The sequence below is a fragment of the Lepidochelys kempii genome, chromosome 2, assembly GCF_965140285.1.
Source record: "Lepidochelys kempii isolate rLepKem1 chromosome 2, rLepKem1.hap1, whole genome shotgun sequence".
Lineage (NCBI taxonomy): Eukaryota > Metazoa > Chordata > Testudines > Cheloniidae > Lepidochelys > Lepidochelys kempii.
The window spans coordinates 38,592,823-38,726,517 of record NC_136381.1 but is presented as its reverse complement, the minus strand read 5'-3'; the positions used below and the strand labels follow the sequence as shown (position 1 = coordinate 38,726,517).

Genomic DNA, 133,695 nt, shown 5'->3' with positions numbered 1-133,695 from the left:
GGCTGCTTCTGTGTTCATTACAGCACACAGACCTAAAATATCATAGGCTAAGAGGCATTTGCTTCACAGTAGTGTTAGATATACTACTTGTTTTTTTATCTTTGTTAGATTGCTTCATTCCCTCCCCTTTCTGAGGCTTCTTTACGTAGTTTCAGGGGAAAGAGTAAGAGCCCAGGATTTGAAATCTTGTTTTCATTTCCTTTCACCAACATCTGTCATCCTGAGCCCTAAACAGAGCTGCTGGAGTGATTATTTGTGGTCTTTGCTGTCACATGTTAAGAGTGATTTTGCGAGGGTGAGAATCCTTAACCCACCAAAAGAATTGTATCTGGAGGTGGGGAGGAGGGAGTTAGTCCTCTTGTGAAGACACTGAATTTTGCAATGGAGAAATTATAATCTAGGGAACTGGGTATTCAAACAGTGTAACGTGATAACCTCTTACTGAATGTTAATAGTGATAATTTGTCAATGAAATTGTTTTAATCCAGATTTAAGAATAAACAAAGATTTCTGGTTTTATTTTACAACAGAACAGACTTAAGTACAATCTTGTTTACAAATGTATTTGGAAGAAATAAGATAGTCAGATGTATTAAAACAGATACAATCCAATTATGTTTACATGCTAATTTACATTATAGTAGTTATTTTTTGCTGTTTTTAATCTTTCATTCTAAAGTAAAGGCCTAGTGATGAAAGTATAGTGTATGTATATGCATACACTATACAAATCTAAGAATGCTAAAGTTGCAAAGTCAAGCATTTAAATTAGGAAATGCCAAATTTTAAAGTTGCCCATGCAACCTTAATTTAGCCATCCTTGTGTGTAGACTTTGACGAAGTCTTGGTACATAATCATATGCTATTTTTTCCACAGAACCCTAGCCTCATCAAGTGCAGAGGAGAGACTATTCTCACTGAATGTGTTGCTGGTTGGAAATGTTCCAGCAGAAATTAATTCATTTACCTTCATGAAGGAAACATTATAATTCAGTGTTTCCAAAACAAAATTCTTGATTCATTGAGAAATTTTGGCAAATTTGGGTTTGTTCCAGTGCAAAATGAACCCAGATTTAAATTCTTATGAACCAAAAATTGTGAGTTTCGCCAGCTCTAGTAACTATTTAATTTTTTTTATCCTCATCATTCTGTATGTGGTCCAATTCCTTACTTATTACATACCATTCAAGCTCTGTATTGAGTACAGAATGAGGCCATGTCTGTACTAGCACTTATATCAGCAAAACTTTTGTCGCTAAGGGGTGTGAACCTCCCGCCCCGAGTGACATAAGTTTTGCTGGCACAAGCGCTCGTGTGCACAGTGCTATGTCGGTGGGAGATGCTCTCCTGCTAACATAGATTCTCCCGCTCATTGAGCTGCTGTTATTATGTTGACAGGAGAGCTCTCTCCTGTCAGCATAACATGGCTACATGAGTGCTCTTACAGCATCAAAGCTGTATCGGTACAGTTGTGCCACTGTAAGCTGGTAATTGTAGACGTGGCCTTAGTAATTTCCTCAAGGAGTCTTGTTGGGGCTCACTGTAGCATGAGCATTTCATAATCATAAAAGACATTAATTATACACACCAGTGAATTGAAGTGGTGTTGTTATCCTCATTTTAGACATGTGGAACTTAGGCAACGAGATAAGAAAGGAAAAATTTTGGGTGCCCAATTTGAGAAGCCATGACCTGACTTTTCAGAGTACTTAGCATTTAATAGCACTCTGAAGCATGGCTCCTACTGACTTTAGTTGTAACTATAAGTGTTCACCACTTGTGCAAACCTGGCCCAAGTTTTCTCAAATAGGATACCCAGAAAATGAGGAATACAGTTGCCAGCTGTGAAAATTCAGTTTGTGTGACTTACCCAGCATCGCCTGGGGACTCGGATAGAGGCAGGGATAAAATCTAATTCTCATTGGTAGCATTCACTGCCTTAACCACAAGACCATCCTCTCTCTTTCTGCAGTTCCCTGCCTCATTCAGTTCATATCTTCCAGCTTTTGCAACAAACGAAGCAAGGATCTTACAGACAACAGCCTTCTTTACTACACAACCCTGATTACCCTAAGTACGACCCATCCTGTGTATGAGGCAAGCATCCTGTGGAAAAATGTGGTCATGTAATTGAGGGCTATCCTAATACCTATATACAAGGAATACAAATTAATGTTGCATGGGCAACCATATTTCTTACTGCCAGTTTTTGCCAGTGGTTTTCAGAGATATTTACTGATAGCAGAGAAATAATGTAACTCAAGAATCTTGAGTTTCATTCTAAGTTTTGAAGATGAGTATGTTCAATTGTGTGCTACAGACCCTTCTGTTTGTGTCCCCACTAGCCTCCCCTTTCTTCCCTGTTCTCCAGTGTCTCCTTTTCTCTGTTCCCCTGCGTCTATCCCACCCTGTTCTATCCCCCCTAGCCAGTTCCTGCTTCTTACCCCTCTGTCTCTGAGTCAACTTGCTTTCTCTTCCTCCATGCTGCCTTGGCATCAGCAGGGGAGTACTGGGAACACAGGAGACACACTCTGGCCTGGTCTAAACCTAAAACTGAAGTTGACCTAGCCACGTTCTTCAGAGGTATGAAAAAGTGAAGCGAACCTAAGCAACACTGAAGGCACCACTAGGTTGACAGTAAATTTTTGAGTCAACCTAGGTACCACCTCTCAAGGGGGTGAATTTACTACAGATTTACTACAGTGACCTTTTGGTCATAAAGGGAAAAACTCCTTCTGTCACTCTAACATGTCTATGTTACAGTGGTGTCACTGTAGCTGTGCGGCTTCAGTGCTTGTAATGTAAGACTTACCTTCCCCATTCTTAGTTTCATCACCGAGCACAGTAATGGCTTGGCAGTCAGAAAAAATTGCAAAAAATGTCTGTTTCACCCCAGAGCTGAGCAGTGCTCAGTAGAAATGGAATGTTCACAGCATTTGGCTGCCAGCCTTTAACAAACCTCTACTGAGAATATGCACACAGTGATTTGTATAGGTTTTCAACTCAGAAGTTTGAGTTGATTTTCACAGGGGCAGTATAAAGGAACCTCTCTGGCCACGGGGTGATCCTCCTCCACATTTCAAATCCTTGCTCCAAAGCATGGATATGCTAGAGCTTCTCAATTAAATAGTTGTAAGAATTTTAATCCTCATCAAAACAATTTATTTTCTTCTAGTGCACAGAAAGAGCTGAACCATTTTTGCTCTAATGTAAAAATAAAGAAAAAGAGGGGAGGGAACCTGTATTAACACTGTTTTATCATATACCACCATTACAAAATATTAAACTGGACAAGCAACTTTTAGCTTCTTCTTTAAAAAGGAAAAACTAACCTTTAGGAAGTGTATAAATAGGCAGTTAGTGTTACCCAAACAACATCAGTCGTGTCCTTGTACCACATTAAAGGATCCTATCCAGCATACCTTTAAACTTACTTTGTAAGATGTGGTCTAGGTCAGTCGCTTTGGGGGAGAAGGCAAGGAATGGTCTTGTGGTTAGAGCTCAGCTTAATCTTGTGCCCTGAGTTCCATTCCTGGTACTGTCATAGGGCTTTCTTTGCGGCTTTGGTCAAGTCACTTGACCTCTGTTCATCATTTTCTCTGTCTGAAAAATAGTAATTATTCCTTGCTTCTCAGGCTTCTAAGTTCATTCACATTTGTGAGGTATTCAGGTATTGCCATGTTGAGTGCCAAATAAATGCTTGTAAATAAATACAAGAAAAAATAAATGCATTTTGAAAGTTTAATGAGCTTTCAAAAATCAGCAGTTATCTCAAAACTGGAAAAGATAATTAGTTTGGTAAAGCTTGCATATAGATTGTAATAAATGTGAAGCACGTGTTTTTATACATACACGTGTCTTCAATCCTACACGTGATTTTTCACCACTACACTACCTTCTGTTCTCACCAAGTAACTTATGTAATTCAGGGCATGGTATTTAAGTATCTGTAAATACTGTAAACAAGATGGTTATAATTTATGTGTCTAGCAATACTTTCAGATTCAGAGGAAGATGTACCTTTGGTGATCAGCATAGAACAATTTTCCTCTGTGTGCTTTTCGATTATGGAGTGGTTGTCTGTGTTTGCTACTTCGCAGACAGACTGAATTTCCCACATAATATAGGCTAACTTCATAGATTTCATTAAAACATGATTTACTGGAAGTAGAGAAAGTCATATCAAAACAATACAATGGTATGAATGTCTATGTAGCCTTAACTTGGTAAAGTTAATCTAAACAGGGTCTGATGTATAGGTAAGAAATGATAAATTTGAAAATTACCTGCTTGCAACTTTATGGTACTGTGTCAGTCACTTGAGTGTCACTCTGCTAAGCTGCAGCAATGCCCCCTTGTCTTAGGCAGATGTCCCCTATAGACAGAACTTTGGAATGAGACTACATTATCATATTGATGTGTAGTTCACAGGTGCACTTGTCTTGGAGGAAAAAAAACTGGTTCCTTTTGGCCTGGGCAAAATAATGTTTAGTTTCATTTTTCTATAAAGATCATTTGTACTTGTTCCAGCTGAAACTAATTAAAACAAATGGTCATGCAACGCCCTCAGTCAAGTCAATGGAAGCCTAATTAGTATCCAGAAGGATTTCAGCCAGGAAAGATGGAGATGCCTGAGGGGTGGGAGGTGAAAATGGTGTTTTGTTCCCTCACACACCCTTCAACAAAGATACAGTGCTCCTATTTTCTAATAATTTTCTCTGAAGAATTATTTCTTCTCTATATCAAATATAAATTGTTGATAGGTGAAGGTTGATCTGTCACAGAAGCCAGGAGCCATGTTGATTTGCCATGAAAACAGAGATGCAATATATTTTTTGCTAGATGGTCCTATTCAGTCACTTGTAGGATTATGAAAAAGAGAGCCTAGTAAACTGTGGTGTTAATTTTGGTGGTCACTGATAAAGTAACCCTGTGTTTCACTCTGTGGCTCCTGTAGTATTGTTTCTGGTTGCTGTTGACAGGTGAAGAATTAAGGTTGCTTTGATGACTAACTGTTTGTCTACATGGTGGTTTTAAACCAGATCAAATTGAGTTTATCTGGTTTGAAAATGCTTGTATAGACATGACCCAGTCCATCACTGAGCATTAACACTGTATTTTTCTGGAGTACTCTTACAAATTGGACTTGGATTGCTTCGAATTGAATTAGTTTGGTCTGTTGTTTGTGTGGACATAACTGCTGCGCATCACTTTTTGCATGCTGTAGTGATCTGATCAATGAAATTATTTTTAATTGTTCACTTTATTAATATAACTTCATTAGCAAAGTTCTATGAATGAAACAACATTCATTCTTAAAACCGGTTACCCCAATAACTGGCTAATTGGGTTTCACTTTCAATCCAGTTGCTGCTTAAATCGCTGAAACTTATACTCTTTCAACATCGTAACTTCTGCTCACTGTTTGCCATTCATTATACTTGTCCATATTGTAACTCAAACTCCAATTTAACTTGTCCCAAACTCCATTTTAAAATGCTCAGTCCATTTTGTAAACCCTGCTGCAACCTTCATTTTGCAAAACCCTGATGTAGTGTAGTTTAGATGTGTGAATGAGGTATGTATGGATGATGGAATCAACCTTCAGCACCAGCCTGTTCTGTTGAAATAAAGTGTAAATACCAACGGCTGAAGATGCAGACAACAGCCCTGACAAAGCAGGAAGAGTCCACCCCAAAAAGAAAAGAACAAAAGTACAATTGAAGAAACATCAAAGCCAGGTCCTAGGCTGAAAGTCATGTCTGCAATTGACGGGTGATCAATCACAGCCTGACACAGCAAGACCTATAGACTCTGGATTCAAACTAAAGCCTACAAAAAGGATTGGTGAGATGGAAGACTTTGGAGGGTAACATTCTGCTGCCAACATGGAAGGGCATCGGTGCATGCCCAACAGAGACCCAGCTCTTCCTCGAGCCCGGCTTTTCTGGCCAGTTAGCTGCCGCAAGCTACGAACCCAAGCCACAAACTCAAGGTACATTCAGGACTGGTAACTATCTGTCAGCTGCAGAATATTGTGTGTGTGTGTGTACATACATAGGTATTAGTTATTGGTCATAAATCAAATCGTGTTATTATAATAAACGTGACATCTTGTCTTGTCCCCTGAAAAGATCCTTTGTAGTTTCATCTGCATAACTGTGCTTCCAACAGTTATCTCACATTGCTTTGCAGAGTGACTTAGAGATGTCTGTTTTCCTGTGTGCCCTCCCCACTCTGATGTCAAGTTCCCAGGATAACTCTACTCCTCCAAGTTTAAAAGCTGGCACAGAGCCAGCTGTGGCCCACTTGCTCCTAATCCCAATCTATCAGCTTTCTTGTGATAAAAATGCAATAACATACTGGAAACCCCACAGCATGCCTGGTGCAGCTGCTTGGAGCCTTGCTGACCCCCTGGATCTCATTGCCATCTGGGAGAAGAATCTTTTCAGGAAGCTCTTGTGGCCAGTCTGTGGACATTCCAAAGCAGATGTCTGTGAGTGGTCACGACTGGGATATTGACCAGTGCTAGGTAAAGAACAAGCAGCTCAGGAGAAAATACATTGAAACAAGGGACAAAGGAGACAGGCCAGCAGGGTACATGTGACCTGTCAGGTTTTTGATGACTTGGACCGTATTCTACACAATTATAGCACAACCCACCCCAGGCACAATTTTGGGCCTTTTGCCCTCACTTCACCCTCACCTGAGGCCAGCTGGCAAAATCCATCAGGGTCTGAACAGGAGGATGCCAGAGAGGAGCTGTCCTCTGACAACCAGGGTCTTTTTGGGACTCAGGACCCTGACGACTGTCAGCTGGAAAGCCAGTCCTAGACCAGCCCTACTGCATCTGACCCTGATTTCTGCACTGCATCAGCTGAGCCCAAGTCCCAGTGAGAAACTCAGGCTAGGATCATAGAGGCAGATTCCCTGGAAGGAACCGCAACATGTTAGTATCTATCTTTATAATTCATTATTTATTATTATTGTGCAATACTGGCATTGTGGCTTCAGTTCTGGTACCCCAGGACCTAAGTTCCCTCTAAGCTGCACGGTGCTCAGGGCTGCGGCAGAGAGAGATGCCATGGAGCTGCTGCGGTGGGTGGGGAGAGGCACCCCTCCCTGCCAGCCCCAGAACGGACCTGCTGCGGCCAGGAGAGGTGTCGTTCTCGGCCGGCCCCAGCACGGACCTGTCTCAAACTTGCCGCAGCCGGGAGAGAAGAGCCCCTTCCTTGACCCAGGCCCGCTGGAGCTGCTGGGGAGAGGTGCCTTTCCCTCCAGCCCCGAGCTGCTGTGGCGAGAGAGGGATGGGGGAAGTCTTCTCTCCCCGCTGAAGCCCTGGGACAGCCTGCACTCCAAACCCCTCGTCCCCAGCTCCACCCCAGGGCCTTCACCCCTAGACAGAGCCCTCACTCCTTGCATACAACCCTCTGCCCGAGCCCCCTCGCACACGCCAAACCTCTCATCCCCAGACCCACCTCAGAACCCTCACCTCCCCCCGCACCCCAACCCTGAGCCCCCTCCCACACGCTGAACCCCTCGGCCCCACCCCCACCACATGAATTTTGTTATGTGCACCAATATGAAGGTGATGTGTGACACATCACCTCCATATTGGTGCACATAACAAAATTCATTCCACACATGGACGTAAAAAATTAGAGGAAACACTGTGCCAGGACTGCTGCCATTGTAGGTGGATGTGAGCAAGGAGCCCTTCAGAGTATCCAGCCCCCACCTCCCTCCCTCAGCCCATGCTGTCTGTTGAGCTCCACCTGTCCCCTGCATGTGTTCAAAATGGCAGCTGTTTCACCTGGCAATCAGCCTCTGTGACATGCTAACACCACAGCTATCAAATTGTTTACAGGTATATGGTGTGGAGAACAATTTTGCCCAGCTGGCTGTTTTCCATCATCTGTCCTGAGTGGTGAAACACCCCCTCCCCCTTTCTGCTGTCTCAAAATGGGGCTGCCATCATGGTGTAGCTGCAGTCTTACACCACACCACCATCATCTCCTCCAACAGATTCAAATAACAAAAGCATTAATTTGGGCAAAAGTCAATGGTTTACTGAGACAGTGGTTATGGGAGAAGAAGTTTAGTTAGTGTTCATAGTGTTTGGTTAGTGAGAGAGAAATTCATATTACATATCTGGGTAAGGGTGTAAACAATACTACTCCCTGCTGAGATATAAATGCCCTGTGACATGCATTCAAGCTGACAATGGTTACAGACTGGCCATGGTAGCATTTTTTATATAGCTACATGTGATTAGCTCCCGGAGACTCTTCCCAGTCTTCGGAGAATCTCTCAGATGGTAAATGATCTACATGTGAGGAGGAGGGTACTGGGTGCATGGGGATATCTATATATGCTGTTTGGGGGTGAAGGGGTTGGAGTTAAGTGATTTACCCATGAAAGCTTATGCCCAAATAAATCTGTTAGTCTTTAAGGTGCCACCAGACTCCTAATCATTACAGGACCCTGTCTGTTTTTCTCTGCACTTTCTCCATGTTTGCAAGGGAGATTCAGCAGAACTGAAGACTGAGGATTTGCTCCATTTGTTTTGTTTTGCACATGATAGTGCATGGCTGTGTGCCCCCTCTTCGGTATAGCTTGCAAGGCCCTCCCGCATACGTCTAGGAGGCCTATCCTGGTGAAAAACTTCAGTGTATCTTGCTGGTCTGCCTTTTTGAATAAAACCATTCTGTACTTCCTAGTCACTCACCTCAGCACAACATTGAGAGCCTAAAGGGGATATAGAGGGGATTACTATCCAGTTCATCCCCATGCCCCGCCATAAATCCCCTTTAACTCCTCATACCATAAAGTGCTTTTAGTGCACAAACAAAATGGGAACATAACTCCAACCCCTTCACCCTCGAACAGCATATACAGAAATCCCAATGCACCCAGCACCCTCCTCTTCACATGTAGATCATTTACCATCTGAGAGATTCTCCGAAGACTGGGAAGAGTCTCAGAGAGCTAATCACATGTAGCTATATAAAAAATGTTACCATGGCCAGTCTGGAATATGAACAGTAAGCAATTATTTTTTCCAAACTCCCACAGCACCTGCAATGGCCAGACTCTCAAGGACAGGGTCTCTATGTGTTGCTGAAAGGGTGGCTAACCTGAGGAGGAGAGGGGGGAAGACTTGGGATGAGAAGTTTCCAGAACTCATGGCAGAGTCCCTGAGGAAAACCAGATTGTCTGAGAAGTGGAAGCTGTATATGAGGACCAGGAGGGAGAAAGAAATGCAGTTCTCCCAAGAGATTGTGGCATTGGCCAAGGACAGCATGGAAAAAGACAGGGATGTAGTGGTAACTCGTGGATGCCATTTTCAGCCAGAATATGCTATCCTCCAAAACACGCTCTTGTTTGGCCAGCAGTTCCTGTAATCCTGGACACAGCTGAGTCCATCAGCATATAGGCAATACTGGGTACTGGGACCAGCAGCAACTCTTCCCACCAAACTACCCCCAGCAGGGCTCCTGATGCTGTTCTCCTCTCAGAACCAACTTCTGGGCACCAAGAACTCTACACCTGAAAACGCAGCTCTTTTGAGCCCTGCAATGCCCCTGAAATCTTTGAGCGACAACACTTCACTGAAGAACCCTTGCGGAGAAGAAGATCCAGATGGAAGTCATATACACATCTGTAACTTTAACTCCCTTCCTCCCCAGTTTTTTTTCTATTTGCAGTGTTCTTACTGTTGCACTTTCCGTAGTGTTTGTACTGTTGCTTTGATTAAAGGTTGGCTTATAGTTGGTTAATTAGTAGGTTTAAATTTATTTGCAAAACGTATATTTTTTCCATTCATTTCATAAAACCTTTATTTTGGGTTTTTCGTTCTTTATAATAAAAACAGCTTACAATGCATCTGGGATGAGTCATCATTGCATTTAACTGAAATTTCTTTAAATAAAGCTGAAATAATTCCTAGGCTTTTACAAAAGTACCTAAGGAACGTTTCACTTCCATCATCCAAACACAGCACCCCAGTGCTTGCAATGTATCTTTCCCAACTCTCTCCTCCACATGCTAACATGCTCAGGCATAAGACTCAAAATACAAATGATAGGCATCCCTGTCAGCATTCACCTGGGCGTTAGTATTTTCTGTGGGATGCCTAGCTGGCTGCTTGAATCTCCAAGCAAGTCTCCATACCTCTGCCTCCCACCCACCAAGAACACTTCCTCTCTTGCTCTCACAAATATCCTGTAGAACACAACATGGAGTTATAATGGTCAGAATGTTTGTTTTTTCTGCTGCTTCCAACCTATTTCGTGAACAATACCATCTGCCTTTCCAACAGCCAAATGCATACTTGACCACCATTCTGCAACTTCTCAGGCAATAGTGTTTTTTCCTTCTGTCCACCCCTAGAACTTAATAGGTGTTCACTCCCTGCACTCTGTAACACTCCCCATTAACACATTTTTTTCCTTGGGGACGTCTTTAGTTCCTCATCCCCAGAATTGCTCAGTGACTGGAGTCCACTTGGATTATACTAACTGGACTGGGAGAGGACAATGAGAGTGAAGTAGACTGGGGACAGGAATGTGTTCATAATAGATCCAGTTCAGCAAGCTAGTTATGGATGTGCCTAACTTAAGTCCCATTTGACTTCATTGGAACTATTAATATGCTTAGTTAGGCACATGCTTAAGAAGCTTGCTGACTCAAGAACAAAGTGCTGCATAACTGGAAGGTCCCTGCTATGTAATTTAAGTATAACATGCCACACAGAATGTGGGGCTTAGCTTTGAATAGCGCATTCCTAGCAAATCTCATTGGGAAAATTCTTGTTGATCTTTACTGATGTCATATATGATATCTCCTGGATCCATTTTGGCTCTGATGCTATTCAACCCCTATATGATGGTTGCTTACCTGCCTGCTGGAGGTTGCTCACCACAACCTCCTTTCTACCAGGAAGACAAAAGGAGACCAGTGCAGCCCCTATAGGGAGAGGGTATGGTCATGTTGTCCATATTCAGTGCATCCCTTGACATCATATATGCTAAGGACAACTGAGTAAACTGAAAGCTCTTCCTCATGCAGAAGCATGGCCACTCTCCAAGGTAAATCTTCCTTTAAAACAAGGGATCCAGTTGGCATGGGGAGATAATTTACAGCTTTCTTTTACAGTTTGGATGAATCTAGCCTAACAGGGTAAGGCGCATAAGGAGCGATAATTCTCTCATTATGGGTCCTTGGAACATTCCACAATCCTGATGAAGTTCTGAAGACTTACCAGTGCTGATAGACAAATTGCCTACTGTTAGCTAAATAAGAATGAAACCACTGAACACGAGAACAAAAGCCAAGTATATTTGCTATATTTCACTGATAGTGGTTGGTCAGCCATTTCAGAATCTTTACTCAGCGCAGAGGCCTAATGTGAAATTTAATAAGGATCACGTATAACTTTAAGCACAGTTGAATTGGTGGAATGGTTATCTCTAGGGCCCTACCAAATTCATGGCTGTGAAAAACGCATCACAAACCATAAAATCAGGTCTCCACTGTGAAATCTGGTCTTCTGTGTACTTTTACCCTTTCCAATACAGATTTCACAGGGGAGACAAGCGTTTCTCAAATTAGGGGTCCCGACCCAAAAGGCGGTGCGGGGGGATTGCAAGGTGTCAGGGTTCCTTCCCCACTCTGAACTCTAGGGTACAGATGTGGGGACCCACATGAAAACCCCCCTAAGCTTATTCTTACCACCTTAGGATAAAAACTTCCCCAAGGTACAAACTTTGCCTTGTCCTTGAACAGTATACTGCCACCACCAAGCGTTTTAAACAAAGAACAGGGAAAGAGATCACTTGGAGACGTCTTCCCCCAAAATATCCCCCCAAGCCCTACACCCCCTTTCCTGGGGAAGGCTTGATAATAATCCTCACCAGTTTGTACAGGTGAACACATACCCAAACCCTTGGATCTTAAGAACAATGAAAAATCAATCAGGTTCTTAAAAGAAGAATTTTAATTAAAGAAAAGGTAAAAATCACCTCTGTAAAATCAGGATGGAAAATACTTTACAGGGTATTCAGATTCAAAACAGAGGATCCCCCTCTGGGCAAAACCTTAAAGTTACAGAAAACAGGAATAAACCTCGCTCTTAACACAGGGAAAATTCACATGAAACAAAAGATAAACTAATCCGTCTTGCCTGGCTTACCTATACTGGTTGCAATATTGGAGACTTGGATTAGGATGGGATGGAGAAGATGAATTTCTGTCTGGCCTCTCTCAGTCCCAAGAGAGAACCAACACATAAGCAAAGAGCACAAACAAAGGCCTGCCCCCCCCACTCCAAGATTTGAAAGTATCTTGTTCCCTTATTGGTCCTTTGGGTCAGGTGCCAGCCAGGTTAGCTGAGCTTCTTAACCCTTTACAGGTAACAGAATGTTGCCTCTGGCCAGGAGGGATTTTATAGCACTGTATATAGAAAGGTGGTTACCCTTCCCTTTATATTTATGACGCAAGGTTATTGTAGGGGAGTTGTAGTATTACCACCCTTTCTTCTGCACTGCCTTCAAAGCTGGGTGGCTGGAGAGTGGTGGCTGCTGGCCGAATGCCCAGCTCTGCAGGCAGCAGCGCAGAAGTAAGGGTGGCAATACCATACCAGGCCACCCTTTCGTTTGCACTGCTGCTGGCAGTGGCGCTGCCTTCTGAGCTGGGCTCCCAGCCAGCAGCTGCTGCTGTCCAGCTACCCAGCTCTGAAGGCAGCACCGCCACCAGCAGCAGCACAGAAGTAAGGGTGGCCATACCACGATCCCCCTACAATAACCTTGTGATACCCCCCCCACACACACACACACACTAGCCCTTTTTGCATTAGGACCCTTACAGTTACAATACCGTGACATTTCAGATTTAAGTATCTGAAATGAAATTATTTTTAAATTCCTATGACCATGAAATTGACCAAAATGCACCATGAATTTGGTAGGGCCCTAGTTATCTCTAAACAGTTAAGATTTTCCTTGTATCAAAAATGTTATGACTTGTGAATTTACTTATTTCTCGATCATTTTAGATTTCAATGGAAATAATGAAATTGGTTAATACTTTATTAATGTAGATTTCCCTTTCTGCCCCATAGGAAGTGGGACTGTGAGTATTAATGCATTAATGTTTATATGGTGAAGTTTACTAAATACAATTTAATCCTTGAAAATGATAAATACAGATCAGACCCTATAATTTGGTTTGGAAAACATTTGTTTTAAATTTGTGTCCAAAGTGTGCTAATTCTGGATTTCAGGTTGAAATAATTGTATTTCAGGTTTTTTGCTCTTTGTTTGTTAGTCTAGTCATTTGAAAACACAGGTAATACTTGATTTAGAAAATCAAGTCTAGGCATTCAGATGTGTTGCACTGTTAAGCTCAGGTACTGCCAGTTCTTTCTTTGCCCTCTTCTAGTTTTTCCTCTCTTAACTAGTTGCAGTGCAATACCATGTGCTAAAAATACTATTATGAAAGCTAAAAGGCTGAGGAACTGTGCCAGAGAGATAACCAAGGAACTGTGGCTTTCACAAGGGAGTGTCAGTTACCTTAAACTGAGTGTATATGGCTGATAATGCTTTGTACTTTTGGTAGCCTACTTAGTGCAGACATGCTTTTCAGTGGCAGATAATGTTTTGGGTAGTGCAGTCCCAAATTCCAAGTAATACTTTTTAAAAAATAATAATCTAGGAGGAAAAAAACCCCTCAAAGCTATATATTTGTGGAAATTCTCGTGGCCAGCAGTCACTTCACTTACAAAACAGACCTTAAAACAGGGTACTCCTCAACCATTCAAAACGTTGTACTTCTGTTTCCTTAACAAAGGTCAGGAGCGATACAAAGAAGTCATTTTGGAAATAGATAGCAAAAGAGGAGAAATCCTCTCCCTGTCCCCCAAATAGTCATGATGCAGAGGAGAAAGACAGTGGTGAAGTTACTTTATGGGTCTCAAAACATAGCTGGCAAAAACATTTCCCCAAAGAACAATTTTAATAAAGCATGTCAAGGGTGTGTGCATGTAAAACTCTGGTGAATTTTAGATTACTGTGAAGTACTTACTACTGTGTGTCTGCCACTGCCCTCTACCAGCTAGAATTAGAACTGCTGAGTTGTGTGTCATATGCCTTATGCTTCTAACAGCTAAGGGATTTTCTCCTCAAGCTCAAGCTGTAAGAGTATGTGTTTTGGAGCAGAGTACTATGCCTGGTGTTCCTGGGAAGATTTCAGTAGCCATAATATGCCTCACAGTGACTGACAACTGGGAAATCCTAGATGGCCACAGCTTTGTTACAGTATTTTTGATACAAATATCAGGGCTTCAAAATTGATACAATTTTCTGTCTGATAAAGATCTCATGGAGCAGACCAACAGAATTAAAACAAAATATCCACTAAATCACACATTATTTGCCCGTGAGGTTACATTAATAAGTGAAGTTTCACCATAATGATATAACGTAAAAAAACAAAGCCACGCAACACGTGCTGACACTGCCAAAATATATGCAGACAACAGTGATAGAGAGATCTCAGAAGCTTTGGCATTTGTGAATGGGTTGGGTAATCATTCAGCAGCACAGATGCTTATATGAATCTATAGCAATCCTCACCATGCCCCATGGTTCTGACACACAGCCACCTTGCCCCGCAACAGTCACTCTTTGCAGTAGGAAAACTGCTGGGCAGATGCCTTCCTCAGGTATTAGGGACAGGCAACAGACTTACTCCCCTCCAGCGGCTTTGATAGTCCCATCACCCTTCTGCCACCTCTCCTAGGTTTTTCTATCTCACTTTGCTACTCAAATTGGCCTGCAGTATGGACAGTGCCTTACAGATGTGGAGTGAAAACCTCTGGGCCCTGATTCTTCTCTGTGACATGGAGCAGTGTTGCTCCACTGACTTCAATGGATCTAGTCTCAGTTTATACCAGTGTGAGAGGAGAATTGGTCCCTTGGAGCTAAGTCTGGGTCTCATTCTGTTGCCTGCTGTAGCTTACTCAGGATCTTCCAGCTGCTGCTCTGAGCTAATGTTTACCTGAATGTAACTGCTTAGGTAAAGCTAATGAGCTAGTAAGGCACAAGCAATCTGACTTAGGTAAGTAACTACTATAGTTAGCAATCAATTCCAAATTCATCATGATTTCTTAATCTGTGCCAGGACATTGACATTGTGCAAACTGTGCCAGAGAGATAAGCAAGGAACTGTGGCTTTCACAAGGGAGTGTCAGTTACCTTAAACTGAGTGTATATGGCTGATAATGCTTTGTACTTTTGGTAGCCTACTTAGTTCAGACAAGTGTCAACGCACCTTAAGAGAGGACTCAAAACCTGCTCAGTGCAACAGATTTAGTTCAAACAAGAATACTGTAAAATCTTAATGTAGATCAGTGGCTCTCAACCTTTCCAGACTACTGTACCCCTTTCAGGAGTCTGATTTCTTTTTTACACCCCCAAGTTTCACCTAATTTAAAAACTACTTGCTTACAAAATCAGACATAAAAATACAGAAGTGCCACAGCACACTGTTGCTGAAAAACTGCTTTCTTTCTTATTTTTACCATATAATTATAAAATAAATCACTTGGAATATAAATATTCTCCGTACATTTCAATGTATAGTATATAGAGCAGTATAAACAAGTTGTATGAAATTTTAGTTTGTACTGACTTCGCTAATGCTTTTTATGTAGTCTGGTGTAAAACTAGATGAGTTGATGTACCCCCTGGAAGACCTCTGTGTACCTTCAAGGGTATACGTATCCCTGGTTGAGAACCACTGATATAGATGATATCCTGAGCTTCTCAAAGGAAAAACTGTTCCATTCTGAACTCGACTACAGAGGAAAGCAGACTTCTTACCTAAGTAGAATCCATCTTTATGAGTGATAGAGGGCTCTGAACCTGCCCAGGAAGCTAGTTGGCAGCCATCTTGTAAGTGGTAAAAACAATGCAAACAAGCAAGGTAGCCTGTTTCCTCTTGTTTTTTCCTAACCCCCCCCCAGATGTTCTGGTTTAACTTGGATTTAAACTTGGAGAGTGGTCAGTTTGGATGAGCTATTACCAGCAGGAGAGTGAGTTTGTGTGTGTATGGGGGTGGGGGGGATGTGAGAAAACCTGTATTTGTGCAGGAAATAGCCAGACTTGATTATCATGCATTGTGTAAAGAGTTGTCACTTTGGATGGGCTATCACCAGCAGGAGAGTGAATTTGTGTGGGGGGGTGGAGGGTGAGAAAACCTGGATTTGTGCTGGAAATGGCCCACCTGATGATCACTTTAGATAAGCTATTACCAGCAGGACAGTGGGGTGGGAGGAGGTATTGTTTCATATTCTCTGTGTATATACAAAGTCTGCTGCAGTTTCCACGGTATGCATCCGATGAAGTGAGCTGTAGCTCACGAAAGCTCATGCTCAAATAAATTGGTTAGTCTCTAAGGTGCCACAAGTACTCCTTTTCTTTTTGCGAATACAGACTAACACGGCTGTTACTCTGAAACAAGCCATACCAAGTGTGCCTAGAGGAAACCAAACATTAAAGGGACAGTAATGTTTAATTTCTATATGTTGGAACAGTTAAACCTGGATAGAAAAGAAAATGAGAGAGAGAAAAAAAGGATAAATTACAATTCAGTAATTTCAATACAAAAACAGAACGCAAAAAACATAAATCAGACAATAAAAAGAAACTGAAGGGGAAACTGAGACCAGCAGGGCTCCCATCATATTTGACACACTGAACAATGGATTCAGTATTTTGAAAACTGCTGGAGAGCACCAAACTTTTGAGATGATTCCAGAAAGTGAGCTATGTAATGCAGCAGTCACTCAGGTCTTTGCTAGACCTGAAACTGGAAATGAATATGCAATACCTCGGTAAAGTGCAGTTGGAAAAGGAGGTGATTACACCTATGGAGATTTCCTCTATATGGTGGAAGTTCTCTGCTGGTATCTCTAGTTGCTTTAAAGCCACTTTGTGTCACAAACATGAAGCAAAATGGCCTCAGTGGAGTGGAGCATCCGGCCCACTGGAATTACTATTGATCCGCTGTTTCAGTGGTACACAGAACCTTCTCAACAGCACTGAGAAAGTCAAAGGCTTCCAAATAAAGCTACCCACTAATGCCAGTATACTACCAGTCACATCAAGCTACCTGATTCCATTTCAAAATGTGGAACAAAAAGCTTGAATATACTGAAGAACTGGAGATCACGGAAAAAGTAAATGGACATACATTGTGCGTAGCTCAGATTTGTTATTTAACAAATACTATTACATTGCAGTAGTGCCTAGAGTTCAAAGAAGTAGAATGAAAAGTCATTGAAGCAGGGAAACTGGATCTTCTACATTTTCGGTAAATGCTCTAACCATCAGGCACCTATAGAGTCATTTTAATTCTCATGCTGAGTCATTTGAGCAAGAGAGAGACAGAGCAAGAGCACAAGCATGAGAATGATTGTATAGCCTTGTGTTTAGAGCATTCAGGGTTATGGGAGACCCACGATCCAGTCCCCCAGCTCCAATGACTCATTATTTATCCAGAGTGCAACAACTTCAACAGGAGAGACTAAGGGAGGCTCACATCATAATATCTCATAGCCCAGTGGTTAGAGCACTTTATTAAGAGGCATCTAATCCCTGTTCAAATCCATTCTCCCCATCAGGCAGAGGGGGGACTTGGACCACAGTGCTTTGTTAGGCACTGTGACACTCAGTGTCACAATGTCTAACTCCTTTTGTGCATGCAGGTCTTACTGTCTAGAAGAGTAAGTGCAAAACCCAAGAAACTCAGAACATGTGTGGGCATGAGTCTCCCTAAAACTGTAGTTCTCTAGTAGTGGTATATCTCATCCATAGAACTACACTTTTCTTCAATCTTGAGCACAATTCTGGACATCACCAGCTGGAGCTTGCACCAGCATCAAGATATTTATTGGTCTTCAACTATGCACAGGACTCACTGTCAGCATCTGCTCTGCTGCTGAAGTGTTCCAGAACACAGTGCAGCCTGTTGTGCAAGGCAACCCTGCAATAAAAACATTTCAACAATGACAACATACATGGCATGATAAGTTGTGAGGCCAATGACAAATAATTTAAAGCAGAGTTTAAGAGACTTCAGCAGACAAACTTCACTCTAAATCAAGATACATATGAGTTCCTTAAAACCTCATTAGAGTTTTTTGACCTTATGTTTTTCTGCAGCTGGCACAGCACCAGATACTAACAAGATAGCGGCCACCAAAAGCTTGTCAGCAGCACCCAGAATTCCAATGAAGTACGCAGCCTCCTGTAATGCTCAACTATTTTCCACACTTCATTCGTGGCTGTGTGACACTAGTTCACACAGTGGCTGAGCCATCTCCTGGATATCCTCTATGAATGCTCATGTGACTCAGGGTACAACTTGCCTCACCTACTTCTTCAAAAAAGGTTATCCCATTACTTGGCAAACTATTCTCTTTATCTTGGAGGTCATCTCTGTTTATGCACCGCCATTTCTCTGCCAAGATTTTGCAAACTTTGCCCAGGATTTCGAGTTCCATAACGGGAACATGATTTCTGATTGGCCCCCAGTAAATGAGGAAGCTGAGCACTTCACGAACATTTTACAAAAAAGCCACCAGTTTCTGTATTAGAAGGAAAACCTGGAAACAGAATTATACAGGTTTCAGAGTAACAGTCATGTTAGTCTGTATTCTCAAAAAGAAAAGGAGTACTTGTGGCACCTTAGAGACTAACCAATTTATTTGAGCATAAGCTTTCGTGAGCTCTGTAGCTCACGAAAGCTTATGCTCAAATAAATTGGTTAGTCTCTAAGGTGCCATAAGTACTCCTTTTCTTTTTGAGAATTATACAAGTTTCTCTGAAACACGGTTTCTGTTGGACAGTCATTATGCATCAGACTGCCAAACCTTGCATCTCAGCCAAAAGCTGCACTGCTTGGACACTATGGGCGCAGTATAAGAACCTGATTAGAATAGAATACCATCGCAATGGCCTTCTCTATGCTGGGAAGATGCATTGTATTAAAAACATGTTAATTAGCACAAGTTTGACTTTACAGTGTACAAAGACAGTCATGTTTATGTAGCCTTTGTGCCAGGTGCCAAGGGTGGCAACAAGGGCTGTGTTCAATCTGTCTGGGGGTCCTTTTTCTACAATAAATAAAACAATGGCCCGAGCCCCCATCCAGAGTTCTATTCCTACTTCTGGCTTTGGGAAACTAAACATGAAGCTCCTTGTGATCACTGTTGCAGGTGGTTCTTCCCCACTTGCAAGCTCTGAGAGTTCTTGGGAACATGGATTCATAAGGACCTTTTATTTGGGGGAAAAAGACACAAGAAACAGAATAACCGTATATACAGCAAACTGATTAAACTCAGTCCGTGTACCAGGAGTACAGCTAACTCCACAGTTCTGACAATTAATCTGATTTTTTTAGGTCCTGAACTCAATCACACAGCAATCCCTACTCACCTAAAACCCCACTCACAGATCCATTCAGACTCAGTGTAGTCAGGGGTGCCTCTCTTCTGCGTGTCTGCTCCAGTCTAGGGATGACCTTGCCAACAAGGCCCACTCTGATGTGTAGCTACCGGGTCCAGTTCTGTGACATTAGTCCTGTTGCTGCTGGTGTGGTTAGGTCCCATTGTAAAGTTCAGCTCTGCACTCTTACTTGTCAGGATGCTGGGAAGTCAGCATTATACCACTGCTGCTGGGCTAGTCAGGTTCTTGCTAGGAAGTCGGCACTAGCACTGCCATTGCCATTGCCAGAGTCCTGCAGAATCACTCCACACAGTTTAGAATCTACAGGTGGGAAAGCTAGCATAACTCAGGACCCTTGGACAGAATTCTTACTCCTCAGATTAGAGCTCCTGGTCTCTAGAACAGAGCCATCTACCCTAGACTCTTGTTGAACTTGAATTCCATTCCCAAATCAGAGTCCGCTACCTGTAAAGTCAGGGTGACCCACGTACTCCAGTACATGTCTTGCAGTATTCCTATGTTCTTTCATGAGTATTGTTACAGATTTGTACAAGCTGTTCTGGATTTGATTTTGACAAATAGGGAGAAACTGGTTGAGAATTTGAAAGTGGAAGGCAGCTTGGGTGAAAGTCATCATGAAATGGGAAAGTTCGTGATTCTGACAATGGTAGGAGGGAAAACAGCAAAAAAGATAATGGATTTCAAGAATGAGGACAAAAGCAAACTCAGGGAGTTAGTAGGTAAGATCCCATGGGAAGCAAGTCTAAAGGGAAAAACAGTTTAGAGAGTTGGCAGTTTTTCAAAGAGACATTATTATGGGCACAAGAGAAACTATTGCTCTGCATAGGAAAGAGAGGAAGTATGGCAAGAGACAACCGTGGCTTAACCAGGAGATCTTCAATGGGAACTATGTCAAATGACAAAGGATGAATATAAACAACACAAGTATGTAGGGACAAAATTAGAATAAACTAGCTAGAGACATTAAGGGTAAAAAGAAAACATTCACAAATACATTAGAAGGAAGAGGAGGATGAAGGACAGGGTAGAGCCATTACTCAGTGAGGTGGGAGAAACAGTAACAGAAAATGTGGAAATGGCAGAAGTGCTAAATAACTTTTTTGTTTTAGTTTTCACCAAAAAGGTTAGTCATGATCAGATGTCTAACACAGTGAATGCCAGTGAAAATGGGGTAGGATCAGAGGTTAAAATAGGGAAAGAACAAGTTAAAAATTACTTAGACAAGTTAGATGTCTTCGAGTCACCAGGGCCAGATGAAATACATCCTAGAATACTCAATGAGCTGACTGAGGAGATATCTGAGCCATTAGCGATTATCTTTGAAAAGTCATGGAAGACGGGAGAGATTCCAGAGGACTGGAAAAGGGCAAATATAGTGTCAATCTATAAAAAGGGAAATAAGGATAACCTGGGGAATACAGATCAGTCAGCTTAACTTCAGTACCCAGAAAGATAATGGAGCAAATAATTAAGCAATAAATTTGCAAACACCTAGAAGATAATTAGGTAATAAGTAACAGTCAGCATGGATTTGTCAAGAACAAATCAGGTCAAATTGACCTAATAGCTTTCTTTAACAGGGTAACAAGCCTTGTGGATGGCGGGGAGCAGCAGATCTGGTATATTTTGACTTTAGTAAGGCTTTTGAAACCATCTCATATGACTTTTCAAAAACAAACTAGGGAAATACAACCCAGATGGAGCTACTACAAGGTAGGTACATAACTTGTCAGAAAACCATTCCCAAAGAGTAGTTATCAGTGGTTTGCAGTCAAGCTGAAAGGGCAAATTGAGGGGGTCCAACAGGGATCAGTTCTGGGTCCAGTTCTGTTCAATATCTTCATCAATGATTTAGATAATGGCATAGAGGCTACACTTATAAAGTTTGCAGACAACACCAAGATAGGCGGGGTTGCAAGTACTTTGGAGGATAGGATTAAAATTCAAAATGATCTGGACAAACTGTAGAAATGGTCTGAAGTAAATGGGATGAAATTCAGTAAGGACAAATGCAAAGTACTCCACTTAGGAAGGAACAGTCAGTTGCACACATGCAAAATGGGAAATGACTGCCTAGGAAGGAGTACTGCGGAAGGGGATTTGGGCGTCATAGTGGATCACAAGCTAAATATGAGTGAACAGTGTAACACTGTTGCAAAAAAAACCAGTCATCATTGGGATGTATTAGCAGGAGTGTGGTAAGCAAGACATGAGAAGTAATTCTTCTGCTCTTCTCCATGCTGATTAGGTTTCAACTGGAGTATTGTGTCCAGTTCTGGGCACCACACTTCAGGCAAGAGGTGGACAAATTGCAGAAAGTTCAAAAAAGAGCAAAAATAAAAAATTATTAAAGGTCTAGAAAGCATGACCTATGAGGGAAGATTGAAAAAATTGGGTTTGTTTAGTCTGGAGAAGAGAAGACTGAGAGGGGACGTGATAACAGTTTTCAAGTACATAAAAGGTTGCTACAAGGAATAGGAAGAAAAATTGTTCCCCTTAACCTCTGAAGACAGGACAAAAGGCAATGGGCTTAAATTGCAGCAAGGGAGGTTTAGTTTGGACATTAGGAAAAACTTCTTAACTATCAGGGTGGTTAAGCACTGGAATCAATTGTCTAGGGATGTTGTGGAATCTCCATCACTGGAGATTTTTAACAGCAGGTTAGACAAACACCTGTCAAGGATGGTCTAGATAATATTTAGTCCTGCCATGAATTCAGGGCACTGGACTGGATGACCTTTCGAGGTCCCTTCCAGTCCTATGATTCTATGATGCTCCTGTTTCTGTAAACCTACACTGGAGTTGGACAGTGGATCTGCCAAATGAATGACAATGCAAACTTGGAGAAATGGACTGCCAACCTGCATGGTGAAAATGACAGAACTACCATTAGCCTATGGTCTTCTGGCATCATATCAAACTTAGGAGGGTACCTTTACTCAAAGCCTTTCATACTTCCTTGTATCTCTTCATGTCCTCTGAAATATTTTCTCTGCTATTTTGTGGTTTTTTATAAATGTACTAGGTGGTTATGTATTCCCACCATGCATGGTTGCTCTGCATATATCCTTGCCTTCAACAAAAAGATAGATATATTCAGGGCCCTTGTTTGTGCCATAGCAGCTGAGATTTTGAGGCACACTGGGGATACAAAAACTCTGGGCCTCATGTGACTCAGTGGAAAGAACAAATATTGAAGGAGATAGACAGGAAAATCAGACGGGTGCTGAGGTGGGTGACAGGCAAAGGAGATAGAAGTCTGGTACACGACGGAGAGAAACCACTTCTGCTGATAAACAAACATAGATTAGAAAATGCTTCATCAGTAAAAGTTGCTCTGGCTACTGCACAGTACTGTCTGGATTACAATGACATGAGGTGCTATCAATCAGAATACAGAGAGAGAGTGACAATAAAACACAACTGTACAAGAGAGAATACGAACACTTGAAGTTAATTAGCCAGCAGAACTATTTTTTGTAGATGAGTAATGTGTTAGGACAGCAGTGTTCTTATTGGGATGGGTACTTTTGGACTAGAACGCTGGATTGTTTTTTATTCAGTTGTCTCATTTTCTCCTTTGATCTTTGCACCACTGACTTTAAGTAGGACATTAGAATCAACAGCTTTTGGAAACCCATGTAGCTCATGTTCTATCCCTTGCTCTGCTTACTCATGGCAGTGGCAACCACGGAGGAAAAAAGGTGAAGCTTGCAAGAATTCTGCTCAGGCTTTGTGGTGACTTTTGCAGGGATTTTCCCCAGATCTTAAGAACTTTGTTTATTTTATACTTTTGCAACACGTCACCCTTGCCCCGTGCTGAGAAAATGCCTTGTAATCGGCCTGGTCTGCATTTAAAAGTTTTATAGTATAACTATTTAGGTTAAGGATGTGATTATTCCCCCTGTCTATTGCAGGGGTCTCTTGCAGCTTCCTCAGAAGTATCCGTGTCAGGATACTAGACTACATGGACCACACATCTCTCTTATTGCTTTTGTTTTACTCCCTCTCTCCCCGCAACTCCCTCCCCTTAGAAAAATGTTTACAGTCACCATAAACACAGTGATTTAGAAAGATGAAGGGCCAGATCCTGGCTCCATCCCCTGTGCACTTCTCCAGCAGTTCAAAGAGGGAAGGAGAGCTAGTATGTCAGGGAATTCTCTTGGTGAGGTGGACTGTCCAGATGGCGTAAGGCTGCTGTAGCCAGCTCTCTGCAACTGAGTCCGATTCCCCCTCCCCGTTGTGTAGGGTGTGGGTTGGGGACAGGCCAAGGGAATACGGTGGGCAGAGAGTGGATATCGATCCCTGAGCACTCGAGGGGATCTAAGAAACAGACACTACTTGAAACACAAGGACATAACATATAAAAAATAAAAGAAGTACTTGTGGCACCTTAGACTAACCAATTTATTTGAGCATAAGCTTTCGTGAGCTACAGCTCACTTCATCAGATGCCTTCCTGTAGCTGTAGCTCATGAAAGCTTATGCTCAAATAAATTGGTTAGTCTCTAAGGTGCCACAAGTACTCCTTTTCTTTTTGCGAATACAGACTAACACAGCTGCTACTCTGAAACATATAAAAAATAATTACAAGTAGGAGGACTATGTGGTTGCAGGTAACCCCCATCCACCCACTACAATCTTGCTGAATCCCTTGAGGGCAAGTTAAATCGAGACCCTTGAATGATATTCTAGCTTTGTCACTCACCATCAACACCGCAAGTCTTTGAGAGGGGACATTCATTGCAAATGTTGTCCCTTTCTCATCAAATACATATTTGCAACCCATGTTCCATTATGTAGCTAGCTCTGGTCATTAAGGACAAATTAGCTAGCTTAGTAACAAGCAAACCAACCCAAACAGATGCTTCAAGACTATCATTGCTTTCAGCTGCCCATTTTATTCTGAAATACTGTCCATTTGCATATATGAAAAAGAGCTATAAAGTTTCATTGCTGCAGCATTCACCCTGTGAAGCTTTGCTATTTCTTTGTCATCCACACACTGGAGTGATGTGCTATACTACATATACAATGAGATACTTTTAAAAAAGATACAGCTAAGATAAATGCATTGTAATGCTGCACATTCTGAAGGAGCAGTATTATTGTAGCTGTATAGTCGGTTCGTTTCCACCAGAGAGCAGTCACATAATTTGGAGCTGCCAAGGAAACACAAAGAAGAAAACTGCAAAGTGAACAGACTGCAACGTTACCACCTCTAGAATCCTCAGACTGTTTTCTTGGTATCAGTTCCACAGTGGTGCTGTGAAGACTACTTACTTGTTTCTATAGCATTTTGGATATGTAAAGTGCTGTAGAAGGGCTGGGTGCTAGTTCCACAGATATTCAGTTCAAGGGGAAGGAGGCCTCTTTTCTTTCCAATTCCAGAAGAAGATGTTTCCTGCAAACTTTGCTTTATTAAATGGTCCCTTCCCTCTGTCCAATATTTTGTTACAAGGTCTGTGGGCATCTGGAAATTACATATCCTCGAGCATTATCTTTTTTTCCTTTGGGAGATGCTCATAAAAAGGCCCCATCCATAGCTTTCCTCTTCAAGGAGTTACATTTTAAAAACACTTTCTAGATAGAGTGGTTGGATTATATTTTCCTTGGCTTCTTGCCACAGTTATCACCTTTCAATGAAAGGTCATTTATAGCCTTTTGGTTATTGTGATGGCTTCCCTCTTCTACCTTGACTTTCTGAGCTGTTGCAGAAAGTAAAAAATGCAGGTCTTTGCATGGTTTCTTCTTAATCTGCCCTATATCCAGGACAACTGAAATAATATACAGCATTTTTCTTCCAGAAAGCGCTTTTTAAATCATGTACTAACTAATCCTCACAGCACTTCTGAGAAGTAGATAGTGTTGTTGTCTCCATTTTGAAGATGGGGAAACTAAGGCAGAGATATTAAGTGACATGTTAGGCCACAAAGGGAATTAGCAGTGGAGCCAAAATTAGATCTAAGAAGTCCCTTGCTCCCAGTTAGGATGACAAGCTGTGTGTTATTTGTTGCAGAATGTCCCATATCAAGTCAATATAGCATATACTATATTTCAGCAATAATCATGAAAAGGATCATATACTGGGATACAAATACATGATTTTATGCAATGCATAATTTTGTATCTCAATTAAAACTTCCAGAGGTTCTGTCCCTTAAAAATAAGCTTTGTACTGTTTTTTCCCCCACAGAGTTGTCCTCTTTTCTTGACATGTAGACGATTAACCTGTGCTCAGATGAACAGACCACAGTGCAGACTTAGCTTCATTATTAATTCATTTGTAGAATAGAAGAGGGCACTTTATGAACAAGTACTTGGTGGGAAGTAAAGGCACCATTCAGCACCCCTCACACAGCATCTGACCCATAACCCATTCAAGCCAATGGAAGTTATTGAACTTAAAAAGAAAATTAATGTACACAGACACACTTTGGAATTCCAGCATTTAAGGAGAATGGCTAAATACAAAGGTCAGTGAGTGTCCCTATGTCTTTTTGAAAAGGGCTGAAACAGTCAAGGCACTATATACTCATTCACAGTTGTGTCTGCCACACTTCCTACAAATTATTACATGCTACAGTGCTGTACATGGTCCATTTTCTTGGCTATTCATACAAAACCCTTCCTTTAGGGATGAATGAATTTTCAATTGGGGGGTCATGAGCACTCTAGAGAGGTTGTGAACCCCCCTTCTGTTCTTTATAATTAGATGGCAGGTGGTGAGGGGAGGAAAAATTGTTTCCTAATGTAACATAGGGTCATAGTATGGAAAGGCTGAGAACCACTATATACCGTGTATTCTTAAGGTATGTCTACACTTCAAGCTAGGGGTGTGATTCCCAGCCTGCGGAGACATACCTGCACTAGCTCTGATGGAGACAGCATGCTAAAAATAGAGTTTAACCATGGCAGTACAAGCAGGGGGAGGGTCTAGTCGCCCAAGTACAATCCCAGCCAAGCTGCCTGTAGACATACCTTTAATTGTCAGGACAACTCATTAAAAACAACTAACCTTCTTAGTCTCCCAGCTCTGCCCTTTGAGTCTTTCAGTTATTTTCAGCATTAAAAGTGCATTTGCTAACAAAATAAACTCCTCTGCTCCTTACTGACCTTTTCACTAGGCCCAAGTGTCAGTTTTGTATCTGATGCATCCTCTGTTTGAGGACTATGTCCTGCCTCTGCAGGAGAATGGAATCAGTGGGCTGATAGATAGTTTCCATCTCTAGCTGTTATAATTCCTACCCTTTCTACGTTAGCTTGAACTACAGCCAGAAAGAAGTGGCCAGCAGCAGCGCCAAGTTGCAACTCCCAGGCATTACCAGTGCTGCTATTTATAATTCCACCTCAGTCTGTGCCATGTTGATGAGATAATAGGATTGCTGTTTTGCTATGCAAGCCTTATTTTTTGCCACAAATATCTCTCGCCTTGTCATCATTTCCCTGCTTTAATACTAAGCCTTTTTTTTTTTTGAGCTGCTGCACTTATTTGTATAAATAAGGGGAAAAGTGAGGCAGGTGTTAGAGTGAGCTAATATGTTTGTAATGAAATTCACTATTTCAGAAGTAATTTAATAATCAATTACTTTGACTAGCACTAGTGCTGAGGATACTAGCAATTCTGTGGCTGTCTCTTAGTAGCATGCTCAGTGTCTGATCTTGCAAGGTGCTAAGCACACTACAGTGATTTCCATGGGACTCCTCACATGCTTAAAGCTAAGCACATGCTTGCTTTGCTAGAGTGGAGGCAAAGTGCTCAGCACTTTGCAGAAATAAACCCTTAATCCATAAGGAAAAGCCTTATAATTGAACAGGGATAAAACCAATAAGGTTCTATGGCATGAAATAGGGCTTCAGACATTTCTCTAAAATCCAATAGGATTAAACAGAGAATTAGATCCTTTCAACAGAAATTTTAGAGGATCCTGTAGACATGTAGACAGGTAGAGATTTATATCCCTGCCACAGAATATGTTGGCTTAGAAATTCCATAGGTTGGTTATCATTCTCTCTTCATTTCGACGGGTCTTTTCCATCATGGTTTTCTGTTGTACAAGTTACGTACAGTAACTGATATTCTGGGAACTAAGGTGCAAATATATCAGGTCAGTGATGACTTTGAGAAGCACTGAGAATCCAGAGCTTCCACTGAAAGCTCAGCACCTCTGAAAATCAGGCCCCGAGTTACCTGTCTAAAGGTAAGCCAGGGAGTCTGGCTCAGAGCCAGGAACTGAACCCAGATCAGTTCCACAAGGCCATTCTTCCTCTCTGAAGGGTATTCAGGTGAGATTGAACCACAAACTCCCCTAAGACTCTGGGGAACTTCTGAACTGGATCTGAAATTTGCTACTGTCCCCCAAGTTCTCTAAATCTCAGATCTGAACATCTTGGAACCTGAGGGAAGATCTGATCTCAGGTGGTTTGGATCAGAGGTTCAACTCTTGGCCCATCCCTACTACTACTAATTGAGTCACAGCCAAATTAAAATTTATATTATGAAGAGGCAACAGGTGCTTCCCAGGTCAGGCTGTCACTTGCCCTCCATTATGTTCCCAATTTCTCCTACTCCCCATAATTTTTTTAAAAAGGTCCTTTCTGCTTCAGGTTGTGTTGTAGAAGTGTGGGTGGGTGGCGGCCCTCAGACAACTTATTGTCCAACTATAATGTGAAGTAGAAAAGCGGATTTTGAGATCTGGGACTTTTGAAAAGGGTATTAATCATGCTTGGAAAATTCTTCCTAACACACTTTTGCCCTCTTATGTCCTACACCAGGCAGATGCCTGCAGGGGTCTAGAACTGTACATTAAAACAAAGCAAAACCTCTCTACTCCCTCCCTGATCTCAGTGCACATTCTGGCCTTTATACTCTTGTCTTCTATTTATTTTTCTCCAAAAAGTTGTTGTTACACATTGAGTTCAAATTTTAGACACTCGTGGGCTCCCTTTGCCCCTGAGTGCTTCATGTCTTTCAAAGATTGCAACATCTGCAACAGATGGCAGGGTGGGGGAGGAAGTCTTTCAGACCAGTTGGGACTCCTCCTGCTGCCAGCTGAATGATAGTGTGTGTGGAGGGGATGGCTAGATGTCCTAATGACTCTCCCTTCAGGTCCGTTGGAATTTCTGCTGGGCCCCTCATTGATCTGTCTGTCCTTTTAGCCATGTATTTCAAAATGTTCACACTTTTAAATCCAGAGCAAACCTCAGAGTGCTTGCCTGGACAGCACTCAAAATCTGATTATCAGATTTGCAAATAACTGCATCCGTGTGCTTTTACTATCCATACACTCTCTTCTGTTCTATATAGGTTCTTGTGCCTCCCTCATCACCGTAGTAACCGAGTGCATTCCAATGGTGCAGTGAGACTAACATCTGTCACAGGGTCATTCTCTCACCCTCTTCATGGGTGGCATTGCGTGTGCAATGGAGGGTCCTGTTATGTTGTGTTAATATACATGCTACTCATGTTTATGTCACAGAAAGCAGGTCAAAGAAATGCACCTTGCACTTGGAGCAGAAGGTGGTAGTGAGGTTTGCAATGGGCCTTAATTTCTGTGCGAGCCAGACCCCAAGAAAGTTCTGTCTCTTGAACAGATGAGAGTTATCCTTGTGGTATAAAGTTCCATTGTGCCTGAGCAGAGGAATTACTGGACACGGTCTTATTCTCAGAGCTTCAGGCAGTCTTTTAGATATCCTGGGCTCACACAGTGGGACACCTGGAAGAAAAGGCCTGAGCCCTTGAACTTGACACAATATTCTATGGGAAGCCAGGGCAGAAAGCAGAGGTTTGATGTGCTTGCAGCAACCTGTGTGGCTGAAGAGTTGTGCTGCAGGGTTCTGTACTAGTCTGAGTTTCTTAAGGCCCAGTGGCTTTGTGCTCAGGTCTGTCACATTACTGTAGTCCACATGGAAGGTAGTGAAGATGTATATAACTGAGGCCAGGTCTTCGTCTTCTAGGATAGGATGGCATCTCCTAGCCAGGGAGATGTCTCAGTGTTCTCAGTGTCAAGCCCACAACCCTTCTCTCACCCTCTGACAAGACATCCCCCAAGACAATCCTAAAATTCCCTTCTCAGTCTCCCCGTGCTGACAAACCTATATCCACCTTCCTGTCACTAAGAAGGCCACATCCCCTTTCCAGTCCCCCAGAACAAATGAGCAATCCCCATCACAACACTCCAGCTGACAAACCCATGGTCACTGTCTGGATTTCCCCTTCCACCCCGATAAACCCACAACCTCCTTCTCACGCAGACAAGTTAGATACCTTCTACTCACAAAGCTGCCATACCCTCCTGGATCCTGTCAGCCAGCTACAATGTGACAAAGACAAAAGGCAAGCTGACACTCCAGCCAGGTGTCAACAAAGCTGATGAGCCATCACTGACCAAGTGGCCATTCTTTGGCAAGAAAGAGGGGCAGGGATAGAGCTCTGTAGCTTAGCAAAGAATCATCATCAAGTCTCCTTCCTCCACCAGATTCCCTGTCTCTTGGATCTCAGCTGGAAATGCTTTTCAAAGAGGGACACACTATAAAAAGGAGGGGCAAACACTCCAAGACCCCTCCTCCAGGGGCAGCAGGTTTGTATAATTTTTGACGGTCAGAACGGGTCCAAGTTGTGCCCCTTCTGCAGCTCACTGCCCCACACCGTAGCCTCACAGGCAGGGCTGCCCCTTGCCCCATGGCTGTAGGGTGGGGGCAGGATCACAGGGTCAGACACTCAAGGAAGCCCCAGCAGCTGCTCTGTGAGTGAGGTCCAGAGGTCTCTTCCAGCATCTTCTCCCAGTGGGTTCTGGGGGGGGGGGGGAGGGCTACCAATCATGTATGCACCTCCTCCCCTTCTCCGGTGCAGCAGCAGCCAGCTGCCTCAGCCTGCTCTTGTAGCTTAGCTTAGCCTTAGGTGGCAGCGCAGGCAAAGGAGAGCAGCATGGAGCGGCAGGGCAGCCACATGCTTTTAATCAGAGAGGGATGCTCGGGGGGGGGGCAGTGACAGCAGGCAGGGCTGGAGGACGCTCCAGGCAGGGCTGGGGCAGAGACCCAGCTCCAAACATTGGTGGAGCTGGACTCCCGGCCCTGAATATTGCTGGAGCCTGGGCACCACAGGCCCATGTAACTCACTGCCCCTGCCCTCCTCCCCGCCCCTCTCACCCTTTGCACCTGAGAAGACAAAAGCAGCAGCCCTGGACTGTGGGGGAGGGGTCCTGATGTGAAGGACTTGGTCAGTAATGCTGCTGGAAGCATATGGTGAGAAACTGCTTTGAATCTAAAATAGTTTGTTAGATTAGGCACTAGACAGCATTTTATCTTTATTTTTCTTGTAACCGTTTCTGACTCTTATGCCTCATTTCTTGTACTCACTTAAAATCTACCTCTTTCTAGTTAATGAACTTGTTTTATTGTATTATGTAATACAGTGTGTTTAAGCTGAAGTGTCTGGGTAACTCCATTTAAGGCAACAAGCTAGTGTATATTATTTCCTTAAAGTAATAATGGACTTAATACATTTGAAACTGTCCAGGAGAGGGCTGGACAGTACAAGACATACGTTTTTTGTTGGGGAAATCTGGGACTGGGAGTGTGCTGGGGTCACCCTGCAGAGGTAACCACAGCTGGTAAAAGTGGGGCTGGCAGGCTGCGGTTATACTCAGACACCCAGGGTGTGGCTTGCATGCTGGCAGGCTGTTTGTCAGTGCCCCAGATGGGAGCCACTGCAGCAGGGTATTGTAAGGCATCCCAAGGTTGCAGGGAAGTGTGACACAGCCCTCACTGGTCTGGATTGCACCCTAGTATGTCACATCCATACACACATCTCAATGATTATGAGTATCAATAAGTTACAAGACTTCAGTAGAGACTACACATGCTAGCCTTTATGGATAAATACCATGAAAGTGGTGTATTGGGTGTAGTGAGTTTGTCAGGTCTGAAACAGGAGTTGCTTGTAATGAACATTGAACCCTTTGCCCATGGGCACCAATAGGCCTAAGTGTCACAGTTGTGTCTTCCAATGTGGCCAGTGTAGTAGAGAGAGAGAGAGCTGGAGCACTGGGCCTGGTGTACGGTCTGAGGCCTGAACCAGAGGCTGTGAAGCAAAGTCAGGCCATGTATTAAAGCAGATGCTTACAAGTTCACTGTTCAGTACATGAACTTGGCAAAGCTATTGAAAGTGTACTAGGCACTAGATATTTACCTAAATATATTCCAGGTAGTACAGATACATCTCAATCTAGTACAAGATAAGATGGTTTGACAAAACAATGATTAGGGATGTTTTGTCCAAGATATCCGGAACGAGGGTAAGTAACAAACAGATGTCATGAAATACATAAGGTGGTGTGTAAGTTTTGTAGGTTAGTCGTTTGTTTTAGCCCATAAATGTGGAGATACTTTGCCTTAATTCTTTGTTGGCCAAGAGGGCAGCAGAAAGTTCCACCACTGACTGAGTCGTTCCTTGCCACAGGGCACTCATGTGTTAGCATACCTGTAACCATGGAGCCAGGGCACTAGGATGGTAAATAAACAGCAATAAACCTGGCTGAGTGCCCTTGCCACTAAACTATGCCTGTGATCTTCCTTTATGAGTAACATCAAAATCTGCTAAACTAATATACCGTGCTATCTACTAATAATGTTGAAGCTTCAAGGACAGAAGCACTGAGCAGCCTAAACAGCGCTACTGAGGCAACAAGATTTCAGCTGAACCAGCTATCTGCATAGAGCTGGGAAAGCACATGGGAAGAACACAAACACGCAAGCCCACTAACAGCCAGATACTAGAGCAGATTTAAACAGTTAAGGGAATACTTCATCTGGTGCTTTAACTCTGTGTGTGCGCCTTGCATTTGGCCATGGTTGAGGCTTGAACAAGAACCTTTGTGGTGGTAGCTGAGCCAAAAAAGTAAGTCTTGCCATGGCTGAACCAATAGGAACTCTGCTAAACTTGTTGCTGCTGGAAATCATTCATGTACCTTCCATTGATCCTCTCATACTGAGCAAGGTGACAAAACATCCTGCAACATTTATTTTGAAAATCGGGATGGAAATGGAAGTTATTGAGAGATTTGATTGTACTTTAATTGGACAGGAAAAAGAACATGGGTAATATTTCCACTTATCTAACCTCCCTGCATAACAAACCAACACACCTCATCAACATCACTTCACTTTATTAATGAAAAAATTGTATTTGGAGCGTGAAGTCCATAATAAATATCTCTGAAGGACTAACTACTATTCTTCAGTTTCTTGCAGCCATCTTTACCACTCCCTTATTTATTTGTTGAATTCCAACGTGCTTAGAGTTGTAAAGAATGTGAAATAGACCTGGTCCCTGCCCAAGGAGCTTACAATATAAAATGGCTAACAACAGACCACAATACAGACAACATGTAACCTTTAGGTGACCAGGTGATGACTCCTTATACAGAGGTGAAGAATATATATATATATATATATATATATATATATATATTATAGGGGAGAGCCAGCTCCACTATAGTTTTCGTTGAGCAGCGCTTTATGTTTAAAAGAAGACTCATTTAAGTGCTCTAAAATCTACATGCTTACTTAGATTATTTTGAAATGCACTGTGCTTCATGGGGGAGATTGGCAGTGTCACTGCTCCAAATTTGGGGTAATTTGAGCAATGGGTCTAGAGTTACAACCCTACCCCCAAAAAAGTATTTGACAGAATCAACTATGTATATAATTATATAACATAGGTATGTGCCAAACACTCACATGCCAAAGAAATTGAAACATGCATGTTCAGCAAGACGAGGGCAAGCAATTTGAGGCAGCCTGTTATCACATTACAAGGGTGGCTCAAGTGAATATGCTGGGCCCATTGAAATCTGAGCTAAACTCATGCACTGTAAATCTGAACAACCCTAACTTTGAGAGAAGTCTGTAGGCATGTTGTTACTATCTGCCTCTGTTAAGGAGTTATTATGGTTTTATGAAATGTGTGCTACTAATTTGTACAGCTATTTTAGAAGGAGCTCTAACTATTTTCTGAAAGATAATAAATTACACATGTTCTATGCACATGAGAGAATGATTGCTCTGCATATGGCTACTTTTCCCACCTGTGAGATTATTACAGTGGAGCATCAGCTCTAGGGTTGACAACTTTCTGATTACAGAAAGCCAAACACCCTTGCCCCACCCCCTACCCAGAGGCCCTGCCCTGCCCCTTTTCCAAGGCCCCACCCCCACTCACTCCATCCCTCTCCCGCTGTAACTCACTCTCCCACATCCTTGCTCACTCATTCATTTTCAAAGGGCTGGGGCAAGGGGTTAGGGCGTGGAAGGGGGTGAGGGCTCCGGCTGGAGGTGCAGGCTATGGGGTGGTGCTGGGAATAAGGGGGTTAGGGTGATGGAGGGGGCTCTGGCCTGGGGCCAAGGCGTGCGGCATGTGGGAGGAGGTGCAGGCTCTGGGAGGGAATTTGGGTGTAGGAGGGGGCTAAGGGTTGGGGCAAGGGGTTGGGATGCAGGAGGGGGTTCAGGCTCTGGGTGGCACTTCCCTTAGGCATCTCCTGAAAGTGCCCAGCATTCCCCTCTGGCTTCTAGGCACAGGGGTGGGCAGGGGACAATGGGAGCTGTGGAGATGGCACTCAGGGTGGGGGCAGCGCACAGAGCTTCCCTGATTGCACCTGTGCCTAGGGGCCGCAGGGACATGCCGGCCGCTTCTGGGAGCCGCATGGAGCTGGGGCAGGGAGGGAATCTGCCTTAGCCGCACTGCGCTACCAAATGGACTTTTAATGGCCCAGTCAGCAGTGCTGACCAGAGCCAACAGGGTCCCTTTTCAACCTGGTGTTCTGGTCAAAAACCGGATGCCTGGCAATCCTAATCAGCATTGATTAACTAGAGGGAAGCTGAAAGTTCCCTTCCCCATATACTAGACCCAGATCTGGGGCAGGGACTCTGCCTATCCACTCTCCCACCCCTTCCTGCCTCCAGCTAGTATACATACTCCTCTTAGTGCTGCACCTTAACAGGTGCATGGTAGTGGGGGGAAAGGTGAGGAGGGGACTTGGGGCAATGGGCATGATGGAGGAATTGGAGCAATGGAAGGGGAGTCTGAAAAATCTGGGGGCATATGGGGGTTGAAGCAGCAAGAGGGAGTGTTGGAACAACACAGGGAAAGTGGGATGGAAAGGACAGTACAGTGGGGGATGTTGGGGAGGCTTCATCTGTCCCCCTAAAGCCCTCACAGCCATAAAATCAATCAGTAATGGATACTTATATGGCACGCATTAGTGTAGTGTCTGAGCACCTCACAATCTTTAATGTATTTATCCTCATAACACCCCTGTAAGGCAAGGCAGTGCTATTATCTGTGTTTACAGGTGGGGAACTGAGGCACAAAGATGTGACTTGCCCATGGTCACACAGGAAGTCTGCTGAAGATCAGGGAACTGAATCCAGGTTTCCCAAGCCTTGGTCCTATCCACAGGACCACCCTTCCTCTCATGCCTACCCCATGTCAATGCCTCCCTCCAAAAATTTCCCCACTGACCCATGCTAGTCTCTGCAGAATTCATACATCCTCTCCCCAGTTTCTCAACCTCTGTGTCCCATGCCGATGCCTGCCTCTCTATGGGGTGAACAGCTGGGGAGAGAGAACCAGGCTGTGCTGGACCAGCAGAGAAAAGGCAGTGAGGAGATGATGAAGAGGCAGTGAAGTGGCCATCATACAGCCAGTCCATTTGGTGGTTAATCATTGGCAAAGAGCCAGAGGCAGCAGAGGGGGAGAACTGGGCTGTGGTGCATAGGGCTGCAGAGAATTAAAAAAAAAATCGAGGCAATTAAATGCCCCCAAAATTTAATTAACAGAGAGTGAAGGTTGCCCAGTTGTGCCTAGTGGTCTTCCAGAATGTGGAGAGTAGCTAAACTTCAACCTCTGAAAATCAAGAAATACAAAGTTAAAGTAACTCCATCCCCATGTGGGGTTAGGGCAAGCCAGAGTTGGGAATGGAGGGAGCCAGCTTGGAGCAGGGTTAGATTGGGTAGGCCAGGAACATGGCTGGGGAGGCCTGACCAGAGTGAGGGCAACGGGCCAACTGGGGGTGGATAGTAGAGGAGCAGTGCCTGGCTTGGTGTACAGGCCAGCCTACATAACCAAGGAAGTGTGTAATCCTTCAGCAAGCTGCTGTCTGTGACACGTGTACAGAGCAGCAGTGGGCACCAACCAGAGAGAACAACTTTATACATGCTAATGGCTTCTAAAGTGCTAGTAACTTCATGAGGTGGGAAGAGGAAGGTTAACAAAAAATCTTAAAAGAGGGGCTCTATGTTTGAGGGGATGGCAGAGGAGGAAGGTGGAGAGAGAGAGAAAGAGAGACCCATCTTCTCTCACATGTTTAGTTACTGTAACTAACATGGAATAAAACTGTCAAGATTTTGGGACATAGGCCATAGCTGAGATTTCTCTTCCTGCCGTCAGCAACTTCAGCTTCCAAACATTTCAAAGCATGACCAAACAGTGTACAGGAGGAGTGGGGGGGGGGGCACCGAGGAATCACATAGCATCCTTTACCTTTAGCTAACCACATCAGTGCCTCAGCTGTAAACCTATGTGATAACTACCGTTGCCTAAATAAAGACTGTATCCAGTTTAGGTTAATCCAATTTTAAGTGAACTAAGCTAAACTGCATGAAAGCATTCTTAGTGTGGAATATAAATGTCCACAGGGAGTTAGTGCTGAATAGCCACTGCACTTCAAATTCCCACTCTAGGTTATTCTGGATTAACTTGCCTTTGTAGACAAGACCTAACTCCTACAAAAAAATGTTTCTTTCTGTTAAAAATACTGGGAAATTCACTGACAAAAAACTTCTTTAATGTAAGAGCTCAAGTTGCCTCATGCTCCTTTCAGAATGTCGAGTTCAGCAAAATTGAAACCTCTGAAAATCAGGAAATACAGGAGCTAAGGTACATACCAATGCAACCTTCACTCTGCCTTCTTTGAGTGATACCCCATAACACCCAGACTCATACTGTGCCTTTGCAGAGAGTGCAGACCACGCAGTGAAAGAGCACATGACAACTTTAGCATACAGTGTAATTCCTTCTCTTTGCTAAGGTAACACTTGTGTTTAGGCATTCAGCTGTACTGAACAAGTGCTACCTATACATGCCCTACACTCAAATAATTAGTCCACTCTCCAGAAATATCACCACACCTGCTACATTTTAGGATATCTTCATCTTTTTTTACAACCCCTTCACCCTTAGGCACAAGTTGCCATCTAACACTATACTTTCACTTACTCATCATTACACCTACAGATCATTCTTATATTCTACCTTGCTGCTGACAATCCTCATGGTAAGAAGACCCCTGTGAACTGCTTCTGACACAACCTACAAAACTCAGCACCAAGATAAGGTCTACAAAACCCTTAAAGGTACATGTGCATGTCTTTCCTTTGAACACACAAAGAAGGGGAGGGGAGGGAATAGAGCTCAGACCCCCCAAATGGCAGGGTCCCCCAGATCATTTCAAATCACAATCACAGCTCTTGACAAGATGCTCCAGTAATCCCTCCACCATTCAATACAGCTACACCTACCATAGTGACTGCAGCTGGAGTGCATGTAGATAATTCCTAGTGGCTATTGCCAGTTCCAAGGAGCAGAGTTAAGATTGCATTGATGTGTACCATAATACTGCATTTCCAGCTGTGAATGGGGAGCCCAGGACTTCATCTGACCTTAATTTGGTTAGCTTCAGGGTCAGCTAGAAAATCTGTGGGTCACCTCCTCAGTAGATGAGAATCAGAGTAGCTCTCTGAAGTCAGTGGTTCTATTCTAATTTACAGCAGCTGAGGATCTGGCCCCAGTTGTTTAGATGTTTGATGGTTTATAACCAGAGTAAGAGCTGGGTTTTTTTATTATATCCCATTGATTTGCAATGGATTGCATTTAACCCACCTTTCCTGGTAATAGGAACCAATATAAATGTCTACATACAGTTGCAAAGGAAAATGTACATGGTTGTTGCGCGTTCGGGCTGAAATGTCTTAGAGAGTTCAGTTTTCAGCTCATCACTGTCTTCTTTTGTATGTTTTGAAGAATCTTGTCACAGTACTAACCACTCTGTGTTCATTATGTAACCTTTCTGCCCGTCAGAGTTGGTAGCAACAAGGGCCGGGTTCAGTATCTAGGGGTTCCATTCCAATAACACAATGCAAAACCATCTCAAGCCCCCACCCAGTGACCTGGGACAAATATATACCACCCTCTCTGGGGCGCCTCTAAGAGGCAATACTTCCCTCTCGCAAGCACAGAGTCTGAGTGTGGCAAAAAACTTTTAATAACAGAGAGAAACAATGTGGCATTATGTTGGGGAAACACCACCAACAGGCTTCATAAAACAACCCATGAGCAAAAAACTCACCCCAAGAAAATTGGGCTGTGTCCTTTCCCTTTGGTTCTCAAGTCCAGCAACCCAAAAGTCACCCAAAGTCCAACAACCCAAAAGTCTCTGCCCCTGGTCAGTGCAGCCCCAGAGTTCAAAAGTTTATCTGCAGAGTTTTACCTCCCAACCTGGGTGGAGATGGGGGGTTAAGGGGCACCTTACGTGGTCCAAAGCCGATTGCCCCACCTCTCCGCGGGGCTCTGCTCCACTCCACCAGCCATCCCACGAATCGCTCTGCTCTGCCAGCCACCCCATGAGCTGCTCCAGCCATCCCGCAAACTGCTCCACTCCACCAGCTGCTCTGCTCTGCCAGCCATCCTATGAGCTGCTCCAGCCATCCCGTGAGCTGCTCTGCAATATATCTTCAGGTCCCCCCCCCCCACACTACTTAACATAACACTCAGAGATTTTAAGCTCTTTTGTGATTTCAGTTTGTAGTAGGGGAGCCTCAGTGCTGGTGCACCATTGGCACAAAGTGAATTCAGCTCAACAGCCTGTAATTAAACTCCTAATAGAATCAAAATTAGCTCTGATATTCCACAGTGGAGAGAGGAGGCGGTGCAATTGGCATGTAGGGCTCTCACCACCAGGTATTAATACCTGTCCCCAGCCTCTCTCAATTCACTGAGTTTTGGAACCCATGTTCCTTGCCTAGCGAGTGCTACTTAGTTGATGGCAAGTCCCTCCATCATAACAAAAGGCCAAGTACAGTTCCACTGTCCTTGATTCACATAATCAGGATAACAACAATTTATTCTTCCTGCCCCAATGACAGAGAAACTGGGAATCCCACAGCAGCCAAAGTGACATTTTGGGCAGCTATGGGCTCATGTGAGGCGGGGTGGGTGTGCCTATGCAAATGAGATCAGCCCCTGAAGTTCTTTTCCACAACTTGCCAAACTCACCACCAGATGTCAGGGTGGAGCTCATCCTGACTCTGCTTACATCTACAATGGGCTGACATTAACCAGTGCGTCTTTTTCTTCTTCATGCATGGCACCTTAGCTGACTCATAGTCCCAATGACAATACTCCATGGCCTGACATGGGAGGTCTGTTTCAGGAATTACTTCTGGTTTTTCTGTCTGTATACAGGTGTGGAGGGTGTCTGGGAAGCCTGGATGGGTACTGCTGCTCCCACTCAAGCCCTTCCGACATTTGTTGAAGTGGGAGTTGTATTAGTACCAGCATAGGGGATCCTCTTTTCCTGCCCTTCAGCTTTTTGGGCATTTGAAACTAAAGGATCTTTGGATTTTGGCCAAACATTTTATTTGATCTGGGTAGGTGGGGACAAGGTTTGTAAAAGAGTCCTAAAGGTAATAGAAGATGGTGGGGTCTGCTGGTCTCTCAGTGCATTCATCAGCACTGTAGTAACTGGGCATAGTCTGAGCAAAGCCAAGCTAGCAGTGAGTGTTAGGGTCCTCTCTGATAACTCCCTCTGGTAAAGGATCCAGCTGGCATGACTTCTCCCTCCTTCTGACCAGGGGGGGAGAAGAGGGACCAGGAAGGAAAGCTAGCTCACCCCTGCTGTCTTCCCAGCCATATTGAAGGTACAAGATCAGTAGAGGAAAAGGAGGAGAGGTTTCTGCAAAGTTGATTGGTTTGAATAGAGGAGAGTGGCCAATGGCCTGTAGAATTTTTAAACTAAACAAAGCTGGTTTGAGTTAGAAATGCAAAAGCGCAGCTGAAACCTAATATCTAGTCATTTCTTCCACACTCTTAACTACAATCTGGACACACTTTCTTTCTTTTTTTTTTAAATTAGCCCCAGGGCTGAGATTTTTAGCAAAATGTTATGCCTAGTCTATAAAAGTTTACCAGGTGAGCTGCACTGCTAAGAACTGTTGAAATGAGTGTGACTTTTATGACACTGTCTCTGATAAGAGCATCCTGCACACCTAACTAGAATACATCCATTATATGTGTCTTTTGTATCACACTTAGAACATCCATGTTGTATGGCCCCAAGGTGAATGCTAGAATGAACAATGAAATATATTTGCTACAATATTTTAAGAATGAAGAGATACCAGGCTATGATCATCTTCCATTAAGATATAAACAGATGAAATACCTTATAATTTATGGTTTCTGTATTAAAATTATATTTTGTACAAGTTGCTGAGCTAGATGTTTTAAGATCAGGTGTCAGGCAGCAGCACACAAAACAGTTTATAGCAGGCATCAGAGATAAGATCTTCTAGGAATGCTTAAAGGCAGGAATGCCTCCTTCCTTTCTCCTCTGCCATGATGCCTATAATAAACTTCCCCCTATTTTTGGATGAAGTTTGGTGTAGTGTAGTGCTCTTTGGCAAAATCCTGGCCCAATTAAGACAAAGGAAGCTTTGCCATTGACATCAATGGGGCTGGAATGTCACCCATGGGATCATATTTGCCCGCTACTTTGGGGTATGCTCATTTATTAGGGTAACTCTTCTGTGGGGGAGGTGTTTCTGTAATTCTATCAATGTGCTGCTTGTGTCACTTGTGTTTTCATATGGAGCTCTACTTCTCCCTTCTGCAAGTTCCCTCCAATGGAGCTATCCTGTGGGACCTAGGTTCCCCAGGGCTGGGTTTCTCCAGCCCCAGATGAACACACACAGTGTGTCTGAGCGGACTGGGTTAATCAGCACTTCCAAGCTGTCACCCTTATATGCCATGGGCACCGCACCGGCATAGAGTATGCCTGAGCAGGCTGGGTCGAGCAGCACTTCCAAGCAGCCACCCTCCTATGCCACAGATTCAGCACGTCCCTATCCCCACTTTCACATTACAATTGTTCTGGTAGTAACCCACTTGAAGAGCAAATCCCATAGGATTTTTGGGCACTACAGGGATCTTTAGCTTAGATAAGAGGAGCGTTGCTGCAAAGCGAATAGGGAAGCCAAAAAACACAGAGAAAGAGAAAAACAACCAGCTTAACCATAAAAGTTATTTATTGCCAGGTAATAACCATACAAGGAGAGCCAAACAAACAAAACAGTTACAATATTAAATCTAGCTTAAATTTGATTACAAAAATCAGGTTTAGAAAACTATACCAGATCACACAAGTCAGGGTTAGAAAGCTATACCTAGAGTAGAAAAAAAAAAAACAGAGAGAGAGAGAGAGAAATGGATTCTCACCACTCTGTGAAGCTTCAATCGGTCAGAGTTCCCACATTGTGGTGGTGGCTGAGGGTCCAGAATGCTGGAGACAGGCAGAGCCCCCAGCACGATCAGTCAGGAAAAGATGAAGTCCCAATGGAACTGATGCAGATTTTGGATCCAGGCATCAGAACACTTACTTGAGTGTGGGTAGGGTTTTTTTGGTAGGGAAACAACACTGGTTCAAAGGAAAACACTAGATTTGTTTATGGGTAAACTGATGGTTCAAGGGAGTATACCAGAGTTGTTTTGTTCAGGCTAGACAATAGGAACTTATCATTCCGGCTATGGATGGTGTTCCTTTGAGGGAGCTCACAATGCAATTAGGCAGCTTCACTATTTTGGATACCAATAAAGGATTTATTACTAGAATTGATCTGATAACTACTAAGTTGGGTGTGTGCAGGCATGGGTTCATTAACATCTGGAGCAGAGATTCCCCCTGTCATGCAGTGCTTCCCTGCTTTTCTGGTCCCAGAGTTCAGTGCGGTTCTTACCTTGGAATTTCTGTTCTCCATTCTGTATGCTAATGGAGATGCCTCCCTGTCCCATCTTTGATGCAAATGAGGCTAGGAGAGTTGCCTTAATCCTGTCACCCTTGTCCTGAGGGGTTTAGGTGCATCTCCCACTTCCTTTTCATTGCTTTTTGTAAGTCTTTCTTCTGATTGGTTTTGGTTCAAGCAGAGGCTGGCTGGGGGTGGGGGATGTGTCCTTTATGATTCATACAAGCTGGATACTGTGCCCTGGTTCCCCAAGAACACAGAGCTGACAGGTAACACCCCTTTATCTTCAAGGGACTCAATGGTCTGGGCCCAGGATACTTAAAAGATCGCCTGAAGCTCCAGGATGAGGACCATGGTCAACAACAATGGAGCTGTCCACAACCAGCGTAAATCTCCCTGCACAGGAGACCGAGCTTTCTTTGGGTCAGTTCTAGCCTGTGGAACATACTCCCACAGGATAAAAGAACCAAATCCAACACCAACACTTTCTATTCTAAGGGTAAGAAGTACTTTGACGTGGCCTTCAATAACAGACACACACAGCACAGCCCACGTAAAATCAAACAACCTCTCAATTTTCCCCTTGGTGAGAAAAAGGGAGAAGAGAGAATCACACGTGACAGATGTTAGCCACAGTGTTTAATACACTAGTGGAAGACTCACAGGTACTTCAGTGATTAGGGTGTCATAAGAACCTGAATAGAATAGTGTGCAGGATAATCACATAATTAAAAAAAGCTATGACACTTTGTATGAAGATACAGCAGGGAGGTATGGCAACCATTCTCCTTAGTTGTTTCATTAGCAAAGAGTGAAGCTGAAAACACATTAAGATGAACAAATGGAACTTTATTAAACCCTTTGCTCTAGTCTGTCCATGTGGCTAAGTAGCTTCCAGCCTAATTCCATGTGTTCCCTGGGTGTCCCAGCAACAACAGTCCCTCCAGGGAACATGGGCCCTTTGATTCCTATTCCACTGCTCATGAGACACATGGGGAAAAACACACATTACCTTATAGGTGGACTAGAAGCTATGTTAGTAGGTACATTACATTGGAACATTGATGTTTCAAAGGAATGCCAGTATACTGCTTTGCAGCAAGCAGGAGGTTAAAATTCCTATGTGGGGCAATGATAGCAAATATAGAGATACAATTCTTGCACTTTATAAATAATCGTCAGCCTAATTAAAACCTGGTGACTAGAAAGGTCATTCTCTTTATTCTTTAATTATGAGGTAGCACTTTATTTCTGCCCTCAGAAATAACCCTGGAATTACGTTGTAAAATTACTCAGTTATTACATATTGATGCTGCAGATGCAGTTGAATATCTGGCTAGAGCCTTTGAGAACTGACTCTCTGGCCAGTCAGAAGGAGATGCAAGAGGCAGTGTGGAACACTTAGAAAGAAGCAGGCTACTCTCCACCTTTACCACTTGCAAGTACCATGACAGTGACATAAGACAGCGTAGTGTAAAGCTGCAGATGAATTTTCACATCTTTGATTTTACGAGCTCTAGGACAGCATTAGGAAAATGTATTGCCTTATTAAATTAAAAAGATAGGCATGATTTTCAAATGAAGGCAGATTCAGAAGCTGATAAGCCATGTCTGTTATACATAGCCACTTTAGGACTAGAAGATTATATATAGTCTTTCGGTGTAAAGTTACTCAGCATAATGATCTCCATAGATTGCAGCTCTCACCATGGAACACTGGGAAAGCTACTCTGATTCTACAAAAAGAAAAAGGCGTACTTGTGGCACCTTAGAGACTAACAAATTTATTTGAGCATAAGCTTTTGTGAGCTACAGCTCATTTCATTGGCTGCGCATCCGATGAAGTGAGCTGTAGCTCACGAAAGCTTATGCTCAAATAAATTTGTTAGTCTCTAAGGTGCCACAAGTACTCTTTTACTTTTTACTAATACAGACTAACACGGCTGCTACTCTGAAATCTGATTCTACACTACAGTCAGGTTCCTTCCTGTATCAGATTAGCAACTATATGGTCACTTACCCAATGGGCCTTAGGTATCTGAGGCTCTGCAGCTGCACTGGGGCCAAAGTAAAGAACTGAATCTTATTGGTGAAAACTTAGGGGAGGCTGCCAAACAGTTCTCAAGCACCTGTCCTGCTGTGGATCAGGAGTTCAGATTCCTCTATGGTGAGAGGATGTGTAAGGGCCTTCCCCTCAGCTTCAGTTCTCAGTCTCCTGCAGAGACTCCTTAGGGCCTCAGGGTATGTTTACACTACATAATTAAGATGATCTTATAGATTTTTAGAAATTGATTTTATACAGTCAATTGCGTATGTCCATACTAAGCGCATTAAGTTAGCGGGGTGCATCCACAGTACCGTGGCTAGCGTTGACTTTTGGAGCGTTGCACTGTGGGTAGCTATCCCACAGTTCCCGCAGTCTCTGCTGCCCATTGGAATTCTGGGTTGAGCTCCCAGTGCCTGATAGGGCAAAAACATTGTTGCAGGTGTTTTGGGTACATGTCATCAGTCACCCCTCCCTCTGTGAAAGCAATGGCAGACAATCATTTCTCACCTTTTTTCCGTGCAGACGCCATACTGCTGTCAGCAGACAGCGCAAACCGTCGTCATCCACCTCTTCCGCTGCAACTCTGCTCTGCTGCTCTTGTCTCAATAGCAAATTTCTCCATGTTGTCTGTCATGTGCTCCTGGGTACCTGTGTTCTTGCTTGGGAAATGTGCGTGGTGCTAACCGTCGTCCTCTACCGCTTTCTCTGCAACTCTGCTCTCCTGGTGCCATGAATCCACCTCGCAGGTCCTCTTGTCGTTCTGTATAATCATGTATTCTTGTGGTATCTGTTGTCATCCACCACTTCCGCTGTAACTCTGCTCTCCTGCAGATGCCATACCACGGCAAACATGGAGCCCACTCATCTCACTGCTGCTGTTGTGAGCATTGCAAACACCTCACGCATTATTCTGCGGTACGTACAGAACCTGCAAAAGCAGGCGAGGAGGCGACGACAGCGCGATCACAATAGTGATGAGGACGTGGACACTGACTTCTCTCAAAGCACGGGTACTGGCAATTTGGATATCACGGTGGTAACGGGGCAGGTTCGTCCCACGGAACGCCAATTCTGGGCCTGGGAAACAAGTACAGACTGGTGGGACTTCATCGTGTTGCAGGTCTGGGATGATTCCCAGTGGCTGCGAAACTTTCAGGGCACTTTCATGGAACTTTGTGACTTGTTTTCCCCTGCCCTGAAGCGCATGAATCCAAGATGAGAGCAGCCCTCACAGTTGAGAAGTGAGTGGTGATAGCCCTCTGGAAGCTTGCAATGCCAAACAGCCACCCGTCAGTCGAGAATCAATTTGGAGTGGGTAAATCTGCTGTGGGGGCTGCTGTGATCCAAGTAGCGAATGTAATCACTGTGCAGCTGCTATCAAGGGTAGTGACTCTGGGAAATGTGCAGGTCATAGTGAATGGCTTTGCTGCAATGGGATTCCTTAACTGTGGTGGGGTGATAGATGGAACCCACATCCCTATTTTGGGTCTGGACCACCTTGGCAGCCAGTACGTAAACCACAAGGGGTATTTTTCAATGGCACTGCAAGCACTGGTGGATCACAAGGGACGTTTCACTGACATCAACTTAGGATGGCCAGGAAAGGTGCATGACGCTTGCATCTTCCAGAACTCTGGTCTGTTTAAACAGCTGCAGGAAGGAACTTACTTCCCTGATGAGAAAATAACCATTGGGGATGGTGAAATGGCTATAGTTATCTTTGAGGACCCAGCTTACCCCTTAATGCCATGGCTCATAAAGCCATACACAGGCACCCTGGACAGTAGTAAGGAGCAGTTCAACTATAGTCTGAGCAAGTGCAGAATGGTGGTAGAATGTACATTTGGATGTTTAAAAGCTTGCTGGCACAGTTTACTGACTCGGTTAGACCTCAGGAAAACCAATATTCCCATTGTTATTGCCGCTTGCTGTGTGCGCCACAATATCTATGAGAGTAAGGGTGGGGGGGAGGGAGAAAGACATTTATGGTGGGGTGGGAGGTTGAGGCAAATCGTCTGGCTGCCAATTATGCACAGCTAGACACCAGGGCGATTAGAAGAGCATAGCTGGGCACCCTGTGCATCAGAGAAGCTTTGAAAACCAGTTTCATGGCTGGCCAGGCTACGGTGTGACAGTTCTGTTTGTTTCTCCTTGATGAAAACCCACCCCCTTGGTTGACTACTTCCCTGTAAGCCAACTGACCTCCCCCCTTTGATCATCTCTTGCAGAGGCAATAAAGTCATTGTTTCAAAATCATGCATTCTTTATTAATTCATCACAAATGGGGGAAACTCGCAAGGTAGCCCAGGAGGAGTGAAGCACCTGGTGGGGTGGTGGATGAGCAGAGGAGGGAAGGACAAGGCCACACTACAGTTAAACTTATGGAATGCCAGCCTTCTGTTGCTTGGGCAATCCTCTGGGTTGGAGTGGCTGGGTGCCCGTGGCCTCCCCCATGTTTTTGGGCATCTGGCTGAGGAGGCTATGGAACTTGGGGAGGAGGGCAGGTGGTTATACAGGGGCTGCAGCGGCAGTCTGTGCTCCTGCTGCCTTTCCTGCAGCTCTACCAGATGCCTGAGCATGTCAGTTTGCTCCCCCATTAGACTCAGCATTGCATCCTGCCTCCTTTCATCGTGCTCCTCCCTCCTCTTATCATGTTCATTTAATGCTTTCCTGGTCTCTGCCATTGTTTTCCTCCACGCAGTCTGCTGAGCTTTCAGTGTGGGAGGACTGCATGAGCTCTGACAACATTTCATCGTGAGTGTGTTTTTTCCCACCTTCTAATCTGTGCTAGCCTCTGTGATAGAGATAAGGGGAGCATAGAAAAATTTGCAGCTGCAGGAGGGAAAAAAAGGGAGAGTAGTATTTAAAAAGATACATTTTAGAGAACAAAGGGAAGACTATTTCACACTGAGTCAGTTTCACATTACATAGCACATGTGCTTTTGGTACAAGGTTGTATTTTGCCTCTTATATTGAGTGCCTGCCGGTTTGGTGCGAGACATCACACACACTCTGCTGGGCAACAGAATTCGACTTGCAGGCAGCCATGGTAAGGCAAAGGGTTTCAGCTTCAACCTCCATAACGTGTGGGAATGGTTTCAAACAGCAGCGATCTCCTTTCCCATACCAAGCAAAGCCCTTTGGGTTGGCCATTTAAAAGGAGGGGCTGTGGTTTTAGGGTGAATGTGCAGCACAACCCAACCCCCCCCCCCCAATTCTCTTGGATGATCACATGGCCAGTATCAGCAAAGAGCCCTGTCAGCCAAACGCAAACAGCTCAGCATGAACGGGCCTCCCGCCACCACATGGCTAACAGCAGGGATGATTACTTTTCAGCCAAAGGCAAACAGCCCAGCAGGAACGGGCACCTCTGAATGTCCCCTTAAACAAATTTCCCATATTTGAACCAGGTGACCATGAATAATATCACTTTCCTGAGGCTAACACAAAGAGATAAAAGAACAGATGTTGTTTGAAAGCCTGGGCCCATTTGCTGCAATGTTTTGTTCTGCAATGATTCCAGACTTGCTAGGTGTGGCAAAAGTGTACTACCCCAGGGGACGGAATAAGGCTGACCTCCCCAGAAACCTTCTTCAAAGGGTTTTAGAGTACCTCCAGAAGAGCTTCATGGAGATGTCCCTGGAGGATTTCTGCTCCATCCCCAGACATGTTAACACACTTTTCTAGTAGCTGTACTGGCCGTGAATGCATCCCAAGTCTCGAGGGCAAATCAATCATTAAACACGCTTGCTTTTAAACCCTTTATTATATTTACAAAATGTGCACTCAGAGGTGCCTTCTCTGGCTTCATGGTCTGGGAGCCCGCCTTGGGAGGGTATTGGCGCCAGGGTGATGAACAGTTCCTGGCTGCTGGGGAGAAGGGATTCTCCACTTGCCTGCTGTACGCTATCCTTAACCTCCTCCTCATCCACAAAAATCCTCATCCCTGTTGCGTGAGACTCCCCCCTTGCAGGTGGCCACGGACAGTGGTGGGGTAGTGGTAGGGGCACTCCCTAGAATTGCATGCAGCTCATCATATAAGTGGCATGTATGGGGCTCTGACCCGGAGCGACCGTTTGCATCCTTTGTTTTTTGGTAGGCTTGCCTCAACTCCTTAACTTTCAAGTGGCACTGCTGTGTGTCCCTCTTGTAGCCTCTGTCATGCCCTTGGAGATTTTGGCAAATATATTGGCATTTAGTCTTTTGGAAAAGAGTTCTGCCTGTACGGATTCTTCTCCCCATACAGCGATCAGATCCAGTGTCTCCCATTTGGTCCATGCTGGAGCTCTTTTGCAATTCTGGGACTTCATGGTCACCTGTGCTGATGAGCTCTGCATGATCACACTGTTCTGATCAGCTTGCCACGCTGACCAAACAGGAAATGAAATTCAAAAGTTCCCAGGGCTTTTCCTGTGTACCTGGCCAGTGCATGAGTTGAGAGTGCTGTCCAGAGCAGTCACAATGGAGCACTCCGAGATAGCTCCTGGAGGCCAATACCATCAAATTGCATCCACACTACCCCAAATTCATCCCAGTGAGGTAGATTTTAGTGCTACTCCCCTCACTGGGGAGGAGTACAAAAATAGATTTTAAGAGCCCTTTAAGTCGACAAAACAGGCTTGGTCATGTGGACAGGTGCAGGGTTAAATCAACCTAATGCTGCTAAATTCAACCTAAACGCGTAGTGTAGACCAAGGCTCAGTAAGTTCACTCTTCTTGGAAGGGTAGATTTCAACTCAGATGCTATTTGTCCCCCCCCCCCCCCCCAATGCCCCTCTCCAGGAAGCTATTGCAGATGCTGGCTTCCCTACAGGCCTCCTCTGTACAAACCTTTAAACCAGTTTGGGAACAGAGTACAAACACCCTTCAAGGTGAACCAGTTTCTAATGTGGTTTGGCCAGCCACTATGCATGGAGGACTGAAGCATGCGAGACCTCTTTTAAATCCCTAAATCCGTATTGCAGCCTAGCCGATTAGGAATCAAGACTCAGTGGTTTCTTATCTGACTTAGTGTTGTAAAATGCATCCCCATTACAGTAGTGCTACTTCCATCATAAACTGGATAGCAAAATACAAAAATTGGCTAAAAGTTCAGCCAAGAAGCAAAACATTTTTTAAATGAGTTGAGCTGGGCAAATTAATTGTAAGGGTATAAGACAATTATAAAGCATTGGTCTCTGGTGTTTTATAGGGCGGTCGATTAATTTTTTTTGTTAATTACGTGAGTTAACTGTGATTAATCGCAGTTTTAATTAACTAGAATACCAACTGAAATTAAATATTTTTGGAGGTTTTTCTACATTTTCAAATACGCCTCTACCCCGATATAACGCGGTCCTTGGGAGACCAAAACCAAAAAAATCTCACCGCACTATAGGTGAGATAGTTATATCAAACTTGCTTTGGTCCCCCATTCCTTGTCCCCTGACCACCTCCTCCAGAGACCCCTGTCCCTAATCACCCCCAGGACCCCACACCCTACCTAACCCCCCTGCTCCCTGTCCCCTGACTGATCAGACCCCTATCCGCGCCCCCCCCCAGGACAGGCACTCACCAGCAGCGGCCGGAAGCGGAGCAACGGGGCCCCAGCCCACTCCACTCCACCACCTCCCCGGCGCGGTGCTCCGCTTCCCGCCACCAGTGAGTGCGGGTAAGTTGTGGAAAGGACGCCTCCTCCCCCCCCGTATTCACCTGCAGCGGGAAGCAGAGCGACGCGGCCCCAGCCCACTCCAATTTCCTTGCTCCGGTCCCAGCTGTGTTGCTGGGGGGCGGGGGAGGTGGATTGGGAAAGGTCCCGCGCTCACCTGTGGCGGGAAGCGGAGCGCCACTGCTGGGAGCTGGCGGAGTGGAGCAGGCTGGGGCCGGGCTGCTCCGCTTCTGCTGGTGAGTACGGGGGGAATCCCTTCCCCAAGCCCTCTCCTCCGACGGACACGGCTGGGGCCGGAGCGAGGGAAGTGGAGCTGGCTGCTCCCGCCCTCACTAATCCCCCAGGCCACTCTGGCACTGCGTGGCCACCCCAAAAGTGCCCCCACACAGCTCCTGCCTCCCAGATCCAGGGATGGGGTGGGGGGGAGCCCCTGACTGCCCCCGAGACTCTCGGCCCCTTATCCAATCCCTGGGCCCCAGCCCGGCCCAGCACCCTTAACATGCTGCTCAGAGCCGGGTGTTGGAGCTTTACTGCGTTGTATATGAACCCACGTTATATTGGGGTAGAGGTGTATATTGATTTCAATAAACAATAGAATACAAAGTTTACAGTGCTCATATTATTTTGATTACAAATATTTATATAGTAAAAATGATAAAATAGTATTTTTAAATTCAGCTCATACAAGTACCATAGTGCAATCTCTTTATCATGAAAGCGCAACTTAGAAATGTTGGTTTTTTGTTACATAACTGCACTAAAAACAAACCAATGTAAAACTTTAGAACCTACAAGTCCACTCAGTCCTACTTCTTGTGCAGCCAATTGCTAAGAGAAACAAGTTTGTTTACATTTATGTGAGATAATGCTGACTGCTTCTTATTTACAGTGTCACCTGAAATAGACCAGATGTTCGCATGGCACTTTTGTAGCTGGCATTGCAAGGTATTTAGGTGCCAGATATACTAAATATTCATATGCTCCTTCATGCTTGGCCACCATTGGTTACACAAGTCAAACTGTTTGTTTACGGATTTTGATTTATAAAATAAAACGGTATCTGTGACAGTTATGGGGCTGCTTGCACCTTAGTTCCCTTCCTGGTGTCTGAGTTCCACTGCCCCCCTGCCACGCCACCAGCTGTCAGGCCTCGTGCCTGAACCTGTTTAAGTGAGAAAACTGCAAAATTTCACCAGAGTGGGATGTGGGTACAGCACCCCACCTATGCCAATAGCTTATTACCACACAGGTCCAACTGGACACTTCCCTTTGGGAGCCTGTGACCAATGCTATAATGAAAAGCAGCCCACCTAAAACAAATACGTTTATTAGCAAATAGAACAAAAATGGGAACAGGGAATGGGGGTAAGGAAATGGGAATCATGTTTTGCTAAAGGGGGAGATAGGAACAGAGAATGGGAGTAAGGAAGTTGGAATCATGTTTGGCTAAGGGTAGGAATGGGAACAGGGACACAAGTGCAAGGCTCTGGTGTCAGAGCTGGGAAGGAGGATACTAAGGAAGGAAACTGGAATCATGCTTGCTGGAAGTTCACCCCAATAAACATTGAATTGTTTGCACCTTTGGACTTTGGGTATTGTTGCTCTCTGTTCATGCGAGAAGGACCAGGGAAGTAAGTGGGTGAAGGAATAAGCCCCCTAACATCTTGGTGCCGGTGACTCGGATGCATCGCATTGGATAGGTGAGTGGCAGCCTGTAAGTCCCCCTCCCCAACAGTCCGCGCAGCTGCTTGGAGGGGGTATCGCGAACTCTCGTGATGGTAGTTGTGGGTTCTGGCAAGCTAGGGGAAAGGATTTTTTGGATAAATGGATAAGGAAGAACCAGGGCCCATACCAGGTGCAGGGGTCAACCTGGGATGAGATTAAAAAGGAGATGGAGAAAGTGTTAGGGGACCCAGAGGGATGGGGGGTGGCTGAGGAGCCCACCCTCCTTGGTATATGGGTAGTGGAAGAAGGTCCCTGCCCATGGGGACTGAATGTCTTCCGGGGAAAGGAGGCACTTCAGTCTGCTTGTGAGAGGTTTGAAGTAAGGGCAGCATTATGGGAAGCTGCCAGTAATCTTTCAAGTTTGGTGCTGCTTCAGCAAGGGCTGCTGAAGGGTTGTAAATTAGTTAGGGGTAGTTAAACCCTGTTGTGCCAAATCATCTTTAAAGTCAAAAGCAGAGTTACCAGACTACCTTTAGAGACTGGAGCTGGTACTTGGTCCTGGAGGAGTGGAGAGAAAGGGGAAGAAAAAAAAAGTTGCAAAGTGCAACCTGCCTTTCCACACTCTTGTTTTTCTGAAGTTTTAATGGAGGGTACTTTGGATACTTATGTGAGATGTCAAGAAGGAAGTTTGTTTAATGATAAAACGCAGTTATATAAATGTAACTGTATGTGCAATTCTGTGCAGTCACATTGGATGGAAGCTTGGTAATTAAATTATCCAAGGAGGTCAGGTAGAGTGGTTACTACCACCAGTATGCTTCTGTCCCCAGAAGCCTTTACAGCTATTCTGAGGGGAAATGGGCCCTTTTCCCACGGAAATGGTCTATAAGGGACTGCTGCAAGCAGAGAGAGAATCTGATCAAAATTATTTGACTATTGGGTAACGTAATCAAAATCACTGAAGGATGTAAGGGGTTTCTATTGGAACTTAACTTGGCTGCCCCTGGTTGTGTCTAGTTGTACAAGATGGAAGTGTAATCGGGGTACAGTTGTGTAAAAAAGAGTAATCACAGTGCAAGAAATGTTAGGCAAAAGAGAATTGTGTGGTAAAGGAAAAGGAAAGGGGGAGGAATGATGGGAACACTGAGCCTTGGGGTGGCTCTGGGGGGGATCAGGTTGTTGCTTTGGTGGGTGTGCATGAAAACTCTGTGGGCATGGGGGAGGCAGTTACACCTTGTGTAAAATTAATATGGCTAATATAATGTTATGGAGGTTAAACTATATGGAAGGAATGTGTATTTTCCCAGGACGTGTGCAGTATATATTGGAGAAGGGGTAAAAGAAATGCAAATAAAACATGGTACTTCATTAAAATCTTATTAGGGCTCCAAAAGGGGCCACAATAGGTTGTGCTTTCTTTTTCAGATCTGTGTGTGTTTTGGAGCAGGAGATGAAAGTGGAAAGTAATCAGAACTCTAGTGGAAGTGGAATGTTTCCCTTTTAAGACTCTCTAAACAGCTAACAGCTTTGGATCCAAAAGCAAGCTAGTAAGCCTCTGTGTGTAAATGCAAATTACCTAGCTGATGGGCACAAAGGAGCTGCAAATAATGAATACATCTGGTCAGCAAACAAGCTGCTGGAAGACTCAAATTATGGCCCTCCAGGAAAGGGAGGTGAAAAAACAAGTCAAGCCTGAAAATAAGGGGGACAGGTTAACCTTAAGGGTGTGTGTGTACACACAGTGCTAAAGTCTGAAGCTGTGTCTCAGCTATTACCTGAGAATAAACTTAAAGCTTGGTACAGCAGAGAAACTATTGCAAACATGGTCTGTTGTACAAGAGGGGAAACTGAGGTACACCACCTCATGAATTTCATAAATGAGCAGTGAGTGGGGTAATTCACTAGCCTGACTATAGAACAAAATAAGGACAGCCTGGAGGTAATTCTTCTGTTTTTCCTGCAATTAGCAAGGAAGTTTGTAAAAGAAAGTGGTATTATTATTAAGCAATAGTCTGTCCCCACCATGGGGGTGGAAACTGTTTCTTTTGTTTTTCAGACACTCTACAAGCAAGCTGGCGCCAGTGAAAGAATAACTCAGAATACCATGGATCTATGTTTTGTGTTGTCTGTGGTGTTTGTCTTGTTGCTAGCATTGTTGTGTTTTAATGAACAGAAAACCTCATGACATGGGTAGGGGATGGCTTCAAAAGGCTGACCCTGGGTGAAGATGTGTATGGGAATGCAAAATGCTCAACTAGGAGGCCAGCACCTGAGTAATAGCTACCATGGTACCTGGAAATGGAATGGCAACTAAGGTGGCCCCCACAAGCCCTATGGAACTAATGAGAAGGGGAGGAGCTCACTGGGAATCAATGGAGGGGTGTGTAAAATAGTGTAAATTAATAGAAGATGTTTGGATGTGCCCCTCTTCTATGACTATGGAGGAGCAGGATCAATGGCCTATGCAAGGGGTAGACAATTGGGTGTCCTGTGTATAAGGTGTTTTGCTGGGAACGTACATATTACTGGGGGCACAATTACACCAGCCCATAACCAAACTACACACACCTACATGCTGCTATCTGGACTTTGGTGCACAAATGGATCTGTGAATCTTATTGCTGTGAATAATCTAACCAGGGCATACTGCCTGATTCCATACCAAGTGGTCAAGCTGGTTTGGACAATATCCCATTTCTCTGTGAACATTCAATGGACTTCTTATATGGACAAAAGCATGCAAAACTTGCAGTAGCAGCTTGTTGCAACTACCAGCAATTGGACACGTAAGATCGTGACTCCGTCGAAGGAGGAGAGGCAGTGTTTTGGGGGTGTCTCGGATGTTGGATCATACTGCCGTGGTTAGGACTCGGTGTTGCTGTGGATTTTGTATTGTTAACTGTACTTGTGTTACATTGCATAGGGAGATAACCTATAAGTAATGTAATAAGCCCTCCAAACCCTGCAGTGTACTAGACAAACCGGACCCAACCTTCTCGGGCCCACTATAATGGGAAGTCTGGAACACTAATTGGAATAGGTGTGGTATGCCCGTATGAGAGAAGGTGCAGGGCACTATACTACACAAGGGGCAGTGGGACAAATGGAATATCGACACCTTCCACCTTGATGCCTGGCCCTATCAGGAAATGTGTTGCCATATGTCCTATGCTTTTCCAGGGATACCTGGGCAGGAGGATCCCAAAAGAAAAAGAAAAAAAAGGGGTGGAGTGTTAGGATATAGATATTCAGGTCTGTCTGTAAAGGCCTATACTCTAAGAATTTAGGTGTATTCTTATCAATTGTCTAGTTATAGAGGTATAAAAGAAAGAAGCAAAATCACTGTCTGCCAGTGTAAGGGCCTTCTCTTACTGTGACAGAGTGAGGCCCTGTTCTTAAGCTAAGGCCTTTGGCTAAGCAATGGAGGCAGCCATAAGCTGGGAAGTGAACGGTCACATCCTCACATTCCAAACTAGTCACATTGAAAGAAGATGCTATTGGGCTGTTAGGAATACAATCCTGTCCTGATTATGCCTATCGCCTCCAGAGAAAGGGAAGTGCCTAGAAAATGTAAAAGGAAACTTAGTTTGATAGCATCCTGTCAAAGATGGCAAGAACTCACTTATCAATAGCTGGGATGTGAAATCCTCACTTCTGTATTGTTTTGTCATTATAGTTCCCACTTTGCTACTGTTTGTATAATCTCTGTCTGGTTCTGTGATTGTTTCTGTCTACTGTATAATTAATTTTGCTGGGTGTAAATTAATTAAGGTGGTGGGATATAATTGGTTACAATGTTAGGATTGGTTAGTTAAATTTCAGGAAAATGATTGGTTAGGTATAGCTAAGCAGAATTCAAGTTTTACTATATAGTCTGCAGTCAATCAGGAAGTAACTGAGTGGGTGGGGGTGGGAGGGAAAAATGGGAACAGGGAATGGGGTAAGGAAACTGGAATCATGTTTTGCTAAGGGCAGGAATGGGAACAGGGACACAGGTGCAAGGCTCTGTGGTGTCAGAGCTGGGAAGGAGGATACTAAGGAAGGAAACTGGAATCATGCTTGCTGGAAGTTCACCCCAATAAACATCAAATTGTTTGCACCTTTGGACTTTGGGTATTGTTGCTCTCTGTTCATGCGAGAAGGACCAGGGAAGTAAGTGGGTGAAGGAATAAGCCCCCTAACAGCATAAGAGATTTTTTTTAAAAACAGCCAGCCTATGTGTATGTTTAGACTCATTTAATTGGATGCCTTGCTACAGGTATGTTAGGTGGGCTTCACTCAAGTTACAGGAATGGAACAGACTCAACTTGTGTTCTTTTGGGAAGCCAAGGAGCTCTTGGGACCCAGTTGGGTCTCTGTTTACCTTCTTTAGAGAGATGTTCCCAAGCTGCTCCCCCTTCTCAGGGAAGCACCCTGTTCTCAACATTCCACCCTCCCTGGGTGTGCCTGAACCCAGTTACCCTCCTGACCAACTGTTTTTGTTTGAGGACCTCTGAAGTCTTTTCCAGTTGGCCAGCCAGGTCACCTAAGATGGTAGTTCCATTGTTTGGAAGTTAGACCCATTCAGCTGTACTGGCCTCCAGTCCTGTGATGGTGGGAGGAGTGCGCTGAAACTTTGCTGCCCTTGACATCCTACCCCTCCATCTCAGGGGACCTATATCAGTTGGGGCTCTAGATCAACAGTCATGTCCATTCATTACGGCACCTCTCAAGTGCTCAGCACCTTTACCAGCTATTTGAAATCAAGTTCTTATAAACAGTGGCCCTGGCTTTCCAATGCCCAGAGAATGTGTCCATTCTGTGTCACTTGTGGGACATAAAATAGATGGGTTCTGACTGTAGCTGGCCAGGGGAAACATCCCCTGATGAAGGACAGCTCTCTGTTGATAAAGGCCCAGCAGAGGAAGCAGAACCAGCTCCTGTGCAGTCACCCCTCTGGTGTTCAGGGAAGGAATCAGACATGGCAGGATTGCTTTGGGGTATGTGTGAAGGAGTGGAGTTCCACTGTACCAATCCTTCCTCCAGCTAACTTAACTTCCTCTGTGACTGTGCAACACAGGTTCCTGCTGCACCCCTTTAACCTTCCTGCAGAGCTGGAACATGATGGAGAATAGAGCCTCTGGTGAGTCATTTACACCAGTGCAAGTGAGTTGCACTTTGAGTGTAAAACTCCACCCATCTGATTTAGTAGCATTTGACACCCACTTTGCACAGGGCACAGTACATCTAGTCTCACTCACATTACCAGAAAGAGCCACCTGAAAACTATGCCATCCTCCTCCAAAGATCCACCCTCACCACATGCCTCCTTCCCCCAGAAAGGAAAGAAATAGATTGGCTTTGCAATACTTATGCCTAATTTAAACCAAAACAATGGGCAAAACACATTATACCAGTGTGGTACATCTGCTAAACAGGGGACTACTATTCCCAGCAGTACTCCTTTCCCCACTACACACCTCTCTTCCTCCTGGCCAGGGAAGGAAAAGGTCCTGAGCGAGGAAAGGATTAGGTCCTGTGATAGGGTCTTCAGTGGCCAGGTGGCCTAGTGTCTAGATTACTGGTCAGAGAAGGTGGTGGGGGGGAATCTGGGCCCTCCCTCTCCACCAGGTCCCAGCCCAGGGACCTGTGTAGTTCAATCCCTAAGCAGGGGAGATGGGTCAAGACCAGTTTCTCTGGGCTACTTCCTACTAAAGTCTCTATAGTTGGCCATGCTAGTCCAGTTGCCCCACAGTTGGGGCTCATCTACAGACTCCTCTTGGCAGGGGAAAGCTTACTTGCCTCCAGTGGCTACATTGTCTGGCAGGTTGCTGAGCCACCTCTTCAGGCAGGCTAACAGAGAGCTCCCGCTCCCCCACAAATCAGTCCCCAACTGAGCCAGGCTCCGCTCTTTTCTTCCCCCTCCAGGCCTGGCATTGGCTGCAGGTATAATGGGGTGGGGCTAGCTGAACCCAAAGGTTTTCTTTAACCCCTGCTGTGCCAGGCAGCAGTTTCCCTGCCCCATCACAAACTCTTTTAGGAAGTAGCAGCTGCATGGTGAGCGAGGCGTTGCAGAGAGGCAAGATGCAGAGAGGAACTCCGGGACCTGTATGTAGAGCTGCCTGTAGAACTGTCTGCGAGTGCCAGACATCACAGCTAGGTGCAAATCAGTGTGGGACTTATAGGGGAGCAGCAGCAGCTGGGCAGGGAACCAGGGCAGAGGGGCCCCAAGGAGAGACCTAACTGAGTCTGGCCCGGAAACCCACAAGCTCCTATTTGCTTGAATAGAGACTGGACTGGAGTGACACCCCAAGCACTGAAGAGCCATGACTCTGGATTAGACTGCCCCAGGAGCCCAAACAAGAGCCACTATTGCTCACTTTGAATTGTAACTGTTGAAACTTCTGTATCTCAGGTCTTTGCAATCTTTTCCTTTCCTGCCAGCCCTAGTAAAATACCCTTTCCCTTAGCCATACGTCTGAGTGGCTATTGGGACCCACCAGGGCTAATGTCTACAAGGCCTTGCTGCTGAAACACCTACAGTGCTTGCCTCTGATTCCTGGAACATGAGGCATACTTGTGGCACTCTACGCATTCCGGCAGGGAGCAGTCCCAGTAATTACATCAGGTTAAAGAAGGAAGAAATCATGCACTAGCCCAGGAAGAAATCTAAGGCAAAGTCAACTACAAACCATGGTTTGGCCTCTCCATACTGTCTGGTCTCCACTGGGCCACAGCCATGTTTAAATTCTCCAGCACAGGGATTAAACATGAATTTTTGTCTTATGAGAACGGGTCTCTAATTGGTATAAATTCTATTCTTTAAATCAGATGGAGCTGCAGTTGGGACAGGGCTTTGGTCACCAACCAAGCTTCTCCCAGCAAGACGAATTTTGTTGGGACCTGGTCGAGACCTCCTCTGATTCCTGGGTGCTGGGGGTGACGAGTGAGAATAGCACCTGCACCTGGAGTGCCTTTTGGGCCCCAGGCTCTCAGCTCATAAATTCTCCTTCCATTCCCCTGAAGGCAGGTACCTGAGGTGAAACTCCTGATGTCTGCTGTGCACCAGCAAGGACCTGAGACAAACTGCACCCTCTGCAGAGCCTCTGCCAGGCTGTGAAAGTCACCAGCCCCACAATTCCAGTGACTTTTGTATGCCCCACCGCTTTTGTTTTTTAAATTGAGCCATTTACCAAGTTTAGTGGCTATTAAATATGGTCATTAATTGTTCATAAAAATAGTCATTTGATCTTCACTTACGAGTCATATTCACTACATAGCCATAGGGCTTTCCTGCAGTATATCATTCATTATGTTCATTTATTCATTTATGTTCATTTATTATGCCCCAAGACACTGAAGAAATTAGTGAATGATTTATGGAACAGTTTAAGTGGTTGCAGTTTTTCTCCACTGACATGGCTGCAAACTTGGTCTACCCATCTGACTTGTGCTGTGACCGGGTAAGTGACAGAAACCTGGGCCATTATCAAATCATCACATTATAAACTGTGGAAATCAAATTGTTGGGCCAAATTCTGCTCTAGGTTACATCACTGTAAATCTGGATTTACTCCACTGATTTCTACAGAATCACTCCAGATTTACGTTGGTGTGATCCAGAGCTGAATTTGGCTTTCTGTATATAAAGTGAGCTAAACTTCCCGTTTCCCTCCTCCCCAGTTCTAGTGAATGGTTGCCCTCTCCAGTTCTTAGGATGCTCATGCACAGACTCGGCAGGATTTTGATTGTGCACTGGTAAGGTAAGCAAAGGGATTTCCTGAAACATTGTATTAGACCTTGAAGGAAGGTGTATGTCTTTTAGAGAAAAAAATGCTAGTAGGGGAAAAGCATTTCTATGCCATTCACCGTTGAGGAAATGTGGTATGAAAATAACAAAGCCAAAGAACACCAAACTGTCCACTATCACACAGGCATCGTCTCACACTGTGCTTCAGAGCTGATGGATTGTGGGGAAAGTGCAAAGCCACCCTGGGGCTTCCATGTTCGTGTCTTCAAAGCCCTTTCCAGCTCTGCCCTAACCCTCATCTCAGATCTGGTCTCCTGTAGTGCCTCCCCCGCTCAATGCCTCCACTCTGCCTTTGATGCCAGTCTCGTTGCCCCATGTGAGTGTGGGGAGTGACCCCATACATTGCTGGGGGAAGCTCTGCAGTGGCTGCTTATCCACTGTGTGCCAAGAAAAAACCTGCTTTTAATAAACTGGGCCAAACTCAGGTTTCGTGAGTGCCAGCAGGTGCCACTCCAACACTGGGTCTGCATTAGGCCCTGTGTGTTTTCCTTTAGAAACAGAAAGGTTCCAATTTCTCAGGCAGCTGAAAAGCTAGGAAGTAACCATACCCAGAGCCCTTTGCTGCTGTTGTGTAGCATTATCTTTCATTTCTTCTGTCCATACCTTCACAATCACCAATAATTGGCAGCCCTGTCAGAAAGACCAAGAAGTGAATGGACATGGAGACTGAATTGCCGTCTCATCCGCAGATGTGGCTAGTCCTTTCAAATCAGAATTTAGGTATATTGGCAGGGCAGAGGTGAACACATTACCTCTGCATGTTCTGTAGCTAAACAGAGGACTTCATTTTCTGGGGCTGTCAATCCAGCTGCTTGTATGAGCATTACATTTATTTCTTATGGCTGGGATTTCCAAAGAAGCCTAAGGGAGCTAAGTGCCTGATTCCCATTGACTTTTAATGAGGGAAGGGTGCCGAACACCCAGAGGTCCCTTCTTGAATCCCAGTAAAAAGCGTTTGTGATTCTTTTTTATATTAAGCCTTTAACATATAAGATGTGGCGGGGGAGCCCCACTCTCTGTGTGGCATGTGAGGATGAGCATTTTCAGAGCAGTGCATGGAATTTTAGTTCCATGACTCTCAGTGACTTCTTTTAATGGGGAGTCATGTGGCTCAAATTCAGCTTGGAAAATTCAGGGTGGCAGGAGGTGTTACAGATTGCAGTCACATGTCAATATACAGAAATGGAAACACTAATAGTTTAGCATCAGTAGGTGGCAAACCTGAATCACAGTGTTAGATTCCCTTCCAACCACAGTAATTTAGCAGGGATTTCTGACCAGGAAATAACAAAACGTACTTGCACAACTGAAAAGCTTTTGTGCAGAATGAAAATGTTTATAATAATTTAGAAGGCTTGTTATATAGATGAGGCTTAGAAAACTCTAAGTGTAAAAATTACATGCAGCAAGCTGTAATAGGCATAAAGATTGCAGAATAAAAGAAACAGAAGCAGTTCACTTGACAAATGTGAAAGCTCTCTTGGTATTATAGAAAGCCTAAATGATCTTAATCATATAAACTACTGGCTTGCAGCCAGAATCTTTCTGAAAGGTATGAACACTATACTAAATTATGCACAACTTTAAAATCCTCCATAAGACTAAATAGGGTTCAGGTATTCTTTTTTTTTTTAAGAGATGAAAGTTATCACCAGCATATTGTTGCCATGTTCGATTTAGTTTCACATATGAAACACTCGGTGGGTTCAAAATGCATCCAGGTTTGTACAAATTACAAGTAGGTAATTGGTTTATGGTTAATAATGATCTCAAACACATGGCACACTTCTTTTGCATAGTCTTATCCAAACAAAGAAAAGTATTTCAGTGCTTCAGATACCGTTAGTTTATGGGATCTATGACAAATCATGCCTTTGAGGGAAAAATGGTTGAGTGGGAGAGGGATACACAGAGGTCTGGTGTGTAGAGAGTGGAAAAGGCTAAGGTTTTCAGAAGTGGCAACTGATTAGGTGTGCTGCCTAAGACATATTGGGCTTGCATTTCTGAATTGCTGAGCACTGACCACCCCATCTAATGGAAGCTGAAAGTACTCAGCACTTCTGAAAATCTGGCCCATGCTCTCACCAACTGAGCTCTCAGAATTACAATCTGCTTTTGAAAATGTTACCCTAGGGCAGTAAGCTGTTGCTGTTCTTGGCCTGTGCACGGAATAGGCGGGCAGGGAGGCAACTCGTCCCCTTTACTTGGCAGTTTTTGCTCTTCTTGTTGTCATGAAGGGAGGCGTTAGGTATGTGTGGGTGTGCAAGGCACGGGCGTGTGTGACTTTCTCTGACGGTCTCTGGACAGGTGTATTTTGTTTAAAGGCAAGAAAGGGAAGCAGCGTTGTTTGCTATGTCACGTGTCCTTGCTGAGTGGAGGTCCTTTCCAAGGTGCTGGGCAAGCGTAAAGGTAATTTGTTTTGCGGGGTGAAGAGCTCTCTGGAGGGGGTTTGCGCTGAGTTGACAGCAGGTGGCGGAGGGGGTGGGGCACCTTGGAGGTAGAGGGGGAATTAGCTCAAATGGTAGAGCGCTCGCTTAGCATGTGAGAGGTAGCGGGATCGATACCCGCATTCTCCAAGCTGCTGCTGTTGGTGCAGCTGCTCTTTCCCTCCCATCGCTCTCTTTTTTTCATCCCCACCCGCTTGCACCCACATACACCCTTGACGTCTGCGCAGAAAGGAGCGTTCCGGTCCACTCTGGGCTTTGCGGCAAGCCTTTTGTCCTCAGGCAGCCAAAGGGGCAGCTTCTCTTTCAGGAGCGTGTGTGTCTGAGTTCTTTTCTTTTGGGAGTCTCTTTGTGTTTGTTTTTCCTGAGGGAGGCGTGGGAGGCCGAGTCGGGTGTGAAAGGGTGGGAGTGGGAATGTGTCAATTATTGACGAAGGGGAAGGGAAATGGGCTGAGAAAAAGTTGTGTTTTCAAAGGCCCCTTTCGAGCCAGGCAGGACGCTCCGGCGTCGGAGGGGTTTTCCCTTGCACCACCGTCCCTATTCTGGGTGGGAATCAGGGCTGGGGTCCCAGCGGTGTGCTGCGCGTGCTTGTGGGTCAGCGGGAGGAGGCGGCGTCCCGGCTAGCAGGCAGGGCTAGCGTCGCGCCCCCGGCGTTCCGTTCTTCCCTTGCGGCGTTGTCTTCGTGCCGTGCCTGTTAGGGAGCCTTTGAGCGGTATATGTGTGGGGGCTTCCCGTTGGGTGAATTGAGGGTAGACTAGGCGGCTACCCAGCAACCAGGGCAGCCGTGAGGATGAAGGGATAGGTGTGTGTGGCTTCTTCCTTTCAAGGGCTGGGCACGGGCAAGCCTATAATTAGCCGTTAGTGCCAGTGGCACTTCTGCCTGACACCTTGAGTCACTGTGGGCTCTTTGTTCCTGTCTTCCTTCGATAGCTCAGCTGGTAGAGCGGAGGACTGTAGGTTTAATTCTCCTGGGAATCCTTAGGTCGCTGGTTCAACTCCGGCTCGAAGGAACTGGCTTTTGTTTCCTTTGTTACACGCTCTTCTTTAGCGCTCCCACTCTGCCCATTGCCCTGTTTTACTCCATTCGTGCGAGACAGGCCGATGGAAATCTGCTGCATTTAAAGCACCACTTGCCACTACTTTCCTCTACCACACCTGCTTCCAAGGATCTAGGCCACGGTTAACGCCTTCCTAGGCAGAGTTCCTTTTTCTTCGCCCTCCCGCACTCACAGCGTAGACATGGAGCTATCGATGTCAGGCTTCGGAAGTGCCATTTGTCACCCTGGTAGCGGGGCGCCTCTGTCATAAAATGGACTGGCCGAAGCTATGTCCCCAAGCTGTCCTCGGTGTTTTTTGCGTGGGGCAGAGGTGCCGGGGGGACTTAGTTTCTGGTGGCAGGCAGGGAGGAGGAGAACGTAGGGGGAAAAGAAAAGGCCCTTTAGTCGCTGAGAGTCCCTTGTCCTTCAGGCTCAACCGATCGTGTGCGCTGCTGACGGCGGGCTATCATGGTTGTAGCAACGTGTGCGTTTCCATGGTTTGCTCTCCCTTTGTCCATGGTTCCTCTGCGTCATATAGGTCATTTTATGGAGGAGTGTGAGGGCGCGGTTCCATTTCTTTCCTTTTGGGGCTTTGGTCCATCACATTTGTAGAGCTGGGATTTCTTCTGGGGCAACCGTGATTGCAGAGAGCGTGTAAAAGGCTTCTGGCGGAGAATTGCTAGAAGCGCGATCTGGCGGAATTTCTGTCAAGGAGCTGCCGGGCTATCCGTAGATTATCTGAAGCTTTGCTGTCCTTGGCCTGTGCACGGAATAGGCGGGCAGGGAGGCAACTCGTCCCCTTTACTTGGCAGTTTTTGCTCTTCTTGTTGTCATGAAGGGAGGCGTTAGGTATGTGTGGGTGTGCAAGGCACGGGCGTGTGTGACTTTCTCTGACGGTCTCTGGACAGGTGTATTTTGTTTAAAGGCAAGAAAGGGAAGCAGCGTTGTTTGCTATGTCACGTGTCCTTGCTGAGTGGAGGTCCTTTCCAAGGTGCTGGGCAAGCGTAAAGGTAATTTGTTTTGCGGGGTGAAGAGCTCTCTGGAGGGGGTTTGCGCTGAGTTGACAGCAGGTGGCGGAGGGGGTGGGGCACCTTGGAGGTAGAGGGGGAATTAGCTCAAATGGTAGAGCGCTCGCTTAGCATGTGAGAGGTAGCGGGATCGATACCCGCATTCTCCAAGCTGCTGCTGTTGGTGCAGCTGCTCTTTCCCTCCCATCGCTCTCTTTTTTTCATCCCCACCCGCTTGCACCCACATACACCCTTGACGTCTGCGCAGAAAGGAGCGTTCCGGTCCACTCTGGGCTTTGCGGCAAGCCTTTTGTCCTCAGGCAGCCAAAGGGGCAGCTTCTCTTTCAGGAGCGTGTGTGTCTGAGTTCTTTTCTTTTGGGAGTCTCTTTGTGTTTGTTTTTCCTGAGGGAGGCGTGGGAGGCCGAGTCGGGTGTGAAAGGGTGGGAGTGGGAATGTGTCAATTATTGACGAAGGGGAAGGGAAATGGGCTGAGAAAAAGTTGTGTTTTCAAAGGCCCCTTTCGAGCCAGGCAGGACGCTCCGGCGTCGGAGGGGTTTTCCCTTGCACCACCGTCCCTATTCTGGGTGGGAATCAGGGCTGGGGTCCCAGCGGTGTGCTGCGCGTGCTTGTGGGTCAGCGGGAGGAGGCGGCGTCCCGGCTAGCAGGCAGGGCTAGCGTCGCGTCCCCGGCGTTCCGTTCTTCCCTTGCGGCGTTGTCTTCGTGCCGTGCCTGTTAGGGAGCCTTTGAGCGGTATATGTGTGCGGGCTTCCCGTTGGGTGAATTGAGGGTAGACTAGGCGGCTACCCAGCAACCGGGGCAGCCGTGAGGATGAAGGGATAGGTGTGTGTGGCTTCTTCCTTTCAAGGGCTGGGCACGGGCAAGCCTATAATTAGCCGTTAGTGCCAGTGGCACTTCTGCCTGACACCTTGAGTCACTGTGGGCTCTTTGTTCCTGTCTTCCTTCGATAGCTCAGCTGGTAGAGCGGAGGACTGTAGGTTTAATTCTCCTGGGAATCCTTAGGTCGCTGGTTCAACTCCGGCTCGAAGGAACTGGCTTTTGTTTCCTTTGTTGCACGCTCTTCTTTAGCGCTCCCACTCTGCCCATTGCCCTGTTTTACTCCATTCGTGTGAGACAGGCCGATGGAAATCTGCTGCATTTAAAGCACCACTTGCCACTACTTTCCTCTACCACACCTGCTTCCAAGGATCTAGGCCACGGTTTACGCCTTCCTAGGCAGAGTTCCTTTTTCTTCGCCCTCCCGCACTCACAGCGTAGACATGGAGCTATCGATGTCAGGCTTCGGAAGTGCCATTTGTCACCCTGGTAGCGGGGCGCCTCTGTCATAAAATGGACTGGCCGAAGCTATGTCCCCAAGCTGTCCTCGGTGTTTTTTGCGTGGGGCAGAGGTGCCGGGGGGACTTAGTTTCTGGTGGCAGGCAGGGAGGAGGAGAACGTAGGGGGAAAAGAAAAGGCCCTTTAGTCGCTGAGAGTCCCTTGTCCTTCAGGCTCAACCGATCGTGTGCGCTGCTGACGGCGGGCTATCATGGTTGTAGCAACGTGTGCGTTTCCATGGTTTGCTCTCCCTTTGTCCATGGTTCCTCTGCGTCATATAGGTCATTTTATGGAGGAGTGTGAGGGCGCGGTTCCATTTCTTTCCTTTTGGGGCTTTGGTCCATCACATTTGTAGAGCTGGGATTTCTTCTGGGGCAACCGTGATTGCAGAGAGCGTGTAAAAGGCTTCTGGCGGAGAATTGCTAGAAGCGCGATCTGGCGGAATTTCTGTCAAGGAGCTGCCGGGCTATCCGTAGATTATCTGAAGCTTTGCTGTCCTTGGCCTGTGCACGGAATAGGCGGGCAGGGAGGCAACTCGTCCCCTTTACTTGGCAGTTTTTGCTCTTCTTGTTGTCATGAAGGGAGGCGTTAGGTATGTGTGGGTGTGCAAGGCACGGGCGTGTGTGACTTTCTCTGACGGTCTCTGGACAGGTGTATTTTGTTTAAAGGCAAGAAAGGGAAGCAGCGTTGTTTGCTATGTCACGTGTCCTTGCTGAGTGGAGGTCCTTTCCAAGGTGCTGGGCAAGCGTAAAGGTAATTTGTTTTGCGGGGTGAAGAGCTCTCTGGAGGGGGTTTGCGCTGAGTTGACAGCAGGTGGCGGAGGGGGTGGGGCACCTTGGAGGTAGAGGGGGAATTAGCTCAAATGGTAGAGCGCTCGCTTAGCATGTGAGAGGTAGCGGGATCGATACCCGCATTCTCCAAGCTGCTGCTGTTGGTGCAGCTGCTCTTTCCCTCCCATCGCTCTCTTTTTTTCATCCCCACCCGCTTGCACCCACATACACCCTTGACGTCTGCGCAGAAAGGAGCGTTCCGGTCCACTCTGGGCTTTGCGGCAAGCCTTTTGTCCTCAGGCAGCCAAAGGGGCAGCTTCTCTTTCAGGAGCGTGTGTGTCTGAGTTCTTTTCTTTTGGGAGTCTCTTTGTGTTTGTTTTTCCTGAGGGAGGCGTGGGAGGCCGAGTCGGGTGTGAAAGGGTGGGAGTGGGAATGTGTCAATTATTGACGAAGGGGAAGGGAAATGGGCTGAGAAAAAGTTGTGTTTTCAAAGGCCCCTTTCGAGCCAGGCAGGACGCTCCGGCGTCGGAGGGGTTTTCCCTTGCACCACCGTCCCTATTCTGGGTGGGAATCAGGGCTGGGGTCCCAGCGGTGTGCTGCGCGTGCTTGTGGGTCAGCGGGAGGAGGCGGCGTCCCGGCTAGCAGGCAGGGCTAGCGTCGCGTCCCCGGCGTTCCGTTCTTCCCTTGCGGCGTTGTCTTCTTGCCGTGCCTGTTAGGGAGCCTTTGAGCGGTATATGTGTGCGGGCTTCCCGTTGGGTGAATTGAGGGTAGACTAGGCGGCTACCCAGCAACCGGGGCAGCCGTGAGGATGAAGGGATAGGTGTGTGTGGCTTCTTCCTTTCAAGGGCTGGGCACGGGCAAGCCTATAATTAGCCGTTAGTGCCAGTGGCACTTCTGCCTGACACCTTGAGTCACTGTGGGCTCTTTGTTCCTGTCTTCCTTCGATAGCTCAGCTGGTAGAGCGGAGGACTGTAGGTTTAATTCTCCTGGGAATCCTTAGGTCGCTGGTTCAACTCCGGCTCGAAGGAACTGGCTTTTGTTTCCTTTGTTGCACGCTCTTCTTTAGCGCTCCCACTCTGCCCATTGCCCTGTTTTACTCCATTCGTGCGAGACAGGCCGATGGAAATCTGCTGCATTTAAAGCACCACTTGCCACTACTTTCCTCTACCACACCTGCTTCCAAGGATCTAGGCCACGGTTTACGCCTTCCTAGGCAGAGTTCCTTTTTCTTCGCCCTCCCGCACTCACAGCGTAGACATGGAGCTATCGATGTCAGGCTTCGGAAGTGCCATTTGTCACCCTGGTAGCGGGGCGCCTCTGTCATAAAATGGACTGGCCGAAGCTATGTCCCCAAGCTGTCCTCGGTGTTTTTTGCATGGGGCAGAGGTGCCGGGGGGACTTAGTTTCTGGTGGCAGGCAGGGAGGAGGAGAACGTAGGGGGAAAAGAAAAGGCCCTTTAGTCGCTGAGAGTCCCTTGTCCTTCAGGCTCAACCGATCGTGTGCGCTGCTGACGGCGGGCTATCATGGTTGTAGCAACGTGTGCGTTTCCATGGTTTGCTCTCCCTTTGTCCATGGTTCCTCTGCGTCATATAGGTCATTTTATGGAGGAGTGTGAGGGCGCGGTTCCATTTCTTTCCTTTTGGGGCTTTGGTCCATCACATTTGTAGAGCTGGGATTTCTTCTGGGGCAACCGTGATTGCAGAGAGCGTGTAAAAGGCTTCTGGCGGAGAATTGCTAGAAGCGCGATCTGGCGGAATTTCTGTCAAGGAGCTGCCGGGCTATCCGTAGATTATCTGAAGCTTTGCTGTCCTTGGCCTGTGCACGGAATAGGCGGGCAGGGAGGCAACTCGTCCCCTTTACTTGGCAGTTTTTGCTCTTCTTGTTGTCATGAAGGGAGGCGTTAGGTATGTGTGGGTGTGCAAGGCACGGGCGTGTGTGACTTTCTCTGACGGTCTCTGGACAGGTGTATTTTGTTTAAAGGCAAGAAAGGGAAGCAGCGTTGTTTGCTATGTCACGTGTCCTTGCTGAGTGGAGGTCCTTTCCAAGGTGCTGGGCAAGCGTAAAGGTAATTTGTTTTGCGGGGTGAAGAGCTCTCTGGAGGGGGTTTGCGCTGAGTTGACAGCAGGTGGCGGAGGGGGTGGGGCACCTTGGAGGTAGAGGGGGAATTAGCTCAAATGGTAGAGCGCTCGCTTAGCATGTGAGAGGTAGCGGGATCGATACCCGCATTCTCCAAGCTGCTGCTGTTGGTGCAGCTGCTCTTTCCCTCCCATCGCTCTCTTTTTTTCATCCCCACCCGCTTGCACCCACATACACCCTTGACGTCTGCGCAGAAAGGAGCGTTCCGGTCCACTCTGGGCTTTGCGGCAAGCCTTTTGTCCTCAGGCAGCCAAAGGGGCAGCTTCTCTTTCAGGAGCGTGTGTGTCTGAGTTCTTTTCTTTTGGGAGTCTCTTTGTGTTTGTTTTTCCTGAGGGAGGCGTGGGAGGCCGAGTCGGGTGTGAAAGGGTGGGAGTGGGAATGTGTCAATTATTGACGAAGGGGAAGGGAAATGGGCTGAGAAAAAGTTGTGTTTTCAAAGGCCCCTTTCGAGCCAGGCAGGACGCTCCGGCGTCGGAGGGGTTTTCCCTTGCACCACCGTCCCTATTCTGGGTGGGAATCAGGGCTGGGGTCCCAGCGGTGTGCTGCGCGTGCTTGTGGGTCAGCGGGAGGAGGCGGCGTCCCGGCTAGCAGGCAGGGCTAGCGTCGCGTCCCCGGCGTTCCGTTCTTCCCTTGCGGCGTTGTCTTCGTGCCGTGCCTGTTAGGGAGCCTTTGAGCGGTATATGTGTGCGGGCTTCCCGTTGGGTGAATTGAGGGTAGACTAGGCGGCTACCCAGCAACCGGGGCAGCCGTGAGGATGAAGGGATAGGTGTGTGTGGCTTCTTCCTTTCAAGGGCTGGGCACGGGCAAGCCTATAATTAGCCGTTAGTGCCAGTGGCACTTCTGCCTGACACCTTGAGTCACTGTGGGCTCTTTGTTCCTGTCTTCCTTCGATAGCTCAGCTGGTAGAGCGGAGGACTGTAGGTTTAATTCTCCTGGGAATCCTTAGGTCGCTGGTTCAACTCCGGCTCGAAGGAACTGGCTTTTGTTTCCTTTGTTGCACGCTCTTCTTTAGCGCTCCCACTCTGCCCATTGCCCTGTTTTACTCCATTCGTGCGAGACAGGCCGATGGAAATCTGCTGCATTTAAAGCACCACTTGCCACTACTTTCCTCTACCACACCTGCTTCCAAGGATCTAGGCCACGGTTTACGCCTTCCTAGGCAGAGTTCCTTTTTCTTCGCCCTCCCGCACTCACAGCGTAGACATGGAGCTATCGATGTCAGGCTTCGGAAGTGCCATTTGTCACCCTGGTAGCGGGGCGCCTCTGTCATAAAATGGACTGGCCGAAGCTATGTCCCCAAGCTGTCCTCGGTGTTTTTTGCGTGGGGCAGAGGTGCCGGGGGGACTTAGTTTCTGGTGGCAGGCAGGGAGGAGGAGAACGTAGGGGGAAAAGAAAAGGCCCTTTAGTCGCTGAGAGTCCCTTGTCCTTCAGGCTCAACCGATCGTGTGCGCTGCTGACGGCGGGCTATCATGGTTGTAGCAACGTGTGCGTTTCCATGGTTTGCTCTCCCTTTGTCCATGGTTCCTCTGCGTCATATAGGTCATTTTATGGAGGAGTGTGAGGGCGCGGTTCCATTTCTTTCCTTTTGGGGCTTTGGTCCATCACATTTGTAGAGCTGGGATTTCTTCTGGGGCAACCGTGATTGCAGAGAGTGTGTAAAAGGCTTCTGGCGGAGAATTGCTAGAAGCGCGATCTGGCGGAATTTCTGTCAAGGAGCTGCCGGGCTATCCGTAGATTATCTGAAGCTTTGCTGTCCTTGGCCTGTGCACGGAATAGGCGGGCAGGGAGGCAACTCGTCCCCTTTACTTGGCAGTTTTTGCTCTTCTTGTTGTCATGAAGGGAGGCGTTAGGTATGTGTGGGTGTGCAAGGCACGGGCGTGTGTGACTTTCTCTGACGGTCTCTGGACAGGTGTATTTTGTTTAAAGGCAAGAAAGGGAAGCAGCGTTGTTTGCTATGTCACGTGTCCTTGCTGAGTGGAGGTCCTTTCCAAGGTGCTGGGCAAGCGTAAAGGTAATTTGTTTTGCGGGGTGAAGAGCTCTCTGGAGGGGGTTTGCGCTGAGTTGACAGCAGGTGGCGGAGGGGGTGGGGCACCTTGGAGGTAGAGGGGGAATTAGCTCAAATGGTAGAGCGCTCGCTTAGCATGTGAGAGGTAGCGGGATCGATACCCGCATTCTCCAAGCTGCTGCTGTTGGTGCAGCTGCTCTTTCCCTCCCATCGCTCTCTTTTTTTCATCCCCACCCGCTTGCACCCACATACACCCTTGACGTCTGCGCAGAAAGGAGCGTTCCGGTCCACTCTGGGCTTTGCGGCAAGCCTTTTGTCCTCAGGCAGCCAAAGGGGCAGCTTCTCTTTCAGGAGCGTGTGTGTCTGAGTTCTTTTCTTTTGGGAGTCTCTTTGTGTTTGTTTTTCCTGAGGGAGGCGTGGGAGGCCGAGTCGGGTGTGAAAGGGTGGGAGTGGGAATGTGTCAATTATTGACGAAGGGGAAGGGAAATGGGCTGAGAAAAAGTTGTGTTTTCAAAGGCCCCTTTCGAGCCAGGCAGGACGCTCCGGCGTCGGAGGGGTTTTCCCTTGCACCACCGTCCCTATTCTGGGTGGGAATCAGGGCTGGGGTCCCAGCGGTGTGCTGCGCGTGCTTGTGGGTCAGCGGGAGGAGGCGGCGTCCCGGCTAGCAGGCAGGGCTAGCGTCGCGCCCCCGGCGTTCCGTTCTTCCCTTGCGGCGTTGTCTTCGTGCCGTGCCTGTTAGGGAGCCTTTGAGCGGTATATGTGTGCGGGCTTCCCGTTGGGTGAATTGAGGGTAGACTAGGCGGCTACCCAGCAACCGGGGCAGCCGTGAGGATGAAGGGATAGGTGTGTGTGGCTTCTTCCTTTCAAGGGCTGGGCACGGGCAAGCCTATAATTAGCCGTTAGTGCCAGTGGCACTTCTGCCTGACACCTTGAGTCACTGTGGGCTCTTTGTTCCTGTCTTCCTTCGATAGCTCAGCTGGTAGAGCGGAGGACTGTAGGTTTAATTCTCCTGGGAATCCTTAGGTCGCTGGTTCAACTCCGGCTCGAAGGAACTGGCTTTTGTTTCCTTTGTTGCACGCTCTTCTTTAGCGCTCCCACTCTGCCCATTGCCCTGTTTTACTCCATTCGTGCGAGACAGGCCGATGGAAATCTGCTGCATTTAAAGCACCACTTGCCACTACTTTCCTCTACCACACCTGCTTCCAAGGATCTAGGCCACGGTTTACGCCTTCCTAGGCAGAGTTCCTTTTTCTTCGCCCTCCCGCACTCACAGCGTAGACATGGAGCTATCGATGTCAGGCTTCGGAAGTGCCATTTGTCACCCTGGTAGCGGGGCGCCTCTGTCATAAAATGGACTGGCCGAAGCTATGTCCCCAAGCTGTCCTCGGTGTTTTTTGCGTGGGGCAGAGGTGCCGGGGGGACTTAGTTTCTGGTGGCAGGCAGGGAGGAGGAGAACGTAGGGGGAAAAGAAAAGGCCCTTTAGTCGCTGAGAGTCCCTTGTCCTTCAGGCTCAACCGATCGTGTGCGCTGCTGACGGCGGGCTATCATGGTTGTAGCAACGTGTGCGTTTGCATGGTTTGCTCTCCCTTTGTCCATGGTTCCTCTGCGTCATATAGGTCATTTTATGGAGGAGTGTGAGGGCGCAGTTCCATTTCTTTCCTTTTGGGGCTTTGGTCCATCACATTTGTAGAGCTGGGACTTCTTCTGGGGCAACCGTGATTGCAGAGAGTGTGTAAAAGGCTTCTGGCGGAGAATTGCTAGAAGCGCGATCTGGCGGAATTTCTGTCAAGGAGCTGCCGGGCTATCCGTAGATTATCTGAAGCTTTGCTGTCCTTGGCCTGTGCACGGAATAGGCGGGCAGGGAGGCAACTCGTCCCCTTTACTTGGCAGTTTTTGCTCTTCTTGTTGTCATGAAGGGAGGCGTTAGGTATGTGTGGGTGTGCAAGGCACGGGCGTGTGTGACTTTCTCTGACGGTCTCTGGACAGGTGTATTTTGTTTAAAGGCAAGAAAGGGAAGCAGCGTTGTTTGCTATGTCACGTGTCCTTGCTGAGTGGAGGTCCTTTCCAAGGTGCTGGGCAAGCGTAAAGGTAATTTGTTTTGCGGGGTGAAGAGCTCTCTGGAGGGGGTTTGCGCTGAGTTGACAGCAGGTGGCGGAGGGGGTGGGGCACCTTGGAGGTAGAGGGGGAATTAGCTCAAATGGTAGAGCGCTCGCTTAGCATGTGAGAGGTAGCGGGATCGATACCCGCATTCTCCAAGCTGCTGCTGTTGGTGCAGCTGCTCTTTCCCTCCCATCGCTCTCTTTTTTTCATCCCCACCCGCTTGCACCCACATACACCCTTGACGTCTGCGCAGAAAGGAGCGTTCCGGTCCCCTCTGGGCTTTGCGGCAAGCCTTTTGAACTCAGGCAGCCAAAGGGGCAGCTTCTCTTTCAGGAGCGTGTGTGTCTGAGTTCTTTTCTTTTGGGAGTCTCTTTGTGTTTGTTTTTCCTGAGGGAGGCGTGGGAGGCCGAGTCGGGTGTGAAAGGGTGGGAGTGGGAATGTGTCAATTATTGACGAAGGGGAAGGGAAATGGGCTGAGAAAAAGTTGTGTTTTCAAAGGCCCCTTTCGAGCCAGGCAGGACGCTCCGGCGTCGGAGGGGTTTTCCCTTGCACCACCGTCCCTATTCTGGGTGGGAATCAGGGCTGGGGTCCCAGCGGTGTGCTGCGCGTGCTTGTGGGTCAGCGGGAGGAGGCGGCGTCCCGGCTAGCAGGCAGGGCTAGCGTCGCGTCCCCGGCGTTCCGTTCTTCCCTTGCGGCGTTGTCTTCGTGCCGTGCCTGTTAGGGAGCCTTTGAGCGGTATATGTGTGCGGGCTTCCCGTTGGGTGAATTGAGGGTAGACTAGGCGGCTACCCAGCAACCGGGGCAGCCGTGAGGATGAAGGGATAGGTGTGTGTGGCTTCTTCCTTTCAAGGGCTGGGCACGGGCAAGCCTATAATTAGCCGTTAGTGCCAGTGGCACTTCTGCCTGACACCTTGAGTCACTGTGGGCTCTTTGTTCCTGTCTTCCTTCGATAGCTCAGCTGGTAGAGCGGAGGACTGTAGGTTTAATTCTCCTGGGAATCCTTAGGTCGCTGGTTCAACTCCGGCTCGAAGGAACTGGCTTTTGTTTCCTTTGTTGCACGCTCTTCTTTAGCGCTCCCACTCTGCCCATTGCCCTGTTTTACTCCATTCGTGCGAGACAGGCCGATGGAAATCTGCTGCATTTAAAGCACCACTTGCCACTACTTTCCTCTACCACACCTGCTTCCAAGGATCTAGGCCACGGTTTACGCCTTCCTAGGCAGAGTTCCTTTTTCTTCGCCCTCCCGCACTCACAGCGTAGACATGGAGCTATCGATGTCAGGCTTCGGAAGTGCCATTTGTCACCCTGGTAGCGGGGCGCCTCTGTCATAAAATGGACTGGCCGAAGCTATGTCCCCAAGCTGTCCTCGGTGTTTTTTGCGTGGGGCAGAGGTGCCGGGGGGACTTAGTTTCTGGTGGCAGGCAGGGAGGAGGAGAACGTAGGGGGAAAAGAAAAGGCCCTTTAGTCGCTGAGAGTCCCTTGTCCTTCAGGCTCAACCGATCGTGTGCGCTGCTGATGGCGGGCTATCATGGTTGTAGCAACGTGTGCGTTTCCATGGTTTGCTCTCCCTTTGTCCATGGTTCCTCTGCGTCATATAGGTCATTTTATGGAGGAGTGTGAGGGCGCGGTTCCATTTCTTTCCTTTTGGGGCTTTGGTCCATCACATTTGTAGAGCTGGGATTTCTTCTGGGGCAACCGTGATTGCAGAGAGTGTGTAAAAGGCTTCTGGCGGAGAATTGCTAGAAGCGCGATCTGGCGGAATTTCTGTCAAGGAGCTGCCGGGCTATCCGTAGATTATCTGAAGCTTTGCTGTCCTTGGCCTGTGCACGGAATAGGCGGGCAGGGAGGCAACTCGTCCCCTTTACTTGGCAGTTTTTGCTCTTCTTGTTGTCATGAAGGGAGGCGTTAGGTATGTGTGGGTGTGCAAGGCACGGGCGTGTGTGACTTTCTCTGACGGTCTCTGGACAGGTGTATTTTGTTTAAAGGCAAGAAAGGGAAGCAGCGTTGTTTGCTATGTCACGTGTCCTTGCTGAGTGGAGGTCCTTTCCAAGGTGCTGGGCAAGCGTAAAGGTAATTTGTTTTGCGGGGTGAAGAGCTCTCTGGAGGGGGTTTGCGCTGAGTTGACAGCAGGTGGCGGAGGGGGTGGGGCACCTTGGAGGTAGAGGGGGAATTAGCTCAAATGGTAGAGCGCTCGCTTAGCATGTGAGAGGTAGCGGGATCGATACCCGCATTCTCCAAGCTGCTGCTGTTGGTGCAGCTGCTCTTTCCCTCCCATCGCTCTCTTTTTTTCATCCCCACCCGCTTGCACCCACATACACCCTTGACGTCTGTGCAGAAAGGAGCGTTCCGGTCCACTCTGGGCTTTGCGGCAAGCCTTTTGTCCTCAGGCAGCCAAAGGGGCAGCTTCTCTTTCAGGAGCGTGTGTGTCTGAGTTCTTTTCTTTTGGGAGTCTCTTTGTGTTTGTTTTTCCTGAGGGAGGCGTGGGAGGCCGAGTCGGGTGTGAAAGGGTGGGAGTGGGAATGTGTCAATTATTGACGAAGGGGAAGGGAAATGGGCTGAGAAAAAGTTGTGTTTTCAAAGGCCCCTTTCGAGCCAGGCAGGACGCTCCGGCGTCGGAGGGGTTTTCCCTTGCACCACCGTCCCTATTCTGGGTGGGAATCAGGGCTGGGGTCCCAGCGGTGTGCTGCGCGTGCTTGTGGGTCAGCGGGAGGAGGCGGCGTCCCGGCTAGCAGGCAGGGCTAGCGTCGCGTCCCCGGCGTTCCGTTCTTCCCTTGCGGCGTTGTCTTCATGCCGTGCCTGTTAGGGAGCCTTTGAGCGGTATATGTGTGCGGGCTTCCCGTTGGGTGAATTGAGGGTAGACTAGGCGGCTACCCAGCAACCGGGGCAGCCGTGAGGATGAAGGGATAGGTGTGTGTGGCTTCTTCCTTTCAAGGGCTGGGCACGGGCAAGCCTATAATTAGCCGTTAGTGCCAGTGGCACTTCTGCCTGACACCTTGAGTCACTGTGGGCTCTTTGTTCCTGTCTTCCTTCGATAGCTCAGCTGGTAGAGCGGAGGACTGTAGGTTTAATTCTCCTGGGAATCCTTAGGTCGCTGGTTCAACTCCGGCTCGAAGGAACTGGCTTTTGTTTCCTTTGTTGCACGCTCTTCTTTAGCGCTCCCACTCTGCCCATTGCCCTGTTTTACTCCATTCGTGCGAGACAGGCCGATGGAAATCTGCTGCATTTAAAGCACCACTTGCCACTACTTTCCTCTACCACACCTGCTTCCAAGGATCTAGGCCACGGTTTACGCCTTCCTAGGCAGAGTTCCTTTTTCTTCGCCCTCCCGCACTCACAGCGTAGACATGGAGCTATCGATGTCAGGCTTCGGAAGTGCCATTTGTCACCCTGGTAGCGGGGCGCCTCTGTCATAAAATGGACTGGCCGAAGCTATGTCCCCAAGCTGTCCTCGGTGTTTTTTGCGTGGGGCAGAGGTGCCGGGGGGACTTAGTTTCTGGTGGCAGGCAGGGAGGAGGAGAACGTAGGGGGAAAAGAAAAGGCCCTTTAGTCGCTGAGAGTCCCTTGTCCTTCAGGCTCAACCGATCGTGTGCGCTGCTGACGGCGGGCTATCATGGTTGTAGCAACGTGTGCGTTTCCATGGTTTGCTCTCCCTTTGTCCATGGTTCCTCTGCGTCATATAGGTCATTTTATGGAGGAGTGTGAGGGCGCGGTTCCATTTCTTTCCTTTTGGGGCTTTGGTCCATCACATTTGTAGAGCTGGGATTTCTTCTGGGGCAACCGTGATTGCAGAGAGCGTGTAAAAGGCTTCTGGCGGAGAATTGCTAGAAGCGCGATCTGGCGGAATTTCTGTCAAGGAGCTGCCGGGCTATCCGTAGATTATCTGAAGCTTTGCTGTCCTTGGCCTGTGCACGGAATAGGCGGGCAGGGAGGCAACTCGTCCCCTTTACTTGGCAGTTTTTGCTCTTCTTGTTGTCATGAAGGGAGGCGTTAGGTATGTGTGGGTGTGCAAGGCACGGGCGTGTGTGACTTTCTCTGACGGTCTCTGGACAGGTGTATTTTGTTTAAAGGCAAGAAAGGGAAGCAGCGTTGTTTGCTATGTCACGTGTCCTTGCTGAGTGGAGGTCCTTTCCAAGGTGCTGGGCAAGCGTAAAGGTAATTTGTTTTGCGGGGTGAAGAGCTCTCTGGAGGGGGTTTGCGCTGAGTTGACAGCAGGTGGCGGAGGGGGTGGGGCACCTTGGAGGTAGAGGGGGAATTAGCTCAAATGGTAGAGCGCTCGCTTAGCATGTGAGAGGTAGCGGGATCGATACCCGCATTCTCCAAGCTGCTGCTGTTGGTGCAGCTGCTCTTTCCCTCCCATCGCTCTCTTTTTTTCATCCCCACCCGCTTGCACCCACATACACCCTTGACGTCTGCGCAGAAAGGAGCGTTCCGGTCCACTCTGGGCTTTGCGGCAAGCCTTTTGTCCTCAGGCAGCCAAAGGGGCAGCTTCTCTTTCAGGAGCGTGTGTGTCTGAGTTCTTTTCTTTTGGGAGTCTCTTTGTGTTTGTTTTTCCTGAGGGAGGCGTGGGAGGCCGAGTCGGGTGTGAAAGGGTGGGAGTGGGAATGTGTCAATTATTGACGAAGGGGAAGGGAAATGGGCTGAGAAAAAGTTGTGTTTTCAAAGGCCCCTTTCGAGCCAGGCAGGACGCTCCGGCGTCGGAGGGGTTTTCCCTTGCACCACCGTCCCTATTCTGGGTGGGAATCAGGGCTGGGGTCCCAGCGGTGTGCTGCGCGTGCTTGTGGGTCAGCGGGAGGAGGCGGCGTCCCGGCTAGCAGGCAGGGCTAGCGTCGCGCCCCCGGCGTTCCGTTCTTCCCTTGCGGCGTTGTCTTCGTGCCGTGCCTGTTAGGGAGCCTTTGAGCGGTATATGTGTGCGGGCTTCCCGTTGGGTGAATTGAGGGTAGACTAGGCGGCTACCCAGCAACCGGGGCAGCCGTGAGGATGAAGGGATAGGTGTGTGTGGCTTCTTCCTTTCAAGGGCTGGGCACGGGCAAGCCTATAATTAGCCGTTAGTGCCAGTGGCACTTCTGCCTGACACCTTGAGTCACTGTGGGCTCTTTGTTCCTGTCTTCCTTCGATAGCTCAGCTGGTAGAGCGGAGGACTGTAGGTTTAATTCTCCTGGGAATCCTTAGGTCGCTGGTTCAACTCCGGCTCGAAGGAACTGGCTTTTGTTTCCTTTGTTACACGCTCTTCTTTAGCGCTCCCACTCTGCCCATTGCCCTGTTTTACTCCATTCGTGCGAGACAGGCCGATGGAAATCTGCTGCATTTAAAGCACCACTTGCCACTACTTTCCTCTACCACACCTGCTTCCAAGGATCTAGGCCACGGTTTACGCCTTCCTAGGCAGAGTTCCTTTTTCTTCGCCCTCCCGCACTCACAGCGTAGACATGGAGCTATCGATGTCAGGCTTCGGAAGTGCCATTTGTCACCCTGGTAGCGGGGCGCCTCTGTCATAAAATGGACTGGCCGAAGCTATGTCCCCAAGCTGTCCTCGGTGTTTTTTGCGTGGGGCAGAGGTGCCGGGGGGACTTAGTTTCTGGTGGCAGGCAGGGAGGAGGAGAACGTAGGGGGAAAAGAAAAGGCCCTTTAGTCGCTGAGAGTCCCTTGTCCTACAGGCTCAACCGATCGTGTGCGCTGCTGACGGCGGGCTATCATGGTTGTAGCAACGTGTGCGTTTCCATGGTTTGCTCTCCCTTTGTCCATGGTTCCTCTGCGTCATATAGGTCATTTTATGGAGGAGTGTGAGGGCGCGGTTCCATTTCTTTCCTTTTGGGGCTTTGGTCCATCACATTTGTAGAGCTGGGATTTCTTCTGGGGCAACCGTGATTGCAGAGAGTGTGTAAAAGGCTTCTGGCGGAGAATTGCTAGAAGCGCGATCTGGCGGAATTTCTGTCAAGGAGCTGCCGGGCTATCCGTAGATTATCTGAAGCTTTGCTGTCCTTGGCCTGTGCACGGAATAGGCGGGCAGGGAGGCAACTCGTCCCCTTTACTTGGCAGTTTTTGCTCTTCTTGTTGTCATGAAGGGAGGCGTTAGGTATGTGTGGGTGTGCAAGGCACGGGCGTGTGTGACTTTCTCTGACGGTCTCTGGACAGGTGTATTTTGTTTAAAGGCAAGAAAGGGAAGCAGCGTTGTTTGCTATGTCACGTGTCCTTGCTGAGTGGAGGTCCTTTCCAAGGTGCTAGGCAAGCGTAAAGGTAATTTGTTTTGCGGGGTGAAGAGCTCTCTGGAGGAGGTTTGCGCTGAGTTGACAGCAGGTGGCGGAGGGGGTGGGGCACCTTGGAGGTAGAGGGGGAATTAGCTCAAATGGTAGAGCGCTCGCTTAGCATGTGAGAGGTAGCGGGATCGATACCCGCATTCTCCAAGCTGCTGCTGTTGGTGCAGCTGCTCTTTCCCTCCCATCGCTCTCTTTTTTTCATCCCCACCCGCTTGCACCCACATACACCCTTGACGTCTGCGCAGAAAGGAGCGTTCCGGTCCACTCTGGGCTTTGCGGCAAGCCTTTTGTCCTCAGGCAGCCAAAGGGGCAGCTTCTCTTTCAGGAGCGTGTGTGTCTGAGTTCTTTTCTTTTGGGAGTCTCTTTGTGTTTGTTTTTCCTGAGGGAGGCGTGGGAGGCCGAGTCGGGTGTGAAAGGGTGGGAGTGGGAATGTGTCAATTATTGACGAAGGGGAAGGGAAATGGGCTGAGAAAAAGTTGTGTTTTCAAAGGCCCCTTTCGAGCCAGGCAGGACGCTCCGGCGTCGGAGGGGTTTTCCCTTGCACCACCGTCCCTATTCTGGGTGGGAATCAGGGCTGGGGTCCCAGCGGTGTGCTGTGCATGCTTGTGGGTCAGCGGGAGGAGGCGGCGTCCCGGCTAGCAGGCAGGGCTAGCGTCGCGCCCCCGGCGTTCCGTTCTTCCCTTGCGGCGTTGTCTTCGTGCCGGGCCTGTTAGGGAGCCTTTGAGCGGTATATGTGTGCGGGCTTCCCGTTGGGTGAATTGAGGGTAGACTAGGCGGCTACCCAGCAACCAGGGCAGCCGTGAGGATGAAGGGATAGGTGTGTGTGGCTTCTTCCTTTCAAGGGCTGGGCACGGGCAAGCCTATAATTAGCCGTTAGTGCCAGTGGCACTTCTGCCTGACACCTGGAGTCACTGTGGGCTCTTTGTTCCTGTCTTCCTTCGATAGCTCAGCTGGTAGAGCGGAGGACTGTAGGTTTAATTCTCCTGGGAATCCTTAGGTCGCTGGTTCAACTCCGGCTCGAAGGAACTGGCTTTTGTTTCCTTTGTTGCACGCTCTTCTTTAGCGCTCCCACTCTGCCCATTGCCCTGTTTTACTCCATTCGTGCGAGACAGGCCGATGGAAATCTGCTGCATTTAAAGCACCACTTGCCACTACTTTCCTCTACCACACCTGCTTCCAAGGATCTAGGCCACGGTTTACGCCTTCCTAGGCAGAGTTCCTTTTTCTTCGCCCTCCCGCACTCACAGCGTAGACATGGAGCTATCGATGTCAGGCTTCGGAAGTGCCATTTGTCACCCTGGTAGCGGGGCGCCTCTGTCATAAAATGGACTGGCCGAAGCTATGTCCCCAAGCTGTCCTCGGTGTTTTTTGCGTGGGGCAGAGGTGCCGGGGGGACTTAGTTTCTGGTGGCAGGCAGGGAGGAGGAGAACGTAGGGGGAAAAGAAAAGGCCCTTTAGTCGCTGAGAGTCCCTTGTCCTTCAGGCTCAACCGATCGTGTGCGCTGCTGACGGCGGGCTATCATGGTTGTAGCAACGTGTGCGTTTGCATGGTTTGCTCTCCCTTTGTCCATGGTTCCTCTGCGTCATATAGGTCATTTTATGGAGGAGTGTGAGGGCGCGGTTCCATTTCTTTCCTTTTGGGGCTTTGGTCCATCACATTTGTAGAGCTGGGACTTCTTCTGGGGCAACCGTGATTGCAGAGAGTGTGTAAAAGGCTTCTGGCGGAAAATTGCTAGAAGCGCGATCTGGCGGAATTTCTGTCAAGGAGCTGCCGGGCTATCCGTAGATTATCTGAAGCTTTGCTGTCCTTGGCCTGTGCACGGAATAGGCGGGCAGGGAGGCAACTCGTCCCCTTTACTTGGCAGTTTTTGCTCTTCTTGTTGTCATGAAGGGAGGCGTTAGGTATGTGTGGGTGTGCAAGGCACGGGCGTGTGTGACTTTCTCTGACGGTCTCTGGACAGGTTTATTTTGTTTAAAGGCAAGAAAGGGAAGCAGCGTTGTTTGCTATGTCACGTGTCCTTGCTGAGTGGAGGTCCTTTCCAAGGTGCTGGGCAAGCGTAAAGGTAATTTGTTTTGCGGGGTGAAGAGCTCTCTGGAGGGGGTTTGCGCTGAGTTGACAGCAGGTGGCGGAGGGGTTGGGGCACCTTGGAGGTAGAGGGGGAATTAGCTCAAATGGTAGAGCGCTCGCTTAGCATGTGAGAGGTAGCGGGATCGATACCCGCATTCTCCAAGCTGCTGCTGTTGGTGCAGCTGCTCTTTCCCTCCCATCGCTCTCTTTTTTTCATCCCCACCCGCTTGCACCCACATACACCCTTGACGTCTGCGCAGAAAGGAGCGTTCCGGTCCACTCTGGGCTTTGCGGCAAGCCTTTTGTCCTCAGGCAGCCAAAGGGGCAGCTTCTCTTTCAGGAGCGTGTGTGTCTGAGTTCTTTTCTTTTGGGAGTCTCTTTGTGTTTGTTTTTCCTGAGGGAGGCGTGGGAGGCCGAGTCGGGTGTGAAAGGGTGGGAGTGGGAATGTGTCAATTATTGACGAAGGGGAAGGGAAATGGGCTGAGAAAAAGTTGTGTTTTCAAAGGCCCCTTTCGAGCCAGGCAGGACGCTCCGGCGTCGGAGGGGTTTTCCCTTGCACCACCGTCCCTATTCTGGGTGGGAATCAGGGCTGGGGTCCCAGCGGTGTGCTGCGCGTGCTTGTGGGTCAGCGGGAGGAGGCGGCGTCCCGGCTAGCAGGCAGGGCTAGCGTCGTGCCCCCGGCGTTCCGTTCTTCCCTTGCGGCGTTGTCTTCGTGCCGTGCCTGTTAGGGAGCCTTTGAGCGGTATATGTGTGCGGGCTTCCCGTTGGGTGAATTGAGGGTAGACTAGGCGGCTACCCAGCAACCGGGGCAGCCGTGAGGATGAAGGGATAGGTGTGTGTGGCTTCTTCCTTTCAAGGGCTGGGCACGGGCAAGCCTATAATTAGCCGTTAGTGCCAGTGGCACTTCTGCCTGACACCTTGAGTCACTGTGGGCTCTTTGTTCCTGTCTTCCTTCGATAGCTCAGCTGGTAGAGCGGAGGACTGTAGGTTTAATTCTCCTGGGAATCCTTAGGTCGCTGGTTCAACTCCGGCTCGAAGGAACTGGCTTTTGTTTCCTTTGTTGCACGCTCTTCTTTAGCGCTCCCACTCTGCCCATTGCCCTGTTTTACTCCATTCGTGCGAGACAGGCCGATGGAAATCTGCTGCATTTAAAGCACCACTTGCCACTACTTTCCTCTACCACACCTGCTTCCAAGGATCTAGGCCACGGTTTACGCCTTCCTAGGCAGAGTTCCTTTTTCTTCGCCCTCCCGCACTCACAGCGTAGACATGGAGCTATCGATGTCAGGCTTCGGAAGTGCCATTTGTCACCCTGGTAGCGGGGCGCCTCTGTCATAAAATGGACTGGCCGAAGCTATGTCCCCAAGCTGTCCTCGGTGTTTTTTGCGTGGGGCAGAGGTGCCGGGGGGACTTAGTTTCTGGTGGCAGGCAGGGAGGAGGAGAACGTAGGGGGAAAAGAAAAGGCCCTTTAGTCGCTGAGAGTCCCTTGTCCTTCAGGCTCAACCGATCGTGTGCGCTGCTGACGGCGGGCTATCATGGTTGTAGCAACGTGTGCGTTTGCATGGTTTGCTCTCCCTTTGTCCATGGTTCCTCTGCGTCATATAGGTCATTTTATGGAGGAGTGTGAGGGCGCAGTTCCATTTCTTTCCTTTTGGGGCTTTGGTCCATCACATTTGTAGAGCTGGGACTTCTTCTGGGGCAACCGTGATTGCAGAGAGTGTGTAAAAGGCTTCTGGCGGAAAATTGCTAGAAGCGCGATCTGGCGGAATTTCTGTCAAGGAGCTGCCGGGCTATCCGTAGATTATCTGAAGCTTTGCTGTCCTTGGCCTGTGCACGGAATAGGCGGGCAGGGAGGCAACTCGTCCCCTTTACTTGGCAGTTTTTGCTCTTCTTGTTGTCATGAAGGGAGGCGTTAGGTATGTGTGGGTGTGCAAGGCACGGGCGTGTGTGACTTTCTCTGACGGTCTCTGGACAGGTTTATTTTGTTTAAAGGCAAGAAAGGGAAGCAGCGTTGTTTGCTATGTCACGTGTCCTTGCTGAGTGGAGGTCCTTTCCAAGGTGCTGGGCAAGCGTAAAGGTAATTTGTTTTGCGGGGTGAAGAGCTCTCTGGAGGGGGTTTGCGCTGAGTTGACAGCAGGTGGCGGAGGGGTTGGGGCACCTTGGAGGTAGAGGGGGAATTAGCTCAAATGGTAGAGCGCTCGCTTAGCATGTGAGAGGTAGCGGGATCGATACCCGCATTCTCCAAGCTGCTGCTGTTGGTGCAGCTGCTCTTTCCCTCCCATCGCTCTCTTTTTTTCATCCCCACCCGCTTGCACCCACATACACCCTTGACGTCTGCGCAGAAAGGAGCGTTCCGGTCCACTCTGGGCTTTGCGGCAAGCCTTTTGTCCTCAGGCAGCCAAAGGGGCAGCTTCTCTTTCAGGAGCGTGTGTGTCTGAGTTCTTTTCTTTTGGGAGTCTCTTTGTGTTTGTTTTTCCTGAGGGAGGCGTGGGAGGCCGAGTCGGGTGTGAAAGGGTGGGAGTGGGAATGTGTCAATTATTGACGAAGGGGAAGGGAAATGGGCTGAGAAAAAGTTGTGTTTTCAAAGGCCCCTTTCGAGCCAGGCAGGACGCTCCGGCGTCGGAGGGGTTTTCCCTTGCACCACCGTCCCTATTCTGGGTGGGAATCAGGGCTGGGGTCCCAGCGGTGTGCTGCGCGTGCTTGTGGGTCAGCGGGAGGAGGCGGCGTCCCGGCTAGCAGGCAGGGCTAGCGTCGCGCCCCCGGCGTTCCGTTCTTCCCTTGCGGCGTTGTCTTCGTGCCGTGCCTGTTAGGGAGCCTTTGAGCGGTATATGTGTGCGGGCTTCCCGTTGGGTGAATTGAGGGTAGACTAGGCGGCTACCCAGCAACCGGGGCAGCCGTGAGGATGAAGGGATAGGTGTGTGTGGCTTCTTCCTTTCAAGGGCTGGGCACGGGCAAGCCTATAATTAGCCGTTAGTGCCAGTGGCACTTCTGCCTGACACCTTGAGTCACTGTGGGCTCTTTGTTCCTGTCTTCCTTCGATAGCTCAGCTGGTAGAGCGGAGGACTGTAGGTTTAATTCTCCTGGGAATCCTTAGGTCGCTGGTTCAACTCCGGCTCGAAGGAACTGGCTTTTGTTTCCTTTGTTACACGCTCTTCTTTAGCGCTCCCACTCTGCCCATTGCCCTGTTTTACTCCATTCGTGCGAGACAGGCCGATGGAAATCTGCTGCATTTAAAGCACCACTTGCCACTACTTTCCTCTACCACACCTGCTTCCAAGGATCTAGGCCACGGTTTACGCCTTCCTAGGCAGAGTTCCTTTTTCTTCGCCCTCCCGCACTCACAGCGTAGACATGGAGCTATCGATGTCAGGCTTCGGAAGTGCCATTTGTCACCCTGGTAGCGGGGCGCCTCTGTCATAAAATGGACTGGCCGAAGCTATGTCCCCAAGCTGTCCTCGGTGTTTTTTGCGTGGGGCAGAGGTGCCGGGGGGACTTAGTTTCTGGTGGCAGGCAGGGAGGAGGAGAACGTAGGGGGAAAAGAAAAGGCCCTTTAGTCGCTGAGAGTCCCTTGTCCTACAGGCTCAACCGATCGTGTGCGCTGCTGACGGCGGGCTATCATGGTTGTAGCAACGTGTGCGTTTCCATGGTTTGCTCTCCCTTTGTCCATGGTTCCTCTGCGTCATATAGGTCATTTTATGGAGGAGTGTGAGGGCGCGGTTCCATTTCTTTCCTTTTGGGGCTTTGGTCCATCACATTTGTAGAGCTGGGATTTCTTCTGGGGCAACCGTGATTGCAGAGAGTGTGTAAAAGGCTTCTGGCGGAGAATTGCTAGAAGCGCGATCTGGCGGAATTTCTGTCAAGGAGCTGCCGGGCTATCCGTAGATTATCTGAAGCTTTGCTGTCCTTGGCCTGTGCACGGAATAGGCGGGCAGGGAGGCAACTCGTCCCCTTTACTTGGCAGTTTTTGCTCTTCTTGTTGTCATGAAGGGAGGCGTTAGGTATGTGTGGGTGTGCAAGGCACGGGCGTGTGTGACTTTCTCTGACGGTCTCTGGACAGGTGTATTTTGTTTAAAGGCAAGAAAGGGAAGCAGCGTTGTTTGCTATGTCACGTGTCCTTGCTGAGTGGAGGTCCTTTCCAAGGTGCTAGGCAAGCGTAAAGGTAATTTGTTTTGCGGGGTGAAGAGCTCTCTGGAGGAGGTTTGCGCTGAGTTGACAGCAGGTGGCGGAGGGGGTGGGGCACCTTGGAGGTAGAGGGGGAATTAGCTCAAATGGTAGAGCGCTCGCTTAGCATGTGAGAGGTAGCGGGATCGATACCCGCATTCTCCAAGCTGCTGCTGTTGGTGCAGCTGCTCTTTCCCTCCCATCGCTCTCTTTTTTTCATCCCCACCCGCTTGCACCCACATACACCCTTGACGTCTGCGCAGAAAGGAGCGTTCCGGTCCACTCTGGGCTTTGCGGCAAGCCTTTTGTCCTCAGGCAGCCAAAGGGGCAGCTTCTCTTTCAGGAGCGTGTGTGTCTGAGTTCTTTTCTTTTGGGAGTCTCTTTGTGTTTGTTTTTCCTGAGGGAGGCGTGGGAGGCCGAGTCGGGTGTGAAAGGGTGGGAGTGGGAATGTGTCAATTATTGACGAAGGGGAAGGGAAATGGGCTGAGAAAAAGTTGTGTTTTCAAAGGCCCCTTTCGAGCCAGGCAGGACGCTCCGGCGTCGGAGGGGTTTTCCCTTGCACCACCGTCCCTATTCTGGGTGGGAATCAGGGCTGGGGTCCCAGCGGTGTGCTGCGCGTGCTTGTGGGTCAGCGGGAGGAGGCGGCGTCCCGGCTAGCAGGCAGGGCTAGCGTCGTGCCCCCGGCGTTCCGTTCTTCCCTTGCGGCGTTGTCTTCGTGCCGTGCCTGTTAGGGAGCCTTTGAGCGGTATATGTGTGCGGGCTTCCCGTTGGGTGAATTGAGGGTAGACTAGGCGGCTACCCAGCAACCGGGGCAGCCGTGAGGATGAAGGGATAGGTGTGTGTGGCTTCTTCCTTTCAAGGGCTGGGCACGGGCAAGCCTATAATTAGCCGTTAGTGCCAGTGGCACTTCTGCCTGACACCTTGAGTCACTGTGGGCTCTTTGTTCCTGTCTTCCTTCGATAGCTCAGCTGGTAGAGCGGAGGACTGTAGGTTTAATTCTCCTGGGAATCCTTAGGTCGCTGGTTCAACTCCGGCTCGAAGGAACTGGCTTTTGTTTCCTTTGTTGCACGCTCTTCTTTAGCGCTCCCACTCTGCCCATTGCCCTGTTTTACTCCATTCGTGCGAGACAGGCCGATGGAAATCTGCTGCATTTAAAGCACCACTTGCCACTACTTTCCTCTACCACACCTGCTTCCAAGGATCTAGGCCACGGTTTACGCCTTCCTAGGCAGAGTTCCTTTTTCTTCGCCCTCCCGCACTCACAGCGTAGACATGGAGCTATCGATGTCAGGCTTCGGAAGTGCCATTTGTCACCCTGGTAGCGGGGCGCCTCTGTCATAAAATGGACTGGCCGAAGCTATGTCCCCAAGCTGTCCTCGGTGTTTTTTGCGTGGGGCAGAGGTGCCGGGGGGACTTAGTTTCTGGTGGCAGGCAGGGAGGAGGAGAACGTAGGGGGAAAAGAAAAGGCCCTTTAGTCGCTGAGAGTCCCTTGTCCTTCAGGCTCAACCGATCGTGTGCGCTGCTGACGGCGGGCTATCATGGTTGTAGCAACGTGTGCGTTTGCATGGTTTGCTCTCCCTTTGTCCATGGTTCCTCTGCGTCATATAGGTCATTTTATGGAGGAGTGTGAGGGCGCAGTTCCATTTCTTTCCTTTTGGGGCTTTGGTCCATCACATTTGTAGAGCTGGGACTTCTTCTGGGGCAACCGTGATTGCAGAGAGTGTGTAAAAGGCTTCTGGCGGAAAATTGCTAGAAGCGCGATCTGGCGGAATTTCTGTCAAGGAGCTGCCGGGCTATCCGTAGATTATCTGAAGCTTTGCTGTCCTTGGCCTGTGCACGGAATAGGCGGGCAGGGAGGCAACTCGTCCCCTTTACTTGGCAGTTTTTGCTCTTCTTGTTGTCATGAAGGGAGGCGTTAGGTATGTGTGGGTGTGCAAGGCACGGGCGTGTGTGACTTTCTCTGACGGTCTCTGGACAGGTTTATTTTGTTTAAAGGCAAGAAAGGGAAGCAGCGTTGTTTGCTATGTCACGTGTCCTTGCTGAGTGGAGGTCCTTTCCAAGGTGCTGGGCAAGCGTAAAGGTAATTTGTTTTGCGGGGTGAAGAGCTCTCTGGAGGGGGTTTGCGCTGAGTTGACAGCAGGTGGCGGAGGGGTTGGGGCACCTTGGAGGTAGAGGGGGAATTAGCTCAAATGGTAGAGCGCTCGCTTAGCATGTGAGAGGTAGCGGGATCGATACCCGCATTCTCCAAGCTGCTGCTGTTGGTGCAGCTGCTCTTTCCCTCCCATCGCTCTCTTTTTTTCATCCCCACCCGCTTGCACCCACATACACCCTTGACGTCTGCGCAGAAAGGAGCGTTCCGGTCCACTCTGGGCTTTGCGGCAAGCCTTTTGTCCTCAGGCAGCCAAAGGGGCAGCTTCTCTTTCAGGAGCGTGTGTGTCTGAGTTCTTTTCTTTTGGGAGTCTCTTTGTGTTTGTTTTTCCTGAGGGAGGCGTGGGAGGCCGAGTCGGGTGTGAAAGGGTGGGAGTGGGAATGTGTCAATTATTGACGAAGGGGAAGGGAAATGGGCTGAGAAAAAGTTGTGTTTTCAAAGGCCCCTTTCGAGCCAGGCAGGACGCTCCGGCGTCGGAGGGGTTTTCCCTTGCACCACCGTCCCTATTCTGGGTGGGAATCAGGGCTGGGGTCCCAGCGGTGTGCTGCGCGTGCTTGTGGGTCAGCGGGAGGAGGCGGCGTCCCGGCTAGCAGGCAGGGCTAGCGTCGTGCCCCCGGCGTTCCGTTCTTCCCTTGCGGCGTTGTCTTCGTGCCGTGCCTGTTAGGGAGCCTTTGAGCGGTATATGTGTGCAGGCTTCCCGTTGGGTGAATTGAGGGTAGACTAGGCGGCTACCCAGCAACCGGGGCAGCCGTGAGGATGAAGGGATAGGTGTGTGTGGCTTCTTCCTTTCAAGGGCTGGGCACGGGCAAGCCTATAATTAGCCGTTAGTGCCAGTGGCACTTCTGCCTGACACCTTGAGTCACTGTGGGCTCTTTGTTCCTGTCTTCCTTCGATAGCTCAGCTGGTAGAGCGGAGGACTGTAGGTTTAATTCTCCTGGGAATCCTTAGGTCGCTGGTTCAACTCCGGCTCGAAGGAACTGGCTTTTGTTTCCTTTGTTGCACGCTCTTCTTTAGCGCTCCCACTCTGCCCATTGCCCTGTTTTACTCCATTCGTGCGAGACAGGCCGATGGAAATCTGCTGCATTTAAAGCACCACTTGCCACTACTTTCCTCTACCACACCTGCTTCCAAGGATCTAGGCCACGGTTTACGCCTTCCTAGGCAGAGTTCCTTTTTCTTCGCCCTCCCGCACTCACAGCGTAGACATGGAGCTATCGATGTCAGGCTTCGGAAGTGCCATTTGTCACCCTGGTAGCGGGGCGCCTCTGTCATAAAATGGACTGGCCGAAGCTATGTCCCCAAGTTGTCCTCGGTGTTTTTTGCGTGGGGCAGAGGTGCCGGGGGGACTTAGTTTCTGGTGGCAGGCAGGGAGGAGGAGAACGTAGGGGGAAAAGAAAAGGCCCTTTAGTCGCTGAGAGTCCCTTGTCCTTCAGGCTCAACCGATCGTGTGCGCTGCTGACGGCGGGCTATCATGGTTGTAGCAACGTGTGCGTTTCCATGGTTTGCTCTCCCTTTGTCCATGGTTCCTCTGCGTCATAAAGGTCATTTTATGGAGGAGTGTGAGGGCGCGGTTCCATTTCTTTCCTTTTGGGGCTTTGGTCCATCACATTTGTAGAGCTGGGATTTCTTCTGGGGCAACCGTGATTGCAGAGAGCGTGTAAAAGGCTTCTGGCGGAGAATTGCTAGAAGCGCGATCTGGCGGAATTTCTGTCAAGGAGCTGCCAGGCTATCCGTAGATTATCTGAAGCTTTGCTGTCCTTGGCCTGTGCACGGAATAGGCGGGCAGGGAGGCAACTCGTCCCCTTTACTTGGCAGTTTTTGCTCTTCTTGTTGTCATGAAGGGAGGCGTTAGGTATGTGTGGGTGTGCAAGGCACGGGCGTGTGTGACTTTCTCTGACGGTCTCTGGACAGGTGTATTTTGTTTAAAGGCAAGAAAGGGAAGCAGCGTTGTTTGCTATGTCACGTGTCCTTGCTGAGTGGAGGTCCTTTCCAAGGTGCTGGGCAAGCGTAAAGGTAATTTGTTTTGCGGGGTGAAGAGCTCTCTGGAGGGGGTTTGCGCTGAGTTGACAGCAGGTGGCGGAGGGGGTGGGGCACCTTGGAGGTAGAGGGGGAATTAGCTCAAATGGTAGAGCGCTCGCTTAGCATGTGAGAGGTAGCGGGATCGATACCCGCATTCTCCAAGCTGCTGCTGTTGGTGCAGCTGCTCTTTCCCTCCCATCGCTCTCTTTTTTTCATCCCCACCCGCTTGCACCCACATACACCCTTGACGTCTGCGCAGAAAGGAGCGTTCCGGTCCACTCTGGGCTTTGCGGCAAGCCTTTTGTCCTCAGGCAGCCAAAGGGGCAGCTTCTCTTTCAGGAGCGTGTGTGTCTGAGTTCTTTTCTTTTGGGAGTCTCTTTGTGTTTGTTTTTCCTGAGGGAGGCGTGGGAGGCCGAGTCGGGTGTGAAAGGGTGGGAGTGGGAATGTGTCAATTATTGACGAAGGGGAAGGGAAATGGGCTGAGAAAAAGTTGTGTTTTCAAAGGCCCCTTTCGAGCCAGGCAGGACGCTCCGGCGTCGGAGGGGTTTTCCCTTGCACCACCGTCCCTATTCTGGGTGGGAATCAGGGCTGGGGTCCCAGCGGTGTGCTGCGCGTGCTTGTGGGTCAGCGGGAGGAGGCGGCGTCCCGGCTAGCAGGCAGGGCTAGCGTCGTGCCCCCGGCGTTCCGTTCTTCCCTTGCGGCGTTGTCTTCGTGCCGTGCCTGTTAGGGAGCCTTTGAGCGGTATATGTGTGCAGGCTTCCCGTTGGGTGAATTGAGGGTAGACTAGGCGGCTACCCAGCAACCGGGGCAGCCGTGAGGATGAAGGGATAGGTGTGTGTGGCTTCTTCCTTTCAAGGGCTGGGCACGGGCAAGCCTATAATTAGCCGTTAGTGCCAGTGGCACTTCTGCCTGACACCTTGAGTCACTGTGGGCTCTTTGTTCCTGTCTTCCTTCGATAGCTCAGCTGGTAGAGCGGAGGACTGTAGGTTTAATTCTCCTGGGAATCCTTAGGTCGCTGGTTCAACTCCGGCTCGAAGGAACTGGCTTTTGTTTCCTTTGTTGCACGCTCTTCTTTAGCGCTCCCACTCTGCCCATTGCCCTGTTTTACTCCATTCGTGCGAGACAGGCCGATGGAAATCTGCTGCATTTAAAGCACCACTTGCCACTACTTTCCTCTACCACACCTGCTTCCAAGGATCTAGGCCACGGTTTACGCCTTCCTAGGCAGAGTTCCTTTTTCTTCGCCCTCCCGCACTCACAGCGTAGACATGGAGCTATCGATGTCAGGCTTCGGAAGTGCCATTTGTCACCCTGGTAGCGGGGCGCCTCTGTCATAAAATGGACTGGCCGAAGCTATGTCCCCAAGTTGTCCTCGGTGTTTTTTGCGTGGGGCAGAGGTGCCGGGGGGACTTAGTTTCTGGTGGCAGGCAGGGAGGAGGAGAACGTAGGGGGAAAAGAAAAGGCCCTTTAGTCGCTGAGAGTCCCTTGTCCTTCAGGCTCAACCGATCGTGTGCGCTGCTGACGGCGGGCTATCATGGTTGTAGCAACGTGTGCGTTTCCATGGTTTGCTCTCCCTTTGTCCATGGTTCCTCTGCGTCATAAAGGTCATTTTATGGAGGAGTGTGAGGGCGCGGTTCCATTTCTTTCCTTTTGGGGCTTTGGTCCATCACATTTGTAGAGCTGGGATTTCTTCTGGGGCAACCGTGATTGCAGAGAGCGTGTAAAAGGCTTCTGGCGGAGAATTGCTAGAAGCGCGATCTGGCGGAATTTCTGTCAAGGAGCTGCCGGGCTATCCGTAGATTATCTGAAGCTTTGCTGTCCTTGGCCTGTGCACGGAATAGGCGGGCAGGGAGGCAACTCGTCCCCTTTACTTGGCAGTTTTTGCTCTTCTTGTTGTCATGAAGGGAGGCGTTAGGTATGTGTGGGTGTGCAAGGCACGGGCGTGTGTGACTTTCTCTGACGGTCTCTGGACAGGTGTATTTTGTTTAAAGGCAAGAAAGGGAAGCAGCGTTGTTTGCTATGTCACGTGTCCTTGCTGAGTGGAGGTCCTTTCCAAGGTGCTGGGCAAGCGTAAAGGTAATTTGTTTTGCGGGGTGAAGAGCTCTCTGGAGGGGGTTTGCGCTGAGTTGACAGCAGGTGGCGGAGGGGGTGGGGCACCTTGGAGGTAGAGGGGGAATTAGCTCAAATGGTAGAGCGCTCGCTTAGCATGTGAGAGGTAGCGGGATCGATACCCGCATTCTCCAAGCTGCTGCTGTTGGTGCAGCTGCTCTTTCCCTCCCATCGCTCTCTTTTTTTCATCCCCACCCGCTTGCACCCACATACACCCTTGACGTCTGCGCAGAAAGGAGCGTTCCGGTCCACTCTGGGCTTTGCGGCAAGCCTTTTGTCCTCAGGCAGCCAAAGGGGCAGCTTCTCTTTCAGGAGCGTGTGTGTCTGAGTTCTTTTCTTTTGGGAGTCTCTTTGTGTTTGTTTTTCCTGAGGGAGGCGTGGGAGGCCGAGTCGGGTGTGAAAGGGTGGGAGTGGGAATGTGTCAATTATTGACGAAGGGGAAGGGAAATGGGCTGAGAAAAAGTTGTGTTTTCAAAGGCCCCTTTCGAGCCAGGCAGGACGCTCCGGCGTCGGAGGGGTTTTCCCTTGCACCACCGTCCCTATTCTGGGTGGGAATCAGGGCTGGGGTCCCAGCGGTGTGCTGCGCGTGCTTGTGGGTCAGCGGGAGGAGGCGACGTCCCGGCTAGCAGGCAGGGCTAGCGTCGCGCCCCCGGCGTTCCGTTCTTCCCTTGCGGCGTTGTCTTCGTGCCGTGCCTGTTAGGGAGCCTCTGAGCGGTATATGTGTGCGGGCTTCCCGTTGGGTGAATTGAGGGTAGACTAGGCGGCTACCCAGCAACCAGGGCAGCCGTGAGGATGAAGGGATAGGTGTGTGTGGCTTCTTCCTTTCAAGGGCTGGGCACGGGCAAGCCTATAATTAGCCGTTAGTGCCAGTGGCACTTCTGCCTGACACCTTGAGTCACTGTGGGCTCTTTGTTCCTGTCTTCCTTCGATAGCTCAGCTGGTAGAGCGGAGGACTGTAGGTTTAATTCTCCTGGGAATCCTTAGGTCGCTGGTTCAACTCCGGCTCGAAGGAACTGGCTTTTGTTTCCTTTGTTGCACGCTCTTCTTTAGCGCTCCCACTCTGCCCATTGCCCTGTTTTACTCCATTCGTGCGAGACAGGCCGATGGAAATCTGCTGCATTTAAAGCACCACTTGCCACTACTTTCCTCTACCACACCTGCTTCCAAGGATCTAGGCCACGGTTTACGCCTTCCTAGGCAGAGTTCCTTTTTCTTCGCCCTCCCGCACTCACAGCGTAGACATGGAGCTATCGATGTCAGGCTTCGGAAGTGCCATTTGTCACCCTGGTAGCGGGGCGCCTCTGTCATAAAATGGACTGGCCGAAGCTATGTCCCCAAGCTGTCCTCGGTGTTTTTTGCGTGGGGCAGAGGTGCCGGGGGGACTTAGTTTCTGGTGGCAGGCAGGGAGGAGGAGAACATAGGGGGAAAAGAAAAGGCCCTTTAGTCGCTGAGAGTCCCTTGTCCTTCAGGCTCAACCGATCGTGTGCGCTGCTGACGGCGGGCTATTCTGCTCATGGTTGTAGCAACGTGTGCGTTTGCATGGTTTGCTCTCCCTTTGTCCATGGTTCCTCTGCGTCATAAAGGTCATTTTATGGAGGAGTGTGAGGGCGCGGTTCCATTTCTTTCCTTTTGGGGCTTTGGTCCATCACATTTGTAGAGCTGGGATTTCTTCTGGGGCAACCGTGATTGCAGAGAGTGTGTAAAAGGCTTCTGGCGGAGAATTGCTAGAAGCGCGATCTGGCGGAATTTCTGTCAAGGAGCTGCCGGGCTATCCGTAGATTATCTGAAGCTTTGCTGTCCTTGGCCTGTGCACGGAATAGGCGGGCAGGGAGGCAACTCGTCCCCTTTACTTGGCAGTTTTTGCTCTTCTTGTTGTCATGAAGGGAGGCGTTAGGTATGTGTGGGTGTGCAAGGCACGGGCGTGTGTGACTTTCTCTGACGGTCTCTGGACAGGTGTATTTTGTTTAAAGGCAAGAAAGGGAAGCAGCGTTGTTTGCTATGTCACGTGTCCTTGCTGAGTGGAGGTCCTTTCCAAGGTGCTGGGCAAGCGTAAAGGTAATTTGTTTTGCGGGGTGAAGAGCTCTCTGGAGGGGGTTTGCGCTGAGTTGACAGCAGGTGGCGGAGGGGGTGGGGCACCTTGGAGGTAGAGGGGGAATTAGCTCAAATGGTAGAGCGCTCGCTTAGCATGTGAGAGGTAGCGGGATCGATACCCGCATTCTCCAAGCTGCTGCTGTTGGTGCAGCTGCTCTTTCCCTCCCATCGCTCTCTTTTTTTCATCCCCACCCGCTTGCACCCACATACACCCTTGACGTCTGCGCAGAAAGGAGCGTTCCGGTCCACTCTGGGCTTTGCGGCAAGCCTTTTGTCCTCAGGCAGCCAAAGGGGCAGCTTCTCTTTCAGGAGCGTGTGTGTCTGAGTTCTTTTCTTTTGGGAGTCTCTTTGTGTTTGTTTTTCCTGAGGGAGGCGTGGGAGGCCGAGTCGGGTGTGAAAGGGTGGGAGTGGGAATGTGTCAATTATTGACGAAGGGGAAGGGAAATGGGCTGAGAAAAAGTTGTGTTTTCAAAGGCCCCTTTCGAGCCAGGCAGGACGCTCCGGCGTCGGAGGGGTTTTCCCTTGCACCACCGTCCCTATTCTGGGTGGGAATCAGGGCTGGGGTCCCAGCGGTGTGCTGCGCGTGCTTGTGGGTCAGCGGGAGGAGGCGACGTCCCGGCTAGCAGGCAGGGCTAGCGTCGCGCCCCCGGCGTTCCGTTCTTCCCTTGCGGCGTTGTCTTCGTGCCGTGCCTGTTAGGGAGCCTCTGAGCGGTATATGTGTGCGGGCTTCCCGTTGGGTGAATTGAGGGTAGACTAGGCGGCTACCCAGCAACCAGGGCAGCCGTGAGGATGAAGGGATAGGTGTGTGTGGCTTCTTCCTTTCAAGGGCTGGGCACGGGCAAGCCTATAATTAGCCGTTAGTGCCAGTGGCACTTCTGCCTGACACCTTGAGTCACTGTGGGCTCTTTGTTCCTGTCTTCCTTCGATAGCTCAGCTGGTAGAGCGGAGGACTGTAGGTTTAATTCTCCTGGGAATCCTTAGGTCGCTGGTTCAACTCCGGCTCGAAGGAACTGGCTTTTGTTTCCTTTGTTGCACGCTCTTCTTTAGCGCTCCCACTCTGCCCATTGCCCTGTTTTACTCCATTCGTGCGAGACAGGCCGATGGAAATCTGCTGCATTTAAAGCACCACTTGCCACTACTTTCCTCTACCACACCTGCTTCCAAGGATCTAGGCCACGGTTTACGCCTTCCTAGGCAGAGTTCCTTTTTCTTCGCCCTCCCGCACTCACAGCGTAGACATGGAGCTATCGATGTCAGGCTTCGGAAGTGCCATTTGTCACCCTGGTAGCGGGGCGCCTCTGTCATAAAATGGACTGGCCGAAGCTATGTCCCCAAGCTGTCCTCGGTGTTTTTTGCGTGGGGCAGAGGTGCCGGGGGGACTTAGTTTCTGGTGGCAGGCAGGGAGGAGGAGAACATAGGGGGAAAAGAAAAGGCCCTTTAGTCGCTGAGAGTCCCTTGTCCTTCAGGCTCAACCGATGGTGTGCGCTGCTGACGGCGGGCTATTCTGCTCATGGTTGTAGCAACGTGTGCGTTTGCATGGTTTGCTCTCCCTTTGTCCATGGTTCCTCTGCGTCATAAAGGTCATTTTATGGAGGAGTGTGAGGGCGCGGTTCCATTTCTTTCCTTTTGGGGCTTTGGTCCATCACATTTGTAGAGCTGGGATTTCTTCTGGGGCAACCGTGATTGCAGAGAGTGTGTAAAAGGCTTCTGGCGGAAAATTGCTAGAAGCGCGATCTGGCGGAATTTCTGTCAAGGAGCTGCCGGGCTATCCGTAGATTATCTGAAGCTTTGCTGTCCTTGGCCTGTGCACGGAATAGGCGGGCAGGGAGGCAACTCGTCCCCTTTACTTGGCAGTTTTTGCTCTTCTTGTTGTCATGAAGGGAGGCGTTAGGTATGTGTGGGTGTGCAAGGCACGGGCGTGTGTGACTTTCTCTGACGGTCTCTGGACAGGTTTATTTTGTTTAAAGGCAAGAAAGGGAAGCAGCGTTGTTTGCTATGTCACGTGTCCTTGCTGAGTGGAGGTCCTTTCCAAGGTGCTGGGCAAGCGTAAAGGTAATTTGTTTTGCGGGGTGAAGAGCTCTCTGGAGGGGGTTTGCGCTGAGTTGACAGCAGGTGGCGGAGGGGGTGGGGCACCTTGGAGGTAGAGGGGGAATTAGCTCAAATGGTAGAGCGCTCGCTTAGCATGTGAGAGGTAGCGGGATCGATACCCGCATTCTCCAAGCTGCTGCTGTTGGTGCAGCTGCTCTTTCCCTCCCATCGCTCTCTTTTTTTCATCCCCACCCGCTTGCACCCACATACACCCTTGACGTCTGCGCAGAAAGGAGCGTTCCGGTCCACTCTGGGCTTTGCGGCAAGCCTTTTGTCCTCAGGCAGCCAAAGGGGCAGCTTCTCTTTCAGGAGCGTGTGTGTCTGAGTTCTTTTCTTTTGGGAGTCTCTTTGTGTTTGTTTTTCCTGAGGGAGGCGTGGGAGGCCGAGTCGGGTGTGAAAGGGTGGGAGTGGGAATGTGTCAATTATTGACGAAGGGGAAGGGAAATGGGCTGAGAAAAAGTTGTGTTTTCAAAGGCCCCTTTCGAGCCAGGCAGGACGCTCCGGCGTCGGAGGGGTTTTCCCTTGCACCACCGTCCCTATTCTGGGTGGGAATCAGGGCTGGGGTCCCAGCGGTGTGCTGCGCGTGCTTGTGGGTCAGCGGGAGGAGGCGACGTCCCGGCTAGCAGGCAGGGCTAGCGTCGCGCCCCCGGCGTTCCGTTCTTCCCTTGCGGCGTTGTCTTCGTGCCGTGCCTGTTAGGGAGCCTCTGAGCGGTATATGTGTGCGGGCTTCCCGTTGGGTGAATTGAGGGTAGACTAGGCGGCTACCCAGCAACCAGGGCAGCCGTGAGGATGAAGGGATAGGTGTGTGTGGCTTCTTCCTTTCAAGGGCTGGGCACGGGCAAGCCTATAATTAGCCGTTAGTGCCAGTGGCACTTCTGCCTGACACCTTGAGTCACTGTGGGCTCTTTGTTCCTGTCTTCCTTCGATAGCTCAGCTGGTAGAGCGGAGGACTGTAGGTTTAATTCTCCTGGGAATCCTTAGGTCGCTGGTTCAACTCCGGCTCGAAGGAACTGGCTTTTGTTTCCTTTGTTGCACGCTCTTCTTTAGCGCTCCCACTCTGCCCATTGCCCTGTTTTACTCCATTCGTGCGAGACAGGCCGATGGAAATCTGCTGCATTTAAAGCACCACTTGCCACTACTTTCCTCTACCACACCTGCTTCCAAGGATCTAGGCCACGGTTTACGCCTTCCTAGGCAGAGTTCCTTTTTCTTCGCCCTCCCGCACTCACAGCGTAGACATGGAGCTATCGATGTCAGGCTTCGGAAGTGCCATTTGTCACCCTGGTAGCGGGGCGCCTCTGTCATAAAATGGACTGGCCGAAGCTATGTCCCCAAGCTGTCCTCGGTGTTTTTTGCGTGGGGCAGAGGTGCCGGGGGGACTTAGTTTCTGGTGGCAGGCAGGGAGGAGGAGAACATAGGGGGAAAAGAAAAGGCCCTTTAGTCGCTGAGAGTCCCTTGTCCTTCAGGCTCAACCGATCGTGTGCGCTGCTGACGGCGGGCTATTCTGCTCATGGTTGTAGCAACGTGTGCGTTTGCATGGTTTGCTCTCCCTTTGTCCATGGTTCCTCTGCGTCATATAGGTCATTTTATGGAGGAGTGTGAGGGCGCAGTTCCATTTCTTTCCTTTTGGGGCTTTGGTCCATCACATTTGTAGAGCTGGGACTTCTTCTGGGGCAACCGTGATTGCAGAGAGTGTGTAAAAGGCTTCTGGCGGAAAATTGCTAGAAGCGCGATCTGGCGGAATTTCTGTCAAGGAGCTGCCGGGCTATCCGTAGATTATCTGAAGCTTTGCTGTCCTTGGCCTGTGCACGGAATAGGCGGGCAGGGAGGCAACTCGTCCCCTTTACTTGGCAGTTTTTGCTCTTCTTGTTGTCATGAAGGGAGGCGTTAGGTATGTGTGGGTGTGCAAGGCACGGGCGTGTGTGACTTTCTCTGACGGTCTCTGGACAGGTTTATTTTGTTTAAAGGCAAGAAAGGGAAGCAGCGTTGTTTGCTATGTCACGTGTCCTTGCTGAGTGGAGGTCCTTTCCAAGGTGCTGGGCAAGCGTAAAGGTAATTTGTTTTGCGGGGTGAAGAGCTCTCTGGAGGGGGTTTGCGCTGAGTTGACAGCAGGTGGCGGAGGGGTTGGGGCACCTTGGAGGTAGAGGGGGAATTAGCTCAAATGGTAGAGCGCTCGCTTAGCATGTGAGAGGTAGCGGGATCGATACCCGCATTCTCCAAGCTGCTGCTGTTGGTGCAGCTGCTCTTTCCCTCCCATCGCTCTCTTTTTTTCATCCCCACCCGCTTGCACCCACATACACCCTTGACGTCTGCGCAGAAAGGAGCGTTCCGGTCCACTCTGGGCTTTGCGGCAAGCCTTTTGTCCTCAGGCAGCCAAAGGGGCAGCTTCTCTTTCAGGAGCGTGTGTGTCTGAGTTCTTTTCTTTTGGGAGTCTCTTTGTGTTTGTTTTTCCTGAGGGAGGCGTGGGAGGCCGAGTCGGGTGTGAAAGGGTGGGAGTGGGAATGTGTCAATTATTGACGAAGGGGAAGGGAAATGGGCTGAGAAAAAGTTGTGTTTTCAAAGGCCCCTTTCGAGCCAGGCAGGACGCTCCGGCGTCGGAGGGGTTTTCCCTTGCACCACCGTCCCTATTCTGGGTGGGAATCAGGGCTGGGGTCCCAGCGGTGTGCTGCGCGTGCTTGTGGGTCAGCGGGAGGAGGCGGCGTCCCGGCTAGCAGGCAGGGCTAGCGTCGTGCCCCCGGCGTTCCGTTCTTCCCTTGCGGCGTTGTCTTCGTGCCGTGCCTGTTAGGGAGCCTTTGAGCGGTATATGTGTGCGGGCTTCCCGTTGGGTGAATTGAGGGTAGACTAGGCGGCTACCCAGCAACCGGGGCAGCCGTGAGGATGAAGGGATAGGTGTGTGTGGCTTCTTCCTTTCAAGGGCTGGGCACGGGCAAGCCTATAATTAGCCGTTAGTGCCAGTGGCACTTCTGCCTGACACCTTGAGTCACTGTGGGCTCTTTGTTCCTGTCTTCCTTCGATAGCTCAGCTGGTAGAGCGGAGGACTGTAGGTTTAATTCTCCTGGGAATCCTTAGGTCGCTGGTTCAACTCCGGCTCGAAGGAACTGGCTTTTGTTTCCTTTGTTGCACGCTCTTCTTTAGCGCTCCCACTCTGCCCATTGCCCTGTTTTACTCCATTCGTGCGAGACAGGCCGATGGAAATCTGCTGCATTTAAAGCACCACTTGCCACTACTTTCCTCTACCACACCTGCTTCCAAGGATCTAGGCCACGGTTTACGCCTTCCTAGGCAGAGTTCCTTTTTCTTCGCCCTCCCGCACTCACAGCGTAGACATGGAGCTATCGATGTCAGGCTTCGGAAGTGCCATTTGTCACCCTGGTAGCGGGGCGCCTCTGTCATAAAATGGACTGGCCGAAGCTATGTCCCCAAGTTGTCCTCGGTGTTTTTTGCGTGGGGCAGAGGTGCCGGGGGGACTTAGTTTCTGGTGGCAGGCAGGGAGGAGGAGAACGTAGGGGGAAAAGAAAAGGCCCTTTAGTCGCTGAGAGTCCCTTGTCCTTCAGGCTCAACCGATCGTGTGCGCTGCTGACGGCGGGCTATCATGGTTGTAGCAACGTGTGCGTTTGCATGGTTTGCTCTCCCTTTGTCCATGGTTCCTCTGCGTCATAAAGGTCATTTTATGGAGGAGTGTGAGGGCGCGGTTCCATTTCTTTCCTTTTGGGGCTTTGGTCCATCACATTTGTAGAGCTGGGATTTCTTCTGGGGCAACCGTGATTGCAGAGAGCGTGTAAAAGGCTTCTGGCGGAGAATTGCTAGAAGCGCGATCTGGCGGAATTTCTGTCAAGGAGCTGCCGGGCTATCCGTAGATTATCTGAAGCTTTGCTGTCCTTGGCCTGTGCACGGAATAGGCGGGCAGGGAGGCAACTCGTCCCCTTTACTTGGCAGTTTTTGCTCTTCTTGTTGTCATGAAGGGAGGCGTTAGGTATGTGTGGGTGTGCAAGGCACGGGCGTGTGTGACTTTCTCTGACGGTCTCTGGACAGGTGTATTTTGTTTAAAGGCAAGAAAGGGAAGCAGCGTTGTTTGCTATGTCACGTGTCCTTGCTGAGTGGAGGTCCTTTCCAAGGTGCTGGGCAAGCGTAAAGGTAATTTGTTTTGCGGGGTGAAGAGCTCTCTGGAGGGGGTTTGCGCTGAGTTGACAGCAGGTGGCGGAGGGGGTGGGGCACCTTGGAGGTAGAGGGGGAATTAGCTCAAATGGTAGAGCGCTCGCTTAGCATGTGAGAGGTAGCGGGATCGATACCCGCATTCTCCAAGCTGCTGCTGTTGGTGCAGCTGCTCTTTCCCTCCCATCGCTCTCTTTTTTTCATCCCCACCCGCTTGCACCCACATACACCCTTGACGTCTGCGCAGAAAGGAGCGTTCCGGTCCACTCTGGGCTTTGCGGCAAGCCTTTTGTCCTCAGGCAGCCAAAGGGGCAGCTTCTCTTTCAGGAGCGTGTGTGTCTGAGTTCTTTTCTTTTGGGAGTCTCTTTGTGTTTGTTTTTCCTGAGGGAGGCGTGGGAGGCCGAGTCGGGTGTGAAAGGGTGGGAGTGGGAATGTGTCAATTATTGACGAAGGGGAAGGGAAATGGGCTGAGAAAAAGTTGTGTTTTCAAAGGCCCCTTTCGAGCCAGGCAGGACGCTCCGGCGTCGGAGGGGTTTTCCCTTGCACCACCGTCCCTATTCTGGGTGGGAATCAGGGCTGGGGTCCCAGCGGTGTGCTGCGCGTGCTTGTGGGTCAGCGGGAGGAGGCGGCGTCCCGGCTAGCAGGCAGGGCTAGCGTCGCGCCCCCGGCGTTCCGTTCTTCCCTTGCGGCGTTGTCTTCGTGCCGTGCCTGTTAGGGAGCCTCTGAGCGGTATATGTGTGCGGGCTTCCCGTTGGGTGAATTGAGGGTAGACTAGGCGGCTACCCAGCAACCAGGGCAGCCGTGAGGATGAAGGGATAGGTGTGTGTGGCTTCTTCCTTTCAAGGGCTGGGCACGGGCAAGCCTATAATTAGCCGTTAGTGCCAGTGGCACTTCTGCCTGACACCTTGAGTCACTGTGGGCTCTTTGTTCCTGTCTTCCTTCGATAGCTCAGCTGGTAGAGCGGAGGACTGTAGGTTTAATTCTCCTGGGAATCCTTAGGTCGCTGGTTCAACTCCGGCTCGAAGGAACTGGCTTTTGTTTCCTTTGTTGCACGCTCTTCTTTAGCGCTCCCACTCTGCCCATTGCCCTGTTTTACTCCATTCGTGCGAGACAGGCCGATGGAAATCTGCTGCATTTAAAGCACCACTTGCCACTACTTTCCTCTACCACACCTGCTTCCAAGGATCTAGGCCACGGTTTACGCCTTCCTAGGCAGAGTTCCTTTTTCTTCGCCCTCCCGCACTCACAGCGTAGACATGGAGCTATCGATGTCAGGCTTCGGAAGTGCCATTTGTCACCCTGGTAGCGGGGCGCCTCTGTCATAAAATGGACTGGCCGAAGCTATGTCCCCAAGCTGTCCTCGGTGTTTTTTGCGTGGGGCAGAGGTGCCGGGGGGACTTAGTTTCTGGTGGCAGGCAGGGAGGAGGAGAACATAGGGGGAAAAGAAAAGGCCCTTTAGTCGCTGAGAGTCCCTTGTCCTTCAGGCTCAACCGATCGTGTGCGCTGCTGACGGCGGGCTATTCTGCTCATGGTTGTAGCAACGTGTGCGTTTGCATGGTTTGCTCTCCCTTTGTCCATGGTTCCTCTGCGTCATAAAGGTCATTTTATGGAGGAGTGTGAGGGCGCGGTTCCATTTCTTTCCTTTTGGGGCTTTGGTCCATCACATTTGTAGAGCTGGGATTTCTTCTGGGGCAACCGTGATTGCAGAGAGTGTGTAAAAGGCTTCTGGCGGAGAATTGCTAGAAGCGCGATCTGGCGGAATTTCTGTCAAGGAGCTGCCGGGCTATCCGTAGATTATCTGAAGCTTTGCTGTCCTTGGCCTGTGCACGGAATAGGCGGGCAGGGAGGCAACTCGTCCCCTTTACTTGGCAGTTTTTGCTCTTCTTGTTGTCATGAAGGGAGGCGTTAGGTATGTGTGGGTGTGCAAGGCACGGGCGTGTGTGACTTTCTCTGACGGTCTCTGGACAGGTTTATTTTGTTTAAAGGCAAGAAAGGGAAGCAGCGTTGTTTGCTATGTCACGTGTCCTTGCTGAGTGGAGGTCCTTTCCAAGGTGCTGGGCAAGCGTAAAGGTAATTTGTTTTGCGGGGTGAAGAGCTCTCTGGAGGGGGTTTGCGCTGAGTTGACAGCAGGTGGCGGAGGGGGTGGGGCACCTTGGAGGTAGAGGGGGAATTAGCTCAAATGGTAGAGCGCTCGCTTAGCATGTGAGAGGTAGCGGGATCGATACCCGCATTCTCCAAGCTGCTGCTGTTGGTGCAGCTGCTCTTTCCCTCCCATCGCTCTCTTTTTTTCATCCCCACCCGCTTGCACCCACATACACCCTTGACGTCTGCGCAGAAAGGAGCGTTCCGGTCCACTCTGGGCTTTGCGGCAAGCCTTTTGTCCTCAGGCAGCCAAAGGGGCAGCTTCTCTTTCAGGAGCGTGTGTGTCTGAGTTCTTTTCTTTTGGGAGTCTCTTTGTGTTTGTTTTTCCTGAGGGAGGCGTGGGAGGCCGAGTCGGGTGTGAAAGGGTGGGAGTGGGAATGTGTCAATTATTGACGAAGGGGAAGGGAAATGGGCTGAGAAAAAGTTGTGTTTTCAAAGGCCCCTTTCGAGCCAGGCAGGACGCTCCGGCGTCGGAGGGGTTTTCCCTTGCACCACCGTCCCTATTCTGGGTGGGAATCAGGGCTGGGGTCCCAGCGGTGTGCTGCGCGTGCTTGTGGGTCAGCGGGAGGAGGCGACGTCCCGGCTAGCAGGCAGGGCTAGCGTCGCGCCCCCGGCGTTCCGTTCTTCCCTTGCGGCGTTGTCTTCGTGCCGGGCCTGTTAGGGAGCCTTTGAGCGGTATATGTGTGCGGGCTTCCCGTTGGGTGAATTGAGGGTAGACTAGGCGGCTACCCAGCAACCAGGGCAGCCGTGAGGATGAAGGGATAGGTGTGTGTGGCTTCTTCCTTTCAAGGGCTGGGCACGGGCAAGCCTATAATTAGCCGTTAGTGCCAGTGGCACTTCTGCCTGACACCTGGAGTCACTGTGGGCTCTTTGTTCCTGTCTTCCTTCGATAGCTCAGCTGGTAGAGCGGAGGACTGTAGGTTTAATTCTCCTGGGAATCCTTAGGTCGCTGGTTCAACTCCGGCTCGAAGGAACTGGCTTTTGTTTCCTTTGTTGCACGCTCTTCTTTAGCGCTCCCACTCTGCCCATTGCCCTGTTTTACTCCATTCGTGCGAGACAGGCCGATGGAAATCTGCTGCATTTAAAGCACCACTTGCCACTACTTTCCTCTACCACACCTGCTTCCAAGGATCTAGGCCACGGTTTACGCCTTCCTAGGCAGAGTTCCTTTTTCTTCGCCCTCCCGCACTCACAGCGTAGACATGGAGCTATCGATGTCAGGCTTCGGAAGTGCCATTTGTCACCCTGGTAGCGGGGCGCCTCTGTCATAAAATGGACTGGCCGAAGCTATGTCCCCAAGCTGTCCTCGGTGTTTTTTGCGTGGGGCAGAGGTGCCGGGGGGACTTAGTTTCTGGTGGCAGGCAGGGAGGAGGAGAACGTAGGGGGAAAAGAAAAGGCCCTTTAGTCGCTGAGAGTCCCTTGTCCTTCAGGCTCAACCGATCGTGTGCGCTGCTGACGGCGGGCTATCATGGTTGTAGCAACGTGTGCGTTTGCATGGTTTGCTCTCCCTTTGTCCATGGTTCCTCTGCGTCATATAGGTCATTTTATGGAGGAGTGTGAGGGCGCGGTTCCATTTCTTTCCTTTTGGGGCTTTGGTCCATCACATTTGTAGAGCTGGGACTTCTTCTGGGGCAACCGTGATTGCAGAGAGTGTGTAAAAGGCTTCTGGCGGAAAATTGCTAGAAGCGCGATCTGGCGGAATTTCTGTCAAGGAGCTGCCGGGCTATCCGTAGATTATCTGAAGCTTTGCTGTCCTTGGCCTGTGCACGGAATAGGCGGGCAGGGAGGCAACTCGTCCCCTTTACTTGGCAGTTTTTGCTCTTCTTGTTGTCATGAAGGGAGGCGTTAGGTATGTGTGGGTGTGCAAGGCACGGGCGTGTGTGACTTTCTCTGACGGTCTCTGGACAGGTTTATTTTGTTTAAAGGCAAGAAAGGGAAGCAGCGTTGTTTGCTATGTCACGTGTCCTTGCTGAGTGGAGGTCCTTTCCAAGGTGCTGGGCAAGCGTAAAGGTAATTTGTTTTGCGGGGTGAAGAGCTCTCTGGAGGGGGTTTGCGCTGAGTTGACAGCAGGTGGCGGAGGGGGTGGGGCACCTTGGAGGTAGAGGGGGAATTAGCTCAAATGGTAGAGCGCTCGCTTAGCATGTGAGAGGTAGCGGGATCGATACCCGCATTCTCCAAGCTGCTGCTGTTGGTGCAGCTGCTCTTTCCCTCCCATCGCTCTCTTTTTTTCATCCCCACCCGCTTGCACCCACATACACCCTTGACGTCTGCGCAGAAAGGAGCGTTCCGGTCCACTCTGGGCTTTGCGGCAAGCCTTTTGTCCTCAGGCAGCCAAAGGGGCAGCTTCTCTTTCAGGAGCGTGTGTGTCTGAGTTCTTTTCTTTTGGGAGTCTCTTTGTGTTTGTTTTTCCTGAGGGAGGCGTGGGAGGCCGAGTCGGGTGTGAAAGGGTGGGAGTGGGAATGTGTCAATTATTGACGAAGGGGAAGGGAAATGGGCTGAGAAAAAGTTGTGTTTTCAAAGGCCCCTTTCGAGCCAGGCAGGACGCTCCGGCGTCGGAGGGGTTTTCCCTTGCACCACCGTCCCTATTCTGGGTGGGAATCAGGGCTGGGGTCCCAGCGGTGTGCTGCGCGTGCTTGTGGGTCAGCGGGAGGAGGCGGCGTCCCGGCTAGCAGGCAGGGCTAGCGTCGTGCCCCCGGCGTTCCGTTCTTCCCTTGCGGCGTTGTCTTCGTGCCGTGCCTGTTAGGGAGCCTTTGAGCGGTATATGTGTGCGGGCTTCCCGTTGGGTGAATTGAGGGTAGACTAGGCGGCTACCCAGCAACCGGGGCAGCCGTGAGGATGAAGGGATAGGTGTGTGTGGCTTCTTCCTTTCAAGGGCTGGGCACGGGCAAGCCTATAATTAGCCGTTAGTGCCAGTGGCACTTCTGCCTGACACCTTGAGTCACTGTGGGCTCTTTGTTCCTGTCTTCCTTCGATAGCTCAGCTGGTAGAGCGGAGGACTGTAGGTTTAATTCTCCTGGGAATCCTTAGGTCGCTGGTTCAACTCCGGCTCGAAGGAACTGGCTTTTGTTTCCTTTGTTGCACGCTCTTCTTTAGCGCTCCCACTCTGCCCATTGCCCTGTTTTACTCCATTCGTGCGAGACAGGCCGATGGAAATCTGCTGCATTTAAAGCACCACTTGCCACTACTTTCCTCTACCACACCTGCTTCCAAGGATCTAGGCCACGGTTTACGCCTTCCTAGGCAGAGTTCCTTTTTCTTCGCCCTCCCGCACTCACAGCGTAGACATGGAGCTATCGATGTCAGGCTTCGGAAGTGCCATTTGTCACCCTGGTAGCGGGGCGCCTCTGTCATAAAATGGACTGGCCGAAGCTATGTCCCCAAGCTGTCCTCGGTGTTTTTTGCGTGGGGCAGAGGTGCCGGGGGGACTTAGTTTCTGGTGGCAGGCAGGGAGGAGGAGAACGTAGGGGGAAAAGAAAAGGCCCTTTAGTCGCTGAGAGTCCCTTGTCCTTCAGGCTCAACCGATCGTGTGCGCTGCTGACGGCGGGCTATCATGGTTGTAGCAACGTGTGCGTTTGCATGGTTTGCTCTCCCTTTGTCCATGGTTCCTCTGCGTCATATAGGTCATTTTATGGAGGAGTGTGAGGGCGCGGTTCCATTTCTTTCCTTTTGGGGCTTTGGTCCATCACATTTGTAGAGCTGGGACTTCTTCTGGGGCAACCGTGATTGCAGAGAGTGTGTAAAAGGCTTCTGGCGGAAAATTGCTAGAAGCGCGATCTGGCGGAATTTCTGTCAAGGAGCTGCCGGGCTATCCGTAGATTATCTGAAGCTTTGCTGTCCTTGGCCTGTGCACGGAATAGGCGGGCAGGGAGGCAACTCGTCCCCTTTACTTGGCAGTTTTTGCTCTTCTTGTTGTCATGAAGGGAGGCGTTAGGTATGTGTGGGTGTGCAAGGCACGGGCGTGTGTGACTTTCTCTGACGGTCTCTGGACAGGTTTATTTTGTTTAAAGGCAAGAAAGGGAAGCAGCGTTGTTTGCTATGTCACGTGTCCTTGCTGAGTGGAGGTCCTTTCCAAGGTGCTGGGCAAGCGTAAAGGTAATTTGTTTTGCGGGGTGAAGAGCTCTCTGGAGGGGGTTTGCGCTGAGTTGACAGCAGGTGGCGGAGGGGTTGGGGCACCTTGGAGGTAGAGGGGGAATTAGCTCAAATGGTAGAGCGCTCGCTTAGCATGTGAGAGGTAGCGGGATCGATACCCGCATTCTCCAAGCTGCTGCTGTTGGTGCAGCTGCTCTTTCCCTCCCATCGCTCTCTTTTTTTCATCCCCACCCGCTTGCACCCACATACACCCTTGACGTCTGCGCAGAAAGGAGCGTTCCGGTCCACTCTGGGCTTTGCGGCAAGCCTTTTGTCCTCAGGCAGCCAAAGGGGCAGCTTCTCTTTCAGGAGCGTGTGTGTCTGAGTTCTTTTCTTTTGGGAGTCTCTTTGTGTTTGTTTTTCCTGAGGGAGGCGTGGGAGGCCGAGTCGGGTGTGAAAGGGTGGGAGTGGGAATGTGTCAATTATTGACGAAGGGGAAGGGAAATGGGCTGAGAAAAAGTTGTGTTTTCAAAGGCCCCTTTCGAGCCAGGCAGGACGCTCCGGCGTCGGAGGGGTTTTCCCTTGCACCACCGTCCCTATTCTGGGTGGGAATCAGGGCTGGGGTCCCAGCGGTGTGCTGCGCGTGCTTGTGGGTCAGCGGGAGGAGGCGGCGTCCCGGCTAGCAGGCAGGGCTAGCGTCGTGCCCCCGGCGTTCCGTTCTTCCCTTGCGGCGTTGTCTTCGTGCCGTGCCTGTTAGGGAGCCTTTGAGCGGTATATGTGTGCAGGCTTCCCGTTGGGTGAATTGAGGGTAGACTAGGCGGCTACCCAGCAACCGGGGCAGCCGTGAGGATGAAGGGATAGGTGTGTGTGGCTTCTTCCTTTCAAGGGCTGGGCACGGGCAAGCCTATAATTAGCCGTTAGTGCCAGTGGCACTTCTGCCTGACACCTTGAGTCACTGTGGGCTCTTTGTTCCTGTCTTCCTTCGATAGCTCAGCTGGTAGAGCGGAGGACTGTAGGTTTAATTCTCCTGGGAATCCTTAGGTCGCTGGTTCAACTCCGGCTCGAAGGAACTGGCTTTTGTTTCCTTTGTTGCACGCTCTTCTTTAGCGCTCCCACTCTGCCCATTGCCCTGTTTTACTCCATTCGTGCGAGACAGGCCGATGGAAATCTGCTGCATTTAAAGCACCACTTGCCACTACTTTCCTCTACCACACCTGCTTCCAAGGATCTAGGCCACGGTTTACGCCTTCCTAGGCAGAGTTCCTTTTTCTTCGCCCTCCCGCACTCACAGCGTAGACATGGAGCTATCGATGTCAGGCTTCGGAAGTGCCATTTGTCACCCTGGTAGCGGGGCGCCTCTGTCATAAAATGGACTGGCCGAAGCTATGTCCCCAAGTTGTCCTCGGTGTTTTTTGCGTGGGGCAGAGGTGCCGGGGGGACTTAGTTTCTGGTGGCAGGCAGGGAGGAGGAGAACGTAGGGGGAAAAGAAAAGGCCCTTTAGTCGCTGAGAGTCCCTTGTCCTTCAGGCTCAACCGATCGTGTGCGCTGCTGACGGCGGGCTATCATGGTTGTAGCAACGTGTGCGTTTCCATGGTTTGCTCTCCCTTTGTCCATGGTTCCTCTGCGTCATAAAGGTCATTTTATGGAGGAGTGTGAGGGCGCGGTTCCATTTCTTTCCTTTTGGGGCTTTGGTCCATCACATTTGTAGAGCTGGGATTTCTTCTGGGGCAACCGTGATTGCAGAGAGCGTGTAAAAGGCTTCTGGCGGAGAATTGCTAGAAGCGCGATCTGGCGGAATTTCTGTCAAGGAGCTGCCAGGCTATCCGTAGATTATCTGAAGCTTTGCTGTCCTTGGCCTGTGCACGGAATAGGCGGGCAGGGAGGCAACTCGTCCCCTTTACTTGGCAGTTTTTGCTCTTCTTGTTGTCATGAAGGGAGGCGTTAGGTATGTGTGGGTGTGCAAGGCACGGGCGTGTGTGACTTTCTCTGACGGTCTCTGGACAGGTGTATTTTGTTTAAAGGCAAGAAAGGGAAGCAGCGTTGTTTGCTATGTCACGTGTCCTTGCTGAGTGGAGGTCCTTTCCAAGGTGCTGGGCAAGCGTAAAGGTAATTTGTTTTGCGGGGTGAAGAGCTCTCTGGAGGGGGTTTGCGCTGAGTTGACAGCAGGTGGCGGAGGGGGTGGGGCACCTTGGAGGTAGAGGGGGAATTAGCTCAAATGGTAGAGCGCTCGCTTAGCATGTGAGAGGTAGCGGGATCGATACCCGCATTCTCCAAGCTGCTGCTGTTGGTGCAGCTGCTCTTTCCCTCCCATCGCTCTCTTTTTTTCATCCCCACCCGCTTGCACCCACATACACCCTTGACGTCTGCGCAGAAAGGAGCGTTCCGGTCCACTCTGGGCTTTGCGGCAAGCCTTTTGTCCTCAGGCAGCCAAAGGGGCAGCTTCTCTTTCAGGAGCGTGTGTGTCTGAGTTCTTTTCTTTTGGGAGTCTCTTTGTGTTTGTTTTTCCTGAGGGAGGCGTGGGAGGCCGAGTCGGGTGTGAAAGGGTGGGAGTGGGAATGTGTCAATTATTGACGAAGGGGAAGGGAAATGGGCTGAGAAAAAGTTGTGTTTTCAAAGGCCCCTTTCGAGCCAGGCAGGACGCTCCGGCGTCGGAGGGGTTTTCCCTTGCACCACCGTCCCTATTCTGGGTGGGAATCAGGGCTGGGGTCCCAGCGGTGTGCTGCGCGTGCTTGTGGGTCAGCGGGAGGAGGCGACGTCCCGGCTAGCAGGCAGGGCTAGCGTCGCGCCCCCGGCGTTCCGTTCTTCCCTTGCGGCGTTGTCTTCGTGCCGTGCCTGTTAGGGAGCCTCTGAGCGGTATATGTGTGCGGGCTTCCCGTTGGGTGAATTGAGGGTAGACTAGGCGGCTACCCAGCAACCAGGGCAGCCGTGAGGATGAAGGGATAGGTGTGTGTGGCTTCTTCCTTTCAAGGGCTGGGCACGGGCAAGCCTATAATTAGCCGTTAGTGCCAGTGGCACTTCTGCCTGACACCTTGAGTCACTGTGGGCTCTTTGTTCCTGTCTTCCTTCGATAGCTCAGCTGGTAGAGCGGAGGACTGTAGGTTTAATTCTCCTGGGAATCCTTAGGTCGCTGGTTCAACTCCGGCTCGAAGGAACTGGCTTTTGTTTCCTTTGTTGCACGCTCTTCTTTAGCGCTCCCACTCTGCCCATTGCCCTGTTTTACTCCATTCGTGCGAGACAGGCCGATGGAAATCTGCTGCATTTAAAGCACCACTTGCCACTACTTTCCTCTACCACACCTGCTTCCAAGGATCTAGGCCACGGTTTACGCCTTCCTAGGCAGAGTTCCTTTTTCTTCGCCCTCCCGCACTCACAGCGTAGACATGGAGCTATCGATGTCAGGCTTCGGAAGTGCCATTTGTCACCCTGGTAGCGGGGCGCCTCTGTCATAAAATGGACTGGCCGAAGCTATGTCCCCAAGCTGTCCTCGGTGTTTTTTGCGTGGGGCAGAGGTGCCGGGGGGACTTAGTTTCTGGTGGCAGGCAGGGAGGAGGAGAACATAGGGGGAAAAGAAAAGGCCCTTTAGTCGCTGAGAGTCCCTTGTCCTTCAGGCTCAACCGATCGTGTGCGCTGCTGACGGCGGGCTATTCTGCTCATGGTTGTAGCAACGTGTGCGTTTGCATGGTTTGCTCTCCCTTTGTCCATGGTTCCTCTGCGTCATAAAGGTCATTTTATGGAGGAGTGTGAGGGCGCGGTTCCATTTCTTTCCTTTTGGGGCTTTGGTCCATCACATTTGTAGAGCTGGGATTTCTTCTGGGGCAACCGTGATTGCAGAGAGTGTGTAAAAGGCTTCTGGCGGAGAATTGCTAGAAGCGCGATCTGGCGGAATTTCTGTCAAGGAGCTGCCGGGCTATCCGTAGATTATCTGAAGCTTTGCTGTCCTTGGCCTGTGCACGGAATAGGCGGGCAGGGAGGCAACTCGTCCCCTTTACTTGGCAGTTTTTGCTCTTCTTGTTGTCATGAAGGGAGGCGTTAGGTATGTGTGGGTGTGCAAGGCACGGGCGTGTGTGACTTTCTCTGACGGTCTCTGGACAGGTGTATTTTGTTTAAAGGCAAGAAAGGGAAGCAGCGTTGTTTGCTATGTCACGTGTCCTTGCTGAGTGGAGGTCCTTTCCAAGGTGCTGGGCAAGCGTAAAGGTAATTTGTTTTGCGGGGTGAAGAGCTCTCTGGAGGGGGTTTGCGCTGAGTTGACAGCAGGTGGCGGAGGGGGTGGGGCACCTTGGAGGTAGAGGGGGAATTAGCTCAAATGGTAGAGCGCTCGCTTAGCATGTGAGAGGTAGCGGGATCGATACCCGCATTCTCCAAGCTGCTGCTGTTGGTGCAGCTGCTCTTTCCCTCCCATCGCTCTCTTTTTTTCATCCCCACCCGCTTGCACCCACATACACCCTTGACGTCTGCGCAGAAAGGAGCGTTCCGGTCCACTCTGGGCTTTGCGGCAAGCCTTTTGTCCTCAGGCAGCCAAAGGGGCAGCTTCTCTTTCAGGAGCGTGTGTGTCTGAGTTCTTTTCTTTTGGGAGTCTCTTTGTGTTTGTTTTTCCTGAGGGAGGCGTGGGAGGCCGAGTCGGGTGTGAAAGGGTGGGAGTGGGAATGTGTCAATTATTGACGAAGGGGAAGGGAAATGGGCTGAGAAAAAGTTGTGTTTTCAAAGGCCCCTTTCGAGCCAGGCAGGACGCTCCGGCGTCGGAGGGGTTTTCCCTTGCACCACCGTCCCTATTCTGGGTGGGAATCAGGGCTGGGGTCCCAGCGGTGTGCTGCGCGTGCTTGTGGGTCAGCGGGAGGAGGCGACGTCCCGGCTAGCAGGCAGGGCTAGCGTCGCGCCCCCGGCGTTCCGTTCTTCCCTTGCGGCGTTGTCTTCGTGCCGTGCCTGTTAGGGAGCCTCTGAGCGGTATATGTGTGCGGGCTTCCCGTTGGGTGAATTGAGGGTAGACTAGGCGGCTACCCAGCAACCAGGGCAGCCGTGAGGATGAAGGGATAGGTGTGTGTGGCTTCTTCCTTTCAAGGGCTGGGCACGGGCAAGCCTATAATTAGCCATTAGTGCCAGTGGCACTTCTGCCTGACACCTTGAGTCACTGTGGGCTCTTTGTTCCTGTCTTCCTTCGATAGCTCAGCTGGTAGAGCGGAGGACTGTAGGTTTAATTCTCCTGGGAATCCTTAGGTCGCTGGTTCAACTCCGGCTCGAAGGAACTGGCTTTTGTTTCCTTTGTTGCACGCTCTTCTTTAGCGCTCCCACTCTGCCCATTGCCCTGTTTTACTCCATTCGTGCGAGACAGGCCGATGGAAATCTGCTGCATTTAAAGCACCACTTGCCACTACTTTCCTCTACCACACCTGCTTCCAAGGATCTAGGCCACGGTTTACGCCTTCCTAGGCAGAGTTCCTTTTTCTTCGCCCTCCCGCACTCACAGCGTAGACATGGAGCTATCGATGTCAGGCTTCGGAAGTGCCATTTGTCACCCTGGTAGCGGGGCGCCTCTGTCATAAAATGGACTGGCCGAAGCTATGTCCCCAAGCTGTCCTCGGTGTTTTTTGCGTGGGGCAGAGGTGCCGGGGGGACTTAGTTTCTGGTGGCAGGCAGGGAGGAGGAGAACATAGGGGGAAAAGAAAAGGCCCTTTAGTCGCTGAGAGTCCCTTGTCCTTCAGGCTCAACCGATCGTGTGCGCTGCTGACGGCGGGCTATTCTGCTCATGGTTGTAGCAACGTGTGCGTTTGCATGGTTTGCTCTCCCTTTGTCCATGGTTCCTCTGCGTCATAAAGGTCATTTTATGGAGGAGTGTGAGGGCGCGGTTCCATTTCTTTCCTTTTGGGGCTTTGGTCCATCACATTTGTAGAGCTGGGATTTCTTCTGGGGCAACCGTGATTGCAGAGAGTGTGTAAAAGGCTTCTGGCGGAAAATTGCTAGAAGCGCGATCTGGCGGAATTTCTGTCAAGGAGCTGCCGGGCTATCCGTAGATTATCTGAAGCTTTGCTGTCCTTGGCCTGTGCACGGAATAGGCGGGCAGGGAGGCAACTCGTCCCCTTTACTTGGCAGTTTTTGCTCTTCTTGTTGTCATGAAGGGAGGCGTTAGGTATGTGTGGGTGTGCAAGGCACGGGCGTGTGTGACTTTCTCTGACGGTCTCTGGACAGGTTTATTTTGTTTAAAGGCAAGAAAGGGAAGCAGCGTTGTTTGCTATGTCACGTGTCCTTGCTGAGTGGAGGTCCTTTCCAAGGTGCTGGGCAAGCGTAAAGGTAATTTGTTTTGCGGGGTGAAGAGCTCTCTGGAGGGGGTTTGCGCTGAGTTGACAGCAGGTGGCGGAGGGGGTGGGGCACCTTGGAGGTAGAGGGGGAATTAGCTCAAATGGTAGAGCGCTCGCTTAGCATGTGAGAGGTAGCGGGATCGATACCCGCATTCTCCAAGCTGCTGCTGTTGGTGCAGCTGCTCTTTCCCTCCCATCGCTCTCTTTTTTTCATCCCCACCCGCTTGCACCCACATACACCCTTGACGTCTGCGCAGAAAGGAGCGTTCCGGTCCACTCTGGGCTTTGCGGCAAGCCTTTTGTCCTCAGGCAGCCAAAGGGGCAGCTTCTCTTTCAGGAGCGTGTGTGTCTGAGTTCTTTTCTTTTGGGAGTCTCTTTGTGTTTGTTTTTCCTGAGGGAGGCGTGGGAGGCCGAGTCGGGTGTGAAAGGGTGGGAGTGGGAATGTGTCAATTATTGACGAAGGGGAAGGGAAATGGGCTGAGAAAAAGTTGTGTTTTCAAAGGCCCCTTTCGAGCCAGGCAGGACGCTCCGGCGTCGGAGGGGTTTTCCCTTGCACCACCGTCCCTATTCTGGGTGGGAATCAGGGCTGGGGTCCCAGCGGTGTGCTGCGCGTGCTTGTGGGTCAGCGGGAGGAGGCGACGTCCCGGCTAGCAGGCAGGGCTAGCGTCGCGCCCCCGGCGTTCCGTTCTTCCCTTGCGGCGTTGTCTTCGTGCCGTGCCTGTTAGGGAGCCTCTGAGCGGTATATGTGTGCGGGCTTCCCGTTGGGTGAATTGAGGGTAGACTAGGCGGCTACCCAGCAACCAGGGCAGCCGTGAGGATGAAGGGATAGGTGTGTGTGGCTTCTTCCTTTCAAGGGCTGGGCACGGGCAAGCCTATAATTAGCCGTTAGTGCCAGTGGCACTTCTGCCTGACACCTTGAGTCACTGTGGGCTCTTTGTTCCTGTCTTCCTTCGATAGCTCAGCTGGTAGAGCGGAGGACTGTAGGTTTAATTCTCCTGGGAATCCTTAGGTCGCTGGTTCAACTCCGGCTCGAAGGAACTGGCTTTTGTTTCCTTTGTTGCACGCTCTTCTTTAGCGCTCCCACTCTGCCCATTGCCCTGTTTTACTCCATTCGTGCGAGACAGGCCGATGGAAATCTGCTGCATTTAAAGCACCACTTGCCACTACTTTCCTCTACCACACCTGCTTCCAAGGATCTAGGCCACGGTTTACGCCTTCCTAGGCAGAGTTCCTTTTTCTTCGCCCTCCCGCACTCACAGCGTAGACATGGAGCTATCGATGTCAGGCTTCGGAAGTGCCATTTGTCACCCTGGTAGCGGGGCGCCTCTGTCATAAAATGGACTGGCCGAAGCTATGTCCCCAAGCTGTCCTCGGTGTTTTTTGCGTGGGGCAGAGGTGCCGGGGGGACTTAGTTTCTGGTGGCAGGCAGGGAGGAGGAGAACATAGGGGGAAAAGAAAAGGCCCTTTAGTCGCTGAGAGTCCCTTGTCCTTCAGGCTCAACCGATCGTGTGCGCTGCTGACGGCGGGCTATTCTGCTCATGGTTGTAGCAACGTGTGCGTTTGCATGGTTTGCTCTCCCTTTGTCCATGGTTCCTCTGCGTCATATAGGTCATTTTATGGAGGAGTGTGAGGGCGCAGTTCCATTTCTTTCCTTTTGGGGCTTTGGTCCATCACATTTGTAGAGCTGGGACTTCTTCTGGGGCAACCGTGATTGCAGAGAGTGTGTAAAAGGCTTCTGGCGGAAAATTGCTAGAAGCGCGATCTGGCGGAATTTCTGTCAAGGAGCTGCCGGGCTATCCGTAGATTATCTGAAGCTTTGCTGTCCTTGGCCTGTGCACGGAATAGGCGGGCAGGGAGGCAACTCGTCCCCTTTACTTGGCAGTTTTTGCTCTTCTTGTTGTCATGAAGGGAGGCGTTAGGTATGTGTGGGTGTGCAAGGCACGGGCGTGTGTGACTTTCTCTGACGGTCTCTGGACAGGTTTATTTTGTTTAAAGGCAAGAAAGGGAAGCAGCGTTGTTTGCTATGTCACGTGTCCTTGCTGAGTGGAGGTCCTTTCCAAGGTGCTGGGCAAGCGTAAAGGTAATTTGTTTTGCGGGGTGAAGAGCTCTCTGGAGGGGGTTTGCGCTGAGTTGACAGCAGGTGGCGGAGGGGTTGGGGCACCTTGGAGGTAGAGGGGGAATTAGCTCAAATGGTAGAGCGCTCGCTTAGCATGTGAGAGGTAGCGGGATCGATACCCGCATTCTCCAAGCTGCTGCTGTTGGTGCAGCTGCTCTTTCCCTCCCATCGCTCTCTTTTTTTCATCCCCACCCGCTTGCACCCACATACACCCTTGACGTCTGCGCAGAAAGGAGCGTTCCGGTCCACTCTGGGGTTTGCGGCAAGCCTTTTGTCCTCAGGCAGCCAAAGGGGCAGCTTCTCTTTCAGGAGCGTGTGTGTCTGAGTTCTTTTCTTTTGGGAGTCTCTTTGTGTTTGTTTTTCCTGAGGGAGGCGTGGGAGGCCGAGTCGGGTGTGAAAGGGTGGGAGTGGGAATGTGTCAATTATTGACGAAGGGGAAGGGAAATGGGCTGAGAAAAAGTTGTGTTTTCAAAGGCCCCTTTCGAGCCAGGCAGGACGCTCCGGCGTCGGAGGGGTTTTCCCTTGCACCACCGTCCCTATTCTGGGTGGGAATCAGGGCTGGGGTCCCAGCGGTGTGCTGCGCGTGCTTGTGGGTCAGCGGGAGGAGGCGGCGTCCCGGCTAGCAGGCAGGGCTAGCGTCGTGCCCCCGGCGTTCCGTTCTTCCCTTGCGGCGTTGTCTTCGTGCCGTGCCTGTTAGGGAGCCTTTGAGCGGTATATGTGTGCGGGCTTCCCGTTGGGTGAATTGAGGGTAGACTAGGCGGCTACCCAGCAACCGGGGCAGCCGTGAGGATGAAGGGATAGGTGTGTGTGGCTTCTTCCTTTCAAGGGCTGGGCACGGGCAAGCCTATAATTAGCCGTTAGTGCCAGTGGCACTTCTGCCTGACACCTTGAGTCACTGTGGGCTCTTTGTTCCTGTCTTCCTTCGATAGCTCAGCTGGTAGAGCGGAGGACTGTAGGTTTAATTCTCCTGGGAATCCTTAGGTCGCTGGTTCAACTCCGGCTCGAAGGAACTGGCTTTTGTTTCCTTTGTTGCACGCTCTTCTTTAGCGCTCCCACTCTGCCCATTGCCCTGTTTTACTCCATTCGTGCGAGACAGGCCGATGGAAATCTGCTGCATTTAAAGCACCACTTGCCACTACTTTCCTCTACCACACCTGCTTCCAAGGATCTAGGCCACGGTTTACGCCTTCCTAGGCAGAGTTCCTTTTTCTTCGCCCTCCCGCACTCACAGCGTAGACATGGAGCTATCGATGTCAGGCTTCGGAAGTGCCATTTGTCACCCTGGTAGCGGGGCGCCTCTGTCATAAAATGGACTGGCCGAAGCTATGTCCCCAAGTTGTCCTCGGTGTTTTTTGCGTGGGGCAGAGGTGCCGGGGGGACTTAGTTTCTGGTGGCAGGCAGGGAGGAGGAGAACGTAGGGGGAAAAGAAAAGGCCCTTTAGTCGCTGAGAGTCCCTTGTCCTTCAGGCTCAACCGATCGTGTGCGCTGCTGACGGCGGGCTATCATGGTTGTAGCAACGTGTGCGTTTGCATGGTTTGCTCTCCCTTTGTCCATGGTTCCTCTGCGTCATAAAGGTCATTTTATGGAGGAGTGTGAGGGCGCGGTTCCATTTCTTTCCTTTTGGGGCTTTGGTCCATCACATTTGTAGAGCTGGGATTTCTTCTGGGGCAACCGTGATTGCAGAGAGCGTGTAAAAGGCTTCTGGCGGAGAATTGCTAGAAGCGCGATCTGGCGGAATTTCTGTCAAGGAGCTGCCGGGCTATCCGTAGATTATCTGAAGCTTTGCTGTCCTTGGCCTGTGCACGGAATAGGCGGGCAGGGAGGCAACTCGTCCCCTTTACTTGGCAGTTTTTGCTCTTCTTGTTGTCATGAAGGGAGGCGTTAGGTATGTGTGGGTGTGCAAGGCACGGGCGTGTGTGACTTTCTCTGACGGTCTCTGGACAGGTGTATTTTGTTTAAAGGCAAGAAAGGGAAGCAGCGTTGTTTGCTATGTCACGTGTCCTTGCTGAGTGGAGGTCCTTTCCAAGGTGCTGGGCAAGCGTAAAGGTAATTTGTTTTGCGGGGTGAAGAGCTCTCTGGAGGGGGTTTGCGCTGAGTTGACAGCAGGTGGCGGAGGGGGTGGGGCACCTTGGAGGTAGAGGGGGAATTAGCTCAAATGGTAGAGCGCTCGCTTAGCATGTGAGAGGTAGCGGGATCGATACCCGCATTCTCCAAGCTGCTGCTGTTGGTGCAGCTGCTCTTTCCCTCCCATCGCTCTCTTTTTTTCATCCCCACCCGCTTGCACCCACATACACCCTTGACGTCTGCGCAGAAAGGAGCGTTCCGGTCCACTCTGGGCTTTGCGGCAAGCCTTTTGTCCTCAGGCAGCCAAAGGGGCAGCTTCTCTTTCAGGAGCGTGTGTGTCTGAGTTCTTTTCTTTTGGGAGTCTCTTTGTGTTTGTTTTTCCTGAGGGAGGCGTGGGAGGCCGAGTCGGGTGTGAAAGGGTGGGAGTGGGAATGTGTCAATTATTGACGAAGGGGAAGGGAAATGGGCTGAGAAAAAGTTGTGTTTTCAAAGGCCCCTTTCGAGCCAGGCAGGACGCTCCGGCGTCGGAGGGGTTTTCCCTTGCACCACCGTCCCTATTCTGGGTGGGAATCAGGGCTGGGGTCCCAGCGGTGTGCTGCGCGTGCTTGTGGGTCAGCGGGAGGAGGCGGCGTCCCGGCTAGCAGGCAGGGCTAGCGTCGCGCCCCCGGCGTTCCGTTCTTCCCTTGCGGCGTTGTCTTCGTGCCGTGCCTGTTAGGGAGCCTCTGAGCGGTATATGTGTGCGGGCTTCCCGTTGGGTGAATTGAGGGTAGACTAGGCGGCTACCCAGCAACCAGGGCAGCCGTGAGGATGAAGGGATAGGTGTGTGTGGCTTCTTCCTTTCAAGGGCTGGGCACGGGCAAGCCTATAATTAGCCGTTAGTGCCAGTGGCACTTCTGCCTGACACCTTGAGTCACTGTGGGCTCTTTGTTCCTGTCTTCCTTCGATAGCTCAGCTGGTAGAGCGGAGGACTGTAGGTTTAATTCTCCTGGGAATCCTTAGGTCGCTGGTTCAACTCCGGCTCGAAGGAACTGGCTTTTGTTTCCTTTGTTGCACGCTCTTCTTTAGCGCTCCCACTCTGCCCATTGCCCTGTTTTACTCCATTCGTGCGAGACAGGCCGATGGAAATCTGCTGCATTTAAAGCACCACTTGCCACTACTTTCCTCTACCACACCTGCTTCCAAGGATCTAGGCCACGGTTTACGCCTTCCTAGGCAGAGTTCCTTTTTCTTCGCCCTCCCGCACTCACAGCGTAGACATGGAGCTATCGATGTCAGGCTTCGGAAGTGCCATTTGTCACCCTGGTAGCGGGGCGCCTCTGTCATAAAATGGACTGGCCGAAGCTATGTCCCCAAGCTGTCCTCGGTGTTTTTTGCGTGGGGCAGAGGTGCCGGGGGGACTTAGTTTCTGGTGGCAGGCAGGGAGGAGGAGAACATAGGGGGAAAAGAAAAGGCCCTTTAGTCGCTGAGAGTCCCTTGTCCTTCAGGCTCAACCGATCGTGTGCGCTGCTGACGGCGGGCTATTCTGCTCATGGTTGTAGCAACGTGTGCGTTTGCATGGTTTGCTCTCCCTTTGTCCATGGTTCCTCTGCGTCATAAAGGTCATTTTATGGAGGAGTGTGAGGGCGCGGTTCCATTTCTTTCCTTTTGGGGCTTTGGTCCATCACATTTGTAGAGCTGGGATTTCTTCTGGGGCAACCGTGATTGCAGAGAGTGTGTAAAAGGCTTCTGGCGGAGAATTGCTAGAAGCGCGATCTGGCGGAATTTCTGTCAAGGAGCTGCCGGGCTATCCGTAGATTATCTGAAGCTTTGCTGTCCTTGGCCTGTGCACGGAATAGGCGGGCAGGGAGGCAACTCATCCCCTTTACTTGGCAGTTTTTGCTCTTCTTGTTGTCATGAAGGGAGGCGTTAGGTATGTGTGGGTGTGCAAGGCACGGGCGTGTGTGACTTTCTCTGACGGTCTCTGGACAGGTGTATTTTGTTTAAAGGCAAGAAAGGGAAGCAGCGTTGTTTGCTATGTCACGTGTCCTTGCTGAGTGGAGGTCCTTTCCAAGGTGCTGGGCAAGCGTAAAGGTAATTTGTTTTGCGGGGTGAAGAGCTCTCTGGAGGGGGTTTGCGCTGAGTTGACAGCAGGTGGCGGAGGGGGTGGGGCACCTTGGAGGTAGAGGGGGAATTAGCTCAAATGGTAGAGCGCTCGCTTAGCATGTGAGAGGTAGCGGGATCGATACCCGCATTCTCCAAGCTGCTGCTGTTGGTGCAGCTGCTCTTTCCCTCCCATCGCTCTCTTTTTTTCATCCCCACCCGCTTGCACCCACATACACCCTTGACGTCTGCGCAGAAAGGAGCGTTCCGGTCCACTCTGGGCTTTGCGGCAAGCCTTTTGTCCTCAGGCAGCCAAAGGGGCAGCTTCTCTTTCAGGAGCGTGTGTGTCTGAGTTCTTTTCTTTTGGGAGTCTCTTTGTGTTTGTTTTTCCTGAGGGAGGCGTGGGAGGCCGAGTCGGGTGTGAAAGGGTGGGAGTGGGAATGTGTCAATTATTGACGAAGGGGAAGGGAAATGGGCTGAGAAAAAGTTGTGTTTTCAAAGGCCCCTTTCGAGCCAGGCAGGACGCTCCGGCGTCGGAGGGGTTTTCCCTTGCACCACCGTCCCTATTCTGGGTGGGAATCAGGGCTGGGGTCCCAGCGGTGTGCTGCGCGTGCTTGTGGGTCAGCGGGAGGAGGCGGCGTCCCGGCTAGCAGGCAGGGCTAGCGTCGCGCCCCCGGCGTTCCGTTCTTCCCTTGCGGCGTTGTCTTCGTGCCGTGCCTGTTAGGGAGCCTCTGAGCGGTATATGTGTGCGGGCTTCCCGTTGGGTGAATTGAGGGTAGACTAGGCGGCTACCCAGCAACCAGGGCAGCCGTGAGGATGAAGGGATAGGTGTGTGTGGCTTCTTCCTTTCAAGGGCTGGGCACGGGCAAGCCTATAATTAGCCGTTAGTGCCAGTGGCACTTCTGCCTGACACCTTGAGTCACTGTGGGCTCTTTGTTCCTGTCTTCCTTCGATAGCTCAGCTGGTAGAGCGGAGGACTGTAGGTTTAATTCTCCTGGGAATCCTTAGGTCGCTGGTTCAACTCCGGCTCGAAGGAACTGGCTTTTGTTTCCTTTGTTGCACGCTCTTCTTTAGCGCTCCCACTCTGCCCATTGCCCTGTTTTACTCCATTCGTGCGAGACAGGCCGATGGAAATCTGCTGCATTTAAAGCACCACTTGCCACTACTTTCCTCTACCACACCTGCTTCCAAGGATCTAGGCCACGGTTTACGCCTTCCTAGGCAGAGTTCCTTTTTCTTCGCCCTCCCGCACTCACAGCGTAGACATGGAGCTATCGATGTCAGGCTTCGGAAGTGCCATTTGTCACCCTGGTAGCGGGGCGCCTCTGTCATAAAATGGACTGGCCGAAGCTATGTCCCCAAGCTGTCCTCGGTGTTTTTTGCGTGGGGCAGAGGTGCCGGGGGGACTTAGTTTCTGGTGGCAGGCAGGGAGGAGGAGAACATAGGGGGAAAAGAAAAGGCCCTTTAGTCGCTGAGAGTCCCTTGTCCTTCAGGCTCAACCGATCGTTTGCGCTGCTGACGGCGGGCTATTCTGCTCATGGTTGTAGCAACGTGTGCGTTTGCATGGTTTGCTCTCCCTTTGTCCATGGTTCCTCTGCGTCATAAAGGTCATTTTATGGAGGAGTGTGAGGGCGCGGTTCCATTTCTTTCCTTTTGGGGCTTTGGTCCATCACATTTGTAGAGCTGGGATTTCTTCTGGGGCAACCGTGATTGCAGAGAGTGTGTAAAAGGCTTCTGGCGGAGAATTGCTAGAAGCGCGATCTGGCGGAATTTCTGTCAAGGAGCTGCCGGGCTATCTGTAGATTATCTGAAGCTTTGCTGTCCTTGGCCTGTGCACGGAATAGGCGGGCAGGGAGGCAACTCGTCCCCTTTACTTGGCAGTTTTTGCTCTTCTTGTTGTCATGAAGGGAGGCGTTAGGTATGTGTGGGTGTGCAAGGCACGGGCGTGTGTGACTTTCTCTGACGGTCTCTGGACAGGTGTATTTTGTTTAAAGGCAAGAAAGGGAAGCAGCGTTGTTTGCTATGTCACGTGTCCTTGCTGAGTGGAGGTCCTTTCCAAGGTGCTGGGCAAGCGTAAAGGTAATTTGTTTTGCGGGGTGAAGAGCTCTCTGGAGGGGGTTTGCGCTGAGTTGACAGCAGGTGGCGGAGGGGGTGGGGCACCTTGGAGGTAGAGGGGGAATTAGCTCAAATGGTAGAGCGCTCGCTTAGCATGTGAGAGGTAGCGGGATCGATACCCGCATTCTCCAAGCTGCTGCTGTTGGTGCAGCTGCTCTTTCCCTCCCATCGCTCTCTTTTTTTCATCCCCACCCGCTTGCACCCACATACACCCTTGACGTCTGCGCAGAAAGGAGCGTTCCGGTCCACTCTGGGCTTTGCGGCAAGCCTTTTGTCCTCAGGCAGCCAAAGGGGCAGCTTCTCTTTCAGGAGCGTGTGTGTCTGAGTTCTTTTCTTTTGGGAGTCTCTTTGTGTTTGTTTTTCCTGAGGGAGGCGTGGGAGGCCGAGTCGGGTGTGAAAGGGTGGGAGTGGGAATGTGTCAATTATTGTCGAAGGGGAAGGGAAATGGGCTGAGAAAAAGTTGTGTTTTCAAAGGCCCCTTTCGAGCCAGGCAGGACGCTCCGGCGTCGGAGGGGTTTTCCCTTGCACCACCGTCCCTATTCTGGGTGGGAATCAGGGCTGGGGTCCCAGCGGTGTGCTGCGCATGCTTGTGGGTCAGCGGGAGGAGGCGGCGTCCCGGCTAGCAGGCAGGGCTAGCGTCGCGCCCCCGGCGTTCCGTTCTTCCCTTGCGGCGTTGTCTTCGTGCCGTGCCTGTTCGGGAGCCTTTGAGCGGTATATGTGTGCGGGCTTCCCGTTGGGTGAATTGAGGGTAGACTAGGCGGTTACCCAGCAACCAGGGCAGCCGTGAGGATGAAGGGATAGGTGTGTGTGGCTTCTTCCTTTCAAGGGCTGGGCACGGGCAAGCCTATAATTAGCCGTTAGTGCCAGTGGCACTTCTGCCTGACACCTTGAGTCACTGTGGGCTCTTTGTTCCTGTCTTCCTTCGATAGCTCAGCTGGTAGAGCGGAGGACTGTAGGTTTAATTCTCCTGGGAATCCTTAGGTCGCTGGTTCAACTCCGGCTCGAAGGAACTGGCTTTTGTTTCCTTTGTTGCACGCTCTTCTTTAGCGCTCCCACTCTGCCCATTGCCCTGTTTTACTCCATTCGTGCGAGACAGGCCGATGGAAATCTGCTGCATTTAAAGCACCACTTGCCACTACTTTCCTCTACCACACCTGCTTCCAAGGATCTAGGCCACGGTTTACGCCTTCCTAGGCAGAGTTCCTTTTTCTTCGCCCTCCCGCACTCACAGCGTAGACATGGAGCTATCGATGTCAGGCTTCGGAAGTGCCATTTGTCACCCTGGTAGCGGGGCGCCTCTGTCATAAAATGGACTGGCCGAAGCTATGTCCCCAAGCTGTCCTCGGTGTTTTTTGCGTGGGGCAGAGGTGCCGGGGGGACTTAGTTTCTGGTGGCAGGCAGGGAGGAGGAGAACGTAGGGGGAAAAGAAAAGGCCCTTTAGTCGCTGAGAGTCCCTTGTCCTACAGGCTCAACCGATCGTGTGCGCTGCTGACGGCGGGCTATCATGGTTGTAGCAACGTGTGCGTTTCCATGGTTTGCTCTCCCTTTGTCCATGGTTCCTCTGCGTCATAAAGGTCATTTTATGGAGGAGTGTGAGGGCGCGGTTCCATTTCTTTCCTTTTGGGGCTTTGGTCCATCACATTTGTAGAGCTGGGATTTCTTCTGGGGCAACCGTGATTGCAGAGAGTGTGTAAAAGGCTTCTGGCGGAGAATTGCTAGAAGCGCGATCTGGCGGAATTTCTGTCAAGGAGCTGCCGGGCTATCCGTAGATTATCTGAAGCTTTGCTGTCCTTGGCCTGTGCACGGAATAGGCGGGCAGGGAGGCAACTCATCCCCTTTACTTGGCAGTTTTTGCTCTTCTTGTTGTCATGAAGGGAGGCGTTAGGTATGTGTGGGTGTGCAAGGCACGGGCGTGTGTGACTTTCTCTGACGGTCTCTGGACAGGTGTATTTTGTTTAAAGGCAAGAAAGGGAAGCAGCGTTGTTTGCTATGTCACGTGTCCTTGCTGAGTGGAGGTCCTTTCCAAGGTGCTGGGCAAGCGTAAAGGTAATTTGTTTTGCGGGGTGAAGAGCTCTCTGGAGGGGGTTTGCGCTGAGTTGACAGCAGGTGGCGGAGGGGGTGGGGCACCTTGGAGGTAGAGGGGGAATTAGCTCAAATGGTAGAGCGCTCGCTTAGCATGTGAGAGGTAGCGGGATCGATACCCGCATTCTCCAAGCTGCTGCTGTTGGTGCAGCTGCTCTTTCCCTCCCATCGCTCTCTTTTTTTCATCCCCACCCGCTTGCACCCACATACACCCTTGACGTCTGCGCAGAAAGGAGCGTTCCGGTCCACTCTGGGCTTTGCGGGAAGCCTTTTGTCCTCAGGCAGCTGAAGCGGTATCTGAGTCCCTTGTCCTTCAGTCTCAGCCTGATCCGGCCTTTGGGAAAATAGCATCCTTTATGTTCCTCTGTGCTCCATAATGTTAATACAGATATGCGCTTGATCTGAATATGGCATAACTGAGATATGTTTTATGCAAGATCGGACATGTGAGGTATCACTGGAAAGGTTATGACATTCTGAATAGTATTATCCATTCTATTTATGTATCATTTTTGTATGACTAGTTAGGATTATTCACTTGGTAACAATTACTACCGTTTTTTCACCTGGGGAGTGCCCACCACACAGATGCAATTAGTCTGGATTGGGACGTTAGGGAGAATAATAGGAATTTGAGGATAATAGGACCTTAATAATAGGAGTTTGAGGATAGTGACCTTCGTCCTTCCTTAGAAGTTTCCTAGTATGCTTCTAAGGGCATGTCTACACTTTCAGAGTTACAGCACCGACAATTACAGTGCCGCTCAGACAGCGCCGAAGGAAAACCGCTGTTGTGTGTTCACACTGACAGCTGCCTGTGCAATAGCATGTTCAGACTTGTGGCACTTGTGGCACTGTTCGGAGCGGTGCACTCTGGGAAGCTACCCCACAGAACACCTCTTTCTCTTTTGCCGTTAAGATTTGTGGGAAGGCGGAAGGGGTCAAGGGGCATCCTGGGTCCTGTTCCAATGCCCCGTGATACATTGTTTCTCATCCCAGCAATCCCTGTGCTTCCGTTTGCATTTGGTAACATATTTCAACGGTTTGTGTACTGCACGCCCTGCCCTGTCTCTTTCGGGCTGCAGGAATGGACCCCGAGCTGCTGACCAGTATACTGTTCATACTGACCAACACCTCATGAATGGCAGCGGAGTTATTCCTTAAACTACAAACGAAAGAGGTGTCCGACATGGATCTTGCCACGTGGAGTAGCTACGACGTGAGATTGCTTGTGGCATTCATGGAGGTGCTGACCATGGTGGAATGCCGCTTTTGGGCTTGGGAAACAAGCACTGAGTGGTGGGATCACATCGTGCTGCACGTCTGGGATGACAAGCAGTGGCTGTTGAACTTTCACATGAGAAAAGCCACAATCATGGGACTGTGTGATGAGCTCGCCCCAGCTCTGCGGTGCAAAGACACAAAAATGAGAGCTGCCCTGTCACTGGAGAAGCGCATGGCAATTGCACTGTGGAAGCTGGCTACTCCAGACTGCTACCGGTCGGTCACTAACCAGTTCGAAGTGGGAAAGTTGACCTTTGGACTCGTGTTGATGGAAGTGTGCAGGGCCATTAATTGCATCCTGCTCTGGAAGGCTGTGACTCTGGGCAACGTGTGTGACATTGTGGATGCCTTTGCACAAATGGGCTTCCCTAACTGCGGAGGGGCGATCAATGGCACGTACATTCCAATTCTGGCACCAAACCACCTAGCCACTCAGTACACTAATCAGAAGGGGTAATTCTCAATGGTTCTCCAGGTGCTTGTGGATCACCGTGGGCATTTCACAGAAATTAATACAGGCTGGTCTGGAAAGGTGCATGACTCATGCATCTTTCGTAACACTGGCCTATTCAAGAAGCTGCAAGCAGGGACTTTCGTCCCAGACCAGAAGATCAGTGTAGGGGAAGTCGAAATGCCCAAAGTGATCCTGGGAGACCCCACCTACCTCTTAATGCTGTGGCTCATGAAGCCATACATGGGGCAACTTGACAGCAGCAAGGAGCAGTTCAACAACAGGCTGAGCAAGTGCAGAATGACTGTGAAGTGTGCATTTGGCCATTTAAAAGCCCACTGGCAATGCTTGTATGGGAAGTTGGACATGGCCAATGGTTATATTCCTGTGGTTATAGCCGTGTGCTGTATGCTCCATAATATTTGTGAAAGGAAGGGTGAAAGCTTCACTGAGGGCTGGACCGCAGAGGCTTAGTGCCTAGAGGCTGAGTTTCAACAGTCAGAGACCAGGGTTATTAAAGGGGCACAGCACGGGGCCATAAATAAAGATCAGGGATTCTTTGAGGCAGCAATTTGAAGCTGAAAGCAACTAATATTTGTTGCTGTGCTTGGGATGGCAGTGCTTGTAATGCTAGGAGGTGATTCATAGAATCATAGAATATCAGAGTTGGAAGGGACCTCTGGAGGTCATCTAGTCCAACCCCCTACCCAGAGCAGGACCAATCCCCAACTAAATAATCCCAGCCAGGGCTTTGTCAAGCCTGACCTTAAAAACTTCTAAGGAAGGGGATTCCACCACCTCCCTAGGTAATGCATTCCAGTGTTTCACCACCCTCCTAGTGAAAAAGTTTTTCCTAATATCCAACCTAAACCTCCCCCACTGCAACTTGAGACCATTACTCCTTGTCCTGTCATCTGGTATCACTGAGAATAGTCTAGATCCATCCTCTTTGGAACCCCCTTTCAGGTAGTTGAAAGCAGCTATCAAATCCCCCCTCATTCTTCTCTTCCGCAGCCTGAACAATCCCAGTTCCCTCAGCCTCTCCTCATAAGTCATGTGTTCCAGACCCCTAATCATTTTTGTTGCCCTTCGCTGGACTCTCTCCAATTTATCCACATCCTTCTTGTACTGTGGGGCCCAAAACTGGACACAGTACTCCAGATGAGGCCTCACCAATGTCGAATAGAGGGGAACGATCACATCCCTCGATCTGCTGGCAATGCCCCTACTTATACACCCCAAAATGCCATTGGCCTTCTTGGCAACAAGGGCACACTGTTGACTCATATCTAGCTTCTTGTCCACTGTAACCCCTAGGTCCTTCTCTGCAGAACTTCTGCCTAGCCATTCGGTCCCTTGTCTGTAGTGGTACATTGGATTCTTCCGTCCTAAGTGCAGGACTCTGCACTTGTCCTTGTTGAACCTCATCAGATTTCTTTTGGCCCAATCCTCCAATTTGTCTAGGTCCCTCTGTATCCTATCCCTACCCTCCAGCGTATCTACCACTCCTCCCAGTTTAGTGTCATCCGCAAACTTGCTGAGGGTGCAATCCACACCATGCTCCAGATCATTTATGAAGATATTGAACAAAACTGGCCCGAGGACTGACCCTTGGGGCACTCCGCTAGATACTGCCTGCCAACTAGACATGGAGCCATTGATCACTACCTGTTGAGCCCGACAATCTAGCCAACTTTCTACCCACCTTGTAGTGCATCCATCCAGCCCATACTTCTTTAACTTGCTTATAAGAATACTGTGGGAGACCGTGTCAAAAGCTTTGCTAAAGTCAAGGAATAACACATCCACTGCTTTCCCTTCATCCACAGAACCAGTTATCTCATCATAGAAGGCAATTAGATTAGTCAGGCATGACTTTCCCTTGGTGAATCCATGCTGACTGTTCCTGATCACTTTCCTCTCCTCTAAGTGCTTCAGAATTGATTCCTTGAGGACCTGCTTCATGATTTTTCCAGGGACTGAGGTGAGACTGACTGGCCTGTAGTTCCCAGGATCCTCCTTCTTCCCTTTTTTAAAGATTGGCACTACATTAGCCTTTTTCCAGTCTTCCGGGACTTCCCCCGATGGCCATGAGTTTTCAAAGATAATGGCCAATGGCTCTGCAATCACATCCGACAATTCTTTTAACACTCTCGGATGCAGCACATCTGGCCCCATGGACTTGTGCACGTCCAGCTTTTCTAAATAGTCCTGAACCACTTCTTTCTCCACAGAGGGCTGGCCACCTCCTCCCCATGCTGTGCTGCCCAGTGCAGTAGTCTGGGAGCTGACCCTGTTCGTGAAGACAGAGGCAAAAAAAGCATTGAGTATGTAAGCAGTGTCAGGATGAGCTCCACCCTGACATCTGGTGGTGAGGTGTGGCAAGTTGTGGAAAAGAACTTCAGGGGCCGATCTCATTTGCATAGGCACACCCACCACGCCTAGAATGAGACCATAGCTGCCCAAATGGTCACTTTGGCTGCTGTGGGATCCCCAGTGTCTCTGTTATTGGGGCAGGAAGAATAAATTGTTATTACCCTGATTATGGGAACTGTGCTTGGAACTGAACATGGCCTTTTGTTATGATGGAGGGATTCACCATCAACTAAGTAGCACTCGCTAGGCAAGGGTCATGGGTTCCAAAACTGTGTGAATGGAGAGAGGCTGGGGACAAGTATTAATACTTGGTGGTATGGGCCCCTTGGTGAGGGCCTTACATGCTAATTGCACTTCCTCCTCTCTCCACTGTGGAATATCAGAGCTAATTTTGATTTCATTAGAAGTCTAGTTATAGGCTGCTGAGCTCATTTTGGGCTAACAGTGCACCAGCACTGGGGCGCCCCCTACTACAAGCTGAATTCACCTAAGAGCTGAAATCACTGAGTGTTGTGTTAAGTAGTGGGGAGCCTGAAGCTATATTGTGGAGCGGTTGGTGGGCCAGCTGGAGTGCCTTGCGGACCGGCTGGTGGAGCAGTTTGTGGATGGCAGGAGCTGCTTGTGGGCCGTGGAGCTGAGCGAAGGAGTTCGTGGGGCGGCTGGCAGAGCGGAGCGCAGCTGAGTGAAGGAGTTCGTGGGGCGGCTGGCGGAGCGGAGTGCAGCTGAGCGAAGGAGTTCGTGGGGCGGCTGGCGGAGCGGAGCGCAGCTGAGCGAAGGAGTTCGTGGGGCGGCTGGCGGAGCGGAGCGCTGCTATGGGGCGGTCAGCTTCAGATCATGTAAGGTGCCTCTTACCCCCGTCCCATTTCCACCCAGGTTGGGAGGTAAAGCTCCGCAGATAAACTTTCGAACTCTGGGGCTGCCCTGACCAGGGACAGAGACTTTTGGGGCATTGGACTTTTGGGACTTTGGGTGATTTGGGGTTGCTGGACTCAAGAACCAAAGGGAAAGGACATGCCCCAATTTGCCTGGGGTGGGTTTTTTTGCTCATGGGTTGTGTTATGAATCCTGGTGGTGGTGTTTCCCCAACATAATGCCACATTGTTTCTCTCTGTTATTAAAAGGCTTTTGCTACACTCAGACTAGGTGCTTGCGAGAGGGGAAGTATTGCCTCTTGGAGGCGCCCAGCGGGGGTGGTATATATTTGTCCCAGGTCACTGGGTGGGGGCTCGAGCCGGTTTGCATTGTGTTATTGGAACGGAACCCCTAGATATTGAACCCGGCCCTTGTTGCTGCCAACTCTGACGGGCAGAAGGGTTACAAGTACATAAGCTTTTTCCACATCCTCTGTCACTAGGTTGCCTCCCTCATTCATTAAGGGGCCCACACTTTCCTTGGCTTTCTTCTTTTTGCCAACATACCTGAAGAAGTCCTTCTTGTTACTGTTAACATCTCTCGCTGCAACTCCAGGTCTGATTTAGCCTTCCTGATATCATTCCTACATGCCCGAGCAATATTTTTATACTCATCCCTGGTCATTTGTCCAATCTTCCACTTCTTGTAAGCCTCTTTTTTGTTTTTAAGATCAGCAAGGATTTCACTGTTAAGCCAAGCTGGTCGCCTGCCATATTTACTATTCTTTCTACACATCGGGATGGTTTGTCCCTTTAACCACAATAAGGATTCTTTAAAATACAGCCAGCTCTCCTGGACTCCTTTCCCCCTCATGTTATTCTCCCAAGGGATCCTGTCCATCAGTTCCCTGAGGGAGTCAAAGTCTGCTTTTCTGAAATCCAGGGTCCGTATTCTGCTGCTTTCCTTTCTTCCTTGTGTCAGGATCCTGAACTCGACCATCTCATGGTCACTGCCTCCCAGGTTCCCATCCACTTTTGCTTCCCCTACTAATTCTTCCCGGTTTGTGACCAGCAGGTCAAGAAGAGCTCCGCCCCTAGTTGGTTCCTCCAGCACTTGCACCAGGAAATTGTCCCCTACAGTTTCCAAAAACTTCCACAAGGCACAGGATGGTGCACATGATGCAAGAAGGGGCCTTAACATAATTGCATATTACTTTGCAGTGCTCTTTTTGCTTTCACTTAATAGAATAAAGATGTCTTTCAATAAAAGAATTGTGTTTCTTTGAAAGCATACAACCAGAGGAGAGAGTCAAATGAAAAAAATTGTCAGCAGGGAGGGGGGTGGGGGAAGGGAAGGTCTCAAGAGGAGGAGGGGTCCCGGGATCATACCCAATGTTCTCCTTTGGAGAATGATGCAACGAGTGCTGTACTTCAGCAGGGCCAAATTGCGGAGGGATGGGTGTTGAGTGCAGTGAGTAGTGGGAATCCACACTGCTGGACTCTGAGGAGGGAAGAGTGGAATGCTGCGGGTAGAGAGTGGAGCCAGGAGGTTGATAAGAGTGTGTTGGTGGTGTGTGTGTGTGGGGGGGAGGTGCATGGGAAAGAGTTTTGCGACAGCGGCTGCAGGGGAGGGCAGGCACGGAGCTGCTCGGTTTGAAGAGCTAGCATCGCCTGGAGCGTGTCCGCTTGGTGCTCCATAACTGTTAACAGCCACTCCGTGGCTTCTTTCTGGTGTGCCACGTTGTCCTTTCGGTCCCCCTTCTCGTTGTCCCTCCTTCAATTCTTTTTTCTCGGCTGCAGAGTGCATCATAACCTCACACAGAAAGTCCTCCTTAGTTCTTCTTGGCCGCTTTCTAATTCTGCGCAGTCGTTCTGTCGCCAATAACAGAGAGGGAGGCTGTGCTCCCAAGATCATCTCTGTGAAGTTTAAATGCAACATTTGACAGAAGCAGTACTGTTTGCAACACAGACAACACTGTTTCAATGCTTTAAAACACAGCCAGTGCTCACACACCTGTCACTAACTGGCTGACCCCAGGCAAGCACACATGAGGCACAAGACCCCCCAAAAGGTGAGTAGCCTCATGGGCAGGGTAAATCACTGTTCCTGGACCCTGCTGTACACTGGGCACGTGGCTCTTGGGCCCTTGGGGAGAGCCAGCATTGTAGGATGGGCCTGATAATCATTCCTGTCCCCACACTTTTCACAGGAGGTGATCATTATGGAAGATATCTCACTGATGAGGATGAGCAGGGAATCAAGGGAGGGTCTTCTCCAAGCCTGCAGCTTCCGCCCTGGCGTCTATGTGGCTAGCCTGTATGCAGCAATGGTCCACCCATCCGTCACGGCAAAGTGGCATGGGAAAGTTACTGTTAAAGGGCAAGAAACAAAGCAGCTCTGCCAAGGAACCTGCGGCAGCGGATTGCCACGAGAGTTTCCTGGATATCTCTGAGGGAGATTCCCGTGAAGTGAGGGAGTGTATCAACAGCCTGTTCTGCTGCTCAGACTAGGCATGTGGTGGAAGACGAGCTGGCTTTCTGCAGCCCTCCTGCCCCCAACAACTCACTTCAGCAATTCCCAAAATCAGATCCACTTACCAGGGGCCTCCTTTCCTGTTTGTGCTTTGCCAAGATCCGACTGCTGTGACTGGCTAGGCTCCTCCAGGGTAGAAAAGAGCTCCTGGCCGCATGCCTCTCTGGCCTCCGAGTCATCATCTGCCCATGGGTCTCCCTCCCCCTCTTTGTCCAAGATTGCCTCATCCTGACTTGGTCCACTCTCGACTGGCAAGCAAGCCACCGAAGTATCCACAGGGTCCTTTGCAGTGGAGGTGGGATCGCCACCGAGTATCATATCCAGCTCTTTGTAGAACCAGCAGCTCGTGGGCGCAGCACCGAAGCAGCAGTTTGCCTCCCGTGCCTTGTGGTAGGCGTTCTGCAGCTTCTTCACTTTGACCTTGCACTGTAGTGTGTCTCAGTCATGCATCGAGAAATCTGTCTGTAGGTATCATAATTCCGACGGCTGGAGTGCAGCTGTGTCTGCACTGCCTCCTCTCCCCAAATGTCGATGAGGTCCAGCAGCTCGGCATTGCTCCAAGCTGGGGAGAGCCTGGCTCGTGGAGCAGGCCTGGCCACCTGGAAAGATGCGCTGAGACCACTGAACACATCCCCGAGCAAACAGGAAGGGGACTTTCAAATTTGCAAAGGAATGTACAGGGTGGGGCTGACGGTTGGTCACCTGAGGGCAGGGCAGTAGAGTTCAAACCAATGGCCGGAGAGGTGAGGACAGGCATTGTGGGACACCTCCTGGAGGCCAGTCGCTGCACTGTAATCACCACAGTGTCTACACTGGCACCGCAATGCTGTAGCCCCGGTGCGGACAGCTCTCTGCCTCTCGTTGGGATGGTTTTTTTAGAGGGCTGCATCTGCGTAGTTTCTGTGCACTAAGTGGCTTGGCAGTGTGTACACCTCGGGAGTTAAAGCGCTCAAAGCTGCTTTACTGCGCACAAACTTGCCAGTGTAGATGGGGCCTAAGACACTGCAGGGTCATGTGATCATGTCACCTGGTAGTGGACACCATCTTGGACTGCTGTTATTTTTCCACTATGAGAGGGTGGGGGTCAAACCGGGAAACAAAAGATTCCTGCCATATGCAAATCCTATTTAAAGCTGGGGAGTGAGTGAGTGAGTTAATCTGTGTTCTTCTCCACTGCCTTCCCACCCAAGAAGGAAGATGCTGAAAACACCTGACTAAACAAAGGAACTAAGCTGGGGGTGGTGGGCTGAACCCAGGTGAGAAAGGTCTAGCCTGTAAAGGAATATCTGTATATTTTAGGTGCAATGTGTGCAGTTTACCTTCAAGAAACTCTGCAACCTGCATAAAACAACATTTAGGGTGAAAATGTGCTATTATTAACCAGTTAATTTAGTGTATTAAGTGTAATTTGCTATCCCTTATAATCACTTAAAATTTATCCTTTGTAGTTAATAAACTTGTTTTGTTTTCTAAAACCCAGTTTGCGCAATTCATATTGGGGGGTGGGCGCAAAAAGCTCTGCATATCTTGTTCCACACTGAGGGATGAAGTGAATTTCATGAGCTTATTCTGTATAGATTTCTGTGCAGTGCAAGACAATATCATTTGGGTTTACATCCTGGGGGGGGGGGCACGTCACACTAGAAAAACCTGTATTTTGGCACCCCTGGCCCCAGCTGCCTTCCTAGATTCCCCTCCGCACCCCACCCTGATCACCCCAGCCCAGTTGCCTCTCTCCCCACCACCCCAAACTCCCTTCCATGACCTCACACTCCAGGCCCACCCTGCTTCTTGCCTCTTAATCACAGCACCCCCCTGACCAGATCACCCACCCGTAGGGCTGGTCTTGCCTTGCAGTGACTCAGATCTGGATGCCATGGTGATGGGCATCATAGGAAACCCCCCAGCAGTCACTTTGACCCCCCCAGCCAGTGCTGCAGGGAACCCTCATCTGATCATTGAGCAGGACAGCCAAGACGATGTAGCAGGCAGTCTGCTTCACTCTGACATGGTGAGCAGGCACGGGGGCAAAGTTGTACCTCTCCTGCACCTCCCAACCTCTTCCACTCAGCATGGCATCCATCTTCTCTGCCAGAGCCCCAGAGGGTCAGCAGCCCTAGGGGAGGCGCAGTGACAGGAGGGAAACAAAGGACTGTGGTGGCAGGGGCACATGGTGACCTGAGGGCCCCAGAAAGGGACATTGGTGTGGGGATAACAGTGACATGGGGGCTCCAGTCAGTCTCCTCACACCCCAATACTGAGCATCCCCAATATTTAAGTGCCCCTCCCCAGTCCCAGGAAAGGTGGATTACTGGGGCAGGGGGAGGTTAAAATGCTCCAGCACACTGAAGGTAGTTAGGGTGGGTAGAGATGGTGGAAGGTTCACTCCTGAAATATCCCCAACCCTCTGCGCTAACATCTCCTTTTGCAATGAGTAAGAAAAAGGGGGAGCCCCTGACATCTGGGGAGCATGGGGAACTGTGGGGTCAGAGTGTGGCATGCAGGAGGGGGACCTCAAAGATGTGAGGGACACCCTGAGAACTGAGGAGAATGGGGGGCCCCTGAGAACTGGGCGGCTGGGACATGTGGGGCAGAGGGAGGGGCCTCCTGGGAGCTGTGTGGGCATGGAGGGGGGCTGGGAACTGAGGGCACAGGAAGGGGTCCCCTGGGAGCTGGCGGGGAGGGGCTGGGAGCTGGGTCATGGGGTCAGGACCCTGTAAGACTTACTGGTCTCTTTGCCCAGCAGTTTTAGTTCCCAGTCCCTTCCCCTCCCAACCTGGAAGAGGCCGGCAACTTCCAGCTCCCATTGGCTGGCTGAGACACCACACTCACCTTCCATTGGGTGGCATGGCTTTCATTCAGCTGCCCATGGAAAGAGGAACGGCAGGGCTGGGACAGTTTGGGGGGAGGAGGGGGAAAGAGCCCACCGCTGGCAGCCGCAGAGTGCAGAGGCAGGGCTTGGAGCCGGGCTGGCAGACCAGGTGAGGTGGCGAGAAGGGACCTTCTGCTCAGGAGCAGAGAAGTGGGTGCTCCTGCCATGCCAGGCTGCACCCTACAGGCAGAGAGGGGAAGGCTGAGCCCTTGGCCTCTGCACCACAGTGCCCCCTGGCTTCAGCGGGTGCCCAGGTTGCCTGGCCCTAAGGCCAGCCCTGCACCCTAGACTTGATATGGGGCTTTCAGGGCTCCTCTACTTGGTGGAGAGGGGCATGGGAAGGGAGGAGGATCTCACCCTGTGCATTTTGATGTCCAGGAAAGTTGCATTATGAGTGGGTAAAGCCTAGCAAGCTACATGGTACACTGGTATTCTGTGAATAGAACTTCTGAGGTAATAAATATCCCTTCTGGAGGTTAGTTACTTATTCCATTTTTATAGATGAGAATTAAACGAACTTTATAAGGATGAGATTTATTCTAATCTTTAATGTCTCTATATGTTCTTATTTGTTTTAAACCAATTAAAGCTCAGTAAAACATAGCGTACAACAACATAAAGGATGAGTAGAGACTGACACTAAACAGTATACAGAGGGCATGAAAGAGAACACGTGGTCTGGGAGTACTATCAGAGACAAACTCTAATATCATCATGTGGGCAGTTCAGGCCTTGTTCCAAAGCCCAGCAAAGTCAATGGGAGGCCATTCTTAGAGAAAACAGAGTGAAGTAACAATCTGAATAACTCAAGAGGAGGGCTGATTAGATGCTGCATTTATATGGCTAATGGGAACACAGCAGAGGCAGATTAAGATTTACGGGGGCCCCGGGCACAAAGAACACATGGGCCTCCCACATCCTGGGGGTTGAGGGGCATCAGAACCAGGCGGGGACATGGGCCGGGGCTGCTCTCTGGCACCTGGGCCCCCACCCAGGACAGGCGGAGGGTCCAAGAATCCCCACAGCAGCCCAGGCTCCCTGGACGGCTCTTACCATGGCCTGGCTCCAGCTTCTTGCCTGGCCTGGAGCAGGGCCTCAGCGGGAAGAAGAGGAGCAGGGTACATGGATACAGTTCTGGCACTGGTGCCCCCCTCCACACTTCTACCCAGGTTCTAGCACTCCTGCAGGGCCCCCATCTTGACTGGAGTCCCTGGGCACGGGTCCCATGGGCCCGTGCATTAATCCACCACTGGAACATAGAGTGACAGTCGTGAGGTTTAAAAAATAAACAGATCTCATAAGCCAATGATCTGAGCCATTGTGTTAGTTCCCATGCCCCTAAAAGAGTGTTCACAGACATAAGTTGAATTCCATATTGCCTTTGTGACCTGCTGTTGATCAAGCTGGAAGGGGTTACAAGCTCTTTTGGAGCCCAGGATTAGAATTCAAATTGACCTTGACAAATTTGAGAATTGGTCTGAAATCAACAAGATGCCATTCAACAGAGACAAGTGCAAAGTACTTCACTTAGGAAGGAAAAAAAATCGAACATACACACTTCAAAATGGGGAATAAGTGGCTAGGCTGTAGTACTGCAGAAGAGGATTTGGGAGTTATAGTGGATCAGTGATTGAATATGAGTCAACAGTGATGCAGTTGTGAAAAGGGCAAAATAATTCTGATGTGTTTTAACAGAAGTG

At 49.8% G+C, this 133,695-nt stretch overlaps 54 non-coding genes across 54 annotated transcripts; all 54 read left to right on the top strand.

Annotated features, from left to right (window-relative positions):
• Positions 1-63,336: 63,336 nt before the first annotated feature.
• On the top strand, positions 63,337-63,409 carry TRNAA-AGC (transfer RNA alanine (anticodon AGC)). Its single transcript has one exon. It is a non-coding gene; the product is annotated as a tRNA-Ala (tRNA).
• A 2,009-nt stretch (positions 63,410-65,418) lies between these two features.
• On the top strand, positions 65,419-65,491 carry TRNAA-AGC (transfer RNA alanine (anticodon AGC)). Its single transcript has one exon. It is a non-coding gene; the product is annotated as a tRNA-Ala (tRNA).
• A 2,009-nt stretch (positions 65,492-67,500) lies between these two features.
• On the top strand, positions 67,501-67,573 carry TRNAA-AGC (transfer RNA alanine (anticodon AGC)). The gene has a single exon. It is a non-coding gene; the product is annotated as a tRNA-Ala (tRNA).
• Positions 67,574-69,582: 2,009 nt separating this feature from the next.
• On the top strand, positions 69,583-69,655 carry TRNAA-AGC (transfer RNA alanine (anticodon AGC)). The gene has a single exon. It is a non-coding gene; the product is annotated as a tRNA-Ala (tRNA).
• A 788-nt stretch (positions 69,656-70,443) lies between these two features.
• On the top strand, positions 70,444-70,533 carry TRNAY-GUA (transfer RNA tyrosine (anticodon GUA)). Its single transcript is given in 2 exon segments — positions 70,444-70,480; positions 70,498-70,533. It is a non-coding gene; the product is annotated as a tRNA-Tyr (tRNA).
• A 1,131-nt stretch (positions 70,534-71,664) lies between these two features.
• On the top strand, positions 71,665-71,737 carry TRNAA-AGC (transfer RNA alanine (anticodon AGC)). The gene has a single exon. It is a non-coding gene; the product is annotated as a tRNA-Ala (tRNA).
• Positions 71,738-72,525: 788 nt separating this feature from the next.
• TRNAY-GUA (transfer RNA tyrosine (anticodon GUA)) lies at positions 72,526-72,615 on the top strand. The gene is given in 2 exon segments: positions 72,526-72,562; positions 72,580-72,615. It is a non-coding gene; the product is annotated as a tRNA-Tyr (tRNA).
• Positions 72,616-73,746: 1,131 nt separating this feature from the next.
• On the top strand, positions 73,747-73,819 carry TRNAA-AGC (transfer RNA alanine (anticodon AGC)). Its single transcript has one exon. It is a non-coding gene; the product is annotated as a tRNA-Ala (tRNA).
• A 788-nt stretch (positions 73,820-74,607) lies between these two features.
• Positions 74,608-74,697, top strand: TRNAY-GUA (transfer RNA tyrosine (anticodon GUA)). The gene is given in 2 exon segments: positions 74,608-74,644; positions 74,662-74,697. It is a non-coding gene; the product is annotated as a tRNA-Tyr (tRNA).
• A 1,131-nt stretch (positions 74,698-75,828) lies between these two features.
• On the top strand, positions 75,829-75,901 carry TRNAA-AGC (transfer RNA alanine (anticodon AGC)). The gene has a single exon. It is a non-coding gene; the product is annotated as a tRNA-Ala (tRNA).
• A 788-nt stretch (positions 75,902-76,689) lies between these two features.
• On the top strand, positions 76,690-76,779 carry TRNAY-GUA (transfer RNA tyrosine (anticodon GUA)). Its single transcript is given in 2 exon segments — positions 76,690-76,726; positions 76,744-76,779. It is a non-coding gene; the product is annotated as a tRNA-Tyr (tRNA).
• Positions 76,780-77,910: 1,131 nt separating this feature from the next.
• On the top strand, positions 77,911-77,983 carry TRNAA-AGC (transfer RNA alanine (anticodon AGC)). Its single transcript has one exon. It is a non-coding gene; the product is annotated as a tRNA-Ala (tRNA).
• A 788-nt stretch (positions 77,984-78,771) lies between these two features.
• Positions 78,772-78,861, top strand: TRNAY-GUA (transfer RNA tyrosine (anticodon GUA)). Its single transcript is given in 2 exon segments — positions 78,772-78,808; positions 78,826-78,861. It is a non-coding gene; the product is annotated as a tRNA-Tyr (tRNA).
• A 1,131-nt stretch (positions 78,862-79,992) lies between these two features.
• On the top strand, positions 79,993-80,065 carry TRNAA-AGC (transfer RNA alanine (anticodon AGC)). Its single transcript has one exon. It is a non-coding gene; the product is annotated as a tRNA-Ala (tRNA).
• Positions 80,066-80,853: 788 nt separating this feature from the next.
• On the top strand, positions 80,854-80,943 carry TRNAY-GUA (transfer RNA tyrosine (anticodon GUA)). Its single transcript is given in 2 exon segments — positions 80,854-80,890; positions 80,908-80,943. It is a non-coding gene; the product is annotated as a tRNA-Tyr (tRNA).
• Positions 80,944-82,074: 1,131 nt separating this feature from the next.
• Positions 82,075-82,147, top strand: TRNAA-AGC (transfer RNA alanine (anticodon AGC)). The gene has a single exon. It is a non-coding gene; the product is annotated as a tRNA-Ala (tRNA).
• Positions 82,148-82,935: 788 nt separating this feature from the next.
• TRNAY-GUA (transfer RNA tyrosine (anticodon GUA)) lies at positions 82,936-83,025 on the top strand. Its single transcript is given in 2 exon segments — positions 82,936-82,972; positions 82,990-83,025. It is a non-coding gene; the product is annotated as a tRNA-Tyr (tRNA).
• Positions 83,026-84,156: 1,131 nt separating this feature from the next.
• Positions 84,157-84,229, top strand: TRNAA-AGC (transfer RNA alanine (anticodon AGC)). The gene has a single exon. It is a non-coding gene; the product is annotated as a tRNA-Ala (tRNA).
• A 788-nt stretch (positions 84,230-85,017) lies between these two features.
• Positions 85,018-85,107, top strand: TRNAY-GUA (transfer RNA tyrosine (anticodon GUA)). Its single transcript is given in 2 exon segments — positions 85,018-85,054; positions 85,072-85,107. It is a non-coding gene; the product is annotated as a tRNA-Tyr (tRNA).
• A 1,131-nt stretch (positions 85,108-86,238) lies between these two features.
• Positions 86,239-86,311, top strand: TRNAA-AGC (transfer RNA alanine (anticodon AGC)). The gene has a single exon. It is a non-coding gene; the product is annotated as a tRNA-Ala (tRNA).
• A 788-nt stretch (positions 86,312-87,099) lies between these two features.
• On the top strand, positions 87,100-87,189 carry TRNAY-GUA (transfer RNA tyrosine (anticodon GUA)). The gene is given in 2 exon segments: positions 87,100-87,136; positions 87,154-87,189. It is a non-coding gene; the product is annotated as a tRNA-Tyr (tRNA).
• A 1,131-nt stretch (positions 87,190-88,320) lies between these two features.
• TRNAA-AGC (transfer RNA alanine (anticodon AGC)) lies at positions 88,321-88,393 on the top strand. The gene has a single exon. It is a non-coding gene; the product is annotated as a tRNA-Ala (tRNA).
• A 788-nt stretch (positions 88,394-89,181) lies between these two features.
• Positions 89,182-89,271, top strand: TRNAY-GUA (transfer RNA tyrosine (anticodon GUA)). The gene is given in 2 exon segments: positions 89,182-89,218; positions 89,236-89,271. It is a non-coding gene; the product is annotated as a tRNA-Tyr (tRNA).
• Positions 89,272-90,402: 1,131 nt separating this feature from the next.
• TRNAA-AGC (transfer RNA alanine (anticodon AGC)) lies at positions 90,403-90,475 on the top strand. The gene has a single exon. It is a non-coding gene; the product is annotated as a tRNA-Ala (tRNA).
• A 788-nt stretch (positions 90,476-91,263) lies between these two features.
• Positions 91,264-91,353, top strand: TRNAY-GUA (transfer RNA tyrosine (anticodon GUA)). Its single transcript is given in 2 exon segments — positions 91,264-91,300; positions 91,318-91,353. It is a non-coding gene; the product is annotated as a tRNA-Tyr (tRNA).
• A 1,137-nt stretch (positions 91,354-92,490) lies between these two features.
• On the top strand, positions 92,491-92,563 carry TRNAA-AGC (transfer RNA alanine (anticodon AGC)). Its single transcript has one exon. It is a non-coding gene; the product is annotated as a tRNA-Ala (tRNA).
• Positions 92,564-93,351: 788 nt separating this feature from the next.
• On the top strand, positions 93,352-93,441 carry TRNAY-GUA (transfer RNA tyrosine (anticodon GUA)). Its single transcript is given in 2 exon segments — positions 93,352-93,388; positions 93,406-93,441. It is a non-coding gene; the product is annotated as a tRNA-Tyr (tRNA).
• A 1,137-nt stretch (positions 93,442-94,578) lies between these two features.
• Positions 94,579-94,651, top strand: TRNAA-AGC (transfer RNA alanine (anticodon AGC)). The gene has a single exon. It is a non-coding gene; the product is annotated as a tRNA-Ala (tRNA).
• A 788-nt stretch (positions 94,652-95,439) lies between these two features.
• On the top strand, positions 95,440-95,529 carry TRNAY-GUA (transfer RNA tyrosine (anticodon GUA)). Its single transcript is given in 2 exon segments — positions 95,440-95,476; positions 95,494-95,529. It is a non-coding gene; the product is annotated as a tRNA-Tyr (tRNA).
• Positions 95,530-96,666: 1,137 nt separating this feature from the next.
• On the top strand, positions 96,667-96,739 carry TRNAA-AGC (transfer RNA alanine (anticodon AGC)). The gene has a single exon. It is a non-coding gene; the product is annotated as a tRNA-Ala (tRNA).
• A 788-nt stretch (positions 96,740-97,527) lies between these two features.
• TRNAY-GUA (transfer RNA tyrosine (anticodon GUA)) lies at positions 97,528-97,617 on the top strand. The gene is given in 2 exon segments: positions 97,528-97,564; positions 97,582-97,617. It is a non-coding gene; the product is annotated as a tRNA-Tyr (tRNA).
• A 1,131-nt stretch (positions 97,618-98,748) lies between these two features.
• On the top strand, positions 98,749-98,821 carry TRNAA-AGC (transfer RNA alanine (anticodon AGC)). The gene has a single exon. It is a non-coding gene; the product is annotated as a tRNA-Ala (tRNA).
• A 788-nt stretch (positions 98,822-99,609) lies between these two features.
• On the top strand, positions 99,610-99,699 carry TRNAY-GUA (transfer RNA tyrosine (anticodon GUA)). Its single transcript is given in 2 exon segments — positions 99,610-99,646; positions 99,664-99,699. It is a non-coding gene; the product is annotated as a tRNA-Tyr (tRNA).
• Positions 99,700-100,836: 1,137 nt separating this feature from the next.
• TRNAA-AGC (transfer RNA alanine (anticodon AGC)) lies at positions 100,837-100,909 on the top strand. The gene has a single exon. It is a non-coding gene; the product is annotated as a tRNA-Ala (tRNA).
• Positions 100,910-101,697: 788 nt separating this feature from the next.
• On the top strand, positions 101,698-101,787 carry TRNAY-GUA (transfer RNA tyrosine (anticodon GUA)). Its single transcript is given in 2 exon segments — positions 101,698-101,734; positions 101,752-101,787. It is a non-coding gene; the product is annotated as a tRNA-Tyr (tRNA).
• A 1,131-nt stretch (positions 101,788-102,918) lies between these two features.
• Positions 102,919-102,991, top strand: TRNAA-AGC (transfer RNA alanine (anticodon AGC)). The gene has a single exon. It is a non-coding gene; the product is annotated as a tRNA-Ala (tRNA).
• A 788-nt stretch (positions 102,992-103,779) lies between these two features.
• TRNAY-GUA (transfer RNA tyrosine (anticodon GUA)) lies at positions 103,780-103,869 on the top strand. Its single transcript is given in 2 exon segments — positions 103,780-103,816; positions 103,834-103,869. It is a non-coding gene; the product is annotated as a tRNA-Tyr (tRNA).
• A 1,131-nt stretch (positions 103,870-105,000) lies between these two features.
• Positions 105,001-105,073, top strand: TRNAA-AGC (transfer RNA alanine (anticodon AGC)). Its single transcript has one exon. It is a non-coding gene; the product is annotated as a tRNA-Ala (tRNA).
• Positions 105,074-105,861: 788 nt separating this feature from the next.
• On the top strand, positions 105,862-105,951 carry TRNAY-GUA (transfer RNA tyrosine (anticodon GUA)). The gene is given in 2 exon segments: positions 105,862-105,898; positions 105,916-105,951. It is a non-coding gene; the product is annotated as a tRNA-Tyr (tRNA).
• Positions 105,952-107,082: 1,131 nt separating this feature from the next.
• On the top strand, positions 107,083-107,155 carry TRNAA-AGC (transfer RNA alanine (anticodon AGC)). Its single transcript has one exon. It is a non-coding gene; the product is annotated as a tRNA-Ala (tRNA).
• A 788-nt stretch (positions 107,156-107,943) lies between these two features.
• On the top strand, positions 107,944-108,033 carry TRNAY-GUA (transfer RNA tyrosine (anticodon GUA)). The gene is given in 2 exon segments: positions 107,944-107,980; positions 107,998-108,033. It is a non-coding gene; the product is annotated as a tRNA-Tyr (tRNA).
• Positions 108,034-109,170: 1,137 nt separating this feature from the next.
• Positions 109,171-109,243, top strand: TRNAA-AGC (transfer RNA alanine (anticodon AGC)). Its single transcript has one exon. It is a non-coding gene; the product is annotated as a tRNA-Ala (tRNA).
• Positions 109,244-110,031: 788 nt separating this feature from the next.
• TRNAY-GUA (transfer RNA tyrosine (anticodon GUA)) lies at positions 110,032-110,121 on the top strand. The gene is given in 2 exon segments: positions 110,032-110,068; positions 110,086-110,121. It is a non-coding gene; the product is annotated as a tRNA-Tyr (tRNA).
• Positions 110,122-111,258: 1,137 nt separating this feature from the next.
• Positions 111,259-111,331, top strand: TRNAA-AGC (transfer RNA alanine (anticodon AGC)). The gene has a single exon. It is a non-coding gene; the product is annotated as a tRNA-Ala (tRNA).
• A 788-nt stretch (positions 111,332-112,119) lies between these two features.
• Positions 112,120-112,209, top strand: TRNAY-GUA (transfer RNA tyrosine (anticodon GUA)). Its single transcript is given in 2 exon segments — positions 112,120-112,156; positions 112,174-112,209. It is a non-coding gene; the product is annotated as a tRNA-Tyr (tRNA).
• A 1,137-nt stretch (positions 112,210-113,346) lies between these two features.
• TRNAA-AGC (transfer RNA alanine (anticodon AGC)) lies at positions 113,347-113,419 on the top strand. Its single transcript has one exon. It is a non-coding gene; the product is annotated as a tRNA-Ala (tRNA).
• Positions 113,420-114,207: 788 nt separating this feature from the next.
• On the top strand, positions 114,208-114,297 carry TRNAY-GUA (transfer RNA tyrosine (anticodon GUA)). The gene is given in 2 exon segments: positions 114,208-114,244; positions 114,262-114,297. It is a non-coding gene; the product is annotated as a tRNA-Tyr (tRNA).
• A 1,131-nt stretch (positions 114,298-115,428) lies between these two features.
• Positions 115,429-115,501, top strand: TRNAA-AGC (transfer RNA alanine (anticodon AGC)). Its single transcript has one exon. It is a non-coding gene; the product is annotated as a tRNA-Ala (tRNA).
• Positions 115,502-116,289: 788 nt separating this feature from the next.
• TRNAY-GUA (transfer RNA tyrosine (anticodon GUA)) lies at positions 116,290-116,379 on the top strand. The gene is given in 2 exon segments: positions 116,290-116,326; positions 116,344-116,379. It is a non-coding gene; the product is annotated as a tRNA-Tyr (tRNA).
• Positions 116,380-117,516: 1,137 nt separating this feature from the next.
• On the top strand, positions 117,517-117,589 carry TRNAA-AGC (transfer RNA alanine (anticodon AGC)). Its single transcript has one exon. It is a non-coding gene; the product is annotated as a tRNA-Ala (tRNA).
• Positions 117,590-118,377: 788 nt separating this feature from the next.
• On the top strand, positions 118,378-118,467 carry TRNAY-GUA (transfer RNA tyrosine (anticodon GUA)). The gene is given in 2 exon segments: positions 118,378-118,414; positions 118,432-118,467. It is a non-coding gene; the product is annotated as a tRNA-Tyr (tRNA).
• Positions 118,468-119,604: 1,137 nt separating this feature from the next.
• Positions 119,605-119,677, top strand: TRNAA-AGC (transfer RNA alanine (anticodon AGC)). The gene has a single exon. It is a non-coding gene; the product is annotated as a tRNA-Ala (tRNA).
• Positions 119,678-120,465: 788 nt separating this feature from the next.
• On the top strand, positions 120,466-120,555 carry TRNAY-GUA (transfer RNA tyrosine (anticodon GUA)). Its single transcript is given in 2 exon segments — positions 120,466-120,502; positions 120,520-120,555. It is a non-coding gene; the product is annotated as a tRNA-Tyr (tRNA).
• Positions 120,556-121,686: 1,131 nt separating this feature from the next.
• Positions 121,687-121,759, top strand: TRNAA-AGC (transfer RNA alanine (anticodon AGC)). Its single transcript has one exon. It is a non-coding gene; the product is annotated as a tRNA-Ala (tRNA).
• Positions 121,760-133,695: the final 11,936 nt, after the last annotated feature.